The sequence below is a fragment of the Arvicola amphibius genome, chromosome 12, assembly GCF_903992535.2.
Source record: "Arvicola amphibius chromosome 12, mArvAmp1.2, whole genome shotgun sequence".
Lineage (NCBI taxonomy): Eukaryota > Metazoa > Chordata > Mammalia > Rodentia > Cricetidae > Arvicola > Arvicola amphibius.
This window is the reverse complement of record NC_052058.2, coordinates 14,492,719-14,635,793: the sequence shown is the minus strand read 5'-3', so window position 1 is coordinate 14,635,793 and position 143,075 is coordinate 14,492,719. Positions and strand designations below refer to the sequence as shown.

The following is a 143,075-nucleotide window of genomic DNA, read 5'->3' as shown; positions in this document are numbered from 1 at the left end:
CAACACGGCCATGGACATCAACACAGAGCCCGCTACAGTGGAGCCATGGACCTTGAGTTTCTTCCTAACCCTGTCTTCACCCCGAGTGCTGGGATCACAGGCTGGGCAGGCACTCTATCAATCTATCAATAATCTAGGATGGCAGCGGTCTCCATGCCGCACCTCCTTGTTTTAAAAGAAACAAAACGTGATTGGTAGCATCGCGTCCCTTCAGCTTGGCTCTAACTCTCTCCTCAGGAACAAATCCCTCCAGATGTCTGGAGTTTATCCTCCAAGTTCATGTGTGGTGCCGTTGCCCGCCAGTCGGGGTATGCAGAGACATTTCTGGCCCCCTTCTGTGCCTTCGCTTTCCAGAGCTGAAACCCGCGGCTTCTCTTCAGCCAATTTCATTACAGCTTCCGGGGAGGCACCTCTGCTCTCCCCACACCCAGGACCCTCCTACCTTCCTCACCAAACTCACTCCTGTCTCCTTTCTTTCAGAATAGATCTTATACTCCTCCCCTCCCCTCATCTTTTTCCCCCTTCCTTCAAGAAATCACCTTCTTCTGAACTCCCATGTTCTGGCACATTGGACCTGGCCTTTGCGATGGCTGTTAGTCAGCTTCATCATGCTGTAACAGAATACCCGAGGTTGTCATATTAAAAAGAAGAAAGGTTTATGGAGGTCATAGTTCACGTCAGTCCTGCTGGTTTGGGGCTTGTGGTAAGATGCATTTCACAGTGGCAGAGAAGACTGTTTGCCTCCTGGTGGCCAGGAACCTCCTTCTCCCAACATACACCCAGGGTGTTGGTGAGACAAAGAGAAACCTTTTATATTAAGAAATACATTGTGAGTTTTTAAAAATAAACATTTGTATCCTAGGAGAAACATTCAGTGTTAACAGGGCAGGTGCCCTAATAGCTCCATTGAGGTCCTTCTCCAGCAGCCCAACTTCCTCCTGCTGGACCAGACCTCCGAAAGGTCCTGCCACCTTCCAGCAATGCCCTGATGAAAGTCTAGCCTTCAACACATGTTCTTTGAGGAGCGTCATAGGCCATGGCAACTGCTCACCATCATGAGCTGAATAATCTCTGTCTAAGTGGTGAGTGTGCTGGAGTCTGCTTCATCAGACAAATGAGAGATGTTCGAGAGGCAGGGGAGGAGGGAGCAAACCTTCCTGTGTGTCATAGCCTACAGCACAGAGGTAGGTAGGCTCGAACAGACACTCAGCGATTGCTTGGTGAGTGAATATTACCATCCTGACGTGGTTTTTCTCGTGTGTGTGTGTGTGTGTGTGTTCCCGTTTATGTATGTATGGATGTGCACGCAGAGGTCAAAGATCAACAGTGGGTGTCTTCTTCGGCCTCTCTCCACCTTATATTCTAAGGCAGGGCCTCTTGCTTTACTGACTGAGCCATCTCTCCAATCCCTGAGAGGTTTTCTATGTCAACCGTCCTTCTGCTTTTAAACAATCCAAGGAACTCTTAACTTGGGTATACAAACCTCAAAGCCTTTGTCAGTACAACCAGACCCATATTTCAATATAATCTGATTACCTTGCAATCTCATGCACTTTATTTTATGCATTTCAGAGCTTTACTCTGAGAAAAGGAAGCTGGGGACTTTGGGGCCAGAATGGAGATCAGAGTTCCCAGGCCTTCTGACACACATAGGTGTACATAAATGACTGTTTCATCGAAGAGGCCTTCCGAACAGGCGGTCTCTCTCTGTTTGTCCTTTCTGCTTCCTGGACCACAGACACGATGATGTCTGAGTGTCAGTAGCTCTTTGGGGCCTCAGAAATGGAAACCACAGTGTAATAAGATAGTAGTTGTGGCTTCTGGCCAGCGGGGTGATGCACCAGCCCTGAGCCGATCACTTCCAAGCTTCCTATGCAGAGGAGGAAATGCCCTCGCAGCTTGCCCAAGCCGCGGCTTCTCTGCGCTTCTTCCTTACTTGCTGCGAGGCCTAACTCCGCAAGACTTTCTGAAGACCAGTTGGAAATGGTGTTAATGAGCCAGGCATGGTGGTGAACGCCTTTTATCCCAGAACTGGAAGTAGAGGCAGGCAGATCTCTGTGAGTTTGAGGCCAGCCTGGTCTACAGAGTGAGTTCCTGGGCAGGCTCCAAAGCTACAGAGAAACCCTGTCTCAAAAAACCAAAACCAGGGCTGGAGAGATGGCTCAGAGGTTAAGGACACTGACTGTTCATCCAGAGGTCCTGAGTTCAATTCCCAGCAACCACATGGGGGCTCACAACCATCTGTAATGAGATCTGGTGCCCTCTTTTGGGATGCAGGCATACATGGAGGCAGAACACTGTATTGTATATGTAATAAATAAAATCTTTAAAAAAAAAAAAAAAAAAAAAAACCAAAACCAAATGAAAGGAAAGAAGGAAGGAAGGATGAAAGAAAAAAAAAAAACGGTGCCGTTCAAAGAGTCTTCTGAACACACCCTTGAATTCTCTAGAAAGAAAAAAACATCTCCAATCCAGAAAAATGGATTTTTCAGGACCCAGTCTTGTACCTACTATCCAAACAGAAGTGAATCATGTGGAACATATCTTATTCTATTTCCACTTTGATACAGTACATGAACTTGATGTCTCTGCAAGTTTCAGTGTGTGTGTGTGTGTGTGTGTGTGTGTGTGTGTGTGTGTGTGTGTGTTAGAGAGAGAGAGAGAGAGTGTATGTGTGTGAGTGTGCATGTGTGCACCTTTGGTCCTCCTCCTGCTGGCTGTGCAGTTACCAGCCCCAGTTTACAGCAGTGACTCTGTTAAGGATGCATCTTAAACATTTTAAAATTAAGTAGTAAGGACTATCCTGACATAGCCATTATAGTCCCAGTGGATTCAATATATGAAGCCATAACCATCAATAACATGCCTTCTGTTTTGAAGCAGTCTTGTTACATAGCCCAGGCTGGCCTCAAACTTGAGTCTTCTACTTCAGTGATCCAGTACTGGGATTACAGATGTATGCCAACACTCCTGCCTGACATCATCTTTTAATTTTATTTGCTTATTTTTAATTTTAAAACCATACTTTACATGCAGCAATGCCATTTGCATATTTAAAGCACAATAGAATGATTTTATATTGTTTTAAACAGAAGAAAAAGGGGGATTGTGAAAGTTGGGCTCTATTTAATTCTACCATAAATTCTACATTTATGATTATCCATGCACTGAAGATATTTGTCACATTAACTCACACAAAGTGGATTTTGTTTTTGTTATTAGGGAGGGGTTTTGCCTTACTTACTTTTCTATTGCTGTGATAAAACACATGACCAAGGCAACTTATAAAAGAAAATGTGTACTGTGATTTATGGTTTCAGAGGGTTAGAGCCCATGATGGTGGATTAAATGACCAGCTGAGAGCTCACATCTTCATCCACAACCCCAGGCACAGAGAGCACTGGGAATCACAGGAATCTTTTGAAACCACAAGGCCCAGTGACACACCTCCTTGAAAAAGGCCATGCCTCCCAATCCTTCCCAAACAGTTCCACCAACTAGTTAGCAACCATTTAAATATATGAGCCTGTGGTGGGGTGGGGGGAGGTTCTCATTCAAACCACCACAGGTTTGTAACTTAAAATGATGTCACCTTTTAAAAGATGTAATGCTAGCTGTGCTCAGTGGTGCACACCTCCAATCCCAGCAATCAAGAAGCAGAGCAGGAAGATCTTTGTGAATTTGAGGCCAGCCTGGTCTACAGAGTGAGTTCCAAGACTGTCAGGACCACATAGTGAGACCCTGCCTCAATAAATAACAAAATAAAAGTCAAAGATGCCATGGTTACTGCAGGCACAGCAGCTACTGTCCTGAGCAAAGATTCTGCTCTTCACTGAGGTGGTCTGTGCATGGGGAGCTGAGCAGCACCCAACACAGATCACAGAAACAATGTCATCAGCAGGACATAAGATTCACAAGAAGGAACCATCAGGAAGGACAGAGCAACAGGGAGACTGGCTGCAGCACACATGGGCTTGGCTGGTGTCTTCAGTAAAATTCTTCCTGATTCTTCCAGGTGGCATCAAGACACACCCCCATGCTTCCACACAGCTTTGTGACAGCTCCTAATGCTATATGTGTCCCAGGAGAGGTCATTACCTCTCATGAGGGCAGGGTCATCCTCTCTTCCATGAACTGCTCAAGTTACTTTGGACGGGAATTAGTCCTCATCAGTGTCTGTCATCTCTGAGCAAGCTACCATTACCTGGCATCTCTTTAGAATTACATAAAGAGGACCAGAGCAGAGCTCAGTGGGTAGAGTGCTTGCCTAGAGCTCAGGGATTCCCGGGTTTGGTCCCCAGCATCACATAACACTGAGCATGGTGTTGTAGATCTGTAACCCTAGCACTGAGGAAGTAGAGATAGGAGGATCACAAAACCAAGGGCATCCCTGGCTATATAGTCAGTGTGTGGTTTTCTTGGGCTGTAATGCATACATTATTCTGGTCCATGTTCAGCATGAGGTACACTTACAGTTCATCAGAGAGTCACAGGTAAGCCACAGGCACTAGGCCCTGTCTTTCACAGGAACAGCTAGCGCCTGCTTGTCCCGGCTCATCGTAGAGTTGAAAAGTTACAGGCAATCTCTATGAGACTGAGCCCAGAACCAGAGAAGAGGGGATCTCAAGCCCCAGGCCAGCCATTAGATAAGACTTTTCATCTTGAACCAATATCTTAGGGAATCTGGAGAGAGGGAAATGCTGGGAAGATTGTATCTTCCTGAAAACCCAGCCAATGAGGACCAGGAGACAGAGAAATGCAATAAGGAATATAAAAATATGTGCTTTAAATCGAGTTGACACTTTAGGGGTTTTTGACTTTTCTCTAGTATTATTTCCAACTTAGTAAGGCTTTAAAATAAACTGCCTTGATTTCAATACTCAGTCTCCAGTTCTCTTACTATAAAGTTGGGATAGTTGTATTACTTCTCATACCCCTGTTTCATAGAGATAAACAGACAGACAGACAGACAAATAGATAGACAGGCAGACAGACAGACATATAGATAGGGAGATGATAGATAGATTACATAGATAGATAGACAGATGATAGATGGATAGATAGATAGATAGATAGATAGATAGATAGATAGATAGATAGATAGATAAATGGATAGATAGGTAGATAGAATTATATATACAAAACCAGCTGTAGGGTCTCACATTTTTTTTAGCCCCAGCCTTTAGGAGGAGGAAGGTCTGTCAAAAAGTTCAGGGCCTGTCTGGTTTACATAGTGAGTTCCTGGCCACCAGAGCTACATAATGAGATTTTGTCTCAAAACCACAAAGTAAATAAATAGGTTTACCTGCAGGGCTTGGTGAGAGACTATGTGCTGTGTAGGCAGAGGCCTTGGGTTCCATCACCAAAATTAAAATCATATGGAAATCACATTTACCATGGAGTGGTTTTAAAATACCAAGCAAACATTTGCAAAGGAAGCTAATTTGTCATTACTAATACCATCACCCAAAAGTCCCGAACATTTCAGTGTGTGTGCTCGTAATGACAGTGACGCAAACACGTGCTCTTTTTGAGTCCTGAAAACCTGTATTTAAAACTGGGCCTGGTGGTGCACACCTTTGATCCAGTGGTTCTCAACCTTTGGTCTGTGACCCTGCTGGGGGTCAATGACTCTTTCACAGGGATCACTTAAGACTATCCAAAAAAAATACAGATATTTACATTATGATTCATAACAGTAGCAAAATTACAGTTATGAGGTAGCAGTGAAAATAATTTTATGGTTGGGGGTCACCATAAACATGAGGAGGGACTGTATTAAAGGAAGGTGGAGAACCACTGTTTTAATCCCAGCACTTGGGAGGCAGAGGCAGGCGGATCTCTGTGAGTTCAAAGCCAGCCTGGTCTACAGAGTGAGTTTCAGGACAGCCAGGGCTACACAGAGAAGGGAAACCCTGTATCAGATAACCAAAAGAAGAAGAAAGAGGAGGAGGAGGAGGAGAAGGAGGAGGAGGAGGAGAAGGAGGAGGAGGAGGAGGAGAAGGAGGAGGAGGAGGAGAAGGAGGAGGAGACAAAGAAGAAGAAGAAGAAGAAGAAGAAGAAGAAGAAGAAGAAGAAGAAGAAGAAGAAGAAGAAGAAGAAGGAAGAAGAAGAAGAAGAAGAAGAAAATACACTGTCTCTTGAGTGGCTAGCTTCTCATCAGTAGGAGGCAGTGTGAGTGTGGGGTGTGTGTGTGTGTGTGTGTGTGTGTGTGTGTGAGTGCATGTGATACATGCATATATATGCATATATACATATTTGTATTTCATGGTTTGGACCTGGAAACTGAGGCAGACGTCTGTGGGTGGCCCTGGTGAAGTCCTGTATGGACAGAAGTGGTGATGGTCACAAGAGCAGTTAGCGCTTTACGGGTACAGGAGAGGCCTGGGTAGAAGAGCAAGAACCCTTCGGAGACCAAAAGCTCACGGTGGAGCTTCCTGGGAGCCACCCTGATAAAACACTATTGTTCAGGTGACTCCCTTTATCTAGTTACATTTTATTCCTTGTGTGTGTGTGTGTGTGTGTGTGTGTGTGTGTGTGTAGAAGGAGAGAGAGAGAGAGAGAGAGAGAGAGAGAGAGAGAGAGAGAGAGAGAGAGAGAGAGAGAGAATGGGTATATGGGTATGAAAATCAGATGGCAACCCTCATGATTCTTGTTTTTTTTTTCCCCAAAGAGACTCTTGCCCTTCTCAACTTCTTTTTTATTCTAAAGAAAAAAGCTAAGGTCAAATTCATATAGCTTAAAGTTATTTATTTTATTTTATTTTCCTTTTGTTTCATTCTGTAGAGGTGAGGACCAAATCCTTGCACACAGGCAAGCAAGCCCCCCACCCCCCGTCTTGATCTACATGCAATGCACAGCCCAAAATGACCATTTTGGAGTCAGCGACTCAATGGTGTCTAGTACTTCATGATGCTGTGTGAACATCAGCTATACCTAGTTCCTGAATTTATTGACCACTTCACAGCAACACTCAGTACCTATTTAAACTGTGTCTTAATTCCCTGTGTCTGCAGCCACTGGCACCCATCCATATAAGTTATGTCTGTATGAATTTATCTCCAAATATATCACATATATGCACTCAAACAAGAAAAAGCCTTTGTGTCTGGCTTCATGTTTGTAGCATGCAGCAGATCTTCCATTTTATACAGTCCATCACGTGACACACACTCCTGAGTGTGTCTGTGAGGGTGTGTCCACGACATCAGATCTGTAGAGCTGATCAATGGTCTCAACTATTGACAGATTCAGAATCTGAATAGTCAGTTGGTACATGTTGGAACTGTGGAAGGAAGGGGTGGTGGGTCACGGGGTCTTTGAAGAATATTTACTTGCCTGGTCCCTTCCTCTTCGCACACCTGGAGGTGAGCGGCTCTAGGCTAGGATGCTCATCTCCCATGATCCTCTGCTTTACACAGGCCCAGGAGTAATGGTGGCAATCACTACGGACCGAGTCTTCTAAAACTGAGAGCCTGTGGTAGTTTGACTGAGAATGGCATCCATAGGCTTATATACTTAAATGTTTGGTCCCTCATTGGTGGAACTGTTTGTGAAGAATTAGGAGGTTTGTCCTTGTTGGAGGGGGTGTGTCACTGGGAGTAGACTTTGAGGTTTCAAAGACCCATGCCAGAAAGCTCTCAGCTAGTGCTCCAGCGCCATGCCTGTCTGCTTCTTGCAGTCATGATCATGAACTAACCCTCTAATACTATAAGCAAGCCCCTAATTAATGCTTTCTTTCCCAAGAGCTGCCTTGGTCATGGTATCTCTTCACAGGAATAGAACAGTGGCTAAGACAGAGTCCAGATAAATCTTCCTCTCTTTACATTGCTTCTCCCCGATATTTAAGTAAGGAAAAAGCTGGCTATTGTACCATGTATGTATAACACATTTTGTTCATCCACCATGCCTCCATGAGTTTTTGTGCTGGCCTCTCTCTGCCAGTAAGATCTCTGTAAAAGAAATAGGTAAATATCTGGATTTTATTGACAAAGTCTCATGGTTAGAGTTACACTCCTAGACTACGTCATCCTCAGGGAGTATCCCGCACCGATAAGTGCCCTACATTGTGAATATTGCAACCAGGAAAGGCTGGTTATAATTACACTCCACAGAGTCAAGCATAAGGATGCAACCTATAATCCCAGCATTTAGCAGGCAGAGGCAGGGAGATCACCACCCACAAGTTCAAGGCCGGCCTGGACTGCACAGTAAGTTCCAAGTCAGCTGGGGCTACACAGTGAGACCCGGATTAAACAAAACAATTATACGCCACCTTTGCTTACTAGGTAAGACAGAGTTGGGGCTGTGGCTCAGTGGAAGAGTACTTGCCTTGTGTGCGTCCCACCCCAGGTTCAATCCTCAGGCAGGAAAAACACAAAACTATATAGACAATTAGGACAGGAGACATGCCTGTGTTTCAGAATTGTCCTGAATGCCAGTGTGACCAGAGTCACATGCTCTGGCCAGGAGGAGGGGAGAGTCTGGAAGCACACCCCACACATGGCAAATCTAGCCCTGCCTCCTCTAGACAACTATCACTGACAAGACCTCAGGGAAGGATGGCCTGCAAGTCTGTCAGCGGGAACGAACCTGGGGGGCTTGGTCCGCGGGGAGCAGGGAGCTCTTTTTATCCCCAAACGCCAGGGTTATCAGTCCACTGCCCTACTCTACAAGGCTTGACTAACCATTCCAATTTCCTCTCTGTGGATCCCGTGTCCTGCGAAGTGGCTTTCCTGGCCACCGTGGGCATGGAATGAGCAGGAAACATTTGCGGGGGGGGGGGGGGAGGTAGAGGCAGGCAGCATAGCCTTCCGCTCCAGGGAGACGCTTTGGCAGGGAGTGAATGAGAACACAAAGCGAACACTGTTCTCTCCGCACCCAAAGCCCAGGGAAGCTCCCTGCTGTGCATTCTCCCGAAAGACTGTCTGGGGGCGGCCATCAAGAGCTGTGTGTCTGCCGCCCCTGCTCCAGGGGAGGAAGAGGAGACTTACTACCTGCCTTCCTCACAGCCAGAAGCGAGACTGCCACATCTCTCTCGGTCGTACTTATAGTTCCAGGGACTCTGAAGGCCAACCCTAGATATCAGAGCCCCTTCAGGACTTGGAAGTCTCACAAAGGCGGCTCCTGACTTCTCCACTTCACCCCCCCCCCCCCTCCAGCAGCTCAGCAGCCCAGACAGCGGGGATTTTGACTGTGTTCCCTGTAATTTCCTGTTCACTTCATCCCTAAGAAGGTGCTGGTTGCTTATCTCAACGTTCTCAGGATGGGATTTATGGTTTTTTTGTTTGTTTGTTTGTTTGTTTGTTTGTTTTGTGCAAGCCAAGACCGAACGCTCAGGGGTTGGGGGCGGAGCTGGAGCCAAGAAAAGGAGGGGGAAACGGGAAGTCCAAAGCGGCGCTTCTGCAGGCCTGAGCAGCAGCTTTCGCCCTTTTCCGGCCCTAAGAATAAAAACTCCCTGATAGGGCTGCATTCTTCTTCCCTATTATGGACATGTGGTTTGGACCTGGAGAACAATTGTTCCCTATAAACAGAGGTGGGCAGCCCAGCTTTCCTTTCCTCTTCCTTTGAGAGTCATACGGGCTGATGTGGCCCTAGACATCCTCCAACTGCAGACTACACTTTGTTTGAATTAATAAAACCTTGTTGGGTTTATTGCTGGTTTTAGGGCTCAGTCCCTTATTTGGCTTCCGTAAAGGATGTGTCTCTGCTGATTCATAGCTCCCCTATTGTGCTGTGCACATGGAGGAGATAAGGACACCCGAAGACTGGAAACAAGGGGACAAAAGAATCAAACAACCTAGTGAAGATGTGGGAGCCATTTGATGCTACTCTACCCCTGACCCTGGGTGACTAAGCACAAACACTTATTGACTGACACTTTCTTTGACAAACAGGGATTCCTGGGGACTGAGTTTATCCAGGCAGATGTTGCTAACATATAGAGAGGCCCAGAGTGTGTCTTTGTGGTTGCATAAAGATGGGTTCAACCACTGTCTCTTTGTTCCTACCCCAGGTCATGATTGGCCCCCAGTTTTCTACTTGCAAAGCCAGATGAAGAACACAAAGGGGATGGCCGGTGGAACACAGCAGTGCAGAGAGGGGACCCTTGAGGAAGGCTGGCTCGCTGGCCTTCAACGGGTCCCTCGGAGTCACAGTTAATCTGGCAGAGACACCATGGGTTAGATTCAGTCGTACAGGCTTCAAAGTCTGATTCACACTCTATCAGGAAACCTAGCCATTTGGAAGGCTCACAGACATGAGAGTGTCCTGTCCCTGATGCAAAATGAGACACTTGGGCCCCTTGAGGACCATTGCTTTGAGGACTCATGGTTGAAGGGTGAGCATGTGGGAAATTTGGCTGCGGAGCAATGGAAATAGATGGCACTAATGGAATGAGATGCTAGAGTGCCTGTTTACCCCACAGTTCTCTCAGCCGTCCAAGCAGCTTTGCTTCCCTGCTGCTTACACTTGTGGAGCCCCCACCACGCTCCTCCCTCCTAACCCAGCTTCTTAACAATGCTCAATTTTTAATCCAAGAATCTTGGGCACAATCACTCCTCTGTGAGTGTCTGTGAGACTAGTACCACTTGCAGGTTCTGTTCTACTCCAACCACACACACACACACACACACACACACACACACACACACAAATGATAATTTCCCCATACCCCAGGTAAGCTATTAGTTAGGGCAGCTATGTGACTTTATCTGACCCAGATGGATCTCAGAAATCTTGCTGGAAGTATACAGGCAGTGTGTTCTCCTTTTGCCAGCTCTGTGTATCTGAACCTGATATATAGTTAGCAATCAACTTGCCTCGCTGATGAGGTAGCTGATACTCAGGAAGGTAAAACAAACAAACAAAAAAAACCATGGGCAGTGGGCCTGGAGTCCTGATCAAGGTGTCTCTGAAGGCAACTTCCTCTACAGCAGGGACTCTCAACCTTCATAATGCTTTGACCGTTTTGTACAGTTCCTCATGCTGTGTTTACCCCAACCATAAAATTATTTCCACTGCTACTTCATAACTGTAATTGTGCTACTGTTATGAATCATAATGTAAATATCCGGCATGCAGGATATTGCCTCCAAAGGGTCGTGGCCCACAATTGAAAACCACTGATCTAGACAAATGGTTCCCAAAGGGGGAGGGAGGGAAGGATCTGCCATCATCGCTGGGTTCAAGCCTGTGGACTTAGACTAGGTGTAGACCTTAAACCCTGCTTCTTCAACTTGATCGAATTTACCCGCTTTGCCCTCCCAGTTTCTAGCCAGTTCACTTTAGGTCTTAGGGCTTCTTTGTCTTTGTGGCCATAGGAACTAACCCCTGAGAATAAGTCTGTATCTCCCTGAAGATCTGTCTGCCCGTCCACTGAGCTCATATGGACAGCTGTCCTCAGGAGAACTCTGACCCACACATGATGGACTGGGGAAGGAGAAAGGTTGCTAGCTGCTGGAGATAGGAGGCAGTGGTATTTCACTGAGGGCTTTCTATGTGCTGGTAAGTGAGCTCCATGGCTTTCCAGACTAAGGGAAGCCCAGGATTAGTAACCAAGGTGTCTGCGCTGTGCTTGGAAGGGCAGAGTGAAGTCGGAATCACTTTGCATTATTAAGAGCCAGATGCAAGCCGGGCAGTGGTGGCGCACGCCTTTAATCCCAGCACCCGGGAGGCAGAGGCAGGCGGATCTCTGAGTTTGAGGCCAGCCTGGTCTACAAGAGCTAGTTCCAGGACAGGCTCTAGAAACTACGGGGAAACCCTGTCTCGAAAAACCAAAAAAAAAAAAAAAAAAAAAAAAAAAAAAGCCAGATGCAGAGTCTAGCAGGCAGAAAATCATAGCCTGGAGGTATCGTGGCCTTATCCCCAGCCTGGAGGGTATCTGTGGCCTTATCCCCAGAGCCTGACTGCATTTGTCAGCTTTCTATTGCTGTGACATAATCCCTGAGGTCCATTTAGAGGGAGGAGATTTATTTAGACTCACACTTTCAAAAGTTTTAGTTCATGGTCTCGAGGCCTCATTGCTTTGGGTCTATGGTGAGGGAGAATATCATACCAACATTCAGCAATTGAAGAATCCTGTTCACCTCGTGATCACCAAGGAGAAAGAAGCGAAGAGCATCTTTTTATTCTGAAAACACACTTTAGGCTTAAAAAAGAAAAATACACATGGCAACCGTGAGAACTGCCTTTGGCTAAAGGGGACAGGCACCTCAGGGATGTGCCCTGCAGTGACCCAACTTCTTCCCATCCAGTAAAACTTTTCGCTACTTCCCCAGAGCGCCATAGGCTAAACACAAAACCCTCACCAAGAGAGCTTTGGGGAGATGGGTGAGATCCAAACTGTAGGCGGGAGGGTCTTTGCAGGCAAGCTTGGGGGTTTGAGACCCAGATGGTCCCAGAGTATTTACTTGGGTGTTATAAAAAGGGACCAGAGTCAGGGACAGAGAATAAGGTGGGGTAATGGACATGGGGGAGCCCAGAAGAGGCCGCAGGCTAAGGGTCTCCTGAGGCTCCTGGAAGTTGACTGAGGTCAGGAAGTAAGTGTCTCCTCCCAGGCTCTGCAAGGAGTCTTCCATGGAAGCACTGAGCACAGAAACAGACCACGCAGTAACATGTTTGCACTGTTTCAGGCTGCTCAGGGTGTGGATTCCATGGGCCGTCAGGGACCAACACACAAAGGCATGCCCGCTGGGACACATGGCCTTCGTTAATTGAGGCCGGGCCCCCAACTCCATCCCACATACACACCCACGGTGTTTTCCACAGCCATGTTTTCCGGGAAAGTCTGAGCTTCCTTGGAAGTCCTTCCCACCTCAGAAACTCACCCAGACTGCGGCAGGACGGCACTGATCCGGGAGTCACAATCAACATGCCTGTGCTCGTTACCGGACGGCACCATCTCACCCCTTACGACGTCTAGAGCTGCTAAGCTCAGGGGTTATGTAGTGATCAGTCAGCTGTCACAAAGCACTTACGATAAGCAGCCTACGAGAGGGAAGGATTGTTATGACCCCTGATATTTGGAGGTCTGAGTACAAGGTTGGCCCTGTTACCTCGGGTTTATAACAGTGTGGGGATGTCTTGGCAGGAGTACCTGTTGGGAGACTAGACTGCTCACTTCATGGCAGCCAGGAAGTGAAAGAAAGAGGGAATGGCGGGTGTCCCAGCCCCTTCAAGAGCACACACCCATTGCCCTTACTGCTGCTAGGTTCTGCCACCTCCCCTAACGTACAGGCTGACCACATGTGGGATACTGAAGGTCAAAACCACAACACACTAAAATACATATTTTTTCATTTTTACTGCCTCTATCTGACCTCTACTGACCGAGTTAGTCCTTCACAATGCTCTTCTAGGAGGTGAGCTCTATGTGCGTATGGGTGTTATGCACTAGGTTGCAGGAAACATAAACTATTTGTTAGAGAAAGGAACCTCTGATCCACAGCTCTGAACCAGTATCCTTATGAGTACGTATTACTTATCTATGGGGCCACATCTTCCCTGGAGATGATGAGCAGGTGCAGCCTATCCACCCAGTCCCACCCCTCTCCTACTATAGACATTGTGAGTTCCATGTGGCTCAACTGCATTCTGTACCATGACTTAGTTTAAAAAGTCCTCTGTGGGGGACTCTCAGTGTGATAACCGTGGGCTGGAATGAGTGTGTCAAGCCAGAGGGGCAGATCTTCACGTGAACTATCATTGCTCTTGCCGGGTCGGGAGTCGCTCCCTCAGACGTCTCCTCGTGCGTCACAGGGTGGCAGATCTCACACCCCCTTTCTGCAGTCACTGTCCCAGCCTCTGTCTAGTTTTATCTGTTTTTTTTTTTTTTTTTGTTGAGACAGGGTCTCTCTTTATGGAGTCCTGGCTGTCCTGGATCACAATATATAGACCAGGTTGGCCATGAGCTCAAAGATCTGCTTGCTTCTGCCTCCTGAGTGCTGGGACTAAAGGTGTGTGCCACCACCCCGGCATCTGTTTAATTTTTCAAATGCCTGTTTGCTTCTCCCCCTATGGTGCTTCTCCATGATCTCAGCAACTCCGGTGAAGCCCTGAGCTCCATAGGGAGTCTGGAAGGTGGTGGGAGCACAGTTAATCTTTCAGACAAGCCAACAGACAGAGGGACACCACAGATACTTGCCTTCCTTTGCCATGTAGGTGTGTTAATGAGGGTGCCCCTCTGCAGAAGGTACAAGCCTGGCAGTGAACATATATTCCTTTGGCATCCATGTTGCTGGAGGAGTCCTGGGACAGATGGAAGGAGGGAGAGCTACACTTGACCTCTCAGAACCTAGAAAAAGCTCTTACCCAGGATTTTGGATCTAAGGGAAAAGACCCACAAATATCCTAAAAAGGTTAGGATGTGTCAGAGGACAGTGTGGCAGTCATGAATGTGCAGAGTGACCTCATAGATGTCCCCAGAGAAGGAGTCTTGACTAAGCCAGGTCTTCTCTTGGCTTAGTCTGAGCCTGGTTCTTCCATTCCCACCATGGCCCTTTCCGAGGAATCTCATCCCACCAGCTGCCTCACCTCCTGCCCCTTCCTGGAGTCTCACAGCCTCCCTCTTTGTTCTTTCTAACCCACTCCTCCCTGTGCAGCGCTTCTCACTCCCCAGCACTCTACAGACATCTTCCATCCAGTCCCTGGCCCCCCACAAACTCTAGACTTGAGAGCCCCAGCCGTGACCCTAAACTTCCGCTCCACCAACAACTCCGTTCCAACCCCAGAGAACTTCTCTTCCTTACGTTTCAAAAGAAAAAAGTGGCTGCATCTGCTACCCATGACATTTGCCCATGGTATCAATGCCGGCATTGGGAACTACATGGTTTTTGGAGTGTTGTAAGATTGATCAGCGGAAGAACTAAAAATTAAAACAAGAAAACCCAAGCTGAGCCTGGCGGCACCGGGCTGTCATCTCAGCTGCTCTGGACACTGAGGTAGGAAGACGGAAGATTCCAGGGCTGTCACAGAGTGGGTTCAAGGCTAGCCTGCACAGTTTCGTGAGATTGTGTCTCAAAATCAAAAAGTAAAAGGAGACTTGCGGGGTATAGCTCGGTGTTGGAGCGCTTGCCTAGCCTGCAGGAGGCCCTGAGCTCCAGACCCATTATGGTTTGAGAACAAGTGCATTAACTTGCTAAGTCCCACTGAGCACGATGTCGCAGATACTGGCAGACCGAACCGCTGTTCCCACTTCTCTCTGGACTCCCTACGACATCCCAAAGGCCCTCGCCAGCACAGCCATGGTACCAGTCTTGGAATATCTTGCAATATTGCACATCACTCTTAAGTTTGTATACACAGCAGGCTCTCATTCTCACAGTAGTCAGGTTCTATCTATAAGGAGCCATTAGCGGCCTTGCATGAGTGACTACGGAACCACTGTTCCGGGGAGGGGAGTACGGGCCTTCCTGTGAGCCTCAGGTCACATTTCATGAGCTGTGTGGATCTGCTTAGTCACTTTTTAAAACACGTGATATTGGTTCAGCCCTATAGCCTGGGTCTGAATGAAGCCCCAAAAGCTTATCACTTTTCTAGGAAACACCTCTCGACATGCTTCAGACCATTTTAATAGGAAATAGGAGGAGAGCAAGGAAAACCATGTCCCTAAACATGCTGCTAAGTAGAGGAAAGGCCACTGTGTGGGGCATGAGTTGGGACAGGAAAGCCAGCTTCCTTCCAGCTGGGAATGGGAGGGGACGACCGGGCCACATTTTCCACTGCATCAGCTACAGCTGAGGTTCCACAGAAAGTGCAGAGAGCAGGCAGATGCTCCGAGGTGGACGCTGATAATGAGGTTCCATAGTGTGTGGATCTGGATGCAGCCTGTGTGAGGCGTAATACTCATTTTTTATATTGTAATAAACTATTTGGGAGTAAAATGCTGAAATTGTCATAAACTTGATATTATGGAAGACGCAATAAGATTTAACTGTCTCTTCAATAAAGTAGACTGTTTTGATCTAAATGTTCACATTCTTTAATTATATGTAACTTATAATTGAGCTTTTTAGTGTGAACAATCAGAGCTAGGGGCTGGGGGCAGAGCTGAGTGGCAGTGTGCGCCTTTAGCCTTTGCTGGATTCCAGGTTCAATCCCTTAGTGCCACAGTAACTAAATAATGAATTTGTTAGAAGAAATGATTTTTTTAAAAAAAATATGGTCTTAAATTTTAGCATTTCCTTTACAAATTCTATAAAAGCATATTATCAAGTTCTTTGCATATTGCTGCTTTGGGTATTTAATTACTTAGATTATTACTGCAAGTGGAAAACAAATTATGTAACCATCTTTACTATAATCATATAATAAGTAAAGTTGCTAAAGTAAAGTCAGGAAAATTAGTTTTATAGATGTGACAATGTATGAATAATTAATGCCTTTTAACATTTGTATCTATTCGAATTAATATTTAACTGGCAAATAAAATGTAAAAAAAATACATACCAGTGGGTACTACACAAATATTTCAAAACATATATAAAAATCTAAATCTGAGTATGGAAGCACACGTCTATCAGCCCAATATTTGGGAGGTAGAGGCAGGAGAATCTCCATGAGTTCAAGACCAGCCTGGGCTACATAGTGAGCTCAAGGTCATCCAGGATCACGTAACAAGATTCTGCCTCAAAAGCAATGTAAAACAAACAAGCCCAGCACATACAGGTTGCATAGTGTTTGAAGTGGTTTAAACTTATTTGCTTCCTCGTTTTCAGAGATCTTTTCATGAGCCAGTGAGATGGCTCAGCAGGTTAAGGCCCTTGGCACCAAGCTGATGATTTGAATTCAAGCCCCGGAACCCTCCATGTGGTAGGGGAAGAGAACAGACTGTTGTAAACTGTTCTGACCTCCTCTGGCACTCGCAATAAGTAAGCAAGTAAGTAAACCGGTGATGCTGAACATGTCAAAAAAAATCCAACCACCTTTTCTTCTCATTGCTCCCACGTACGTCTGTTTGGTTACTGACTTAGACACCACTGCCCGTCAACAGAAGACCAGCTGTGCCCCTAAGAATAAAATTCATGTCTTTGATTGTCTATTGACTCAGAGTCCTATAAAAGTCGCTCTCTTACACACATTGAAGCTTTGCATATTGAGAAACGTCACAGAGACGTGTCTCAAGAAAAGGATAAACCATATGCTATTTAACAAAGGCTTGGCTCATTATTTTTAGGGGGGTGGGATTGAGGCAGTCTCTCTGGAGACTGAACTCACTGTGGGCGGTTCCAGCTGGCCTCAATCTTATGATGCTGCAGCCTCAGCCTCCCACATGCAGGTATTATAGACGTGACCCGTCACATCTGGCCTGCCTTAACACATCTTAATGCATAGTGCTTCGTTCGTGTCCTCTGTTGGTGCCATACACATTATACAGGCACTAAGAGCCTGTCTCCCAGCTCAGCTGCAGCCCACCTCCACAGATATTCCGATAGTCTCACCAAGTCTAGCCCCATCTGGTCAGTTAGACTCCAGTACGGGGTTAACTGTTGTCCCAGGGCTGGTGGGCTGACTGAAGGCAGAGTGGTGTCACCAGGCTGGTGATGTCAAGTCCTTTGTTTGCTGGACAGACCCTGACCACTCTGGGGGAAGTGTAAGGAGCCTCTCTGACGGGAACGCACCCAGACCAGGGTGCCATACTCTACCGTCACCATTTTGAGCACAGAATAGTCTAGAAAAGAAAGCGCGTGTCCATTCTGAAGCTCTTACCTTTGATTGGCCCCCACACTTCTGATCACAAGCTAAAGACAACCACTGGGGCCAGCCTGCTGGAGTCAGGCTCTCCCCCACTTTGGAAGCTGGGGTGGGAAGTTAGGCTGAGCAGATGCTAAGCCTCAGAGCTGTGAGCAGGGATCCAGGTCCGCATCGCCTATTAACTCCCTTGTGACCTTGTACCATTTCTTTCACCTCTAAGGCCTCTGCTTCCTCCTGTTGGAAACAAAAGCCGTCTCAGGTGATTCTTTCGGGTCCCTCTCGCTCTGCAACTCTGTGACGATTCATCGACCAGAGGGATTCCTTCTGTGTGTCTTGGAAAACATCCAGTTCGGGATTACCTACTCTGAAAGGCAGCCATTCCTTTGTTTGCTGGCCTGGAGGAACCCAGACATTTTATGATGCTCTCAGAGGGGGTGGCAGGGAGTGCCTGGCAGGGGTGTCCTCTGCCACCGGCTGCGTCATTGGCACTAGTTCAGCCTCTTCAGTGGAGGTCATCCCACCCTTGTTATGTGGTCAGATCTGCTACCTTCGTGGAAGTGCACACAAGACAATGGCTCCCTTTGACAGGGAAATGGCCTTGCAGCCATGGTAGGCAGCCCTCAAGCTCTATAATGGAGTTCTACTAGTGGTTGCTTTAAACCGTGGCTTGTTTTCATTAGCTCAGTCCATATATGTTTAAATGGAGGGTTGTGTTAGCCTTTGGTTGCTGTGACAAACACCTGAAGTCGTCAGGTTATGATGAAAGGAGGTTTATAGTTTCAGAGATGCCAGTCTGTGATAAAGCACACCCATGTCTCTTAGATTTTTGTGGGAGAGTCAGGTAACAATGGCAGAGCAAAACTGCACACTTCATGGTCAGAAGTGAGAGAAAGAGGAAAGGAGTCCCACAGTCTCCTTCTAGGGCAAGCTCCAGCGACCCAAAGGCCTCCCACTTAGCCCCACCAAGCACTGGGACTGAGCTTTGTCTTCTTTATGACACATTCCAGATCCAAACTGTGGCAAGGGCACCACCAACCTCACTGTGTCCCTGTGAAGACTAAATTAGTTCACCTAGTCACGACGATGTGTGCCTGTAAGTCTAGCACCAGTGAAGGGGTAGAGGCAGGAAGATTTGGAGTTCAAGACTAGCCTAGGCTGCATGTGAGTTTGAGGCTAGCCTGAGCTACAGGAGACCCTACTTTAAAAATACAAAGAAGGAAAGTAGTTTGTATAGAACTTTGAAAGATGTCTGGCACATAATCATTTCTGGTAAATGCCTGCTCTCCAGTACTGTATTGGTTGCTTTTTTTTCATTGCTATAAAAATGCCGGACAGAAGAACTAAAGGCAGGGTCTATTTCAGCTCACGGTTTGAGGGTACGGTTCTTCATGGCGGGGAGATCATGGCAGCAGAAGCTTGAGGTGGCTGACCACTTGTACCCACAACCAGGAAGCCAATTGCTAGACGTTGGAACTCCAACTCATCTTCTCCTTTACATGTAGTTGTGGACCCCAGGTGGTAGGGTGGTGTTGCCTATATCCATCCAGGGTGAGTCTTCCCTGATCTTTCCGTCCTTTCTGGAAGCACCTAGAGGTGACCCATGGCAATTTTAAACCCCCGCATTGGCAGTGTAGAGTCACTATCCCAAGAAGAGGGAAGCGAGCACCAACGGTTCCTTCTATCCGGTGACTCTCCCTTCCTTCTAGAGGCAGGCCCCATCTTTCCTTGATCTGAAGGGTCACAGTCTTGTGATACATATAGTCATTTCTTAGAAAATGAGTCTTAAACTATTTCATTCATTTTGAAATTACATTTAGTTATCAGTTGCTCAGACAGGCTGGTGTGGTGAAATCCCACCACCTGGTTTTCATCAAACAATTATTGTTACATTGAGGCAAATTCATATCACATATGTTGTGATGATAACGCTATTTTTTCCTCTTAAGATAATTGTTTATAGCCGGGCGGTGGTGGCGCACGCCTTTAATCCCAGCACTCAGGAGGCAGAGGCAGGCGGATCTCTGTGAGTTCGAGGCCAGCCTGGTCTACAAGTGCTAGGTCCAGGACAGGCTCTAAAAAAGCTGCAGAGAAACCCTGTCTTGAAAAACCAAAAAAAAAAGAAAAAGAAAAAAAAGATAATTGTTTATAAAAATATAATATTCTCTGAAAATTTTATAATGTGCTCTATCTTTGAGTTGTTCCTTGATTGCTTCCTTTGGTTTGCTCTCCTATAAGGTAAGATTTTGGAATGAGCAGGATACTGTTGATTTCTGTGTTTTCTGAGAAGGACGGATGGGTGTTTGAGCAGTTTCTAATTTGAGTGCTGATGGGGTATTTGCTCAGCAGCAGAGCGCTTGCCTAGCGTGAACAAGACCGTAGGTGCCAGAGAGAGAGCCTTGTCTGGCTATTATTTTCAAAGTCATGTTTGTCGTTATTATAGCCCATACACTGTTGTCTCCTTAATTATTTTCCTAGTGACAAAGATATTTTTAGAAACATTTAGAACTGTTTTCTTTATTTCTTATGAAGCATCAGTACCTATGAAAGAACGTATAGACTTACATGTTACAAGATGTCGTAATAAGATGGCTGGGTGCAGGGACACACACCTGTAATGCCAGCACTTAGAGGCAGGAGGATCAGGAGTTTAAGGCCAGCCTGGAATACATGAACAAACCAAATGCTAAGTGGACTGCAAGTCACCATCACTCTTGAGAACCAGCCCTGGGTGCTATGTGCCCTTCTCTGGGTTCCTGCCCCAGCCCAGCTCCCAGCTGAAGTTTTCCTAGGAACCAACGCCCTAACTTCGCTTCATTGGTTCTGCATGCCCTTCCTCTTGAGTGATATATTTAGATTTTAGGGAGCAGGGCATGACCACTTTCCTTTTCTGAGACAAGCTCTCACTGCATAGGCCAGGCTGGACACAAACACGGGCTCCTCCTGCTTCAAATTCCCATCGACTGGGATCGGGGTGCACCACCATACCTTGGTTATGTTTGTCTAACACAATAAACGTGATGTTTCCCCTTGGTTTCATCCCACTGGGGACCAGAGTGATCATAGCCACTGCTACCAAGGACTCAATTGGTTGAATCCTAACCATGTTTCCTTGTGTGTCTATCACTCCGTCCTTCAAGTAATTTTTTTTCTTTTAAACAGAAGTGATGTATCTCTCAAGCACATTCTTGTGTTGTCTGCTGGTTGTGTTGCAAGACTGGAATTGGTGGAGTTGTAGGGTGTGTACATAATTAGCTTGACAAGCTGATGCCAACTATTTTTTTTTTGAGTGGTCAGATGTCTGTAGCTGGGTTCCTGGGCTCTGCTTGTATGTGGCTGTGAAGAAAACTGGACCCTGTCTGTTCTGGCTTCCCGGTACAGTGTACCTTTCCTGTAAGATGTTTGAAGAATTTCTTTTCAAAAATGTGTTCTCATTCATTTTAATTCTGTGTAGGCGTCTATATCTGCATGTGGGTATGGGCAGATGAGTGCTGGTACCTGTGGGAGCCAGAGGCCTCAGATCCCCTGGAGCTGGGATTGTAGATGGGTGTGAGCCACCTGCCATGCATGCAGGGAGGCGAATCCAGGTCCTCTGGAAGAACAGGAAGTGCTCTTAACCACAGAGCCATGGCTCCGGACCCTTGACCAATCTCTTCATCATCAAAGCTTGCACTAATTTTTACTATGAACTATAATGTACTTCATTCAGCACTTAGCATTTTACCTCACATTTTCTCTGCTTATTTCTATAATTCAGTTCTGCATCTTAGGGAAATACACTTAATAGCACTTTACATTAAAAAAATTGTATGTATTTGTGTGTACACACACAGTGGCATGCTTGAGGAAGTCAGAGGACAAACATCAGAGTCAATTCTGTCTTTCCACTGTGTGTGCCCTGGGGAGCAAACTCAGGTTGCCAGGCTTGGTGGCAGGTGTCTTAGACTGCTGAGCCATCTTTGTAGCCCTGATTATGCTCTTGGGTGCATCTTTTTTCCCTGTGCTGGGCTCCCTTGCTGTAGGGCATCTGGTCATCCTTATGTTAATCACCTTCTTCTCCTTTCCTATAGTCACTGACTATCTTCAGCTTTCCTTCACATTTCCATGGTAGTCTTTCTTCTTGGTTCTCATTTATATTTTACTCTATAATGATGGGACGCTGAGTTTTCTTAAATCCAAAATCACTGTTTCCTTTTGGTTCCTATTGTTTGCCACCTGTATGAGTTACTTTAAAGAAAAATAGCCATCAGAAAACACCCGACAGAAGCAGCTTAAGGAAGGAAGGGCTTATTCGGGTTTATGGTTGGGAGGATACAGTCCATCATGGCCAGAGACAGCTAGAGCACCTGCCTGCATGGCAGAGGGAACTTGGAATGTGGATCACAAGTAGGGAGCCAAGGCAGGAAAGTAAGGGCACATTGTAACCACAAAACCCGTCTCCTAGGGACTCACTCCTCCAACTAGGTCCTACCTCTTAAGGGTTCCATAGCCCCCCCCCCCCCCCAAACAGTACCACTATCTGGGAACCAAGCATCCAAACACAGGAGCCTATCAGGAACATCTTGCTTTCAAACTATAACACCGTTTGTCTTTGGGTTCTCATTCTATTTGATGGGCTCCTGTTCTAGTAAGCTGTACAACACTGAGAACAAATGGGGAGAGGTGGCCTTCTGCTGCCTGTGTTCTGCTTCCCTCTCACACGGCCCCTGGTCATTTCTTGGCATGCTGCACTCAATGTCCCCTTCTCCGCACACTGTGGTTGCATGCTTGCTCTGCTCTGCTTTATCTTTCCATTCTGCTCGTGCTAGGGCAACTTCACCCGCTTGCAGTTGCTCGGATCTCTCTTCCTCTTATACTCATTTCCCTCCCTTGGTCTCCTGAGGAGAAAGGTGAGGCAGGGAAGGCCGGAGGACAGAGCACCAGGGCTCTGTGTGCTGTAACTCTGGGGCTGTGTCGGGAGCCAGTCCCCCAGCTTGGATAGCACACACAGTTCTTGCAGGGAGGCAGAACCTTCACATTGTTGACCAAATTTAGCTTGTTGCCCTGGAGCCTTCACTTTGGCCAAAATCACCCAGTTATTCGCTTTCCCCATTTCACCCCCTTTCTCCACAATAGCTGTTCCTATGACTTTCCAGTCACAGTGGGAACATGCAAAACAAACAAAAAACTCCAACAGCAACAACAACAAACAACCTCAGACACAAAGAGTCTGAGTCCATTAAACTGAGTTCCAGAAAACATCTCTAGGAATACAGAAAGAAAAGCAGCGCAGATGCGTATCACATCCGGCACCAACTTGACTTTCCCCGTGTCCCAGCATCAACCCTGCCATCGAGTGCTTCCAGGGTGCAAAAGGGAAAATGAAGATCTACGTACAGCTGCCTTCTAAAAGGCAACAGCAACTGCCTTTAGCTGCGGGAATGGAGTGGTTCTTTTTGTATCCACTCAAGGGCACAGCATGAGTCATTTGAGGTTCAAAAACCCAGCAGGACCCAGGTACTGTTCATGCCCCAACTAGTGGGGCAAAGCGGGGTAGGGCGTAGACGCGCACCGGTGCGGAGCGTCAGACAGGTCTGGGGGAAAGCCTGCGAAGGTTTTACCTTGGACCATGACTCAGAGCCTGGAAACAGTGACTTCAGCACAAACCGTGACCTAAAAATCAATCTAGTCAGCTGTCTGGGTTGGAACAGAGATCCCGATCTGGGGAAGCAGCCCAGTAGTTCCCATCCTGCCCCTCCTCCAACACACTTGGACTTGTTTGAGGGCGTGGTGGAGGGGGAATGATTTCATTCTGAATCTGAGTTCAGTCTCCGGGCTGCTGCGGTGGCCACAATCTCTGGGTTGAATAATGGGGAAATCAAGCTGACGCGGAGTTGACTTGGACCTCAAAGGACTTCAGTGACTAAATTGACACGCAGGTCTGAGCTACAAAAGATTGTCTCCATGGGGCAGATAGGAGTCGGTGTTTTGTAAGGTTCCTTCCTTCACTTAACCTAGCGGAGGTTTCTAAGTAAGGTCCATTGCCGATTGCCACAAACATGCAATTGTAATTGTTAACGACACAAGTGGCTCTCTGTTGCTCATAAACACTAAGTTTACTATAGCTAACAATGTTTTTTTAATGATTTGCTTTACAATGTGCTGGGCACAGCCCTGTCTCATTCACCCCACCCCCACCCCCACTATCTAATCCACTCTTCCTAATGGCCCCTGAGGTGCATATCACCAATATCACCATTTTCATTCATCACTGAGCAAATATGTCTGTCCATGGTGCGGTGTGTCATGTGAACGTGTGGAGTCTCCTCATGTCCTCCCTCCTCAGATCCCTTCCTGTGGTAGGTGGCCTCATCTCCCAGGGGCTGTGATCTTGTACCTTACCCCTCTTCAGAGAAGTGCGCCCAGCTGAATAGGAATGACCTTGCCCTGGAGGTCATTCTCTCTCCTCCCTGAAACCTGAGCTTGGGTTAGAAATACTCAGATGGAGAAGACTAACTCCATGAGGCTGGGGAGAAGGTTGGTTGCCCAAAAGCCAGGACCCATGTTTGAATCCCCAGAACCCATGAGAAGCTGGGTGTGGTAGTGCACAGATCTGTAGTCCCTGTGCTCCAATAGGAAGAAAAGAGGCGGAGACTGTGGAATCCCTTGAAGTTGGTTGGTCGGCTAGCTCGGCATCTACAACAGAGAACAAGAGACCCGTGTAAGACGGTGGATCCCTCCTGCCTCCAGGTCAGACAAACAGGTAGTGAAATTCAAGCTCCAGATAGCCTCATCTCCAGCTTGTCTCCAGCTAAGACCACATCCTCACACCCTTCTGCTGTTTTGCCTGCTCCTCTCGTCTTGTTTCTCAGAAGTCCTTGTTTTGAAGTGATGCGCTGCAAGCTATCCTTCCTGTGAACTCGACCCACACTGGTCGAGGAGTGGAGTGAACACAGGCTCTGATTCCTGGCGGACTGAGTTCAAACAAGTCTCCATAGCTGTGCGTCAGTCCGAGAGTCTAACCGTTCTCATCTCTTCTAGAACAATGAAATAATATTATCCAATAATTTTGAACCCTTCTTTTCAATAAACTTTAACATTTGCCTCTATTGGGTCTGGTAGACTATGAAGACCTATGAAGTGCTTGCTTCCAGGGTATTGCAATTCCCAGGCTGAGGCTAGAAGGTGGTAAAACAACTTCAGAGGACTGGAACATCAGGGAGGAGGGTTGAATTAAAATGAAGTAGCAGTGCACTTTGGAGTGCATCACACTCACACTTAGGTACCTTCGTGTCATGATGACGTCTGACAGAAACAACGTAAGAGAGAAGCCTCATTTAGGCCTGTGGTTTCACTGTGGTGGAGAAAGACGTGGGAAGCCGCTCGGCTTATGAGAGCAGGCAGGTCTGCTGGGATCCATTCATGTCAAGGCAAACCACGATCTCAGCTCCAGAGGAATCTGGAACAAGTGATCTCTTCAGTGACCCACTTCCACCAGGTAGACCCTACCTCCGCAAAACTTCCAGAACCTCTCAGAATAGTGCCATCAGCTGAGGACCAATCATTCAAACATGAACCTGCAATGGGCATTTCAGATTCCCTCCCTCCCTCCCTCCCTCCCTCCCTCCCTCCCTCCCTTCACCTCCCTCTCTTCTGTGTTAGAATTTTGAGTCCAGGCCTCATACAAGCTAGATGGAGTTCTACCTCTGAGCTATACCTCATCCCCAAACCTTTATTTCTGTACAGAGAACCTGCTTCATGTCTGTCTCCACAGAGCGTAGATAGGAGACCCGTGGAAACACTGAGTAATGGAGCAAAAATGTCTTTCTAACTAGCTGCCAATTAAAAAGGGTTTAAGGGCTATTTATTTGTCTGTGGAAGTGGGAGGTGGGTGGGCAGGGTTTTTCTTTAATAATTTATTTTGGTTTTGGACTTGCAGAAGACTTCTCATGATACAGAACTTATTTACAGTTCTGTTTGTATTCCTTTAAGTGACTTTATAATAAAAATGAGTTTGTTAGTACTAGGATGCCCTAGGGAATACTTTTCCTTTAAAGGTGGGATAAGCAGTTGGTGAACCGTGTGTTCTAGTTATGAAACTACTCAGAGATTCAGAAATAAAGCTCAGAGAAGTTAAAATTGAATTTTAAAATTTTAAAATTGAATTTATCTCAGGAATTGAAACCTGGGATACCTGACTCCCAAAGTCAAGATCAAGAACGCTGCTGTCTTGTAACATCATAACTGCCATGAATAATTCAGTCACAGTAGGAAAGTGAGTCCTTGTATGAACGAGTAGGTGGAAAGATGGCTGGGTGGGTGGGTGCTGGGCAAGTGGGCAGATAGGTGGGTGGGCGTGTAGATGGGTGGGTGCTGGGTAGGTGGACAGAGGTGGGTGGGCGTGTAGATGGGTGGGTGTTGGGTAGGTGGACAGAGGTGGGTGGATGGTGTGTAGATGGGTGGGTGCTGGGTAGGTGGACAGAGGTGGGTGGGTGTTGGGTAGGTGGACAGAGGTAAATGGGTGTGTAGATGGGTGGGTGCTTGGTAGGTGGACAGAGGTGGGTGGGTGTGTAGATGGGTGGGTGCTGGGTTGACAGATTAGGTGGTCCAGTGTTGGGAAGGTGGACAGATGTGTGTATGACTGTGTAGATGGGTGGGTGGGATGATTTGGGCACCACCAGCATCGCTTCATTGAACTACAACATTCTGCTAACGTTTTTATCCCTGTTAGGGGAACTTGGCTCTGTATATGTGAAAGGAGGCTCTCCTTTTCTCAATAAAAGAATCAAACTTCTCTTTGCTGGCAATGAAGGACTCACAGACGTTTATGGCTGGCGGGTTCAGCAGTCATCTCTTCTAATGCCCTTTTACGGTGAGTGTTTAGATGACTATTTAATGATTATTCCATCTTGTTTTTTTTTTTACAATAGGCCAAACTTCATTTCACTTCTCATTTATTAATTTATTTATGAGTGTATGTTTTGCTCTGCTGAAGATGGAGCGCACAGCCTTAGGCAAACTTTCTACCACTCACATGCACCCCAGCCCTATAAACCATCCCCGTCTAGCTTTACTTAACCTTTTCATCTTTACAGCTTCGTGGCCTATAAAGCGGAGATTGATAACATCGCTTGCCTCTTGGATTAGCATTATAATTAAATACTTAATACATGTCCATGACACAAAGTATTGAGACAAGCATCTGGCACCTTGTACACATTTAAACAGCTATCAGTGTGATTGTCACTACTTAATGAAAGACTTGGAATTAATTAATTAACTTGCAAATAAATTCCTTAAAAATGGAACAAAATCTCTTTTCTGCTTTATCTTCATTTTACTATGGAGTATTGGTTCAAATAGTTCTCTGCCTAGAATTGGTTCTTTATCTTCCTTCCCGCATTCTTCCTTTCTGAGACAAGCTGTCATGTAGCCCAGGTTACCTTTGTGTTTGCAATGTAGCCAAGGTCAATCCTAACCCTTTATCTTCCTGCCTCGACTTCCCCAGTGAGAGCCAGTTTTCTTGATTCTGCCTAAATGAGGGCTCTACTCTGTGATCTACCCCAGCATCCACAGGATGGAGTCACATAGTGGCTGCTGACACAGGAGGGGTCCCTGGAGAAACAGCCTCCTAGCCTTTCTCCCCTCTTACCATCTGTCATGAATGGTCCATTCATCCTGGGCTGCTTATTGCTCTCTTTGGAAACGTTTCTTTCTGAAGTCAGCGTGTGAGCATCCAGGTATCCTTCCGATGGGTTTCCATTCCCCACGTGGTGTGAGCAGCTTGGGTTGTTGTTGTTGTTGTTGGTGGTGGTGGTGGTGGTGGAGGTGGTGGTGGAGGTGGTGGTGGTGGTGTGTGTGTATGGTCATTGTCCATCTGTGTCGTGTCCCCCCTCCTCCCTCCCTTCATGATGAGAGGTTTTGGATGGGAAGAAAGTTTTAAGTGTTCCTGGAGGGCTTGCTGTCCTAAAGTTGCATCTTTAGGACTTTAGGATGCTTTCCTAAGGCCTTGTAAAAAAAAAAAAAAGGCTAAGGTTGGGCCCTGGACCAGGCCAAGGAAAAACACCAGCATCAGCCTCCATCTTAGCAGGAGCTTGTGCCCTCTCAGCAGGAGGGAGGAGGCCAGCCATGGAGGAGTGCCTTTCCTCTGCCCCCTCCTCTTTGGCTCTTTTTATACATGTTTTAGCTTAGCACACCATAGTGCACGGAATAACAAAATACAGTTAAAGTTTATTTATTTTGCTTTGTTTTCTTTTTCTGTTTGAGATAGGGTCTGATAGCCCAAACTAGTCTCCCACTCCCAGTTCTCCTGCCACCTCCTCCTCCTCAGTTCAGGGATTCTAGGCCTGTACCACTAAGCCAGACACAGAACAGATACCTTTAGCAGCAACCCAAGACCTTCTTCTTGCCTACTGGCTGAGGACTGCAAACCATGATACGGGGAAAGAGGTCTGGGTAGGTAATAAGAAGTGAACCAGCTCATCTCAGTACTGGAAAGGCAGAGGCAGGCGGATTTCTGTGAGTTCTGGGCCAGACAGGGCTACACAGTAAGCATGATCCTGTAGAAAAAGGAAGAGCAGGAGGAGGAGGAGGAAGAAGGAGAGAAGAGAATGAGAAGGGAGAAGAGAAGGGGAGGAAGAGGAGGAAGAGGAGGAAGAAGAGGATGAGAAGGGGGAGGAGGGAATCTATGTGGAAGTCAGGACCAGTTGGCTATGGTTGTGGTGTTTATCACAGCAATAAGAGCAGACTAGAACATATAGCGATCAATGAACTTCCCCCACATGCTGGAGAATGTCATTCTATGTTCCCTTCCCTACCGTCTGCACCCCTTGTCCTACACTCCAGCCTCACCAGGTCCCTGCTTCTCAGATCTGCTCTTCCCTGTGTAAACACCCTTGCACGAAATGCACCCTTGCTTAGAAGACTTCCTTCCTTGCCTGCCAAGCGTGTCTATTCATACTTTACGGCCCAGTGAAACGCTGCCCTCCCCTGATATATTTTCATCCCTTCTCTTAGCCCAAAGTCAGCCCATATCTGTGATTTCCTGGCACTTGGACAGCTATGAGCAGATAGCACACAGAATGGTCATTCTTTTTAAGGTCAGCTCCCTTTTGAGTCTGTGAGTTCTCTGAAGACAAATGCCATCCCTGTTCATTGCCTCCCCTTTCCTTAACTCAGTAATGGCTTGATGGATCAATGAACGAAGGGCATTAATAATAATGCCCAGAACTAAAAACAAGACATTCATAAATTGGGAAGCAGCTACTTAGACTGTTCTGGTGGAAGCCTTGTGGGTACCTACCCCATCGCTAGAGGACATTGCAAGCCAGAGAGATATAATCTCTGCCTCCCTTTAACGTAAGGGAGAGGAAAAATGGCAGCATGAGAAACTTCCTCTTTTTGCCAGAGATAGCTTCTGTATTGGGTTAGAATGTTGCAAGGTGACATATTTCAAACTTCTGTCCTTAAAGACTCAAGATGGAAACAACCCTTCCTTTCCATTCCTGAAGTCTTAAAGGAGCTGGGCATGACGGCACCCATCCCTAAGGCCAACCCTTGGGAGGTAGCAGTGGGAGGATCTGGAGTTGAAGATTCTTTGCCACCCTGAAGCACGTAAAAGCCTGACTGAAACAACAACAATCCCCAAAGCCTGCGAGGATAGACCCTGCTTTCCTTTCCCCTTGTTGGACTCCCTGTTGAAGCCCCTTCAAAAATCAGGCCCATAGTATCAAAACCTCAAGGGGAAATGCTGGGCAGAAACTTCATGGAAATCACTCGATCTTCTCACCGTTTTGTCCTCCCAGGTTTCTGGATGTCATGCAAGGACAGCTGCGCAGAGAAAGGTGACGAGGTTATTTCTCACACCACCGTCATTGAAGATTTATGTCAGTGACAGAGTGTCTATGGCTGTAATGAAACACCATGACCAGCGCAATTTGGGGAGGAAAAGGTTTACTTGACTTACACTTCCATATGACCGTTCACCACTGAAGGAAGTCAGGACAGGAGCTCTAGGAAGACAGGAACCTGAGGGCAGGAGCTGGTGCCAAGGCCATGGAGGCGTGGGTGTTTATTGGCTTTCTCCTCATGGCTTCTTCAACCCGTTTTCTTATAGAACACAGGACCAGAGCATCCACAATAGCCTGGGCCCTCCCTCACCGATCTCTCATTAAGAAAATGCCCTACACGCTTGCCTACAGCCAGATCTCTTTTTTTTTTTTTTCATTGTTTCAAATTTATTTTACATACCAACCACAGTTTCCCCTCCCTGGTCTTCTCCCGTTCCCTCCCCCTACTATTTATTTACATTTATTTCGTGTGCCTTGGTGTTTGGCCTGCAGGTAAGTCTATATGAGAGCGTCAGATCTTGGAGTTATAGACACTGGTGAGCTGCCATGTGGGCACGAGGATTTGAACCCGGGTCTTCTGGAAGAGCAGTCAGTGCCCTTAATCACTGAACCATCTCTCCAGTCCCCAGCCAGAACTTACAGAGGCATTAAAACAAACAAACAAACAAACAACCAGGATCCCTTCTCTCTAATGACTCTAGCCTGTGTCAGGCTGACATAAAGTTAGCCAGCACACAGGGGCTGGGGCTAGCCGTGGAAGAACACCTATCTCACATGCCTAAAGTCCTGGGTTCGACCCCTAGCTGCCCCCCATACCCCAAACAGACAAAACAAAATCCAGTCTTTTCATAGACCCAATTACATTTTTAACCTAAGACGTCCTCCCCGGGCTCATGTCGTGAATCTGTGTTCCCTAGTTAGTGGTGCTGTGGAGGGAGGCTGGGGATCCTTGAAGAAGTTGGCACTTGCTGGGGGAAGTGGGTTGCTGTGGGGAGGTGGGTGGGAGTTACCAGGACCTTACTGTCTGTCCAGGTCTGACACAATGTGTGCAACCTCAGCCACAGTCTCCTGCTGCCCAACCAGTGCTGTCCCACCACGCCTCACTACTGCGGACAGAATGCTCTACAACCAGATCCCAGGCAGAGTTTTCTTCTCCCTCGCAGCTTTTGTTAGGTCCCGTCCCAGTGACGTAAAAGCAATATGTGAAGAAAGGCACAATGTAAAATGGAGGAGTCAGGATCTTCAAATAACAGCAGATGGTGCGGTTTTGACTAAAATATACTTTCTCTCTCTGTCTCTATGAATGTGTGTGCGTGTTCCGCTGTGGAAGTCAGAGGACAATCGTGGATTTCTCAGGTGCTTTCCACAGTTTTTGTTGTGGTTGTTTGTTTAGAAAGGGAGAAAATCTCTCGCTGGCCTGGAGCTCACAAAGTAAGCTATGCTGGCTTGCCAAAAAGCCCCAGAGATCTGCCTGTCCCGGACTTCCCAGGGCTGGGATCCCAAGTGAGAACTCTTGTGTCTGTCAGTTTTGTTGGTTTGCTTGTCTTGTTTTACGTGAGTTCTAGGATCAAACTCCCGTCCTCACACTTGTGAGGTGAGCGCTTACTGGACTGAGCTATCTCCCTAGGCCTGCAGTACAGTCTGAACATGACCTCTCTGCAGGGTGTTTACGGGTACAAGTTCGCGCTTACATCTACAGAGTGGGCTCTCATTGTCTCAGTCCATCCAGCTCTTCATAGCTGTTACTTGACAGTGAAGAAGTAAGGTATTTATTACCACTAGCTCAAAGAGTAGTTGTCCCCAGGTTTTAGATCTCTGTGTTTGACTTGCCACAAGCCAACCAACCTACGTAATCTGTTGTTTAGGTGTTCGAGAAAGTCAGTTGGAAACGAGAGAACTGTGTTGATGTCTACATGGAAATGGAGCGTTCTTATAGTCATCGTGGGCCTCACTGCAGAAACATTGCCAATCGGCTTGAGTTTCTCTTTCCAGCACCACAGACTCACACCCCTCCCCAACTGCCACCCAAGACTAGTTTCCCAGGTCGTTCTACATAGTGTCAAGCCCACAGTCAAAATTAACTATCACACTTGGGTGCCAGCTGCTGTTACCAGGACTCTGTCGAAACTTTAGGAGGAGGGGCCAAGTCTGAGGAAGTTAGGTCGCTGGGACCCTAGCCCATTCCTTAAACCTTTGCTCCCTTGCTACCATGGGTGAGCAGCCTCTCTCATCCTCCTTATCTGTCACAGAGAACTTCACCATGTTGGGCTCAGAGCCACAGGGCCAAGAGACCATGGACTGAAACTTTGAACCAAACAAACCTTCCTTTTTCTATGTTGATTAATTTCGATATTTTGTTCCAGGGAAGGAAAGCTGACAATACAACCTTTGAAAGAGGAGTGCATAGGAAACCCATCTGCTATTGCCCTTTAGTGGGCAAGGCAGACATTGATCCTCCAGCAGGTAGTTAGTATCTTCTCTATCAAAGGCATTGCAGATGCAAATGGAATAGGCATCAGAAAGGAGGAGAAAAGGGCTGCAGAATGCCAGGGGCGTGTTTAGTAAATACTTAATGAGTGGATAAATAAAGAATGACCTATAATGTAGGGTGTGCTCAGAAAGGCATCTGACTGGGAATGGGGGCAGGCCAGGGAAAGTGAACGGTCTCTTCCTCAGGTCAACCTTGAATCATGACATTTGCTGTTTGTATTTGCTCTCCTGCATTCTGTCGTCCAATGAGAATAGCAAAGGGAGCAAGACTGTGTGTGCAGAAGCATGTGTGTTTAAATAAGTGTTTTTCTGTTTGTGTGTGCATCATGCACATTTGTGCATATACACATGAAGGCCAAAGTGGACCCTTCTTGTCGGAATTCTCCTTGGATTGGAAGGAGCAGAGCTGTTTTCAGCCCGCTCAAGCAGGTACAGGTTTTGGGGTGAGACTCCCTGAACTCACGTACCTAAGGATGGACACAGACCTATGCTAGGCCTCACAGGTCCAGGATCTGGAACACCACCAGTTTGTGGGGTGACTTTCTGTTTTTCCCCTCTGTGGTTTGCACCAGGCAGGTTTTTCACACCCAACACATCCGTTCTCCATTCTCCTCTCTCTGTCATGGAATATTATTTTTAACTGGGCAAAGATGTGTTACTTACATTCGTTTATGCTGCAGAATATGACCTTAACTGTGTAAAGTTGTATTGCTTTTGTTTGTGCTGCATCTGTTTAACGATGTAAGGATGTATGTCTAATTATGTAAAGATGTGCTGCATCTGTCTTACCTTGCCTGCCTAAGGCACCTGATTGGTCTAATAAAGAATTGAACAGCCAATAGCTAGGCGTAGGAAGGATAGGCGGGGCTGGCAGGCAGAAAGACTAAATAGAAGTCTAGGTAAGAGAAAGGAGAGAAGAACAAGAGAAGAGTATGAGGAGAAAGAGGAGAAAGAAGGGGACACGCTTGGGACAAGAAGTCAGGCAGCTGCCAGCCAGCCACATATGAGAAGCTGTGAAGTAAGATATACAGAAGGAAAAAAAAGTAAAAAACCCTGAGGCAAAAGGTAGATCAAAGAGAAACAGGTTAATTTAAGTTAAAAGAGCTAACTCAGAAATGAGCCTAAGCTAAGCCAAGCATTCATAGCTAATAAGAAACCTCTGTGTCATAATCTGGTGGCCGAAGAGAAAAAGCCTGGCACATCTCTCTCCATGCATCCCTTATTCGTTCTTAGCCTCTCCCTTAGAGCTCTCACTCGGGCCTCATGGGCCCAAGTTTCCCTCACTCGGTCTCTATGACAAGGATTCTGAAGTGCCACAAGAAGAATCCAATTATAATTCTTGTGTGTTTATGCCAGGGCGCCAGCCAGCCTGTAGGTGAGACTCTCGTTCATCACGGTCTGTTCAACAATGGGCTCAGAATGGTGCCTTGGTACTGAGCATCTCCGTGCAGAGAGCCTGGCCCACAGATTTTCTTGGCAGGGTTTATGGGCTGCTGCCGAACATCTGTGATGTAGCTGTGTGTGCCTGCAGATGTCCACCTGGAGCTAAGGCAGTGTCGACCTACGTATGAGAATCCTTATGAGCCCCAGAAGCTCTTTCTAGAGCCCACCTCAAGCTGAGTGCTTGCCATGCCCGAGGCAGGCTCTGGACAAGCAGGACCTCTTGAATCTTTTTTGGAGCTAGGAGACAGAGGGTTGAGGGTCTACTTTGTAAGAAAGCATACCTTTTGGAGTGTTTAACACACCCTACTTAATAGCTCTTCATAAGAATGCTCCGAAGCAGGAGTATAATGTGTGCCATTTGACAGGCCTAAAGCTGCGTTCCAGTTCCTTGCTCAGAGATACACAGCTAGAACAAGGAGAAGAGCCCATGATGCTCTCTGTGTAAGCTATGTCCCCTCTACCTGCTCAGCACTGGCTGAAAGGTGGGCCGGGGAGGTTCTGGATGTTTTGGTGCCCCCTTTAGACCTGAGGGCAGAGACTGTCCCACATCACGGCTTATCCCTGTATCCATCCTGGGCCTGACACATAGGTCACACTCAACAGTGCCTCACTCAAATGAATGCTTGCAGTCCCCAGTCAAAAAGGAAGGTGAGTCAAAGCAAGGAAGGGACCAGGGGACAGGACTGAGACAAAGAACAAAGCCAAGCTTCTTGCTCTTCTGTTTCTGGTCTGGGCCTGGGAGTCCAGGAGGTGACCTCTCTTAGGGACAGAGCTTGGCTGGGGCCCATGGGTTTCAGAAAGCAGGGAGTGTGCACTGAGGGAAAGACTGAGACCTTTGCCCCAGCCAAGCTCGATAGTGGAACATTCTTCCTGTTCTCTGGGGAGCCGGCTCCTTTCCTGGTGCGCTGGTTCTTTTGCATAGCAACTGATGGCCTGATTCGGTTCTGAAGTTTCTCAGTTTAACCAGCGTGTGTGGAGCTAAGAGTCTAAGGGTGGAAAGGTAATTAAACGAGGGTCCTGGCCTTTGAAAAGCCTGTGTTAAGGACAAAGATAGGGACATTACCTATTACTGTATAGTACCACACATAATTTAACAGATTTCCATACAAAGTGGAATGGTGATATTGTGTTAGTCCATGAAATACACTGTGAATATATCAATAAATGGCTCAACATTTGTGATGGCTAGTCTTGATTGTCAACTTGGAAGCCTGGGAAGAGAAACTTTGCCCCTGTCAGATTGGCCCGTGGGCATGTGGGTACCGTCCCTAGGCAGGTGGGTCTGCACTGTATAAGAAAGGTAGTTGACTGGGAGGGAGCCTCAGGACAAACCATCTGAGTTCCTCATGGTTTCTAATGCCTTGAGTTCCTGCCTTGGCTACCCTGGATGATGAACTGTAATTTGTGAGCCAAATAAACCCTCTCCTCCCTCAAGTGCTTTTGGTCAGTGTGATATCCCAGCAACAGAAAGCAAACTAAGATGACAACTTACCAAGAAGGTAAATAGGAATGCCAGGTGTGATGCTATTAGCAACCTCTTCAAAGGCTGTATCTGTCCATAACTCTATGAGGGTTCTGTTGATTGGTTGGTTGGTTTCTGGAGACAGGATTTCTCTGTATAGCTAGCCCTGTGATGTGGGATTCCCCTCTGAATCCTGTGAATATGTCTTGTTACCATTGGTTAATAAAGAATCATCTTTGGGCCTATTGCAGCACAGAATAAAGCAAGGTGGGAATTCCAAGCAGATAGAGGAGGAAAGAAGGCAGAGTCAGGGATGAGGCTGCCAAAGGAGACAGATGCCAGAACTTTATCCAGTAAGCCACAGTCTCATGACAATACATAGATTAATATGGATTAATTTAAGATGTAAGAGTTAGTTAATAAGAAGCCTAAGCTAATAGCCCAAGGAGTGTTGTAATTAATACAGTTTTTGTGTGATTATTTTGGGTCTGGGAGGCCAGGAACGAACAAGTAGCCTCCGCCTACAGCCCTGGCTATACTGCAACTTGCTCTGTAGACCAGGCTGGTCTTGAACCCACAGGGATCCACCTGTCTCTGCCTCCCAAGTGCTGGTATCATATATATATTATATCATATATATTACATATACCACTGCCCAGCTTGTTCTATGAGTTTTTTAGATGCTTGTTTTGGCTGTAGCGGGCAGCGGGCCATGAGGGACAGCAGGTCCCAGGCAGGGAGAGTCACATGGCGGGTAAGAGACCTCAGAGGGTCAGCCAGTCCCATGAGGAGCCATGGCGGGTGAAAGACAGAGACGGATAGGCACACCATGTGGAGTGAAGTCGGATATTTATTTAGTGGGTTACAAAAGGGAAGGGGAGAAGGGGAGAGGGAGGAAGGATGGGAGAGAAAGAGAGGGAGAGAGAGAGAGAAAGAGAGAGAGAGAGATGGGGGGAGAGGAGAAGTTACCTCTTCGGGAGAGAGATGAAAAAGGGAGTTCAGGCTGGAAGCGAAAGGAAGATCCGCTTGCCTCTGGGTACTGGGCAGACTCTGCATGGCGTGCTTATTCATCTCTGTCTCTCACCCACCGCGGCTCCTCGTGGGACTGACTGACCCACAGAGGTCTCTCACCCACTATGCTGCTCTGTGCCTGGGACTTGTGGCCCCTTGTGGCCCGCTGCCTGCCACCCCTCGGGGACCCACAGTGTTTTATTTTTATCATTACACACACAGGCACATACACATAAACAAAAATAGAAGTAAATATTTTTGTAACAATAGTGGAGTGTGGACCCGGCGGTGGTGGTGCACACCATTAATCCCAGACCTTGAGAGGCAGAGGCAGGTGGATCTCTGTGAGTCTGAGGCCATCCTGGTCTACAAGAGCAAGTTCTAGGACAGTCAGGGCTACACAGAGAAACCCCATCTCAAAAACCAGAAACAAAAAGATAGCGACATGCCCACCAGTTTAGAAATGTCCCTGTGTCTCTTTTTCTTTCCCATTTCTCTCCCCTCCCCCAAAGACATCTTTCCTGACAATTACTCATCTGCTTTCTGTCACTATAGTTTGTGGGGTTTTTTAAAAAGGATTTTCTATCAGCAGAATCATATAGGAAATACTCTTTTTAATCTGACTTCTTTCGCTCGGCTTAGTTATGTAGCGCTTCCCCTATGCTGGGATGGTCAAGAGTCCGTTCCTCTTCCCCGTGAGCAGTGTTCCAGTATGTGAACAGCATCACCCGGCACTTAGCCGTTCACTTCTTTATGGATAGTACAGGGCTTTTTTTTCTCAATTCAAATAAACCTGCTATGCATATTTTTGCATATACTTTTTGCCAGTCCTGGAGAGTGAGCCCAGAACCTTCCACATGCTAAACAAGCACTCTTACAATGAGCTATACTCCCCAGACACTTTTCATTCTTTTCAGTAATATTAAAAATTATTGGGTTTTTTTTTTTTGTGTGTGTGTGTGTGTGTTTGTGTGTTTCATTTTGTTTAAGACAGTGGCTTTCTATGTAGCCCAGACTGGCTTGAACTCGAGATCCTCTCGTCTTTGCCTTCGGACTGCTGAGGTTATAACGATGCACCACCACGCCCACGTCTGTGTATTTTGAATTTTATATTCCGGTGTAGGGCAATTAATTTGTCTGTAGCTAAGAAGCATTTGTTCAGACTGGGGAGAGGGCTTAATTGGTGACGTGCTTGCTAACTAGCTAACAAGCTAAGGACCTGAGTTCAGATCCCCAAAACAAATCACAAAAATAAGGCATGGTGGCATGACCCTCTAATCCCAGTACTAGAGGTGGGGGCTATAGAAATGGGTAGATCCTTGGAACTCACTGGTCATCCCAGTTTAGTGAGTCTGAAAAAATAAAGAAAGCAAACCTATACTGACCTTTGACCTCTACATGCACATATGCACAAGGACATGTATATAACACACACACACACACAAACACACACACACACACACACACAGAGAGAGAGAGAGAGAGAGAGAGAGAGAGAGAGAGAGAGAGAGAGAGGAATTGTTTACCTCAAAGTCTCAGAGATTTTCTGGTTTTTCTTTTTTGAGATAAGGTCTCTTATATAAGAGGCTGGCCTTGAACTTGCTATGTAGCAGAGTGTGATCTTGAACTTATGATCCTGTTGCCTCCACCTCCAGTGCACTGGGATTGCAGCCACATGCCACCACACCTAGCTGATGGGGCGCTAGGGCTTGAACCCAGGCCTTCGTGCATGCTAGGCAAGCACTTTACCAGCCCTCCTATATGCTCTTATAAAAGTTTTATGTTTTGGGGGCTGGAGAGATGGCTCAGAGGTTAAGAGCACTGGCTATTATTCCAGAGGTCCTCAGTTCAATTCCCAGCAACCACATGGTGGCTCACAACCATCTATAATGAGATCTGGTGCCTTTTGGTGTGCAAGCATACATATAGGCAGAACACTGTATACATAACAAATAAACCTTAAAGAAAGTTTTATGTTTTTATATGTAAAAATCTTTTTTTCATTTTATTCTATAAGTATAGGTGCTCGTGTGTATGTGCGCGTGTGCACGCGCACATATACATTTAGTGCCTGTGGAGGCCAGAAAAGGGTTCAGCTTCCCTGGGACTGGAGTTACAGATGGTTGTAAGCCACTGTGTAGGCACCAGCAATCGAACCCAGGTCCTCTAAAAGAGCAGCCAGTGTCCTTAGCCCCAAGTCACTTCTTCAGCCCTGAGTTTTACAGTCACTCTTGACAGTAGGTGACGTTAGTTTTTCTATTTTCTTTTTTGTCAGAACTGTTCTGTCTCTTCTAAAGCCCCTTTGCTTCCCTCTGATGCTTATGAATAAAAACAAAACAAAACTCTACTGGGAGATTCTGCTCGAATTACATTTATAGATAAATTTGAGAAGAATTAGCATCAAAAATACTGAGTCCTCTAATCTACGAACATGGTATATCTCTCCATTTATTTAGGTCTCATTTTTTTTCTCAGCAGTGCTTTGTGGGTTTTTTTCCCCTTTACAGGCCTTATATGTGTTTTGTCATGCTTATCCCTAGGTATTTCAGTCTTATTTTAAGCATTTTTAAATTTCTGAGAGGCATACAATTGGCAAAGTATGTTGATCTTATGTCTTTCAACCTTGCTGTCATGGGATAATTAATTACATGGTCAAGTCCTAATCCTGGTGCCTCAGAATGAGATTACAATTGGAAATTTGATTTTTTTCAAAGGTTAAACTAGGTATGGTGAACTCTAATCCAATATGACAAGGGTCCTAGAAGAAGAAGAAGTCACAACACTGGCGTGCTCAGAGGAAGACCATGTGAAGATCCAGAGAGAGAATCATCTTTAAGCCAAGGAGAGTGGCCTCCATAGAAACCAACCCTACTAATACCTTAATCTCATACTTCTGGCCTCAAGAACTATGAGAAAATAAACCTTTGTTTAACCATGCTGGGGGCTGGAGAGATGGCTCAGTGGTTAAGAGCATTGCCTGCTCTTCCAAAGGTCCTGAGTTCAATTCCCAGCAACCACTTAGTGGCTCAAAACCATCTGTAATGAGGTCTGGTGCCCTCTTCTGACCTGCAGGCATACACACAGACAGAATATGGTATACTAAATAAATTTTAAAAAAATAAATAAACTGTATCTGTAATTACATAAAAAAACTAACCAGGCTGTGCCACCTTCTTAGTTATAATAGAAATATGACACATTTTCTGAAATTACTTATATTTCTACTAGCTTTTTATAGATTTCTGATGTGGAATTCCCCTCTGTATGCTGTGAATACCCCTGGTTAATAAAGAAACTGCTTTGAGCCTATAGCAGAGCAGGGCAGAACAGAGCTAGGTGGGAAAAACTAAACTGAATGCTGGGAGAAAGAAGGCACAGTCATAGAGAAGCCATGTAGCCCACCAGAGACAGACGCCAGATGGAACTTTACCTGGTAAGCCACAGACTCATGGTGATGCACAGATTAATAGAAATGGGTTAAATTAAGATGTAAGAGTTAGCCAATAAGAAGCTAGAGCTAATGGGCTAAGCAGTGATTTATTTAATACAGTTTCTGTGTGGTTATTTCGGGAGTCTGGGCAGCCAGGAAACAAACAAGCGGCCTCCTACTACAGAAGCCACTAGACAGTTCTTTTTTCTGCAGACATGCATATGTCTTCAAGAAATGGTAGCCTTACTTTTCTGGCTTAAATACCTGTTGTTTCTTTTTCTTGTGTGATTACACTGACTAGGATATCAAGGTCAAAGTTTTTGTTTTCTGAGACAGGTTCTCACATAGCTCAAACTGGCTTTGAATTTGCAGTGTATTTGCAATGAAGCTGGAGTGTTGGGATTGTGGGCACGTGGTACCTCACTCAGCTTTTCAAGTACAATGTTGAAAAGTTGTAAGAGCAGACACCCTAATGTTCTCATTATTCTAGGGCATGCCTTCCCAGTCCTTCATTGGTAAGGACTTTATACAGCTGCTCTTTATATATGTTAAGTTTATAGTGTTGATCTTTAAAATTCCATCCCGAAAGCAAGCAAATGGGACCTCTGCAAAGTTAGGGTAGCTAGTTGTAAATAACTGGAACAAGAAGTAGCAACAACAGGCGTGATTTCTGTGACCAGTCTGCCCTGGCATTGATCAAGCCTTGCCAGCTGAGGTATTGGGGGTGCTCAAATGTGTTGCCTCTAATTTCTTGTGTAAATGAGGCTTGTCACAACGCCTACCTGACAGGGTTGTGAAAAGGTTGGAAACACGTAAATTGTGCTTTTCTTTCTTTTGTGTGTATGTGTTAGGGGCAGGAAGGGTGTTGCCGAGACAGCATCTCAGGCAGTCCAAGCTGGCTTCAAACTCTCTAGTTGACAGTGACTCGGAACTTCGTATCTTCCTGCGTCTGCCTTTAGAGTGCTGGGATTACAGGTGTATGTCACTATGCCAACATGCCTGTTTTATTGGGGCTGAGAATCAAACACAGGCATGGCGCACACTAGGAAGGCATCCCATTGCCTATATCATATTCCCAGTCCTGTACAGATGTTCGTAATGTGCCTAAAACAGTGTCTGGGGAATAGCAACTACTACAGGCTGCGTTTGTATGAAATTGTGGAAAACCAGCTAGGTTCTATGGTAGGATGAAAAGCCTACCCCATTACTTCCAGATTTGGGACGTTCACCGGACCAAACCCACTCAGTGTCACAATTTGAATTACCTAGTCTTCCTTAGATGCAAGCCAGAAGGCCCTTCTGCATGGCGTATCTGACAGCTGCTGATTGGCCAAGGATTACTCAGACTAAGCGCACATTCGGGAAGCCTTCATTCCTCCGCTAGGGAAGGCTGACTGAACCGCCTACGTGAGATGATAGTGACTGGGAATGGCTCCTCCCGAGTTGGAAAGGTTACTTTCTGTGCTTTGTGTGTGCTTTGCAACCCTTTGGCTGCTTCTGCTGTGAACACTTGTCCCGGTTCTTGGCATCTCCTAGGGCAAGCAGCTCTCAGGTTAGATTTAGGGCATGAGTCTTCTGGGTTGGACATCTCCTCTCCTTGCCACCAGGGACAAGCAAGGAGCACAGAGGGGGATCTTTGTCTTGGGAACCACCTAGAGCCTGAGTTAACACTCAAACACTGGGCTCTTTTTATTCAGTCCCATGGAGGGTGGGAGCTTCAATCTTTTCATGGCACGGTTTTGTTTGGTTTTTTGTTTTTCCTTTTTTCCCCCCCTTTCTTTCTTTTAAATCAGAAAGGACGTGTCTGATTCCAGGAATTCTTGGCTGCAAGAGCTCTTGGTTTCAGATTTGCTTGAGTCTTTTCCTGACCAAGCAGCAGGTTGCTTTGCTCGCTTCAACCGTATTGTTACCTAAACAAGTAAGCCGTCTGTTTGCTACAGGCAAAGTCAGAGTTTCCATCTGAATTTTGGCTAATCAGGATGTAAGGGCGGATTCAAGCTTTGGATTCTTAAATCTCCTAAGCCTTACAGCTGTGTTTCCCTGTTTCCACTAAAGGCTAGGGTTTAAGATTTAGGGAATTATGCAAAACACATTGGCAGTGCCCAGGCTTAAGTATGTGCATGGCCAGGGGTGAGGAGGGAGCTTCCCTTGCTTTGTAATGTTGATTGAGGACCCCCCATTTTTTTTTTTGAGGAGTAGGCTCACCGGAGACTGAGCTAATAGTTTCAGACCTTGATCAGGCCTGAGCTCCAGGACTCTGCTTTTTCTTAAAATAGCTTTAAGAATTGAGTGCAAAAATCTGCGAATGGCACCACAGTTGCTGTGTGCATTTATAGATAATGCACAGCACCAAGCTCCTTCACACGTCTAGCGATCACACTGCATACACTTCAGCAGCTCACAGCCCAGCCAGTCTTCCAAAATACCACCCTGATGCACTTAAAGTCTGCAGCTCTGCATGGAAATGCCCTACAGTATACCTTTTAAATGTGTCTAGTGTGTACAAGCACACAAGCCGTTTCTGCAGAATTTTAGCCCGTTTTTAAATGCTAAAAGATCCCCCACTAGCGGCTTTGTTTAGCACAAACACTCAAAACTTTATTAAAAACAGTTTTCAAAAGTAGCTTCATAAGACTAGACTGCCAGCAAACCTTGGTCGAGGGGTGGAAAATAAATCGTATATCTTTAACCCGCAGAAGTTAAAAGCCTCTCTTTTTTTCTTTTTTGTTAGCTAACAATGGAAACTTTTTTTAAAAAAGTGTTTCCCTTCCTCGGTCTTGCCAAGCAATAGAAAAAAAAAAAAAAAAAGAAAAGAAAAACTTGTTCCGCTGAGTTCAACCCCAGACAGGCTCACAACTTCCTTCCTGCCTTCCTCCCCCAAGCCCCCGCCTTTTTGCCTCCTCCCCCAACCCCCAACTTTTTTTTTTAATCTTACATTGAACAAACACTGAAGTAGCCGGGAGCAGACGCTGACAGCAGTAGTGTCTCCTACCAAGCAAAGAGCTTCTCAGAGTCAGCCTGGCGTTGCCCCCTCCGGGATCGCCTGGCCCCTGTGCGGATATATTCTCCCTCTTTGCACCTCACTTTTTTCGTCTTCCATAAGTTTTTGCGGAAATCCTTTGGGTGCGTTTTCTACTTTAAGCCACCTGGTCTGCCTAAGTCCTGAGTCCCCGGGGCATGTCGCTTGCACAGGACCTGGGAGTTTGAGCAATTGCAGGTAAGCGTGGCGGCTCCTTCCTGGCCCTCGCTTCTGAACCCTCTTTCCGCTCCATCTGTACTGGGGCTCCTCCGGGTGTTCCGGGGTCCAATCATAGGGCAGAGGGGGAAGGCTGAGGAGACTAAGAAGGGAGTCTTATTTGTGGGGATGGCGTGGAGTGGATAGAGGAGACAATTCGGCTTTTCCAAAACCGCCTTCCGGGCCGCTGCGCCGCGCCGCCTCCCCGGTGCACTGCGGGCGTCTGGGGCTCGGGCTGCCGGGCGGCTCGGTGGGCGCCAGGCGAGGCTGCCCGGGATGCGCGAGGCCCTGCCCTCCGCCGCGCAGCTCCGCGCTTAGCATGCCATACTCCGGAGAGCTGCAAATTCTCAGGCCTGCACACTTGGAAGGCTTCCGGGCTGCAGCCGTGCAAGCAAGCCTAGAGTTCCTCCGAGGGGTGCAGGTCCCGGAGCCTACAGAGGCAGCTGGGTCTTCGGTAACAGGATGAGCACAGAATTGAATAGCTGCGGGCACACACCCCTCCCACCCCCCAACACACACACACACACACACACACACACACACACACGCCGCACGGCGTGAGGGGGACAGTAGAGGGCCTCCACTATTGATTCCAGTACTGGATACTGCAGAGTTTTGGTCCCAGGCGCGCACGCATGCTCACATTCACAAAACACACTGGTCTGGAGACAGGCATCAAAGTTAGCGCTGAAAAGTGCTTCGTCTGCGCCCCTCCGCACTCTCTCAGGCCTTTCACAGGCTGAGAGAGGCAGCCCCAAGTCCAGGACCAGGAAAGAAAGCGGCCCAGGTCTCGGCTCAGGCAACAATTTGGGGAAGGCAAGTCCGGGTCAGGCTCCCTGTGACTTGGTCTCTGATGTCCTGAGAGGGTGGAGCAGGGGTGCCTGTCATCCTCGACAGCCAGTGTTTGCTCTGGCCAAGGGAACCTGGCCAGCCTAGCCTGGGGACCCAGCAGTTGTACCTCCTCCCTCAGCCATCCGCGTGGCTACCGAGACTAATCTTAGAATTTGGGATTTTAAGTGTTCTAAGAGCGTATCACAACCTGGGGGAGGTGGACCACGGCCGGAAAACACGAGCAGAGGCCATTGAGGCCCGGCATGCCTTCTCACCGAGCATCACACACCCTTTAGGCCAAGCATCTAGGACCATCCTGTCCCCAGCATATTGGGGTCCCAGGACTCCCTTTGACTTCTGCGGGTGGCCTCTCACCACCCTCCCCTCGATGCCTTCTGGAATTCTGACTTTTCTCTTTGTGTCTGGACAGCTGCGAGATCGTTTATGGAGCTTGGGGCGGGGGCCGAGCCGGCGATTGTGCCCCGTGCCCGCCTCCTAGGCCATGCTGCTCCATCGGTGTGCGGAGCGGTGGCCGCCGGGCCTCCAGGACTAAGCTGGGAGCCGCGGGAGGAGGAGTCGCCGGCGGTGGAGCCGGACGCAGAGCCTCAGCGGCGGGCGGCGCGGCAGACCCAGTACTATGGCTGTGTACTGCTATGCCCTCAATAGCCTGGTGATCATGAACAGCACCAACGAGCTCAAGAGTGGCGGTCCCCGGCCCAGCGGCAGCGACACACCTCAGCACTCCGGGAGGGCCGCACTGAGCCCTGGCAGCGTCTTCAGCCCTGGGAGAGGTGCCTCCTTCCTCTTCCCCCCAGCGGAGTCACTGCCGCTGGAGGAGCCCCCGAGTCCTGGGGGTTGGCGCAGCGGCCGGCGTAGGCTGAATAGTAGCAGCGGCAGCGGCAGTGGCAGCAGCAGCGGTAGCAGTAGCAGCAGTGGCGTGGGCAGTCCGAGTTGGGCTGGCCGCCTGCGAGGGGACGCGCAGCAGGTGGTAGCGGCCCGTACCCTCTCCCCACCCGGGCCAGAGGAGGCCCAAAGGAAGCTGCGGATTCTGCAGCGCGAATTGCAAAATGTGCAGGTGAACCAGAAAGTGGGCATGTTCGAGGCGCAAATCCAGGCACAGAACTCTGCCATCCAAGCGCCCCGAAGCCCGCGTTTGGGAAGGGCTCGTTCGCCCTCCCCGTGTCCCTTCCGAAGCAGCAGCCAGCCCCCTGGAAGGGTCTTGGCCCAGTGCGCCCCAATTGAGGAACGGAGGACAAAGTCCTGGGGAGAGCAATGTACAGAGACCCCAGACGCCAACTCCGGGAGAAGAAGCAGGCTCAGCCTACACCCCTCGAAGGACAAGGAGGGAGTGGCCCCTCTTTTAGTCCCCGCCAGCCCGACCAGGTTAGGGACTCAGAGTCCATCAGCTTCATTGAGGATGGAAAGAGGCACCTCGGCCAGTCCCCTGGCCAGTCCCCGCTGTGGCTCACCCACAGCTATGGAAATTGACAAGAGGGTCGCTCCCTCACCCGAGCACGTTGGAACTAGCTTAGTATTGGCCACTAAAGTGGCAACTTCAGCCGCATCTGCTGGACCACACCCTGGACATGATTCTGCCCTCACAGAGGCAGCCTGTGAGCTGGGGGGTGTGTGCCCCAAGGAGGCCCAGATGGAAAGACGGGGGCAGTTTCTGGGCAGGGAGACAGACTCAGTCCCAGAGCCTGGCCGGACCCACATTAGAGAACCCCCTGGGAGGGTAGGGAGAGAAACTCATCCTGCTGGTAGTCAAGGTTCCTGGACACCTGAAGTCTTCAAAAGGCAGGAAGAGAGGACTGTGAATGCCCAAAGGTCAGGGGCGTTGAACGACCCGAGATCGTCTAGACTGCCAGGAGACCTGGGTTCCGTAGGTCCTGAGGAGGTAGGAAATAGGAACCCAGGGATCCGAGGACCCGAGCAGACCCTGGATCTTGTAAGAGAAGGTTTGCTTGGGGGCAGCCAGGCAACACATCGACCAGGGACCAGGGACGTGGAGGCAGGAACTCTTTGTGACGGAATGCTGGAACCTTTACCACCCGGAGAAGTGGCAACAGATTTGAAAGAACCCCAGTGCCTCCCTGGGAACAGGATGGGTATGCAGCCTGAGAGTTTCAGGGTTTGGCAGAGTGCCATGGAGGAAGCTCCCCTGATCTGGACGTGTGACACAGGGGTACAGTTGGTGGAAACTTGGGGAAGTCAGATGCATGACACAGATGCTCACCCTAGCTGCCAAGAGATGCCCCCAGATCAGGACAAGGCCTCCTGTAAAGAGGCCTGCAGCCCCAGCAGCGTGCAAACCATTCCCGCAGTCATCATCACAGACATGGGGGCTCAGGAGGATGGGGGCTTAGACGAGATCCAAGGAAGCCCACGGGGTCCCCTGCCTCTGAGGAAGCTGTCTTCTTCCTCGGCATCCTCCACCGGCTTCTCCTCTTCCTATGAGGACTCAGAGGAGGACATCTCCAGTGACCCTGAGCGGACGCTGGACCCCAACTCAGCCTTTTTGCATACCCTCGACCAGCAGAAGCCCAGAGTGGTGAGTGTTGCAAAATGTTTTTTTTTAAGAATTCATATGCCACAACTAATATTTCTCTACAGGCGTGTTCCTTGTGAGGCGGGCACAGAGGTACCAGCCAAGCCCTTGTAGGCCAGACAGTTGAATTTGAGTCATTCCTACCATACACATCTTTAAAAAAGGGTTTGAAGGAACATAATATTCACGAATGTCAACAATAACAAGCCTTCCTGGTTTCCGAAGATAGTGAACAGAGCTGCTGAATGTGGCTTTCGCTTGCCGAAGTGAAACAGTTTGGTGATTCATTCGGGCCGACAAGGAGATCAATGGCTCCCCCTCAGCCTCTCCTGCCAGGCAGAAATGCCAGTGATGTGATTCCGTGACGGGACCCTGACCTCTGCAGATGTGGTTGTGCTGAGTCTCACTCAGTTAGGCAGGACTTGGCAGTAACAGTGTGGTTGCCATAACTAAGATGCACAACTAGTATGACGTGTGAGTTAAAATGAAAACTATCTTTTGGGCCAGTAGATGTTTTCTTTTTGTAGCAGAATGCTATTTGGGTAGAGTAGTCTGAGTCAGGCACACGGTGTCTCCTAAGGGGTGTGAGTTGGGACCGGTCCACTCCAGGTTCATGTTCACATGTGTGCTTGGGTTCATTACACTGACTCCTGGTCTGTCGGTGACAGTGACAGACATTCATTTCTACTGCGCGGTTGATCTCATCTTGTCTTTTAGAAGATGTAAGCGTGGAAGCTCCCTCTTCTAAGATGAGATGGCCTTTCTCTTGCCTCTCCAGGGAGGATGGGGGGAATTTCCTAACCTGGCGTGCAGGATGTTGTAGGCTACCGTGTGGGGAAAGCTGCATGGTATTTTAGTGGGTAGCCTTCTGGTTCCTTCTTGAACATGTACCCCAGTCACTTTCTCCATCCTTAGTGGATGCCTTACAACTTGGCTCAACACGCTTTGCTAAGAGACGTGGATTCTAAAACACGATTCTTTTCTGCCTCCACTTGAGAAATCACAGTCTAGTTTTGAAGATCAGCAATTGCTTTCCCGAAACCCTTCTGCTGGAGATGTAGAGGCAAATTCGTATGCAAAGTCGAGCCCTAATCAGCCTGGCTTTTTGTGGCCAGGGACAGGGCTCCCAGGTACCTTGCACCTGCTCTCAGGCATCAGCATACAACCTTTAGAGAAGGGGTGGGCAGTCTGCCTGGAGCAGATAGTGACCACAGGGCAGATAGAAAATGCTTCTCTTGGCAGGTGAGGCCCATTTTTTCCCCTCTGCTTAGCAGTTAGAGGCCTATTAAGTAAGGGAGGGTCTTCTGCCCACCCCTCCCATTTGTTTTGAAACCCTGAAGCTTGGCTGGCACACCTAAGTACCTTTGGGCTGCTATCAACTTTGTTTTTGCTCTGTCTTGTGATGGCTGAGCAGCTCTCACCTACCGCTTATCAAAGCAGCCCATACATCCGTGTTTGGAAAGGAAGCCTTGTCTGGGAATGAATTAAAAGGGATATAAATAATAACATGTCAACAGCAACAACTTTCTTCTCCTCCTCCTTCTTTTGTTCTTGTTATTCATTCATCAGAGTAAAACCAAATGTGTCGCCAGGGAGGTAGCCTGTGTTTTCAAGTTAGGTAAGAGGCCCGGAGGTGGAAGTGAGCTGCTGTCCCACCACCCATGGAGTGGAGTCAGGGAAAAAGAAATCTCCTTCCAGCCCAGCTTTACTGTCTGAAGAGAGAGAGAGAGAGAGAGAGAGAGAGAGAGAGAGAGAGAGAGAGAGAGAGAGAGAGAGAATAGAGAATATGAATGCATGTGTTGCGTTTAGAGGAGTGTGGGTAACTAACCAAGTGGAAATTATGGGATCCTAGGGACTTTTGCGCTTTGGTTGAGAGCTTGCACTATGAGCAGAATCTCCTCTTAGACTAATTGCGATGCTGGGAGCTTATCAGGAACACCAAACCATCTGCTCACTGGGTCAAAAATCCTCATTACCCGAGACTGCTATTTTGTCTGCAGGAGGCCAGACATCTTGATTGACCTGGGAGGCCCGTGGGCTGCCCTTTTGATATTCAGTAATTGACGCTCACATATGCTACTACACCACATGTGGGCACACTCACCCTTGCCCACTCTCCCTCACACATCCTTACATGCGCTCACCCTCACCTTCACATTGCCCACGCACACTAACCCATGCCTACACATGCTCACACTCGATTCCTGCCCACACTCACACCCATTCACCCATACACATAGCTTTGAAATGGCATGTTCACACAACCCATCTCGGCCCCAGACCCGTACTGGAACCTAAGGGTTTTTCCCACGGCCACTCTCTCCCACGTGCCCTCTGTTGCATGTTAACGTATGTGTGAAGGGTGTGCAGGTGGGGTGTAACAGCATATAGACGTCTTAAGGCTCAGACACTTAGCCTTGCCTTGGAAGTAACTATCATGACTTTGTCTGCAGCAGCTTAAATTTAGGTCTGTTCACACTTCCTGTTCCCTGAGGTCTGAACAGAGCCAAATGGTACTGAGCAAGGACGGCACTCTCTTCTTTCTCATAGTGGAGACCATTTATTGTTTTACCCTCCTATATTATTCTATCCAAGACTGTCTGAGAGTCCAGGCAGAGGGTATGACATTATAATACAGAAGCATCTTACCTTACAGAATATATTGGACTGATTTGTTCCAAAATTCTCCTGTCAATAATGTGTAAGTACAAAAATGAAACAAGGGACCAGCAAGAAGGCTCAGCAGGTAAAGGTGTTTGCAAACAGGATGATGACCTGAGTTTGATACCCAGAATCTACATGGTAGAAGGAGAGAATTTACTTTTGTAAGTTGTCCATGGCATGCACACACACCCGCATGTATGCATGCAAAAATCCATAAGTAAAAAAGTATAAAATGTCCAGGCTGGAGAGATAGCTCCGCCATTAAAAGGCTAGGCTCACAAACAAAAAAAGTATAAAGAAATTCAAAACTACAGCCTAGTACCTGTGTATTAAATAAAGAACTAAATAAAATACCTCAGAGCTTTGCCTTCTTGATGTTTGCTACATTTAAGGGACACTGGAATTTTGTTTCTTTGGTCTTTTGGGGGGATGGGTAGGTATTGTACTTTTGCTTCTTTTTAGTAAAAATGAACTTGGAGAAATAGCAAATTTTCACCTGCTTGAGATGTGTGTGTGGCTTTAAGAAGCGTGTAGCAATTTTATGTTTGATTATCTCATGGTGAGCACTTTAAGTGGGAACTTTAAAAAAGAAGTTTATTTTCTTTTTTATGTGTGCATGTGTGTATGTGCATGTGTAAACACAGAGGAGAGTGTAGGGTTCCCTGGAGCTGGGACTGCAGGCAGTTGTCCGTTGCCTGAGTGGGTGTTGAGATTGGGATGCCAGTCCTGTGTGAGCAGGAAGCGCTCTAACTACTGAGGCTCTCTCCAGCCCCTGGAAACTTCAGATGGCAGGTTCTGTTTTCTGAAGATGGGCTGCCCTTCTCTTTCCCTCTCAGGAAGATCCTAGATCCTAGATCTAGGATCCCTGGAGTCATTTATCCGAGATTTCCGCGGTTACTCTAATTAAACATAAAACAAACAAACGAAAACAAGATTTAAAGACAACAGGACCTGGGGCACACACTGAGGGGCCCTGGCTCTCTGGTAGCATTTTCTCTGTCTACGTTGTGCATAGAGTCAAGTGAGACTCAAGAGGGTCAATCTCATTCTAACTTTCTGCAAATACTTAGTTCTAGACATTCAGCTCCAAATTTGATGGGCGTGAGGCATGTGTCAGGATGTCTGGAAGTGTGACAAAGATTTTCCGGCGTGGACCTTGGTACTGAAGTCCAAATCAGGCACCTTTAAGTGTGTGCTTTTATTGAAGCCAGTTGACTGATCAGACTTTTCCACCCCTCCCTTTACCAAAAGATGGGCTCTTTGTAATGTCACGTCGAAAACAACAACAACAACAAAACAAAATCCTACCGTGATTGTAAAGCGCCGGCGCCATAACTGAGGATTTCCTTTCCTTCATTTCTTTATTTTCTTTATTGGTTTGGCTTTTGGAGAACAGAGTTTCTTTGTGTAGCCCTGGCGGTCCTGAAACTCTCTCTGTGGACCAGACTGGCCTTGAACTCAGAGATTCACCTGCCTCTGCCTCCTGAGTGCTGGGATTAAAGACGTGGGTCACCACCCCCCGCCCAGAGGTTTTCATTAGTAATCCCACAGATCTGAGAAACTGTGCTGTTAGGATGCCCATAGGATACGTTCAGGCTACAGATAAAAAGAAACCGCTGAGATGTGAAGTTTCAAAGCTGAGGCTTTGCTGACATTGAGCCAAGAAGTCCCTGAAAAGAGCTGTCATATCAGAGACCAAAGCATTCCGCCAGCTTTAATAGATCAGGAGGGAGATGGGTTGAGAGCATTTAAACTCTGCAGAAATTCATTTCCAGACATACCTTGCCTTTAAGTTTTAGTAAGGACTGAGTAAGCCTGTCAGCCTTTGAGTGCAGAGAACTGGATCTCGAGTCTGACAGAGTTCATTGAGGGCTCATCTGCTACCCAGTCACTTTCTGGCTTTGTCGGCATGTGCTTGCTAAATGTTGTTACAGATTAGATTCGTTTTATATGGTTTATTTAAATTCCTAGGAGTATTGATAACATTGTTTAGGCTTGTTTTGTTTTGTCTGTTTCTAATTTAGTCACCTGAAGGTAGGTTTTTTTTTTTTTTAAATTTAATGGAAAGAATGTTATCTTGTGGGAAAACTGTAGATTTCAGATAATCAACAGGCGAATCAAGATTATCTCAGGAATTCTTTTGCAGTACCTTGTGAAGCCAGGTGTTGTTGTGTGTACTCTCAATGCACCGCTGCTACACCAGCACCCCAGGCTGCTACAGAAGGATTTCCAGTATGAAACCAGCCTGGACTGGATAACGAGCCCCTGTCTCAAAAACAAGCAAATGCACTAATTACTGTGGTCACATTATCAGTGTGGAGGAATCTAGTGTTTGGATAGGCGAGGACAACTTGGTATTGAAGATATGGACATTGTGCGCTCCAGCTCCATGGCAAATATGGTTTATTTGTGTGTGTGTGTGTGTGTGTGTGCGTGCGTGTGTGTGTTCATGTCATTTTTTTCCTCATGAATCAGGAGAAGGCATTGCTTCCTACCAACCGTAAACTCTGGTTTTATGAAAAGCTCTCTAGAGTGTCACCTGCCCTTTGGGGGTTTTACAAGACCACGAGAGTGTCATATGGTCATGTACTGTCTACGCACTGAACCAGCTGATGCTGGGTCTACAGGTGGGGACTCCCACATCACCTTCCGACTGTGGACAGCCACCTTGGGGGTCTGGGAGAATCGGCTACCTTGGTCTCATGGTCCCAAGCGTCATCCTTAACTGGTATATTTCTGTCACAGGCCTCAAGCTGAGATCCTCCCATTACCTTGTCATCTTCTCACTGAACATCCTCCCTCCATCCCATGAGCCCCCTCTTCCATCTCATCTTTCTGCTGGGCACAGTAGCGCTAATCCGTTTTCCAGGCGAACCGTTAGCTAGAACCATTAATATAACAACTTAAGTCTCCTTAGCTGGAAGACAAGACACATAAGCTTATGTGATCTCATTTTATGTTTTTATATTAAAAGTAGCAAAATGTTTTCTCCTGGCTCTATGATGAACATTGTCTACATTTCCGGAACACTGTACAGTTGGAGAACTTAGAGAGTTCATTTCCTCCAATGATCATATATTACAGATGGAGAAGCGTGGCTGGTACATGTTCAGTATTGCCATAGGACCCATGTTTACATTCTTCTCACATAGCCTCTTACATGGGTAGGTTCCTTACTCACCTTCCGAGATCCAGCTGAGCTTGTAAGATAATTGTTAAGGGCCATTGAGACGGCTCAGTGGGTAAAGGCACTTGCTGTGCTAGCCTCATGACCTGGGTTCAATCCCTGGGAAGAAGGAGAGAACTGACTGTACACAGTTGTCAGCTGACCTCCACATACATGCTGTGCTACACATGCGCACTCATACACATCGTGCACATGCATACAATAACAATAATGCAATAGCATGAAAAATAAAATACTTGTTAAATGATGGAGGTAGGGAGAAAAAAGGTGTCCAATATTATCCATAGAAGAAGTGTTGAACTGTCTTAAAAAAAAAACTCATGAAGGGAAAATAAGCAGAGTGAAGGCAAGCCTGTTGATGATTCCCTTGGTCTTGATGCTTCAGGGATGAGCAAACTAGACTTGGGTTTAGGAGGCCTGGATTGAAATCTCAGCCCATGCATGGTCTGCAAACCACTGGAGAACTAGCGAGAGTCAGTGCGGCCTCACGAAGCAGTGAAAGTCCCGCGCTGCAGTGTTGATTGATGCCTTGTGTGGTGTCACAGAATGGGGGCTCAGTGCATAAGTGACCGCTTCGCTGGAAGATTGTGAGCACGGGAGAGGCAGGGGCAAGCACTGGGTTCTGTGGGAGAAAGCCTGCAACAGCTCCAAGTCCACTCTCAACCCACCACAGTCCTGCGGAATGATTTGCCTCCCGCTGAAAGGCTGTAGTTGAATTTGTTTTCCCAAGACCAGAATTCCCCAGCTGCTGTGCAATTGGTTGTTGCTTCAATAACTGCTTAGAGTAGGACTGGTCTCAGCTTCCACCACCGTCTCTAGTGCTCACGAGCAGGCTTTGGGAATTTCTCTTAAGTTTGGGCTCAAAGAGCTGCAGAGCTTGGTCCACAATGCCTGCTCTACATACGTGTCAAGGACCGAGGTCAGTCAGCTTGACACATGTGTGTGGAGGACTATTGAGGGAGAGATTCCTCTGCTGCTTCCTACATAAAGGCAGGAACTCCCAAGGTTTGTCCAGTGAGTGCTGGTACAGGATATTCTTTTCTTCAGTCAGCAACACTCTGAGATGTTTCGCAATAATTCTGAGAAGAATTCGCCAGCAGAGACCCCATCTTTTCCCCTTATTGAGATTTGTTGGGACAAGTCATTCATTTGATATCATGTGATAGAAACCCACTCTACAAGTGGTAAGCTCTCCAGAACACTTGCCAACACAACCTAATTTTTTTTCTTGAAATTTTTATTTCTCTCATTTTAGACTAGGTGTTGAGTTTTCTAAGTAACTGGCAGGGGGTGTAGCTCACTGACAGTGCTTGCCTCGCCTGCTAAAAGTCCTGGGCTCCAGCCGGGCGGTGGGCACGCCATTAATCCCAGCACTAGGGAGGCAGAGGCAGGTGGGTCTCTGTGAGTTCGAGGCCAGCCTGGTTAGACAGTTCCAGGACAGGCTCCAAAGCTTCACAGAGAAACCATGTCTCAAAATAAAACAATAAATAAATAATCCTGGCTTCTGAAAGGAAGGAAAGAAAGAAAAAAAGGAGTTGGTGATAAGGCCCAGCCACTAAAGACGCTTGCCTCCCAACAATGCAATGCCTACCTGAGTTTAATCCCTGAACTGTGAAAAGGTCTAAGAGAGAGAGAACTGACTTTACAAAGCTGTCCTCTAACCTCCACATGTGTGCCACAACATGTGCATGCATATACATACATACATATATGTATATATATATATATACATTAAAATGAAAATTGGAAAAGGGAGTTTTAGAAATAACCAAAAGTAGGAGTTATGTAGGAGATGAGCAGAAGAACTAAGCTCTGTGATGTCCCCATGCTGTGATGCCAAGAAGGGAATTTAGGACTTCAAGCATGCTAGGCAAGCACTCAACCACTGGGCTAGGCCTGCAGACCTTCAAATTGTTTTTAAAAATGTTTTCGAGGCAAAGTCTCACTAAGTTGCCCAGGCTGGCTTTGGACTCCGTTTATAGTCCAGGTAGATGTTGAATCTGAGATCCCCTTATCTCAGTTTCCTGAGTAGCTGGGATTATAGGCCTGTACTATAATGCATTATACATGGCCAGCACTAGGGAGGCCTGGCTACTATTCACTCTTGTGTATGATGTCATCTGGGGTGAGAGGAGGCTGTGTTGTTCTTTCCCCATCTCTGGATGAGTAGGAACTGGTTCAGGCATGCTGGGTAGAGGCTAACTGTCATCATCCCCCCCGGAGGCTCGTGAAGATCGCTGGTGTTAGCCTGTTAATCTTTCGTTCTACTCTTGCGGTAAGATGTGGATAGAAAGGGAAAATGCGGTGATACAGAATGACAAGCAGAGACGTGGAGATTATTTCCGCTGACCTCTGACCAAGATTAGGGCTGGCCTAACCCAGAGAAGCTACGTGTTGATGCAATGCAAGGAGCTGGCCCTCTGAAGGGACTGTCACCTTGCTGACTTTGTAAAATTGGTCCCGAGGCATCATGGGAGGGCGTACATGAGGTGCTTTTGCCCTCCGTGTTGGACTTTTGAGTGTAGTTCCCTCTCATTCACTGTCTTAAAGATTCTCTGCCTCCTGCTCCTGCTTAACCCATTTAATCAGATAGAATAAATGATCGTACTGCTTCCCAACAAGACATACTGTGCACCAGTGCGGAAGGTTCAGCCTGCTTCAGTGAGGGTGGGGGATAAATGTGAGTGAGTGTGTGGATGTGGGTGTAGGGGGCGTGAGTGCCTGGCTGTCTATCTAACTCAATCTGCAATCTCTCTTGGTATACTGTGAGCTAGTTCGTGGGACCTGGGCAATCACAAGGGAGGTCACTGCACATACTCCCCACTCCCACCCCCAAGCAGTTCTCAGCAAGTGTTTTTCCGATTTCTGCTGACATTCTTTCCAGGCTCAGTTCAATTTGTTTTCTTCCTTGCTATGGCGATTGATGACGGGGGTTGTGAAAAGTATAATTGGGCAGGATCGCCTCTAAGTGTTTCTTCCTCAGTTCTGTGGGAGCTGGTGTTTGTCTAGTCCCCTGCTGATGTGCACATGGGTACTCTCCTCTCATGAGGTGGCCATCCAAGTGACAGATTTAGTAACACTGGGCTCCCCAACTGTGGGGACAGGGTGCTGGCCCTGGTGGAGAGGAACAAGAGAGTATCACTTTTGTAATTCTTATCTCACCTGAATCTGGTAGCAGGAAGCTGGAGAAAGGCCCATGTGTGACTGTGACTTACACAGTTTAATCTCTTAACAATGCCAAATGGAAAATCCGACTGCCTGCCAGTGGTTTAAGAAATGGCCGGGAGATTTTTGTCAGGGTCAAATAATCCTGAGACGCAGATCACTGAGCCAAGGGTAGGGAAAGCACACTGGGGCTGTGTAAAAGCTGGAAAGACAGGAGGGCACTGTTACGGCTTGGGAAACTGAGGCACAATGTGACTGTGAGTGAATCATCTATAGGAGGTGATGGAAACATCTCTCCTTTTCTTGTTTGGTTGGTTTTTGAGATGGTGTCATAGCACCGGCTGGTCTCCCTTCCTCCACCTCCTAAGTGCTGGGATTACAGGTGTGAACTCAATGGCATCCCTGCTGCTGCTCCCCCTCCTTCTCTTCTCCTTTCTCTTGTCATCTTAGCCAGCACAGCAGGATCCTAGTGCACCCTGTCTTGCTGACTCCAAGCAATTTGGAGGAGCCCTGCCAGAGGTCTTCTGAGACCCTTTCTGAGCATGTCCTAGGACTGGTTGGGAAAACTGGAAACTTTAGTGACTTCTGACTTCAAGGAGAGTATATTCTTTCCTCCCTAAATTCATTTTAATTTTGAGTACTGTGATGTGACTGTTAAAGTGATCCCAAAGGAGGATGGACCAAAAAAAAAAAAAAAAAAAAAAAAAGCTGAGTGTGGTGGCGCACGCCTTTAATCCCAGCACTTGGGAGTCAGAGGCAGGCGGATCTCTGTGAGTTCAAGATCAGCCTGGTCTACAGGGCAAGTTCCAGGACATCCAGGACTGTTACACAGAGAAACCCTGTGTTGAAAAACACAACAAAGCAAATATGAGGGCTGGGTCTGGGCAAGCAGTAAGCCAGTGTGAGGCGTTCTCGCCTCTGTGTCCCTAGCGAGAATTTGCAAGGCTGTGACAGAGGCCCTCCTGTCCACAGCAGGGCTGATTCTGACATGAACATAGGAGGGAGTAAGGGCTATGGAATGTGTGGATGTCCTGCAGGACACGCTGCCACCTCTTCAGCTGGATTACCATCTCCTTCTGCCTGAGTGGCCATCCTGGCCAGAATCACTAGGCTGCACTCCCTCCTCAGCCTGTGGTTTGCTCATCAATGGGCCAGGAACATCGCAAGCACAGCAGAAGGTTGTAACAAGTGAGTCGTCACAAAGTCGGGGGTCTACCAGGACAGGACTGAGTCCGTGATGGGGGCTGTGTTCTGCTTAGGGTTGGAGGGTGCTTAGGGAGCTGCTATGTTTCAGCCTTGTCCTGGTTGACTTGGCGATGGCGTGAAAATTGAAAGAGAGAAATTCAGGCTTGAGTTTAAATTTGGGTTTGTCGAGACAGGGTTTCTCTGTATAACAGTCCTGGCTGTCCCAGAACTCGTTCTGTAGACCAGGCTGGCCTCGAACTCAGAGACACTTGCTTGCCTCCCAAGTGCTGGGATTTAAACCGTGGCTTGAGTTTTCACAGTGGCTATTTGGTGCTGTGCTGGGTGCCTCGTCTGTATGGCCCAGTCTTGGGTCGTATCTGGCAACTTCTGCCTCTCTTCTCATGGAGCTGGGCTTCCTGTCTGGTGGCTACCCAAACAGTTGGCATTTACGTGGCATTTCCGCCTACTGGTACCCATGCTGAAGTGAATGATTTGATTGATGCCGCCTCTGTCCTTGGGGATCTGGCCTCTGATACACGCTGATGCCAACATACATGCCTGTGATTTGCAAAACTGCAGAACAAGTTGTATTGCCATTGGCCAAGCACATTCATTAAGTATGAGTTAATAAATAATGAATTGGCGTGGGCGTGTGAAACTCAGGAAGTTTGGTATGTGGTGTGGAACAGGAGTCAAGGAGTTGGATTTGGGCAGCCACCGTTGGGTACAAAGCGTAGGGTAAAGGGCTGATGATTTCGCTGCCTCTGTTGAAGTCTCAAGCAGAGATTGCCCTGGGATTCAAAGGCCCCGTGAGGCCTGCTTTGCACCGCTCTGGCCTCTGCCTTTCCCAGGGTGTCCTAAATTGCAGAGTTGCTCTTTGGCATCTGCCACAGGCTGGGATGGTGGAGTGGGATCGAAACCCAGCTGGGTGGACTGGAGAGAAACGGACTAAGCTGGAGGCTACCAGCTCACTTCTAAGTCACAGGCAGGTCTGCGGGGACACTTGAAGACTCTGTAGGAGCCTGGGTCCCGTGGTGGCAAGTTCTATCCCAGTAGCACAGGCTAAGGACCCCACAGTGGGCACCTCTGTTACACTCCTGCCATGCCTGGGATGCATGGTGGGTGTGGTAGTTCCTTTTCCTCTTGACTGTGACACGGGGCAGACACTTGTGATGTTAACCCTTAGGAGGTCAATAGAACCTTGTAAAGGCTCACGAAAGCCCTGTCTACTCCGGAGGCTCTGGACTCACTGGGTACAGCGTGTCTCAGACCTACCTTGCATTCACATCTCTGCCGTCTCCAGGCTCCTTCAGTCACGAACAGGATGGAAGGGTTGATGTCCTGGAGGAAGGAGACCATGAAAGAGCTGGTTACCATTACAGGGAGGTAATTAGTTTTCATTTCAAGTACAAGCCTTACGGAGCAGCATCTGGGATCCTGTTTACCTTGCGGTATTACCCAGTACATTAGCAGTCATCTCTGACAGTTCTCTGCCTCCTGCAGTGTACTGGTTTCTCTGAGAAGCTACACGAAGTCCCGTAGAGCTTGGCCTGGAATGGGGCTCAATGGCGAAGTACTTGCTTCTTACTGATGATCTAGCCTGATCTACATTTCCTGGTCTGTAACTGTTGACCTCAAATACCTAGGTACTTTGAGATGCCAGGAGGGTCTTAGTTTAGGTGATGATGAACCTTAAGGACCCACAGGTTAACTTGAAGGGGCAGGGCCCTGAATGGTCCTGGTGGCAGGTTGCTGAAACAACACTCTGACTGTAGTTGGGCACATGTGACCCTGATTTTGGAAAGATTTTAAGGAACCTTAGAAAAGAATTCATTGTGACCTTGGAATGTGAGCTGTGAATATAGGTTTAAAAAGCCAATGGTGGGCTGGGGAGATGACTCCGATGCTGAGATGCCTTCCTTATGAGCATAAGTACAAGAATTTGATCCCCAGTGCTCAGTCAAGAAGCCAGGCATGATGATGCATACCTGAAATCCCAGGGCTGGGGAGGCAGAGTCAGGTAGATCTCCAGGGATTGTCGGCCAGCCAGTCTAGCCAAATTGGTGAGCACCAAGCCAAGTGACAGATTGTCTCAAACAACAAGGTGTATGGCACCTGGGGAGGATACCCAATGCTGTCCTCTGGCCTCCACATGTGTACATACACACACACACACACACACACACACACACATGCACACACGCAGACACACACACTGACGCATAGAGAGGGGATGCAGGCATCTTGGATTTGTAGTATTTCTTATGAAACTCATTGGGAGTCATGGTTTTCCTGCACACTTTATGTGTAATAACCACCACCGAGGAGGCTGAGCAGCCTTAGGATGCACGCCGCCGATGAAGACGATAGCAACTGTTTGTTAGAAGTAGGTTTTGTTTGTCAGTACATTGCATGAATTTGCTTGTTTTTTTTTTTTTTTTTTTTTTTTTTGCAAATGTGTTTTATCCTTCCTCCTTTTGGGCCAGGAGAGTGAGGATCAGACAACTGTCAGTCTCCAGCTTACAGCTGAGGTTTGAACTCACTTGTAGCTCCTGCACATTGGCTGTTTTTTCTGTTGTCTATAGACAGTCAGCTGAAGATGGTGCAGGAGAGCCCTGTGTCACTTCTAGGCAGTGGGCTTTGGGAGGACCCAGTCTCAGGTGTCCTGGGCGCAGGGAGATGGGCGGAGTGCTGGGAGATGTTCGCGAGAACTGGAGCTGATTGTTGCTTAGGAAATACTATATCTGAGGAGAGAAAAACAGTGTTTCATGGCTGTTCCCAGCAGCATTTGAGTCTGGTTCAGGATCAGTTTTCTGTTCCTGGAGGTGGAACTGAGGAGGACTTTTCCTTCCGAATGAATGTGTCTTTGTTTGATAGGAACTCAGTGGATGCAGCTGTATCAAAGGTGAGCTGGGGAAGCTCCCCTGCAGCCTCCAGGTGATGGGAAGGAGAAGATGGCAGGAGCAGGCCATTGTTGCTCCTGACTGCTCAGACAAAGCTAGGCTTGGAGTGGTTGACAGCAGCATCCCCCGGTACTAGTGGACAGAGGATGGCAGATCTGTCCTCAAGCCGTGTGTGTGTGTGTATGTGTGTGCGCGCGCGCGTGCGTGCATGCGCACGCACACACACATAGGATTTCCACAGGTATAGAGCACAGACCTGTAAAGGCATGATGCATCATGGGCCTCTTTATTGCATGAAACTTCCTGGACACTGTTAAATGCAGCACCCAGGCATTCTGAAGCAAGGGGATCCTTGACACTGATCCTCTTGAGTGAGCTGGGTAAACCCTGCCTGGAGACTGGTAGCACATTAGCAATTCAGTTGGAATTGAAGGCATTCAAAATAGGTTACTTGCCCACAGACCTCACCTAAATTAGGATATTGTTCTCACTTGGGTAAGAAAAGGGAGAACGCTTTGTTTCTGAGGGGCCAGTGGATAGGGGCCCAGGCTGATGGCTTTGGGGTTCGAAGTGAACTCCGGGAACACCCTGACTCCTCTTTAAAGACCAAGGAGAATAGGGGTTGCCTCCATATGAGCACTGGCCATTTGGGACTGTAGGTCCTGGGGTACAGTCAGTCTGGGTGGAGTGGGGACAGCCTCGCGGGGATTCCTGCTTGAAGTTGGCTTACTCAAGCTCTGTCGTTATTCCTCTTCCCGGTGCTGGACTGTTTCCCCAAAAAGCTGCCGTGAATATTTGTATGCATCTTTTGTGTAAGCATGGTCCTATTTCTCCACAGTAAGTGCCCTGAAGAGCACTGGCGTCTGTGTGTGGTGTTTACTTAGGTTTGGTTTTTAAAAATTGTTTCATATTTTTTTTGCTTACTTATTTGATTTGAAGAAACTGCCAGCCTGCCTTCCAGAAGGGCCATCCCATTTTATACTCTCTCAACACTGTGGGTGTTGGCGGTTCTCCACATCCTCGCCAGCATTTGGCATTGTTACTCTTTTAAATATTAGCCACTCTGACAGGCACCCTTTTGCTTGTAAATATTTATTTATTTGGGGGTGGTAGGAATTGAACTTAGGATCCATGCATGCTGGGTAGTTGCTCTACCATTGAGCTACCGTTCCTTGTGCTTTTAATTTGTTTACCCAAATGGCTCGTGTAATAAAATACCCTTTTATGCATGGTTTAATGCATCCTTATAGTAAATGATCCAGCTTTTGAAAAAATTAAAAGATGAGGTCAGTGGTCAAGTGCTTCCCTCTTACGTGTGAGGCCCTGGGCTTCATCTATGCACGGGAGTTCTGTGGAAACAGCAATGTGTCCAAGGTCCTGGGCCCCAGTGTGAGTTCTGCCTCTCAGGGATGCCACTGAGGGTGCCTTGCTGCTCTTACCATCTTCTAACTCCAAAACGGAAGACTGCTGATTGGTAGGCACGCTTGGCGGTAGCTGTAATGTGCAGGCAGCCAGGGTGGCAGTCCAGCCCCTGAATCCATTCTGTCCCACCCTGTCGCCACAGGACCCCTCCCAGGCTGACTCAGGTGTTGTATTTAAGGAAAGTTGTCTGTGGATTGTTGGGCCTGAAACAAGAAACAAACGAAGAAGATGTAGAATTGTCTCCTCAAGGCCACCATTGTCTTGGGCTCCCTCTGGGTCTCTGGAAAAACAAAGCTTCTCCCCATACAACCCCCTCCCTCCATGCATTCCCCCTGAAAGAAAAAAGCAAAGGAAAGGGAGACACAGGATCTAGAACAGAATCTGGGTGTGTGTTCCCCAACCCATCCTGCTTCCATGTGTCTTCATGTGGTGTATACGGACCCTTCTTTTCTGCAGTTTCCTTTGCTCTGACAGGGTACGTCCCTTCTAAGTCCAGCTCCGTGTGGAGGAGCAGGCCCCATTCTGGGAAAAGCCCATTTCTGCCAATGGTTCTTCCCTTTGGGTCTCTACAGCCTAGACCTGCTCTTTGTGATTTTATTGTGCTCATGGGTCTAGAGATGCTTCTCCTTTATTTTAATGTTAAGAAGAAATAAATGGACGTATAATTTAGGAGTATTAATAACATCTTCTGGCGACTAAAGTAATTCTTTTTGACAGCAGCAGTGAGTTTCAAGGCTGTCACCTTATTCTTAGGGTTCTGTCAGCCTGAGCACCATCTAGAGGGCTTACCTCCGTCGGGAAGCAGGGGAGATGCCGTGTGTGTGTGTGTGTGTGTGTGTGTGTGATGTGTGTACACACTTAAGAATGTGCTTGTCTTTGTTTGTGTGGCAAGTGATGTAGTGGCCTTTGAGTGTGTTAAATAAAGCAAGCACCCTTAGACCAGATTCCAATGAGTCCTGAGAGATGAGAAGGCATGCTGTCCGTTCCTAAGTATAGGATGTGAAACCCTCCCTCGGTGACTTTATGTTCAGTTGTTTGTCCCAAAGAAAGGATCGTGTTCTTCGTGAGCTTAAGGGTCTTTGGAAAATGAGCAGAGGGTTCTCATAGGTATTCTTAGAGCCTCAGCAGGAGACTTTCAGGAGGACAGATGCCCGCTGACCATCCATGCACCCCCAAAGGTCCACGAGAATGGTCCAGCACGCTTTGGTGGTCAGGGGGTTGGGTCCAAGTCCAGATGTGTAAGTGAAGCAGATGATGTCTGGTTCTGAGTGATTTTCTGATTTGATACATTTGGAGAAGCTGGGGCTGGTTTGAAGTTGTCCATAAGATTTTTTCTTTAATTAAAAATCTCTCTTGGTTTATTTGTCATTCAGATTAAAAGTCGATGTTTGTGCTCTTTTAATCTTAAAACCACAACAGTTATCACAAGCACTCTGATTCAAATCCCTTCTTCTTGATGGCCTTGGTATTTGCAGAACTTGAATTCTTCTAGATGGGTGAGTGTGTTTATCTTCTGCTGTCCCCAGGGATCCAACCCAGGGTCCCATGCACGTCGGGCAAGCTCTCTACCAACTGAGCTACAGAACCCGCCCTGTCTTCTGGGTCTTAAAATGTTCTGGTTTGGGGGTTTCAGTGCTCTGGTTTGTACTAGTAAGAAATGTATCAAAGCAGCAGAGATCCTGTTAACTGGAATGCCTGCTCTCTCTCTCTCTCTCTTTCTCTCTCTCTCTCTTTCTCTCTCTCTCTCTCTCTCTCTCTCTCTGTCCTGACATGGTTTTATCTACTCGTTACAATAAGCTAGCACTCAGAAGGTGGTGAAGTAGTTGAAATAACACTTGATCTGCACAAGCCCAGACCTAACGCATACCAGGAGTTAGGGCTAGTTCCACAGGAACGTGCATGTCGGTGGCAGAGGACACATTACAGTTATGTATCTATCACGTGGCAGGTGGTACATGAGAAGTTAAGTGGCATGCCTAAAATTACAGCGATCTAAGAGTCAGGACATGACCTCAAACACTCCTATTCTAGAATCGAGTTTCTCAACCTCGGCACCATTGGCGTTTGGTGCCAGCTAATTTGCTGTTGTTGTGGGAGACGCTGTAGGGTATTTGGCAGCATTCTTGGCAGAGAATGTTTTGTCAACCCAAAAGGTCCCTAAAGCTAGGTGCCATGGCACTCGCCTGCCTTTCAAGCAACTCAAGAGGCTGAAGCAGGAGGACTGTTTGTGTCCACAAGTTCAATATGCGTGGCGCAGTGAGACCTTGTCTCTACAGTCAAAGGCGCAGGTATTTCTAGGTATCTCTGAAGAGATAGTGGCCCTCGTCGAGAGACTTGATTGCAGAGCTTCCTCATGTAACCATTACTTTGTCCAGTTTCCCAGAGAAGGGAGCATCCATCCCATAAGTGTGTTTGTAGAGATGTGGCCAGATTTTACTTGGAAACGGGGGATAGACCCCAACCCTATCTAAGGCCATGAGAAGGAGAAATACTCTCCGGGATAGTGCTGATTAATTTGAATTTTGAAAGCATTAACCTGGTTGTAGACAAGGGGGTGGGGTGTGCAGAAAAGGACTCACACGCAGGGAAATACCGCAAACATGAGAAAACAAGGCGGGCTTTTGGGAGGTGATGGGGAGTTTTCTCTGGACTCTACCCCTCTGTTGTTGCTTCCTTGTTTTCTTCTCTCGGCAACGTGATTCCTATTTAAGATCAAGGTGAGCTAATTACGTTGCAGTAACAACGACTCCCCATTCAGCTGCTGGAAGCAGCAAAGTTTCCTTCCTTGCTGGTGATACAGACACAACCCGTGAATGGGCTCTGCTACCTCTTGTCCTTGCATAGGCTTGGGTTCACAATGTGGATCACTGTGGCAAAGGGAATGGGCATGGTATGTCACCCACTGAGTTGTGAAGCTGCAGCCCAGGGAAGTTACACGCCACTTCCGCTCACATTCAGTTAGTCAAGCGTGTTGCATGTCGTCATCCAGCGGAGGAGCCAGGGAGTAGAGCCCTACTCTGTGCCCAGAAGAACTGGAAATATTTGAGAATTAAGGTGAATGCCTAGAACTTTGGAGGTGAATGCTTGTTTGTTTGTTTTTGTAAGTATAGCCTATAGGTGGTCGATTAGTTGGTGAGGTAGAAGTTAACTAAACACCAGAGTATATATACCCTTTGACTATTCATGTGGTAGGAAGAGCAGCTTGAAAGCTAGAGCCCCGTGTCAAGGGAATGACACCCCCTTAAAGTGTGGCTTTACGGTGCTGTGTCTCAGAAGACACACCCAGCAGTCACAGAGATGAGTCCAGAAAACCTAGACACCATCCTCTCTCCTCACTAAAAGCTCCTTCAGGCCACAACTTTGCCCCAAGCCCTGGGGTGAGGAGATAGGAAACTGGCTGCTGCGGATCTAAAATGGGATGGGACCGGAAACCTATGACCAGGGCAAAGTCCTTGTCACGCCTGACAGAGGGGCATGGAGGTCTTAGAAAAACAGATAAAAATAACAGTTGATTACCACTTCCCTGCCCCGAAGCGTTTTCTCCAAACCTGACTCCACTGTTTCTGAGATGTGGAGTGGGCACAAAGTGTGGGGTTGGGGTGGGCACTGGTGCCCACTAGCCAGACAAAAGTAGTCAGTCTGGAGATTGGGGCAGGGACAGGACCGAGGTGGGGAGATGGCTCCAAAGAGCTAGCTGGGTCCAGGGCTGCTCATCTCTATGTCTTATGGGAGCCTCTGTGTATGAGCTGTTATATATGTGCACGTATGTGCACATGCAGCTTATAAATATACACGACACATATGAATATTCTATATATACATATGTGGTATATGTTCATGTGTGTATGTATGGGTGTGCATATATGAATATGGGTATGTTTGTATGTATACATGTATGTCTATATTTATAGTATGTGCCATTTGTATGTGTCTATGTGAGGGTATATATGTGTGTGCATATATATATATATACGTGGATATGTAATTATATATGGTGTGTATTTTGTATGTTTGTTACAGATAACTTTTTCTTTGGGTATGGCATGATGAACATGCAGTTTATAAATATATGCAGCACATATGAATATATGTAGATATGAGCAGGGATGTGGTGAACCTGCAGAGAGCTTGGTCTGTGACCTGTGAACAAATGGTACTGATAATGGGACCTGTTAACACTCCCATGAGCTGCTAGACTCACGGGGGACTTTAGTTCTCCCTCCCTCCCGCCTCGCTACCTCACGTGGTCTTGGGAGGTTCTACGGCACAGAGGAGGCGTGGGATGAACTGGAGATGCAGGCAGCCTTGGTGAAGTTGTCACCTCCCTGTGCTGAAACCAGACTTCTCTGAGAGGCGGGCACTGTAGTCACCCACTCTCCTGTAAGTAACCCCTCACCCATGCCCCTGAAAAGGAGCCTTATAGACTCATTAGTTCACAGCAGTTTGGGCGGCACCATCGCTCTGGTCCATTGCTGGTTCCCTGTCTGGGGTAAATGCACCGTTGCTCACCTTCAGCCTGGGAAGATGCCCCACAGCGGCATGGCAGTGTATGCATATGTTATGGCAGCTGTATATATCATACGTGTGTGTGCCTGTGTGTGTGTGTGTGTGTGTGCCTCTGTGTGTGTGGACAGTTAGCTGTGTGTTGGTGTGTGGTGTGTGGTGTGTTCACTTAGGCACCCAAGGGAGGGTGTGATGGGTGCTGGGCCAGATGAGCATCACTGTCCTGAGTGGCAGCTGCCTGACTTGGGTCACCTGCAACGTCCTCTTCCTCGGGCAGATGCTCCTGGGCACTCAGTGATGGCTCTGGCACACTAACATTTTCAGACTCCCACCCGGATTGCTCTTTTTTTCACCAGAGGGTGGTGAGGCTTCCATGAACAGGCTCTCCTGAGCAGGTACCCATGGCCTGGTTACTCCAGGACTGGCAGGAGCCCAAGAGTTCAGAGCCCAGAACAGACAGGTGGGCTTGAGTAAGGCCCAGTCTGAGGAGTGTCGGGCCAGGCCCTGCAGAGCTCCTCTCCTCCCAGCGGGTGCTCCCTGCCCCATGACCACCATGCCTTCCGCACTTTGGTTTTCTCGGTGTGAGATGTGCATACTGCATGCAGCTCTGCAGACGGTGTTTGCAAATGTTTGGGCTCTGGAGATTACAGCATAGGAAGCCTGGCAGGAAGACACATGCAGCCTGCCCTTTCTTTGCCTTTTTCAGTTGCCTGCCTTGAGGGAGTGGTTGCTCACACCTGCTCCCCCTTCACTTTGCTTCGGATTAAGGCAGAGTATGACAAGGAAGGCAAGAGCAAGAAGGCTGTGGGCCTGGTGGGGCCTGGAAGCCCTAGAAAAGGCTCTAGGCTGCTGGGGGCTGGGGCAGCAGGCTTTGAGAAAGGGTTGTCTTTTGAACAGGCCCTACTGTGATGGGAGGGAGCTGGTTCAGCCTGCTGCCCATGCCCTGAGGTTTCCGGAAGACACAGGTGCTATATATAAAACCACAGAGTTACCTCTGCCTTGCGAAGTTTCCATTTCCACCCTCTGGCTTACTGCACAACGCTGGGGAGGAGGCTTCCTGAGTCTCCCCTGGAGCTTAGGGCCCAGACCAGGGATGCATTCTGTGAGGAGAAAACCCTTCCCCAAGGAGACCCCTGAGGAGCAGACTGGAGAAGAGGGAGAACACAGGGGTGCAAGAAAATTACACCTCTCTCCCATCACACAGCTCACGCCTGGAGCCGTGGACCTCTGAGGAGGGCGTGGGCAGCACTCCTAAGGAATTCTGCCCAGCCTTCGGTATCTCCGTGACAAAATGATGGGAGGGCCAGATGGGTAGGTTAATAGTTAAGCTTCTTTTACCTGAAGTTTTCTTGGGTGGTTTTGCCAAAGGAAGCTTGACTGACATTTTGGGTAGGATAGGTCTTACACTTTCAAATCATTTGCTGCTTCTCTCTCTCTCTCTCTCTCTCTCTCTCTCTCTCTCTCTCTCTCTCTCTCTCTCTCCCTCTCCCTCCTCTCGTACGCCCCCCCCCCCCATACACACATACATACATGCATGTGCTAGGTCTGGGCACTGGTTAATATCCATTGCCAGGAATTAGCTCTCTTTGGTAAAAACTCAAGCAGACAGAAGCCAGAGTGGAAGGACCTGGGGAAGGAAATGGACACAAGGCAGACATCAAAATGTCTTGTGCAGGCATTGGGCAGGACATTGGCCTAATGTCTTGAGGTGATGCTGTTCTTTAATCCTCAATGAATTGGAGACTCTTCATGTTTGTTTGTTTGTTTTTCTGTTTTTTCCTCATCTTAACAAGCATTTTTCCCTCTGGCATGGCCCTCCTGGCCATGTGATGACGAGTTGTTCAGGCCCCATGCTCTCAGGAGCTTTGTCACCCTTGGGGCTGAGTACACTGTGTTTGGGGACTTCTTACTAATTGCGCTTTAAGTTTGTGCTTCATCAATGAAACATGAGCCCCCTCGGGTGGGAAACCTGTCTTCCCTCTTGCTTCCGCTGGTAATTGGTGGCACCCTGAACTCAAAAGGGGCCCAGACAAGGGGTCAAGGAGGGACGGGGCTAGTGCCCTTGATATACCAAGGCAGGGTTTAGTGGCCACCTACACCCTAAGCTGGCAGAGACACAAAGAAGACCACTCAGTGGAGTCAAGTAGAGCCCTACTCTGTGCCCAGAAGAACTGGAAATATTTGAGAATTAATATTCAACTCGCTCAGGATTCAGATACCAGGCACATCTGGGTGTGAAGTAGGATGACTTTGGGTACCGCTTCTCCACTTCTCCACTGGCAAGCTAATGGGCAGCGAAGACCTGTGCCTGGCTGGTGCTTGGTGGGAAAGGAATTGTATGGAGACTCTGAGTCAAGGGGCTTTCTCTGCTTGCGGTGTGGTGAGGATCTGCACTGTTGGAGACCATCCGAGGATGAGGATGGTGATGAATAACAAGAGGACCGTACATTACAGGGTGGGGGAGGGACTGTGAGAGAGGAAACCTTCAACATTTTGGAGCATCTTGTAGCCCTTTCTTCTGCTTCTTAGTCAGGAGGTACTTTCTCTTTGCGCTGAAAATTATATAGACACCCCAGCTTGACTCCTTCTGGCCCGTAATTTCTCCCCTCCTGCTTCTAGAAAAACAAAACAAAACAAGAATCCATCTAAAAAATATTGCTGAGATCAAGGACACTCCATTTCTTGTCTCTTTTCTATCCTTCTGAAGGTCCCTGTGACCAGTTCCACCCCAAGCTTTAGAAGTTATCCAGTCTGAGGAGAGGAGACAGATTCATCTGTCACTGGGCTGTGAGTCAATTTTGTGGCTTGTCGGTCATGAATCTCCCTGCCAGAGAACTATTTCTTTGCAAACACTTACTATGTCCCCAGTTCTGGGCTAACATTTGGCTCTGGGCAGGACCAATTAGAGATACAAGACAGGAACCATAAAGCAGAGTTTCAGGAAATGAGGTTCCAAACTCCCAGCCAGCTTTATTTAAGGGCTTGTTTGCAAGCAGAGAGACAGGGCTGCACCAGACAAGTTAAACATTGTCCCTGGCCCCAAGGGGATCATGCTGTAGGACCTGAGGACAACATGACCACAGATAAGGTGAGTCTGTAGACAGTTGTCACCATCATGACACTCTGTCCACTGCTGCTTTCCATCAGAATCATGGGTGTTTCACAGTAGACACTCGGGCTGGGGGGTTACAGTGCATCTTGTTCATTGCAAGTTCTCATGGAAGGAGCATAGCTATCAGGAGCCACTGTGCCCTTCCCCCAACCCACCCACCTCATAGTTTCCAGTCCTCTCAGGACCATGGTAATGCCTGCCCTACCCATACATTTTAAGCCCTGCCACTTTTTTGTCTGTTACTATAAAATTCGAATCAGACATTCCCAGACCGATGAGATATCCCAAGAGGCCAGACAGACACTGGCTGTCCTCCTACGGTCAGGCTAGGCACACCCAGAACAACCCAGACAGTTACTGGACCAGGGAGACCATCTCTGTGTCTGATGTGTGACATAGGTCTTTGGTGGAGGAAGTGTCCTGTATGGGACATACCTACTTTTCGTCAGTTGTCTGGAATTCAAGCGTAGCCGGACAACCTGTGCTGTCTCGGCAGCTGTTTTGAAATGGGTGAATCCAGAAAGGACAGAGCTGGTGGCTCAGAGGATTCTGATGGACCCTGGGGAAGGGTCAGATGTGGGGACTCAGTTACTGTGATTGCTAACTGCTAGCTGTAGTCTGGTGGTATACCCAGACCTGGGCATAGCTCCTGGGATGAATGTGCCAAGGCCTTTTCTTCCTCTCCTACCCTTGGCTTGCCCCAAGATGGGACAAAATGAGGGTCCTGTCATAACCTTGACCTAGGGCTGAATAGGCCCACCAAGACTCCATCAGAAAGCTGTTTTTGTTTCCCGATTGACTAGTGGCAAATTGCAACTCTCTTGGCTCAAACAATAAGAAAATGTCTCATCTCATCTTAGTTAGTCCCAACACAGGTAGCTCCAGTATCAGGTAATTTATTAGCAAAGTTCATTGTTCAGACCTGTATCCTTTCCAGCTCTTTCTTGTACCCATGGCGTGTTGTCTTCGGTCCGTCGGTGGTCATAGGATGATTGCTGCCGGTCTTGACGTCTGACTGGGGATTCGACAGCCTCCCACTGAGGAAGAAGAAAGGGTGGCTCACCCTGATGGCTAAGCCCAGGATGTCGTTATTAGGAACTCCCAGCAGAGAGCTCCTATGTGTGCCTTTGAGCTGAACGTGTCACATGCTTGTGTGCAAGTCAGCTTATGTCACAGTAATGACCTATAACAGTCAATGTTTATTGCTAGAGCATTTCTCGGATGCTGAGTGCTTAGGGGGAGATGCACACACCTGAATGACACCAGGTCCTCCCACCACTCCCTGCCTCATTCTGCAAAGACTTCAAGGTTGTTGTTTTCAAAAAAACTAAACATCACAGCGAACCATGTCTAAAACAACAATTTATCTCATTTTAATCATACTTGGGTATATAATAAATTGCCTAATTTTGTTTCGTACAATTGCAATCTGATTTTAGCATTGTTTAATTTCTTTCTCTTTCCCTTATTTTGGGCTTTTGAAATGGGGGTCTCATGATAGAGCCCTGTCTGGCCTGGAACTCACTACATAGAGCAGGCTGGATTCAAACATGTGGTGATCTTCCTGATTGTACCTTCTGAATGTTGGGATTACAGGCCTCACCACATGGGAAATTTACCTCTTATTCCATCATTTTAATACCATTTCACACTTTCCTCTTCACATCTTGGCATAGGCCATCTGCCATTTTAAATGAATGTATAATAGCAGTCATGTCTAACTCTGGTCAAGTTCTTAGGTGACAGGGGCGGTTTTAAATGTCCCATTTCCACTAGAGGAACCGCACATCCCTCATGTTTGGCAAACTGCAATGCACATATGGTGATGAACCACAAACTGATGTCTGGGTGTGTATGCATTGTGCATGTGTGCTCACGTATGTAGGCATGCACCTGCCATGATGCCCATGAGAGGTCACAGGACAACTTTCGGGAGCTGGTTCTCATCTTCTGCATTGTTTGAGGTGGAGTCTCTGGTTGTTTCTGTTGCTAAGCTGTCTATCAGGCTAGCTGACGCATGGGCTTCTGGGTGATTATCTTGTCCACGACTCCCGTCATGCTGTAGAAGTGCAATTGCAGATGTAGGAGTGGGATTACAGATGCAAGCTACTGCAGTCAGGCTTTTTCTGTGCGTTCTGGGCATCTCAGGATGCCAAGCCCATGTAGACAGTGCTTTTACCCAGTGAGCCATCTTCCTAACAACATCTTTTCTTTCCCCCTAGGGATAGTTGCCATTCATAGTGACAGTGGTCACCATAGATTGTAGTGAGGAGCTGCGGGCAGCTTCCCGCCGCCCTGCTCTCGGCCACCGGCTAGCTTATGCCCTGAAATAACAACACACAAATTGTATTCTTTTAAACACTGCCTGGCCCATTATTTTCAGCCTCTTTCTCACATCTTGACTAACCCATATCTAATAATCTTTGTAACACCATGAGTGGTGTCTTACCGGGGAAGATTCAGCATGTCTGACCTGGTGGCTTGCTCCATCGCATCTCGCATCTCTCTGAGGAGAGGCATGGCAGTCTGACTAACTTAGGAGAGGCGTAGCATCTGACTGAGCCATCTACCTCACTTCCTTCTTCCTGTTCTGTCTACTCCGCCCACCTAGGGGCTGGCCAATCAAATGGGCCAGGCAGTTTCTTTATTAGCCAATGGGAATCCTCCATCAATAGATGTAGGGGCATTTTCGTAAAATGTGTCCTTTTCCCTCTCGACTTCATTGGGCAATGTTTTCCTGGGGATAGCATGGGGTCAAAGGTCAAGAGAATGTATAGCTTTCCCCAAGCTACTCTCTGGAAAAGCTGCAAACAAACCAACCTTGCTTTACCTGCAAGGTCTAAACATTGCCTTTTCCCATCGCAAGTTTTTGCTGTTGTTTTTTGAGACAGTCTCCTTGTGCCTCAGCCTCCTTGGATGCTGGAATTACAGACACTTTCCTTTGCATTTGATTCTGCCAGGGTTTTTTTTTTTTTTAGCTGTTTTATTTTTAATTATGTGTATTAGGGAGAGGGATGTGCACATGGGTACAGGTGGCCTCTGAGGTCAGAGGGCAATGGATTCCCTGGACCGGAAATTACAACTTATAAGCTGCCTGCCATGGATGCTGCAAACCAAATTCTCATCTTCTACAAGAGCAATCCACACTCCTAACCGCTGATCCGTCTCCCCGGCCCCTCTGCCACTACGTTTTACTTGAAGTTTGAATTATCTTCTTGTCTCATATATTTTTAAATCTCAACCCTTTCATTTTCAAGAGGGGTCCTGTGTTTTCTTGTCCTGGTGACCTTTAGTTACCCACATGCATGTGTTGTTTATGACTGGGAGCAGCCACTGACCACAGTTTTGTGGATTTAGGCCCAGTTTTGTGTATTTGTGCCCTACACTTTCATTGTGTCAGTGATAAATGTTTTCTATCCCATGGCAGTCTCTGAAAACTGCACTTCATTTTGCAACAGAGCTTTTATTCTGAATTGGACTGATAGACTCTTTAACACATTCATACACACACACACACACACACACACACACACACACACACACACTCTCTCTCTCTCTCTTTGGAAATTGTTCTTAATTAGCCTGAAAATGGAGACCATCTTAGGCGATGTTTTTTTACTGATTTTTTTTTCATATGTAAGCTGCTTTTGCGATAGGTCTGTGGAGCCTGGAAATGCACTGGGAAGACCAGGCTTTGGGTATCCTTTTTGAGCCCTCCATGACAGTTTAGCTGAGGGCCGGTGCCTGGGAGTGCTAGTTGGATGCTGGTGACCGTATCCAGACACCCTAGTCCTCTGGCCATGTGTCCACCTCAGCAGCAGGGTGGCAACTAACACGCCCAGGCCCAGAAAGCCAGACAGGGGCAGCTGGAGAACAGAATCCTTGTCATTGGAAATGGAAAAGGTCTGTTGGCTTGTGTGGCATCTTCCTCCCATGGGGCCCCAACAAGCTTTAAAAAGTGACATATAATTTGCCCTGTCACCCAAAGCACTCAATTTACTTTTCTGGGCCTTCCCCATGAATTCAAGAGCTGGTCCAGCTCGGAGAGTTCGACGTGTGTCTAGCACCATTTTGGGATGTCGTTGAAGGTCAGACACTTTCTTTTGGAGAAAGGCGCTCTTCACAGGCCTTCTGCCTTCCATGGTGCCTACAGCTAAAGACTGTCTCCATGCTAGCCTGTGGGCTTGGAACCCAAAGAGTTCTTGGTCTGGGAACCCAAAGAATTCTTGGTCTGTGACGACCCTTGAGACTTTCTAGAAGGTTCCTGTCAGAGAACCCAGGGATGCACATGGGTAAAAGGGCATCTCCTGTACTGAACTAGGAGGGACCCACTGGCCAGTCCAGCGCATTTCACTGTGTTTTAATCTATTGATTTCTTGATTATTTTTATTACTATTTTATCATGTGTGTCGTGTTCAATTTTGTGATACTGTGCTCTTTTGCTTCAAGTTACTCCTTTAAAATTTTGTTCTGCTTTTTGACGGAAGCCCTGAAGTCCGCTAGTTTTGTGGGAAGGGGATGGAGCTGGTGAGCTCTCTTGCCTTCGCTGCACGGGAGGGAAAAGACATCTCTCACATGCTTCTGGAAGAGCCAGAGACAAGCTCTACCAGATTAACTCTTAGCCTTCTCTTCAGAGCCCCTTAGCAGTTTGGACTAGAGGGAATAGGCTGGTTGAGCCGGCATTTGGGTGAGCATATACGTGCTTCAAGTTGGAGGGCAGCCGAAGAATTGCTCCATCATTGCCCTCCCAACACTCTGGGCTTGCTGTGTAAGACACTCGGGTGCTCCGGTACTTGGAGATGTCATCCCTCAAGCGACCTGTCTGGCAGGTGACAGAAGGATGTCCACATGGGTGATTACAGTGACAGAGATCTGCTCTCAGGGATGGGGAGGAAACCCCCAGCATTCCCACCTGGAACAGTAAATCGGCGTCACAAACAGGCATCTTTCTCACGGGGAGCTGATGGGATGTGTGCCTGGAAATTGAGCCAGGAAGTTGGTAGGGTGTGGGGCAAAGAGAATCAGAACCTTCGGCTCAAGTTTTGTATCTCTGGACTCTCTTCCCTCCCTCTGGCCACCAGAAGGTTTCTGGAAAATGTGAGTTCTGCGATAAGGGAATTCACTCCTAAATGTTTACAGAATTCTAGGCTGTGTTGGCCACATCAGAGTGTAGCTTCAAGCATGAAGTCATTCAGCTACTAACCTTGGATTTTTCTTGGATTCTCTGGTTGATCATGGTTACCAAATGTTGCCCTTATTTGCTACCTTTCTGGAACTTCATCTCCAAAACATTTAACATCTTGGCCACGCAAGAGCAGCAGCGTGACTGTGTTTTAATTACTGAAGTACCCGTGTAGTAACCCTCAAGATCTGAGTTTAGGGAAAAGTTTGTTCCATAGTGGGGAGGGGAGGGGAGGAAGCCTTTAAGAAAGGTCATTCTAGTTCAGGATTTTAGATAAACCTGAAGCTGGGTGATTTTTACAGGCTTTCTCTTATAAATGGCTTAGTCCACTGGGTATGGTGGTGTGGAGTACCCATCACTTAGTGTGTGAGTAGTTGGTGATCTTGGAAGAGGCCTGGCTGTCAGCCTGCCAAAATGATGTGCTGCTTAGTCTCCAGCCTCATAAACCTCGTTCCCCTGTCATTTTTATCTCCAGGGCTTTTGTCACATCAGTTTGCTCATTGCCCTGGTGGGAAAACGTGATGCTCTCCAGAGAGGCAGCATCCATTGCTGCCTGTCCAGCTTTTCATTGTGACCCAGGAAAAGGCGGGCAAGTTCTTGCCCAGTCTTGTTCATCTTCACCGGCAGTGTTCGCATATTACAGCATAGACAAGAAGCAGTCGGTGACCAGTTAGATTGGCAGTGGCTAGCCCGGATTATATAATGTTTTAAAAGATAAGTCACGTTAGTACTTTTGTAGTCATGTAACATGACATTGGCGACCTAATTGAATAAGTTAATAATTTGTAATAGGATTTTATGGCATGCTAAACATTCTGAAGTACTTGTACTGTTAACATTTATTACTAATTAGTATAGGGGCTCTAATTTTATGCTGAGAAGAAACAGTGATTTTAGTTTAAGACTGAGTTGTTGAATTTTCAAGATACGACCAAACAATACTTAGACACAGGCCCTCTGAAACCCGGGGAAGTAAAAGTTCCAGGGCTAAGGTAAGGCATTGGAAGCAGAACCCATGACTTTTGCAGGCTGCCAATGGTGTTGGGCATTGTAGCACCCCAAGAAAAGAAAATTTTAAAAATCAGCAGCCCTGGCTCCAAAGGTTGTTGCATCTGGGCATTTGAAAAGCATACAGAAGATTAAGTCTTAGAGAATCAAAGTGTCCCTTGCAATTCTCCTAAAAAGCCCTGTGGTGACACACATCTGTAACCCATTCCAGCCCCTGGGGAAAAGCAAGAGGCTTGCTAATTTGAGACTAGCCTAGGCTACACAGTGGAACTACGCTGTTTCATAAAATTCAAGGAATGGGTGTAACTCAGCGATAGAGCACTTGCCTAATATACATAAGGCCCCTTGCTTCAGTCCCCTGCCCCTCAAAACCAATACAAAGTATTGTGCCTACTCTATACATAGGGTCCTCCAAACATAAGCCCAGCCATTCTCCAACAGCAGCGGAAGTGGCAGCGATGGGACAGTTGGCTATGTTCTGTTCCTCCTATAGAGAGAGCAAGCACCCAGAGTGCTTTGGAGCAGGTCAGGCCCCTGTCGCCTAGGTAACGGGCCGTCTCCGTGTCACGTGACGGCTTCCTACTGCTGCGCATGCGAAGCTGTGGCACCCCTCCCCTCCACTCGACTCGGGCTGGGCTGCTTGCAGCTTCAGCGCTGACTGATGGCATCTGCAGCGCCAACCCTGGGCGAGGGTATCTCAGGCTTGATTCCTTTGGCCCGAGAGCTCTGCAGCTCAAACCTGCCTGGACTAAGGTGGAAGGACCACGGATCTATCGGTTAATGTACCGATGACTGTAAATATGGAGAGAGAAATGTAGGCTGGTCTTGAAGGCCAAGTGCAGAGTGCCTTTGTTTTTGCAAAGCTCAGCACTTCACCGCAGGATGCTGGCACTCCGCCCTTCTCGTGCGTGGGCGCCAGGACTAGGAGTACAGTCGGATTTTCTAGCAACATCTCTACTGTTTTTTTTCGTTCACCCACTCAGACGTTCCCCGTTTTCCGCGTAATCACTTTCTCTCACTTAAACATACACACTTAGCCTTTGGCAAGTGAAGTGGAATCTCCAGTCCCCTAGACCTCAGTGTTTAAGCTACTGAAACACAGGGCGCATTTTACTGTTACAGAATAAATCAACCCCTGCAGCTACACCAGCTCCGAGTTTCCCCTCCCATAGGATCTGTATAAATTATCTACTGCAGAGAAGAATGTATAATTAGGAAGGAATAAAAATCAAATTTCTAGTTCCTTGAGGTTGGTGGCAAGAAACAGAGGAAAGTACCAGAAATGGTGGGGGCATGGCAGAGAAACTACCCATGAGACAGTAGCCTCAGTTGGGGGGCATGCTTTAAACTGCTTTTGTCTTGGCACACACCCATCAGGTTTTCTAGTTCTAACTAGTCTAGTGGGGGCGGGCACACGTGAATGGGCCCTTGTTCCCACCTGCCAAATGCTTTCAGTGGTTCCTGGAGCTGAATGATTGGCTTGTGTGATTACACGAGCAAGTGACTGAATAAAGTCTAAGCTTTTACTACACCAGTTTGGTCAACCCCAGTCCTCTCTGAAGACACAGTGCCAGCACTTTGTGACAGCCATGATGAGGTTCCACGAGAAATGTGGACAGCCCCGTGGAAAGGAGCTTTCTTTATCTCACAGCCATGCAGCAGGAGCAGCCAGCAGCTGATGCTTTCTCTTGAGAAGAGCGGTTACCCTGCTCCACATGGAGCAAACGATGCCTCTCTGTCTCTGTCCCTTTGCAGCCCACTCTCCATGTGTGCATGGGGCTTGGAAGCAGAAGGGAGGACTGGCCCTTCTGATCAGGGAGCCATTGGTGAGCAGGAAATGGCTGTTGCTTCTGACTTCTGCAGAATTAGGATTCCCCGATGTGGTGTGAAGGCAGGAGGTTTCCGTTGCTCTGCGCACAGTCAGGGGGGTGAGTGAAGGTCCCTAAGGTGTGCTTTTCTTTTTCCAAGCCTGCTCAGTGGTGGGCCTTAGGAACATGTTTCTCACCCCTCCTTGCCTTGCTGAGAGCTGAGTGCTGTGGATCTTTGTTAGAGTTGGTGAGGTCCTTGGAGAAGGTGAGGAAAGTCAAGATTTTCAGTATGTTTGTTAGCAAGAAGCTTAAACACAGAGAGCCTGGCTGGTGCTCTTCTGTTGTAACTGTGATACACCTTCCAGGAAGATCTGACCTTCCGTGGCAGGAAGTCTCCCTGTAGGTGCACAGCCCAGCTAGCTTTTGATCATGGCATCCAAAGCATTTGACATTTCTCGGCATGGAGTAGCATGAGCATTCAGTGTTAGACAGCTGGAACACAGGGAGAAGTTTCATCTGCGCCCAGATCCACATGAACCGTGAGCTGTGTTGGACTGCTTGCTGTCTGGGTTCTCATTGCAGGGGCACCTGTAGAAGGAAAGCTGCAAGTTCCAGAAGCCCACAGAGCGTGGCAAGGTGCCCCATGTCTCTTACATTATCCGCCTCTCTCATTTCGATTCTAGACTGCTGCTCCGTCTTGCAGGAGCCCAAGCTGGTGTTCCTCAGGCAGCAGCAAATGCATGGGAAGAAGGAGGCTGAGGTCACAGGCCAAGTTTCCATCCCAGCCTAGCCAGTTGGGCAATAGCATTTTAGGCAAGAGAATTATCTTCTGTGAAAGTTCCTCCCAGAGGGACTGGGTAATACATGTGGCCTTGCATAGCCAGTACAAGTCTCCAGAGACTTTCCCAGGAAGGCGGGAAAGATAATGACGACTAACAAACATGGCGGTGTCCTACATGCTGTGGATAGTTTCGCTTATTTAAGTCTCAAAATGGCCCCATGACGTAAGTGCTTATTAACATATCTCTCTTGCTTGCAGACGAGGAGAGAGACACAGAGGGGCTACATAACTTACGTATCAGAGAAGACCCTGGTTTGAACACAGGCTGCCTGGAAGCAAGCCGATCTCTTAGCTGTTCCACATGCCTCTGGTCTAGGTGATTGGAGGAAGGTGTCAGTGTTCTCAGCAGCCTGGGGCTGGGAGAAGGGGCTGCCACAAACACCCTCAGAAACGATCCCTGAGCCACGGCCTGAATCTGCACGCGTCCTTTCTCTGCCACAGTGCTGTGGCAGGGGGCTGCTGCTTCTGCCATCCTGCCAACTAAGCAAATGGCCACTGGGTACTTTCCTCTTGGCTGCTACTGTCTCCTCCTCCTTGGCCTAACAGGCCCTTATTATCAGCATGTTAAAAAGCCAGGGCTGTTTCCTTATGGGAGGTGGTGGGGGTAGGAGGAGGCCAGAGGGCCACGGAGAGTTCAAGGCACCGGGAGAAAAGCTTATAGCATTGTGCTTCCCTGGCAGCTCATTCCTGGGCCTTCCCAGCAGTCCTCAGTGTCCAAGGAGACTGGTTTGATTCTCTGTCCTGAGATGCCAAGCTCAGCGCTCCTCATTTGCAGCGTATAGAAACAGTGGGTTGGAGAAGGTCCGGCCTGGGAGATGAGCAGAGTGACGACATTAGCCCTGCCTAGGGCCCTTCCCGGAGCCCCAGCGCGCCTGTGAGTATGCCAGGCGGGAGCAGGTCAGGTGGGATGAGCAGCCGGCGGGGGAGGGGCATCTCGGATGCCAGGACCTCTGCAGGCCAGGCGTGTCTTCTTCATACTTTGAGTCCAGGTAGCAGCCCTTCCTTCGCACCCCCACGCCCCGCACCCTAAACGCATCTTCCACTTTCCTCCAGCCTCCTGGGACTTAGTAACAACTCACTCGTATGCGAGAGAGCCTGTCATCTGCTTCCGACTTCCCCCAGAGAAGGGTCAATGGACCCGAGATACGAAATGAAACGTAGGGTTGTGCTTCCCAGCCGTAGTGCCCCAGCCCCTCCTCTTTGTGGGGCAGCACAGGTCCCAAAGGCATGCGTCTCAGACCTTTGTCTCAGCACCCTGCCCTGCCCCCTGACTCCTGGGGTCAGCCTGGTTTCATCTTTGAATGAGCTGTGGTCTTAGGGATCTTAAGGAGTCAGTGAACATTCCTCTTCTCCCACATCAACAGAAATTTCCCGAACAGCTGATCCGTGCCAGGCAACGTGCTGAGCCCTGTAGAAACACAGATTAAACCAGGCAGATCTTGTGGCCCTAAGGAACCATGCAGTTTGGATGATTCCTCTTGGACTCTTGACAGTTAAACCCATGACATTTAGGGAACAAAAAACAAGATTGAATGGGTTGAGTCAATCCGGGTAGAGCTGTCCTGCAGCCCACAGTGCTGCTCCAGTCTGGAGCCCGTGTTTCTCTAGCTATCTGGACAGCACAGCTGGGAGACCTTACTTCTGTCTGGTGACTGTGGCCTGGGGGAAGCCTGTTGTGACTGTGACCAAGGCTGCGCTGGGATGGCTTGCCTTCTCTTAGGGACCCTTGTGCATTCAGAGAACTGTGGTGTTTTGGGGCGGTTCTTACAAGCACCCTTTTGAGTTCTGTGCCCGAAATACTGGAAGGTCTCTCCTGTGTTAATGCTGTGTGGGCAGGTATTGCCTTGGCACCTCTCATCTACCTTCTCTGGCCCCTGCAGTTGAAGTGTGGGAAAGTGGCCTTGAAGTTCATATGTGGGGTGGGAAAAAAATAAAGCTGAGTTCATTTGTGAAGAGGCCTCAGACTCCATCGGTTCCTGAATGGAAGTAGTCAGCCATCACTGGCAGTTAGAGAATTAGGGCCAGAGACACCTCGCCGGAGTCCCAGCACTCCTCCCATCATTCATGAATGATATTAAGAGATTTAGGTCTTTGATTGAGGATGTAGAGCCATGCCCACTTCAAAGTGACCTTTCCTCCTAGAAGGGGAATTTTGGACCATAGAACACTGTGGTTGCTCAGCTCCAAAATGCCAGAACTAGCCAGGTGATGGTGGCACACACCTTTAATGCCAGCATTTGGGAGGCAGAGGCAGGTGGATTTCAGAGACTAGGCCAGCCTGGTCTGCATAGTGAGTTCCAGGATATCCAGTGGTATATAAAGAGACCCTGTCACCAGAAAAAAAAAAGAAGATTTTTTTGGGGGAGGGGGGAATAATAAGACATGTAGAAAACATTCAGAGCACTAGCTGGGTAAAAAGGTAGTATACTCTTTCCCCCATTACTAATGTCAAGTGCGAGTTCTTTTGGGTTGGGGGAATGTCAGCATCCTTAGTAGTCATTTTGTCCCTAAGTGGACCCTGGGAAAAACGCCAGCTGATAGCTTCTCCAGGATGGTGATACTCCGGTCCTCAGGCCTGTTGCTTCCTCTCTGAACCTTCGCCTTTGTTTGGTTTTGTTTGTTTTGAGACAGAGTTTCTCCATGTTTTCCTGCTGTCCTGAACTCACTCTGTAGACCAGGCTGGCCTTGAACTAAGAGATCCACCTGTCTGCCTCCTGAGTGCTGGGATTAAAGGTGTGCGCCACCACTGCCCCCTCTCACTTTGGCTTTATATGAGGTAGAAACCTGTATTCTATGTAGTAAATTGTGGGTTTTGCCTGCCTACCAAGGCTCTATGTTATAACCAATACTAGATAGCAGTGAGCACTTTCCGTGTGCCGAGTCTTGTGGGTTTCATTTTTGGGTGTATGTAAATGCCCAATAGTTTTATATATGTATTTACGGTTTAGCTTTTATTTAATAGAAGGCCCAAAACAGGAGATCGGTATCGTTATCCCAGTCTTATAGGTGTGGAAACTAGAAAGATTTAAAAACTGATCCAAATTAACACCCCTAGGAATTGGTAGGGTCAACAGTTTTACCCAGAGTATCGAATTCCCTAGACTGGCAGGTGAGAGCACTGGTAACTGGGTAATGAGCAATCTAGGCAGAGAGCAAGAAGGACACGATGGAAAAGAGAAATGAGAAAGAATCCTGGGAAGCTGAGTGTATTAACCTCTCCCTCTGCTCTGCCTTTATCTCTGTGTCCCTCCCCTGCTCCTATGTCCCCATCTTCTCTTTCCCCCTTCCTGCCCTCCCCCATCCTGCGGTTCTGAAGAGGACCTCATAGTGGTAGGTGGTCCTGCTGCCATCCTTTCAGTTCCTGTCTCTTCCCCATGCCCTCTACCTCTTCCTCTTTCTTCTCTCTCTGAGCCATGCATAGCTGCTACCACCACCACTGCCCGCAGAAGGGCCAGAGTTCACATGTGAGGGAGGTGGGAGGCTCCTGGTGAAATGGGGCCCGCCCAGGGGCAAGATGCCCGGATGCCTCCTGCATCAGGGCAGCTCAGAGTCATACAAGACGATTCTTCACGGGGTGGGCTCCTCCCCACCCCCAGGAATTGATACACTAACTGCTGTCAAGACAATGCCAGCCTTACTTTGCACGGTCCATTTCCAAAATATGGACCTTTATATTCTTTTGTTATTGGCATTGGCCTAGCATTTTATCTGACACAATGCTGACTCTTGGTCTCTGTGATTTATTGCATCTATTGTCCCACCTGTTGGAAAGGGTAAGAAACATAAAGGAACCTATAGCGAAATATGGCCCTGGCAACCTCTTAACCCTGACCTTGAATAAATCAGATCAAAGGCTTGATTAACTCAGTGGCTGCACTTGATTAAAGCAATGATTAGCCGAGTGGTTTTCAGCATGCTCATGGACACGTGTGTGTGTGTGTGTGTGTGTGTGTGTGTGTGTGTGTGTGTGTCTAGAGACGTTTCTATTCTCACACTGTCAAGGCAGTAATTGGTCGGCAGGTAGAAGCCAAGAGGAATATTGCTACCCACCACACAGGGCAGCAGATGACCAGTTCCTAAGGGTAAAGATTGCTCACATTTGTATGCTGGTGGCGGAGCCTGAGTGTCCTCGATTGTAGCATAAGCACAGTGACCCTTGCCTTCTTGACTCTGGAGGTTTAAGTGACCTAGAATGTGAGAAGCTGTCAAATGCCATGCAATCACCCACTGTTAAGAGCATCGTGCCACACCCCCGCAATCGCTCCTCACAGACTAGAGGAGCTGTACATAGGGCAATAGAATTGGTCTCACAGGGGTCCCGGTGAGGCACCAAGAGGAGCAGCCTTCAGGGGTCTCAGGGCCCATTTCAGCAGCTTCCCTTATATAATTATATACCCAGCCCCACTTCAGGGCGGGGCTATTCCCCTCATTTCCTGCATCTAAACATCTTTCCCACAATGTCTTTCCTGGTCTGGGGCTGCAATAGAAGAGGATTTTAGTCCACTCAGACCTAATCTTTGTGAGACCATGTCTATGCTTCCCCGCAAACATCACAACTCACTTGTGTAATCTTGCCCCGTACTTTCACAAAACACTGGGCAAGCATTTCCCACCTTTAGTCCATAGTCTCAATGGTATCCACACTTAAAAGATTCTTAGCCGTGACTGTATGAGCACACAGTGCATTCTTTAGGGCTCTCCTCGGTGGGCCCTACTGTGCCTAGGGCCATTGGATAATTTGAATTTTCCTAAGAGCACTGGCACAGGGACATTTGGGATGTACTCGAGTTATCCAAGAGAAAAATGGAAATCAGTGTTCTGTGTGGGCTTTAACTCAAAAAAGGTGGGTCTGCCTCCTGTGAACCACGGGATCCACTGTCATGATCTTCAGATGGGAGCTGGCTTGGGTGGTCATCTTAGTCCGTTTTCTGTAACAAGATGCCTGAGGCCAAGTGGCTAAGGAAAAAGAGGATGTCATTTGCCCCATGCTTCTGGAGAGCACAGAACATTTTGTTGAGGATTTCTTGCCTCATCAGGCAGTGGGTTCCGTAGACCCATTCGGAATGTGGTGCTAAAGTTTTGAGAGCATCCCATGGTGAGGAGATCACATACACCAGCTACGGTGTCCTCCGGGCGCCATCACTGGGACTGGACCTTCACGACCCCTACAATCCTAGCTCACCCCAACTGTCTTACCTTCATAAACGTGAGCATCTAAATTGGGAGCTTCTCTTTCCAGCTTGTTAACTGCTGAGGGACACATTCAACCCTTAGCACGGCTGACATGTTTTCATGAGATAAGATGAACCAGCTCAGGGCAGAGAACAACAGAATCCATCACACAAAGCAGTCGTTGGTGCATTCTGATTTCAGCTTTCCGTCCCTGGAGGTGAGGAGTGCGTGGAAGGTTCTGTAATTAGACTGTTTACGATGGATCACAATTTAACACTCTCAGAAAGGGGCAGGTCAGTGGTCCCCATAGAACGCATACAGGAAGTGGTTCTAAAGTCTAGAAGTTAGATGTCAGAACATTGCTGCTTTCTTTAAAGTCCATGTAGAAAGGGGATAATCAACATGGCTCAACAGTAGGGCAAATGAGGGAGGTGGCGGAGATGAGGGGTCTCACTACTTCCAGAAGGCTGAGGTGATGGTAGACCAGTCACATATTGTGTCCTGGACTCCTTGCTCACAGGAATCACAGGTCTGCCTTTGAGAAAATAGTGTTCTGCACTGACTGTTAATAAGAGATGACTAGAAATGACTCTTGTGTTGTAACGACTGAGTTTATGTCAGCTTGATGCAAGCAATAGTCATCTGAGAGGAGAGAACCCCTATTGAGGAAATGCCTCCCTAAGATCTGGCTGTAGGCAAGACTACAGAGCATTTTTCTTGATTAGCGATTGTTTGGGGAGGTCCCAGTCCATTGTGGCTGGTGCCATCCTTGGGCTGGTGATCCTGGGTTCTATAAGAAAGCAGACTGAGCAAGCTGTGAGGACCAAACCAGTAAGCAGCACCCCTCCGTGGCCTCTGCATCAGCTCCTGCCTCCAGGTTCCTATGCTGTTTGAGTTCCTACCCTGACTTCCTCCCGTGATGGACTATGATGTGGAAGTGTGAGCCAAATAAAGCGTTCCCTTCCCAACTTGCTTTTGGTTGTGGTGTTCTAACACAGCGATAGAATCCCTGACTAGGACAGTGCTGCCTCCAGAACCTCTGGAGCCCCAGGGGAAAGCAGTTTGTTAACCAGGGCTTGCATGCCTGCTAATTCCTTGGCCAGCACAGCCATCAGCATGAGGCTTATTACACTGCATCTGGGATTCAGCTGAAGCCAGAACCCTAACCCAGGAGGCTGACAGCCACCGGCTTAGGTGCCAAGCGGAATGCAGTCGCTGCTCTTGGGGCTTGTTATGTATTTGCAAAGATGCTTGCACAGAGCAGCATCATGGGACAGCTCTCCTCTCTACCTCCCCCTTACCCCACAATCCTGAGGATATTTTGGACATTAAGGATTCTACATTTGAAGACTGAATCCATCCTGGGAGGAGGCAGGTGGGGTGGCTTGTGTGACTCTCCCTTACATAAATAGCCAGCACATTTAGTACCTAGACCATGAGGCTCTGGGGAGTGGGACATGGCCACTGGAGCCCAAGTTCAGCTTCTCAAAGGCAATGGTGTGGGGTTAGGACAGGAAGTGGCTTATGGGAAGGTGCCCAGGGCCACAGCTTGGGAGGGCTTTCTTTAGCAGCTCCTCCATTACAGATGATTTCCACTTGGCTATTTAAGGAGGCTTTGGGACTCATGTTTACGGGTCTCTTCCCGCCACTTGGTGTGACTTGGTCACGGCAGCTGGGATGGAGCTCTTTTTACTCAAATGGAAAATTGGGCTGGGCTGGGCCCGTGGAAAACTTGGGGAAGCTGAGAAACCAGGCAAACAGGATTGAAAAAAAATCATTCTAGTGTAATGGAAAGAGTGCGAACTTTGAATCTTAGCCCTGTTCCTTGAGCATATTGCTGAGTTCTTCCATTTTCTCATTTAAAATAACATCTAAACATTACCGGATTTTGAAGGCCCACTGTAAAATAGAGGCATAGCAGGGCCAGCACACAGTAGCCCCTCACTCAATACTGTTTTTTGTTTGTTTGTTTGTTCGTTCGTTTTTTTAAAAAAACTTGTTTCTCCAGGGCTATTAGTTTTTGTTTCTAGTCCTTTGGATTCCCTAACTAAGGCTCAGCACATCTCTGGAAGCCCAGAGCCAAATAGAGTACTTTGTAGACAGCTGGGGAGTATGTGGGAGTAGCTGGGGACCCCTGAAACCAGTCTTCACATTCATGTTGCTTCCTGATTTATTGTTGGTCTGGGGCAGTTTAAAACCCGGTGCATCAGCTGGTGAGATGGCACAGTGGGGAGAGGTGTTTGCTGCCAAGCCTGACAACCTGAGCTCCATTTCTTGGCTCTTACCTTATAGAAGGAGAGAAATGACTCCTATAAGTTGTCCCTGTGACCTCCATACGCATGCTGTGACACAGACATATACACCTAAATAAATAAAGTATTAGAAAATGGGGTGTGGTGTGGTAGACGGTAACACCATCAGCCCTGCAAGGAGAGTGCAGTCACTGAGATGGTGTTAACCAGCTACGTGGCATTATGACATTACTTCTTATTAGGAAAAGTTGAAATTTGACAGAGAACACAGTTTTCCTGAAGACTTCAGCCTTAGGACTCACAGTCTTTTTTCAGTATTCCCCGTAAAAGTTTTATCGCCCCTCTGCGCTATATTGAGCCAACTGAACTAGCCAAAGTGGTATTTTGCAAATTTCAGGGTATATGGGGTGCCTGCTAATTCTAGAGCCTCTCCTTCCTGCTTCTGATTCAGACTCAGGCTAAGGTGTTCACAGGTAGTGGAGGGACTTTCTGAGGCTGATTTTAGAAAAGCTGCTTACTCACCGCGCACAGGCACTGGCAGAACCCGCCCTGGCTCGCCTCCACCCAACATAGCTCTGAACTTTCCCATCTGAAGCCTTCTGACCTGAAGTTGGGATGAGAATAGAAGTTGACCACACAGACTTGCCCAGAGTTCCCTTGAGGGAGATACTGTGTAGCCTTACCTCCAAAGAGAAGAAACCGGGGTTCCTTAACTGTGAAAACTAAACATAGGGGAAAAATTACCATTTTCAACTGTATATAGTTCAGTAACATCAAACTGTCCACTTCCAGAACTAAATCTTGCAGGACAGACTCTGGGGGGGTTGAGGTGTAGCTCGGTGGCAAGAATGCTTGCTTAGTATGTACAAGGCCTGGGTTCTATCCCTGCAGCATCAAACTAACAAAATTGTATCCTTAGATAAAGACATCCTATTCTTTTTCCTCAGCCCCAGCCAGCTACATTCTACTTGCTGTCTGTAAATTTTACTGCTCCAGACAAGAGTTTTCCCTTTTGCCTCCAGCTTTTATTTTACTTAATATTACACCTTCAAGGTACAATTGAAGCATGTGTCATAATTCCTTCCTCCCTTCCTCCCTCCCTCCCTCCCTCCCTCCCTCCCTCCCTCCCTCCCTCCCTCCCTTCCTTTCTTCCTTCCTTCCTTTTCAGTCCTAGTCATTGAACCTAGAATCTTGTATATGCTAAGAAAACACTCTACCCCTGAGCTAGCCATTCCCTCGGGTCTCTTTTATTTACTATTTGAGAGAGAGAGAGAGTCATGATAATTTTTCCAGGCTGGCCTTGAACTCACTTTATAGCCTTGAGTTTGTAATCTTCCTAAACTTCTGAAGTAGTTGGATTACAGGCTTGAGCCACCAGGTCTGGCTCCAAATCCTTCCTTTTCAGGAGGGCTGACTCATGTTTTCTTGAATGTACGTGCCGCATTTCCTTTACCCAATCGTCTGTTGGCGGACTCTCGGTTTGTCTGGTGTTTCAACTATTGTCAGAAGCAAGTCTGGGCGTGTTGAAATGGAGACCCGACACCCCTGCCTCCCGTGAGGTGGAGAAGTTGACCAGACAGATGGTCCTCTGTGCGAGTGAGCACGGTGTGCGAACATGCCTGCTGAGCATCCGTCTTCCTCAGCTGACGTAAATACTTGGAGTGTGAAAGCCCTGTTTTATATCTGAAGAAACACTCCTTACCCACTGTGCTGTCAGAGCCCTGATGCAAAGGTAAACAGGAGGCGCGTGCTTGACGTAGGATGGGCCATGGCCAGCTCCGGGTCAGGTTTCCCACTGGGGCCGCCTCTGAGTCAGTCTCCCTCCTGGTGCGTCAGCTCGCTTCAGGATGCTGCCCTGGTGTGGTTATCACCAGCACAGACACTTCATAGCCCCGGCCCAGGAGGATCCCACAATCCCCTGCTTGTGGGACTTTGACCAAGTCATTTTAACTCTTTCAGGTCTCAGTCTTTGCATTTTAAGAAGGTCTGAAGTATGTATATTAAATATAACATACCAAAATGTATTGTGTAGTACCTGGCTTATGGTATGTGGTCTCTTCCCTCCCTCACCTTGCCAGGAAAGACTTGTTCAGAGATTAGGGAGCCCTCCACCCGGCCTACCACAGTCCTGGCACACAGAGGCAGCTGCCAGCCGAATGCTTATTAACTTTATCCCGCACAGCACCAAGCGGGGCAAAGACTGTTCTGCAGCAGCACTTTCCAAAGAGGTTTTAAGCAAACACAAGGTTGCTCGAATAAATGCAGAGCTGGGGGTGGGAGCTACTTAGGAGAGCGGCTTGTTTGGATGGATAAATTCTGACTTTTTTTGAAGAACAAAACCCTAATGTTGGCCTCATTACTTTTTTGGTCATTCATTGCCCCTGTCTGTGTGTAGAGTACCTTTTAAGAGGTTATTGGCTGGGACTTTAAAAATAGGTCAGTTGTCAGATATCTTGGCAAGAGAATGTGTCTCAGTGGTGTTCAGATTTTTTGCGAGGTTAAACTTCTCTCCTTGGAGAAGTTGTTTTTATCACTGGCTGCTAAAAATTCTGAGGAGGGCCGGGCGATGGTGGCGCACGCCTTTAATCCCAGCACTCGGAAGGCAGAGGCAGGCGGATCTCTGTGAGTTCGAGGCCAGCCTGGTCTACCAGAGCTAGTTCAAGGACAGGCTCCAAAGCCACAGAGAAACCCTGTCTCGAAAAACAAAAACAAAACAAAACAAAAATTCTGAGGAGGTCACAGAACAAACTCAGTTCCAAGCAAGGAACGTGGAATCTATTAGATTTAAGTAAAGCATTTGTGGTGGTTGGCAGTGGAGGGGAGGGGAGCTTATACATTGTTAGAGGGCAGCTGGATGGTTGTGGACGGGAGTAAAGGGATGATGTTGGAGCCGTACTTTTGGGGCTCTTCCCATCATCTCTTCCCCGTCCTCCTGTGATTGGGTTGAGCAAAGAAAGTCATACAGGCCTCTGTAGGTAGACCTCCGAGGGTCTCAGCAGCCCTGTGACCACAGCTGCCGGGGAGCAGTCTGCTACCTGTGATGAACCTCATTAGCATCAAGCAGGACTGGTCCGTTTGTGCATGGCTGTCATGGTGATGCCAGGGGAAGACACCTGACATTGACCTCTAGCCTCCATGTGCACACACATACACCCGCATGTACAAAAATGGGAAAACTTCTGGGTAATGATAGTGTACTGTACATTTAAAAAGGGAGAATGGTTTGAAAAAAAATTACTATAAGAAAATAATTAACATTTGGGAAATACAGTTAACCCGGTTTAAATATTATATTATATATACATGTGTCACAATATCTCATAGTCTCCAATTAAAATCGTTTTATGTACCAGTTAAGATAAATGAGAAGTCTCATGACACGTCAGTCAGTAAAGGTGATTGCCACTAAGCCTGAACCCATGTGGCAGAAGGAGAGAAACGGCACCAACATGTTGACCTCTGGCTTCCCCACATGCCAACCCCCATGCACATACATACACATACAAAATAAACATTAAGAAATTATTAAGGACTCAGAGAAATCTATTCTCTGTGAATGCCTCTGGAATGTACTTATGCCTCAGAACATGTGAATGAATAATACATACAAAAATGAGTTCAGGGGGAGAAAGTTCTTGGAAAGCTTTCTTGTCTGGATCCAGCCGAGAACCCAAGGTTGGGTTTGTTATTCCTCAGAGGTCTGCAGAGGTCATGAACACCTTAGATAGAGCTCAGGGGTGTTTTTAAAATCCCCCTTGCCTTGAGCGGCAGGTCAGATAGATGTGGGTTCTTGGCAAATGAGGAACGGGTGTAGTGTGGGTCGGCAAGGAAGCTGCCCATGCTTGGCGTCTGTATGGCATGTGAGTCTCAGGAAGGGCTGGAGGGCTTGAGTCTCCTCCACGTGAGCACCGACACACTCAAGTTGCTGGGCCTGAGCACTCACAGACCTCCTCAACTTTCCTGATTCAGGCTGTCAAAAGCAGGGCCAGAGGGTGGCACCATGGCCTCCACAGATGGAGGGCTGAGTCCAGCTCTGCTGGCATAAAAGTTGGGGATTTGGTACAATTTGAGTGTGCCGTGGATCCTTGACAGAGGATAAGCCGAGCCCCAGGCCTATGTGCCACCCTCTAGGAGTTCGGTGTGGATGGTGGGAAGAGTCTTCACATGAGATGTGCGCCAGGGAGCTTTGCTCGCTTTTATGGCTCTCATCTCGCTGTGTGGCCACACTCGGCTCTCAATATTGCTGACTTCTTCTGGACCAAAGTTTATTTTGGTTCACGCTGAACTTATTTCAGCCAGAGTGTTGGTGACACTAGAAAGTTTCCTTTTTTAGGAATTCCTTTTTGCACACCATCTACAAATACACCAGAAACCCAGGAAAACAAATGACTTGCCTCCTCGGGAGTCGGGGAATTGGTCCAAGGGGACTTCACTGCCTCGAGGTTTCAGACTGTGGTTTCCCTACCCCACCAGGCTTTGTTTCGAATCTTCTAGAATTGCCCCCCACCCCGTGATCCTATTGATTGCCCTCCCCCATTTCCATCTAAGCCAGCTAAGAAGAGCCCTCGGGGCAGTGGCAGGCGGACATTACCACCGTGCTACTCTTCCTCACTGTTGGGGTATAATGTCTACCTTAGGGAGGAAAGACTTACCTCGCTCAGGATTGGAGATGGTACAGCCCATGGCAGAGAAGGTTTGTAGGAGTTCTCAGTATTAGGGCTATAAGACTGGGACTCCTCCTATCTCAGTAGAAATGGAAGCAGAGACTCGGGTAGGAACCAGGTCAGGCTATACAACCCATAAACCCAGCCCTACAGCCTTATAGCCCTGTGTCTGCCAGAAGGGCCCTCTGTTCAAATGGTTCTACAGCCAGCCAAAAGTGGCACCACCAACTGAGGACCAAATATTCCACCACACAAGCCTGTAGGGGTGTTGTCTTCCATCTGACCCTTGACACCAACACAAGACAACTCCTAGGAGAAATGGACACATGTTCAGACCGTGAAATGTCTTTTTTCTGATATTACGTACAGCTACCCATTATATTTCACAAAAGATTCCTAGTTGGGGAGGAGGTTCATGGGTAGGTGTACTTTGGGCACTGAATAGTGTGGGGCCCACAGTCTGGCTGGCTGTGCCGACGCCTAGGTCGCACTATGTTTAGACTGCATAGAGGATGTATTACTTGTAGCTGGAGGAGGGCTGGGCCCCGGAGGATGGGAGGATCAATGCAGCAAACACGTGAGTGGTCTGGTCCTCTTGGATTTCCCTCATTTCCTTGACGGCCAAGATGGAGCCTAGCTCTTCTACCGCTGCAACCCTCCCAGAGTACCTGAGAGCTCTCACAGTATCTCTGCGAACGCCACAGCATTTCCCCACTTCTGATACTCACTGAGACCCCCTTTCCAATCAACGCCAGGCTTGTCTAGAGATGGCAGTAAGTCTGAAAAGTAGTGAAGCTGCCGAAGCCATTCTCTGGCCAGCCAGATGCAAGGACGGGTGTTCTGGTGAGCTGCCCGCTGCCCACCCACCCCTAGCACTTCATCACAGGGCACAGACCCAGTTTGGAAACGTGCAGGCTCACATGGCTCTTCCTGGGGTTGTCTTCCGGTGCCCTGGTAAGCCGTGTGGTGTGTGTGTGTGTGTGTGTGTGTGTGTGTGTGTGTGTGTGTGTGTTGCGGGGTCTGTAAGTTTATTTTCCCGCGCAGAGTAGGCCAGTCTCTCTCTCTCTCTCTCTCTCTCTCTCTCTCTCTCTCTCTCTCTCTCTCTCTCTCTCTCTGTAGTTGGTTTCTGCAATCTCCTGTTGGTAGCTCTGTCCTCGCCCTGCTCTCTTCCGCCTGGGTCCACTCTCTGCAGCTCCCTGTGTGCTCCTCACTACTCTGCCCGAAGAACAGCCTTCCACACCGGTGAGCCACAGCCTCTAAGCCTTGCACTTTCTGCTTCCAGCTCTAGAGTTTCGTGACCAAGAAAGTGGAATTCTCTCTCTCTTGCACAGGTCGAGGGTCCCAACTTGCCAAACATTCATAATCCAAAACTGGGTACTGACGATACCAATGCCACAGTAGAAAATTCCACACCTGACCCCATGTGACGGATGGTAGTCCAAACATAGTCTCACAAAAATGCTGTATAAAATTACCTTCAGGCCGTGTGTATAAGGCATACATTAAACAAAAATTAATTTCATGTTAAGACTTGAGTTCCATTTCTAAGATATATCATTATGCATATGCAAATATTCAAAAGTCAGAAAACGAAAAGAGAAAGAAATCCAACATACTTCTGGGCTGACATATTTTACATAAGGGATACTCAGTCTTGCGTAGTGTCTTCAGGCTTGTAATCAGTTAACCTGTGGGTTCATTTTATAAACACTGAGCTAAACACCTGTTACATGCTAAACATTCCTGCTGGGCGAGATCCATGCCTGTTGGAGGTGGAGTGGAGGTGTCGTTGGTCAGATCGCAGAGAGCAGACTGCACAGAGGCCCAGGAGGCAGGGCCATGGTGTCGTGGGCAGACAGGGAGGGGTATGCCTACCCCACGACTGCTCTGCCAAGGCTCATCTGTGACGACTCCGGGGAAGAGGGGAGCCCTGGGCCAGATCTTCACCGTTGAATTGGACTTCAGTAGCTGGCCGCTGAAGGAACAAAAATTCAAAATTGAAATCTGTGTTACCAATGGCCAAGAGACCTGAGAGGACTCGGCAGGACTGGGAAATGGTGAGTGGACCCGTATTGCCAGCACCTGGGGCTAGGGGCGGGGCCTAGCCGGTTGACAGTGTACTATAGAGCAGGCATTGAACATTCAGGCCAGCACAGGCCAAATTTTGCAGTGAGACATTCCAAGGCTATTAAAACAGCCCATGGATGACAAGAGGACATAACCCCTGTGACAAGGACCCATTGTGGCTCTCCTGCTGAAGGGCCATTTCCCTCCTGGTACCTGGAAGGTGACCTCTTTCCTTTCCTGTCACCTTGCTTTCAACATCTAGGCAGGCTTTGTTTGTTTGTGACATGGTCTCACTATGTAGCTTTGGCTGGCCTGGGAAACGTAGAGATCCACCTGCCTCTGCCTCCCGAGTGCTGAGATTAAAAGCCTGCCACCATGCTGGGCTCAGCATTGGCTTTACAAGGGAAAGGAAGCTTCTCACAGAGGTGCCAGTGTTGTTCTGGTAACTCAGAAGGCTGATGTGAGAGATTAACTTGAGGCCAGAAGTTCCCCGCCATAGTGAGATCTGGTCTCTTACAATAAATAAATAAATAAATAAATAAAATCTAAAAAGAAAAAAAACAGGAAAAAAAAAACCAGAATGAAGTGGAGGAAGAAACTTCACCAGTTTCTACCCTTCCCCATGGAGGACCTGAAAACTTTGAGTTCAGGATTCGGTACCCTGGGAGATGCTGGCCTGAGGGTGTGGACAGTGGGGCTTGGGAGGTGGGATGTGCTAGGATCAGTGGAAGGGCACATGGCCCCAGCAGATCTAGACTTGGTTCCTAGCTCTGGGTCTCCAGGAAGTCTTGGGGAATCCGTCAGTGGCTTTCTGATCTGTTTGTCCTGATAACTGACTCTATCTCCAGAAAAACAAATGAAGCCATTGGCCGGGATTTCTTTCTAAAGCGTCAGACCTAAGACCCTTCCTGTGATGTGGCTGTTTTTCCCAAGGGCTTGTTCTTGTGCCCTCCACTGTGGAAGGGGCTCTCTGCCTGAGAAAGGGTTTTTAGATTCCCAGGTCATGCCTGTAATATACTGAGGCTGTAGGTGCCCCTCCCTGGAGGCCTGGCTTCTGATCCCCCTCCCCCATGCTGAGCGAAGAGTGCTTTTTAAACAGGAATGCAGGCAAGTCAGTGGAGCCTGCTAGCCTGCTGCTGCTTATGGGCTAGTATTAATTTCCCTGCTGGAAGCCTCGTGCCAGGCAAGCTGGCTGGTAAGGGTTTGGCAAAAGATGAGTCACAGTGGTTAGGCGCCTTTGCTTCTCCTGTGGAGGACCCACATTCAATTCCCAGCACCCACGTGGTGACTCACAACCATTTATAACGCCAGTCCCGGGGGTCTGATGCCCTCTTCTGACTGCAGGGAGATGAAGGCGATGTTGGGCACACAGATATTGTAAAGATGCTCAGTGATTGACTTTTATGGCTCTTGGTCCTCCATCCTGTCTTTGGGAAGGTGGCCTTGACATTTTCACTGAGGAAGAAAGGAATGCTGGTGCGATGTGTTGCCCGGACTCAGTTTTAGAATTGGGACTCTAAACCAGTAGAGCTTGGATTAGTTCCTAACCCACATACATCCCAACTGCCCCCTCCCCGTTTCAGATGACAGGCTCCACGCCTGGCATAGGGCCTCTGAAGTCACAGGCAAAGCTTATAGTGTAGCAAATGGGTTCTTGTTACACAGACGTGGGTTCAAATCTTAGTTCCGCCTCTGATGAGTCTGTCTCCTCCTTGAGCATTTGTGTTTTTATTAGTGAACTGCACTGGTCTTAATCCTTTGCCATCCTCATTTTATAGGGCTAAGGCATGCAAAAGCACTTTCTCGGCGCCATAGACCTTAAAAGGGAATGGAGAGATGAGGAGAGGCAGTGGTGGAGTTATGGGTGGGTTGTTTTAGTCTGGGGTACTCAGGAATCATGCTGCAGGGTGGGGATCCCTTCCTCCTCCTCTCTGCCTCACATACCTGTCAGAGTCTCAGGGTTTGTCTCTTCCACCCAGCTCTGCACAGTTTGTAAAGAACACATGACAGGTTGCAGGGCTAGCTGCTCCACTGGGGCCTGGCTTCCCTCAGAGTCTCACAGAAGAGTGGGGGAAGAAGGTAGGCGTGAGGGCTGGGGCAGACAGACCTGTCTTCTGCAGAACTGTTTGCGATAGCAGATTGCACGGTGTGTAAGCCACCTACTGTGGGAGGTGGAAGTGAGGTCAGGCACAGGCAAGCTGCCCTTGTAAATACACACCCTCTCCCGAGGCGGAATTTACAAGTGACCCGAGGTGGGAAACAAAAGTGAGAGGCGTCCTGGATGCTGAGGTGCTGCCCTGCCTGCTTCCCACACCACTTTTAGTTTCTTTTCATTTGTCACAACTGCTCCCAAAGAATCTATATCGGGGTCCCCCTGAAGAGGGTGGTCAGCCACGGCCTCCAGCTTTGTATAGTAAACATCCTGAATTCCATGGCCAAATTTATTTGCTAACAAAGCAACGACTACAACAGCTAATTCTTGCACCCTGCAAGGCAAGTATTATTACTGCCATGCCCATTGCACACATGACAGAACGAAGGCTCACAGTAATCAAGTGGCTTGACCCAAGTCACACGGAGGGCAGGCAGTGCCGGGGCTTAGATGAGGATTTCTGTCTGCATGGTTCCCTCCCTTGGCCTTGCCATCATACATCTCGCTGTCAGTGCACACAAGTGTCTTTGAGCTGTCCGTTTCCAAGAACCAGACCTGCTCCCTGACGGATATGTTTTCCTAGCCCTCTTGGGCCACTTTGATTAAACACCAGCTGGGTGGATCTGATCTAAGCTGCACTTTGGAAAAACTTTGGAAGCTTTAATGACTCTCTGTGCCAGATTTCTCTCTAAGCTGCTTAGGTCAGACACTCTAGGGAGAGGGACACGGGCAACGAGTCCCAGGTGATGCTGATATGTGGCCGAGGTTAGGATCCACCTCATTGTCTGTCTCATCTGTGCTTGCTCTTGGGTATGGGCGCTACCTGGGCTCCTTAAGGACGCCGAGCTAGTTTTCAGCCCACTGTTTCCAGAGAATCCTGCAGCTGGCTTTGCATGTTCTAACATCATTCATTCTCTGTGCAGTACAGAGTCCTAGCATGGATGTCTATGATGGACTCTTGAAAACAGACATTTATTTGTTTATTTCTGAGACAATCTCCTGAAGCCCCGGGGACAGGCTCCGCTGTGTCCACAGGGTTTCAAGGCAATGGGGCAGCCTGGCCTCAAACTTCGTATGTAGCTAGGAATAGTCTTGAGAAGCTGGTTCTGAATGCTAAGATTACGGGTGTGTGCTATGCTCTGCTATCATGCATCTATTTAGAAGGAGGAGATGGGACAATTGCCCAAGAGTTGCAAATGACAACGTTCTTCAGGTTGCTAAGGTGACCAGCAAATGGACCTAGATTGATCATCTTTTCAGTTCTCGGCCTGAGGCACGTAAATATGGTAGATAAGAGGAGAAAGTCCAGCTCCCCAAACTGTACCATGCAAAAATATGTAAATTTTTTCTTTGCTTATATTTAATATTGGAATCAAACCTTTTTGATGTAGGTGTTTTCCTATATGCTGTGAGCAGCTGCAGAAAGCAGCCTGACATCTGGCTAGCCTGGCCTGGATTTGGGGTGTGGTCCTATTAGATTCTCTAGACTTCTCAACTCTGTCCCAGTGCGGGGAGTGGATGGAAGCTCTCTTGTGTAATGACAGGTAGGAAGTATATCACTAATTCCTTTCTCTTCCTTCTTCGAACCTTTCGAAGGATGGTAATGTCTGTAGGAGACCACTACCTGGCTAAGGTACAAGTAATAGAATGTACCACCCCTTAGGGCAGAAAGGCTGAGTCAGGTGGGAGTGCCATGCCCAGGCTAAGAAAAAGGGGGCCATGGGGTCTTTCCAGGGGCCTGCAGCAGTGCCTGCGGGCTGAGTGCTCCCCTAGGGTTTTCTGATAAATCACTGGGTTTGACCATGAGAGGCGGCAAGCTGAGCAAAGTGCTCAACTAAATGTCCACATGGGTGACATTTTTTTTTCAAAGTGGAGATTTCAGTAGTTCTCAAGGATCTGGCGGGCACAGGGACTTGACCTCAGACTCTGACCATCTGGCTAACTGGGGACCTTTTTTTGGCTATATGAAAGAATACAGCTAGCTACACCCATTATTCACAAGGCCTGAGCACCCTATGGGGGGCGGGTGGAGATGTCTTGCTTCCACATTGAATTTTTCCCTTGCTTGACCCCAGGGACAGGCTCTGCTGTGTCCAGAGGCTTCAAGGCAAGGGGCAAGATAGATTTTCCCAGTAGATAAAGTCGCTTTAAATTGTGTCTGGGACAGCAGAAGTACCTGGGCTTAGTTCCACAGTCTGGACTTTGCTTTGGCTTCAGCCAAACGGAGTCGTGACTCTTGACAAATTCCTGTGACAGCCGTCCTTCTCTGTGTACCCGCCCTTGAAGGGAAACGTGGGTACTCTTTCTCTGTGTCCTGTGGAGCCCTTGCTTTCCTTCTCCCTAAAGTCCCCCCATTGTTTAGCACTCTCTCCTGGTCATAAAAGGGGTGGATTTCTGTGCCTTCTACTCGTGGCCACAGACATTCCTACCTCCCACCTCTCCCTCCAGAGTTAGACTCGGTGCTGTCTTTCAGGAAGGCGAACTGGTTTCGGGAAGCCCAGTGCTTTTTCAGGGTCTTAGAACACAGGCTTCCCCTAACTCTGCTCCGCCCTCCCTCCTCCGCGATGCCCTCCCTCCTTCCTGCCCACCCCTTAGCCGGCTCCGCCCTTCTTTCCTAGTGCTGCGCCCCGCCTTCCGCCCCGCCTCTCACGCACTTGGCCCTTCCAGCGGAGCGTGGCGTCATGGAAAGGCAGGGTGGAGCCACGTCCTGGACACCCTAGGTCCGCAGGCTCCACCCTCTGTGCGGGTGGGATGTGCCACCCTGGAGCGGTCCCTGGCGGCCTGAGGGCTCTGCTGACTCTGGGCTGATGATGGCCTCTGTGAACAGGTCCGATTTTTTCCCCTTCTTCCCTGCGTGACGTTCTCTGGATCCTTCTGGTATTTTCTCTCTTTCCGGTAAAAGGGGCTTTCAGAAGTCCGACACTTTCTTGGCTCTTCCTTGTGAAACGCAATTTAAAACAGCAACCTTTAATTTCTTTTTTTTTTTAAATTCACGTTTGTTGTGGATTAATTCAGAAAACGAAATAAAAATTCTTTGTTAGGTCTTGTCCTAACCATTGCTTGCTTTTATTACCATTCCAATGCAGTTTTGAGTCTAGCCTTGAGTGACCCTGATAAATAGATCCGTCTGTTATCTCACCCCCTCAAAACAACCGCCAAAATTGAAAGGGGAAGTAGAACATTATTAACGTGCTTCCTCACAGACCATCCCAACCACAGAATCTCAGACACCCCTTGTGTCTTTGCCATTTGCGTAGTTAATCTTTCTTTAATCTTTCCAGGTTCAGTGTGGAGACTGAGAACTGGCATATTTTGGTTTGGGGTTGTCAGATTCAGGACGCTGTGAGACCAGATTAGCTCCCCTCCTAACTCCAGAGGCATAAACCACCAGACTTAAAGGGGATCAAGGGTAGCAAGGTGTGAGACACAGGCGACAGCTGGCACGCTGTAAAAGAGATTTATTGTCTTCTTTGGAGTTGGTGTTCATTTTCACAAATGCCGAGGTCGCCATCGGAGTGAACAACTCCAAGATAAGATGTTGAGAGGAGTACACACCTCTCTGGAAAGAGACCAAAGCCCCACACCCTGGAGAAAGTGGCTAGGGACTCCCACAGCCTTACCCTCGGTCATGCTTGCCTAGGGCTTGGCCCCTGTGATGCCCCTCTGCCTGCATCCCTGCTGCTTGCCCTGTTTCTCTAGCTGAGAGTGTATTGATTGACACCTTTAGGTGCTTCTGGGGAGGCCTCACTCTACATACACAGGAAACCAACTTCCTGGTAACAGAATGGCTTAGAATGAGGCTCTTGTGAACAAACCCTACCAAAGACCTAGCTCAGCCCCGGGTTTTTACAAATAGGCAACGAATGGGGCCAGGCTGGTGGCTCATGTCAATAAACCCAACACTTGGGAGGCTGGAGCAGGAGGATTACCATGAAACTGTGCTACATAGTCAGTTTGGGGCCAGTCTGTGCTACAGAGTGAGAATGGACCTGGATGGTGGATCTCAGTGGTAGAGCGCTTACCTAGCGTACATCAGTCCTTGGCTTGGATCCCCAGCACCACCACCTGCCAGTTACCAAATCTACTTCTCCCAAACCAAGATTGGTGATGATCATAATAATGAACATTTTGGTACTATTGACTGCTAGACACCTTTCCTATTAATTGTCAGTGTCCCGAGCTCATGTTACAGACATAGAGACCAGTGGGGATACACACAGGTCTTCTTGAAGCTGCACAAACCGGGAAAGGCATGGCCAGAATGAACTCGCAGCTGTGGTGTAGAGATGGGTTTCTAACCTGTCTTCCACTGGAGGCTACTCGGCTTCCTGCTAGGATTCAGCCCTCGCCCTGGGCTGAGCAGCGCACTGTGCTAGGTTTTCAGCCCTCTGCAGTGGATTTGATTCTCTTCCCTATGGAGTCAGAGGCCAGTATCTCCAAACACTGACTAGAATAGTATCCTGATTCTGTCTTACCTGTTCCTGGTAGCTGACTTTTGTGGAGTTTTATTTGACTTTCCGTAGGCCACTCTGTCCTGGTTAGTAAATAAATGTCACCTACGTGTTGGTTCCTTTGCAGAACCTTTTCATACCGTCGTTGACATTTAGATGTGTGACCAGCAGGCATATTCTGGAGTTGAACAAATCTAACAAAATCTAGACTCTACTACAGACAGCAATATGTTTTTTAAAAAAGAATTTCTTCTTTTCTTTTTAAATAAAAGATGTTATATAAAAAACATAAGTATTCATAAAATAAACAAATTTTAAGAACTGGAGAGAAGGTTCAGTGGTTAAGAGCGCTAACTGCTCTTCCAGAGGCCCCGGGTTCAATTCCCAGTCATGGCAGCTCACAACTGTCTATAACTCCAGTTTCAGGGGATTAACACCAGTGCACATAAAATAAAGTTTAAAAGCATAGGTATTTCATAGGCTTCTCATAGATTGCATAGGTGTTACAGCAAGTGGTGTGTGGGGGGTGTGTGTGTGTGTATGTGTGTGTGTGTGTGTGTGTGTGTGTGTGTGTGTGGTGTAGGATGTAACAGTCCTCTGCCCACTGAGTCAGCGTAGACCACGCTTTTCCTCCCTTGGACAAATTACCTGGGCTCCCCAAGATTGCTTCTCATCTGTAACACAAAAATGGTCCCCCACTTTTCACAGGAATGAAAGTAGATGCATGGACCAGGACTACGCTGATGGTAGCCACTCTATGGAGGGAGTCTAAGTGCACTGGGGCTGCAGGATAGGGCAACAGTGAATTGCATCTTTGTTTCGGCAGGCCCCTCCAGCTTCACTGCTGCAGCTCCACGCCCAGGGGCCTCGAGTGGCTGAGCTGGGCCTAGGCGTGCAGGGGTACCACCTTGAGCTGCATCCAGGGTGAGCTTTGAAGTTTAGGTGTGTCTGAGGTTAGCAAGCTCAGGGGGAAGGCTGTTGGAAACCTCCCCTGCTCGTTTCTCTGGAGGAAGCCTCAGGCAGTTCCACCTGCTCCTTTCTCCTGCACACGCTCCTCCTCCTGCCTCCTTCCCCCTTGACACAAAGGGGTGTCCCCAACTCGATGGCATCTTGCCTGGGTTGCTAATAATAGAGAAGGGCGCATCTGCCAGGAGGTGAAGCAGAAGCTGTCCCGGCTCTGCTCTTTCACGCCAGTCCTGGCACAGTCTAGGAGGCTGGGTTGGTAAATACCCTTGTGAGCAGAATAAGTCTTTGTGTGTCTTGGAAACGCATTCTGTCCCCTTCCTGGGGGTCAACGGCATCGGAGGGAAGGTTGATGGGGGTGTCTTTGTCCTTGAGGTCCTGGCCGAACAGCATTTCACAGAGCTCTAGGCTTCCACCCCAGCCCCCCCCCCCGAGCTGGGGCGGGCGTATTGCTGACTGCAGAGCCAGTTGCCAGGGTGGGAAGAGGATTCTAGGAGACGACCTATAATTCTCATCTAAAAGGCAACATGGTAAGGCTGTCCACATTCTTTTCAGGACTCGAAACCCAAAATAAACAAAAGGAGACAAGGGGAAGAGTTAGGTCTTCATGTTATGCGTAAGGCTGCCTGCACCAGCGGGCTCTTGTGTAACTCTCCTGGAGATGCTGCTTCAGACACCGAGGACACTTCTGGGTGCCTGCCTTGGCTTCTCCACTCCACCCTCTTTGGCTTTTTTTTTTTTGAAATGGTGTCTGACGGTAGACCAAGCTGGTCTCTATTCACTGTCTTCCTGTATCAGCCTTCTGAATGCTAGCTAAGATTACAGCTGTGTGCCACACTTCGTAGGCCCAGCACCCCAAATCCCTTTTAAGTCAAGGTATGATATAAACCCCTTAACAAATCAGAATCAAAATACTCCCAGGTTTCTGGACTCTTCCCAGGGCAGCGTTCTAGACCTCGGTGACTTGAACTTGGAGCGTGTCTTGTGGTTTGTAAAGCACTTTCACATCTGTTTTCTCACTCCGTTGCCATAATAACTTGGGATGGGGCAGGGCTTGTCTTGTTATCCCTATTTTGTAGAGAGCTGAGCTCTTTGTCAAGGTCACCGCAGCAGGGGTGGGGGGCAGGTGTAGTGTTCCACTTCCAACTGAAGCAGGAGGGTGGTGCCCCAGCCCCATGGTCCCTTTGAGCCATTGTAGTAAAAGAACTTGAAGCACCCAGCGAGTATCCAGGACCTGTGGGGAAGCGGCTTATACAAACTGATACTCTTTGTTTCCTTAGAATTTACCAGTAATACTGAAACCAAGATGACTGATGTCCTGTGCCAGGCCTAGCCTGTGCAGGCTAGAGGGAAATGAGGTAGGATGGGGTGTCCGTGGTTACATTTTCTGGATTGCTCCAAGCATCGGAATCACCCTGCAGGGAATTCTGAGTTAGAAGGCTCTGCATAAGGGCCTCACTGTGACCAGATGTTCATTTTACTACATGGAAAACTGGGGCCACGCTGACCCTTTGAGCAGGCAAATTAGTTGTAGTAGATGAAGATTGCCTTTGGATGCAGAGACTGTGGGAGAGCTGCCCTGGGGCTCAGGTTAGTTAGGCTCCTCCCACTTCTGTTGCTTGGACTTGCTGTTCTGTGTTGACACCATAGGTTGCTCTAGCAAAACTCTGCAAAAGTGTGGGTACAGCTGCAGATGGGGCTCAGGGGGTGACTGAGGCTGGAGTGGAGAGGAGCTGAGGAGTAGAGCTTGGGAACCGGGTCAGGACTTGGACCAATTTTAAGGTGTGACTGTTGGTACCCAGTAGGTACAGGCCCCAAGAGCTTTATCTGTTTGCCACTCTGTATAATTCTTACAGCAACATGGGTGTATAAGCCCACTGGGGATGGTTCTCCTTGGCACAGAGGAAGCGGGTACCAAGAAGAGCAACTGGTCTTCCTGGAGTTCCATAGTTGGGGCCAGGCGGGTCCTGGAGCTCTGGTTGATCAGCTGACCTCACTCCTGTTCAGTGTCCCCTCTAGGACACCACCCAGCCGCCTCCCTTCCTTCTCCCCACAGCGACCCAGAGACTCCTGGCCATTCCTTGCCAGTGGTGGTAAGGGAATTCACAATGAGAGCTCTCCCAGAGCTCAAGTGTTTATGAGAGAGAGAGAGAGAGAGAGAGAGAGAGAGAGAGAGAGAGAGAGAGAGAGAGAGAGAGAGAGAAGTGAACTTGTATATGTCTGTAATCCATGCCTGGGGTTGGGGTGACTGTGGTGGGGAGGAGGGGGGCCTCTGGTGCAAGTCTTTCCAGGTGTGGCTGCTGCTCTCAGGCTACTGATGGAAAGTGCTAGGCTCTCCATTTTCCTGTGTCAAGCAAGTATTTCCCCTTGGGGTTACAGCAGCCACTTCCTCCTCAGCACCCAGGGGGCGGGTGAGCATGAGCTGCTGCAGAGAGCTCCCCGGCTTCCTTTTTTTGGGGCTTGTGTCATCAAGCATACACACACACACATCAGGTTCTCTAAGGGACAAAGCTCCTTTCTGGAAACAGCAAACCCGAAATGCAGTTCTCCTGAGCTGCTTTGTCCTCTTTGTAGAGAGGGAAGAAGCAAGTGTCACCGCAATGGTGACGCGAAGTCCTTGGCTATTGAGGGACGCTGCAGCCAAGCGCATGTGGGTAAATAGGAAGGTCACAGAGCACAGAGTTGGCGCACCGTCAAGAATGAGCCGGAACAGACACGACAATAGCTGTTCTGAATGCGGAGTGGGAGCAGAACAGCCCTCGGTGGGGCAGGTACTGAGCGAAAGGAGACAACCAAGAAGGAAAAAGAAGTGGGAAGCGGGTGAGGGTGCAAGGAGAGGGTGGCTGGGAGACCGAGGGAGTCAAGTTAGTTTTAGATATTTTAAGAAAACGCTCCCCTACTTTCAGAGTCCCTTGCTGGTCTGAGACCCACCGCAGTTCTTAGCGCCTTCAAGCCTAAGGAATTCTGTCATCTGAAAACAACCGTGGGGAAAGCTAATCACCCCTGGACAACTGAAGTCAGGTGGAAAATGGAGGAACGGCAGACATATATGGCTACAAAACATACCCAGACCTGGCCCCTACATGTGCTGTCACTGAGCCAAAAAAGAGGAAACACGTCAAGACACCTTTTGTGTTTCTGCTTAACCTTTGCTCACCATTCAGTAGAACAATGAGCATAAGGGGCAAGAAGCCGCATTGGCTGAGATCTCTCTGAGGAATGGGTGGGAGTTTCCGACAGCTCTCTGACAGCTTTGCAAGGCATCCAGATACAGACATCTATGCTCATCACGCTTCCTATAATAAAGCGGAAAGGCCAAGAAATGTACATAGCGTGGTGTGTGTGTGTGTGTTTTGATGTGTATCAGTACAATATTGTATGCACCTATACTATGGATACATGTCCACAAATATACATTATCTATTTCTACTGCATGCCTCTCTAATGATATTGGATGCTAGTCGTGTCCTCCCTTCCCTCTCACTGATGTGGCAGACAGAATACCTGACTAATGCAGCTTAAGGAAGAGGAGGTTTACTTTGGCTCACAGTTAAGGGTGGGGAGGTCATGGCGGCTGGAGAGGGAGACAGCTGGTCACATGGCACCCCCAGTGGGCACAAAGCAGGAGATGAAAGCTAGTGCTCATCTTTCTTTCAGCGTGGAACTCCAGCCCACAGAATGGTGTGGGGTGGGTCTTCTCACTTCACTAACCCAATATGTGAGCTTCCACATAGACATGCCCGCAGGTTTCTCCAGCACAGAAAGACACTGTGTCTGACCCTGTATCACTCTTGCGTGTAAATCTGCATTTTATGTTGGTTCTCCCCTGCCTTCAGGATGCACTGAGACTGTATCTGCTTTGTACACTCTATTCTGTATCCAGAGATCTCCATGCATCTACAGACTTCCCCAGGATCTCATTATAGGTGAGAACACAAAGAGTTGTGTACAAGTTCGTTTTTCCCTCAGCATCGCATAATTTCCCACTATCACTTTGACCACAGGTTAGCACTCGGCTAGACTAGTTTTTGGTGCCACCACCTGGTTGCTGCGGTTGTCTTTAGCCTAACAGGTCCCTGTGCTAGCTTTCTTTAAATCATCTCCACTCCTAAGCAGGATGGAACTTTTGAACCATGAGCCAGTTCATCTGTTTTGAACTGGACTCTGGAGAAGAATGTCCTTGTGTGCTTGGGACGATGTAAAACATGCTAACAAGATGATGACTTTGAAGGGCCACATTTCTGGGTGTGGCAGGGTTTTTTTGTTTGTTTGTTTGTTTGTTTTTAATGACCTAGAATTGGGGTATAGGAGCCAAGTGCAGGTCCCTTCCATCCAGGTCCTCCAGATCTGCCCAAGTTCACCCTGTCCTGGGAGCTGCTGTCAGGAAACACATGAGCCTGGGGTCCATCACTGAGGTTCTTCCCTTCTCCTAAGGCAAGACCCAGACTCATCTCTGTACACCTGGTGTGGTATTCCCACTACTGCCGACTCATTTCTAGCACAAAGTAGCATGTCCCCTCTCATATTGATGGTAGGAACCTTGTCTCAAAGAGATCATGCCTTTTGGTTGGAGTGGAACTTCAAAAGAGCTGTAGCCCCCCACACACTGAAAGACATTCTTAGCTTAAAGTGGAGAAATGGAGGTCTGTTCCCCTCTCGCTTGAACAATTCCAACCCCCTCACATTTGATCTTTATTGCTTTTCTCATCTGCTTTTCCCAGTCCACTCTACACAAAGCGGTGCAGCTTAGAACACCCCTTAGCGTTTATTGAGGCTCCCCACCCTGTATAAGGCCCCACAGCTCAAGAACAGCCTGAGAATCTCTGTAGGGTCTGACCTCGTTTTGTTCCCCTCTCCACACACCGTCCCAGCACGCCTGGCTTCAGGACCTCTGCTCGCTGCCTTTACCTGCAGTGTCTTTCCTTCCGCCCACGCATTGCCCAGCCCCCAAATCCCTGCAGAAAAGGTGCCAAGAAGACCATACACTCCTCTCCCCTGCCCTCTGGCCAACCTTGACCCCACACTTGCCTTTGACAATCTGCAGAAAGCTTGCCACCACCCGGCGCAATATTTGTTGTTATGGTCTCTTCCCACCTAGAAGGGAAGCTGCTTTGATAGGGACTTTGCTGTCCCCCACACCTAGAGCATTAGTGTACTCTAAGTGTCTTTCTCAACAATAGATGAGTGGCTCTGTTAGCAGCGAAATGTATTTGGGGCTGTTATGAGGCATCGTATTATTATTATTATTATTATTATTATTATTATTATTATTATTATTATTTGAGGCAGGATCTCACTATGGTACCCTGGCTTGCGACTCATGGTCTAGATCAGGCTAGCCTCAAACTTACAGTATCACCATACCTGGCTTCTGTTACTTATTAATCTGTCGGTTTATATTCCATCTTACTCAGAAAAGGGTATGAGGAAAACTGACAGTTTATTTGCGTGCAATAATAGAAGATAAGAAATAGAAATCAGAGCAAGGGGTCAGTTTATTGAGGTCACTGTAAGGTCACAGTGCAGAAATGTGTGCTTGCCATACCCCCCTTTCCAATGGCTGTATTTCCTCGCAGCCTTTTAAAGTAGGTGCATTTGGGGGCAGTGCATAGAGCTCATTGGTAGAGCATGTCTCTAACATACGACCCTGGATGCGAATGCCAGCACTATAAAAAGAAACAAATTACGCACAATTTTATGGCTTAGCCTCCCACCAGCTTAATATTATAGGAACAACTTTCATGTCGCTTTTTAGTATTTATATTTGTAGACCAAATGATCAAGTAGGTCAATGATCAATTAAATCCTGTGTGGATGTACCCCACAGTTATTTAATCATTCCTCCACTGTTGGGTGCTGGGTTATTTTCAATACTATTGTTACTAGAAACAATGGCTTCATTAACATTTTTGTGCTAGTAACTTTTTCCATATTTTAGAGCGTTTCCTTAAGTAGATTTCCAGAGGTAAAAATAAGTGAATGAAAGGTTGAGACATTTTTAGAGCTCTAGAAATATATTCCTGGTCTGTTTTTCCAGAAGATCGTATGCATTTGGGGAGCACGTCTTAACAGTGTGTCAGCCTGCGTTCCTCATAGTCTTTGCAGAGTTCATCTTCATTATTTTTTAAATTTTTCACAATTTGATAGATAAATGGTATATTATTTTCTGTGTGTGGTGTGTGGTGTGTGTGTGTGTGTGTGTGTGTGTGTGTGTGTGTGTGTGTGTGTGTGTGTGTGTGTTGGATTGTACATACGTTGCTAGGTTTTCTGTTGGGACCCTGCATTTCTGTTTGAGTCCTTTAGATACAAAATCTGTTGTCTACAACCATAATGTGTTTTATAAAACTTTTCCTCCGACTTATTTGACTTTTCCTTTTGACACTTGGGCAGTTTTACATTTTGGATAGTCAGAACTCTTGGCCATTTTCTGTGTCATTTACTTACAGACAGTAGTCCAAGTTCCTTGGCATGGTGGCAGGGCCTTAGCTGAGTTTTGCTTAGCTGATCCAGATGGCTTGCCTGTTTTCCTAACTTTCTCATCGAGACAAGTGACCAGCAGTGTTTCTAGCATGTTTGGCTCCAGAAGCAGATTTAAAAAGAACGACACAGCTGGGTGGTGGTGACAAACACCTTTAATTCCAGCACTCAGGAGGCAGAGGCAGGTAGATTTCTGTAAGATCGAGGGCACCCTAGTCTACAGAGCGAGTTCCAGGACAACCAGGGCTACACAGAGAAACCCTGTCTCAAAAAACAAAACAACAAAAAAAATTTCTTAACTCTGTAAAATTATCTTCAATTTTATGACAAAAAATTTCTTCAGCAATTAAAGAATGAATAAATCATGAAGAGAGAATTGCAGAAAGTAAAGTTTCTGTTAATGAGATTTATGTATATGATCACGTGCATTTTTAAAAGGCAGAGTTGTTGATGGATTAAACACTTGCTAATTGCATTATCCTTATTTTGGAAAATGGGGGAAATTCTACTTATATATTTGCTTATAGCAGTGACAAAAGGAACATTTGAGTTTCTGTTTTTGAGACTCCTGTCAATTTATCAGATTTCATGAAATGGATCTTCTTTGCATCTTGTTGATCTTGCTTTTCTCCAGGTTAGTTGGTGGCACTTTTTATTCATGATTACCTCAGGAGGTTTTTGGTTTTGTTTTTTCACTTGAAGCAACAGATACCTGACTAGATGAGAAAAGTCTGACATAAAGTCACAAAATTCTCATCACAGCGAATTCCAAGAATTGTGGTACCTTCCTTGTCTTTAATTCCTCAGGATTATCAAATGTCTATGCTATTGACATGGTTTTTTGTTGGTGCTGCGTGCATGTGGATGTGTTGGGGGGAGGTGTCAGCGTGTGCATGTGTGGAAGCCAGAAGTGGGTGACTCCCCCATTTGCTTTTCCGCCTTAGTCTTCGAGACAGGATCTCAGTGAATCTGGCCATGCTGCTGTGGCTGGTCTGACTGACCACTGAACTCTGGGTGTCCACCGCTGTCCCTCAGCACCTGCTTCTACCCAGAGATCCAAACGCAGATTCCCACGCTTGCCTTGCTGCAAATGCTTTAGCCCCTCAGACATGGACATGTCCCTAACCCCCATTACCCATGCTTTCAACACAAGTTAAAACCCCAAGTGGTTCCCCTCAAAATGCAAGATGGAGGCAACGTGGCGCTCTTTCCATGCCTTTCCAACAACTGTGCTTCCAGACTTCACTTCTAGACTGGGCACTAAGCTCAGGAACATGCATGTAGTGTTTGCTGTTCTATGTGTGTCCTTCTGTTTCTCTGCTTTTGCTCATCCTTGCTCCAAGCCCTAAACTCACCTCCCTCCTCCTTTCCTCTCACCCATGTTTCATGGCTCTCTTAAAGACGCAGCCTGAAAGCCGTCTTTCCCCGACATGTCCTGCGTTTACCCCTCCTTTTTCCCAAAGTACTGCCTCCTTTCTCTGTAGCCTGTGAGCGAGCCTTCCTCTGCAAAGCTGCTTGGAATCCTCTGCTATTTTGGTTACCAGGCCTATGCTCATCCCCTCTGGGTTTCATACTCACTGGGCTTAAATCTGAAGCCAGAACACAGCAGTAGGGCGTCCAGAGTGGATGTGGTATGGGTTGTGCTGGGTGAAACAAGAGCAAATGGGGGTGGGGGGGTGACAAACCGGGGCCACTTGACTTCTTGGACAGAAGGGAGGTAGCAAGGCTGTCACTGCCAGAAATGGGCGAACTGGACACGGGGAAAGCCCAGTAGGGTCAGCCTAGTCTCACTCAGATGGGATCTTTCTAAAACCTCATAAAGGAAGGCAGTGTGGCCTGGGGGGCGAGTGTCTACACAGGTTCTGCTGTGGGGCTGTGACTCTAAGCCCCTTCCCAGCCTGGGATGCCTTTCGGTCTAACTCTGCCTGCCCTAATGTTCACCTTAGAGCCAGCAGAGCTCTATGGATATGCCTTTCTCATTTGCCTACCCCTGGCCTTGAAGTCTGCAGCTGGGGACAGTGCTGAGGTCAGAAAATGCAGATGGCCTGGTGGGGCTCTGGACTTCCAGATTAACCCTAGAGTGACCTTGGCTTTTGTCCACCACTGTGCCTAGGGGCTAGGCTAGTGTCTTAATCTCTATGCCCATGTGGCCATCTCCTGACACATGAGTGGAGGCGGAGTGGGGTTGGGAATGGAAGCTCCTGCTCCGGTCCTTGGCTCCCAGGAGTACAGGAGGCATCTTTCTCGTCTAGAAACCTCAATCTGCCTCCAGCCAGACACTGTTCATCAGGGCTGTAGATACTGAGCAAGATTCCCTTTCTGCCTTCTCAGCCAGCAGCTAGGTCTCTGGAGCTGCATGGCTACTTAGTTCCACAGGCATCATTAGCTCCCGGCTCTGGGAAGGAAGTGTGTTACTAAGGCCCAGGTCCTGCCCTCCAGAATGGTTGTTGTAGGGAGTGATGCATTATATAACCAGACCATCTGAATGCGCTCTAAGCAGGCGAGAAAAGAATGTGACTGTGTGAGGTGTGGGGGAAATTAATCCTGCAAAGGAGAAGCCATTCAGGGGTGCAGTGGGCAATGTACCGGGCCTGGGAAGGTACAAAGAGGAGAAATTGAGAAGCACCATTTAAATGACAAGTCATTGTCCTTTAGGTGAGGCAGGTAATTGCCAGCAGACAGACTATCCCTAGGCCCAGCAGCGTGGCACAGCTCGGCAAACACCAATAGGTCAGTTTTGCAGGGAGAGAGAGGGTATGGAGGGTAGGAACGCAGCAGAGTCCCCAGATGGAGCTTGGTATCTGTCTTACGAGCATACGGCGAGACTGGACTTCATGTAAGACATAGACACACAGTGAATAAGTGAGATCCTGTGTCATGGCCCCAGGCCTAGGAAAGCAGTGAGTCTGGGTACCTAATCCGGGCACCAGGTGTACTTGGCAAGTTCCAAAACCTCAGCTTCACTTTCTGCCCTCCTCGGTGACCTCTGAGGCTTCTGGTGTGTTTGTTCCCCTGTCCCCTCCCTGACTCTGTATGTGTCTTAATCTCTGTGCCCATGTGGCCACATGTCACCCAGCTCATAGCGCGTTCTCAGTTCCTCAAACCCTTCTCTTGCTCTCCCTCCCCCACCCTCCCTGTAGAACAAGAGCCACACGTGGCCCATCAGTTTCATCTGCTTACAGATGGAGAAAGAGCCCATGGCCACGTTTGAGGTCTGGGGCTTTGTGCTTTCTTTGGGGGCATTCATGCTTGGTTTTTTTTCTTAACACAGATGCTGCCAGGGGCCAGGCTGGTGATTGACAGGTTAAAAATAAGACCCCATCCCAAGCAGCCACTATTCAGTTCCAGGCTGCCCGGACTGCAGATCAGTGTGTGAAGGAGGCATTGGACTTTCATGTGAAATCTGATTTTTAAATTTTGGCAACTAATTTTGGGGAGCAAAGGAAAACTATAACTGAACAAAGTTAAGTCTGATGACCACTGGTGGGGAAGCGCGCTCCTTATCACCTGGCCAGTTGTCACTGATAGGATCTCCTCCTGAATCTTTGAACATCAGGGAGAGTGCTGGCTGGCTGGCCGGCCTTTGTGTTCTGGAAAAGGAAAGAGCTACACTTGGGGAAAAGGAAGCGGAAGCTGCCCCCTGTTCCCAGAACGCATACTTTCCATTTTCCTCTTTGGTCATCCTGAATTCTGGAATCCTCTGGCAGTTAGTTTATCCACTTGCTTCCTTTCCCGAAGATTGAAGTGACCTACTACTCGAAAATATTTTCCTCTACTTGGGTTTTTCCTTGGTGACTTCACTCAGAAGCAGATCTACCTAATAATAGCATCAAAAGTCAAGAGGAATAAATCAAGCAGCTGGTCTGTTCCCTAGAAGAGATGCTACAGCTCCTAAATAAAGGCTGTCCCCAGAGACCACGAGGGGGCCAGCTCATGACAGGGCTCTGGTCACTGAGAGAGGATGGAGGTCCTGGGACACTCTGTTCACCCTGTGCCATTCTCAGGCTCCATCCAGACTGAAGTTCCTGAGCTGTGGCACACACCACCCCATCCCCGGGACAAGCACACAGCCCAGAAAGGCAGCAGGCATGCACTAGCAAAGGCAACCCTCTCTTCCTAGATCCTCAAAGGCAGTGTGCACCTCAGTTCTGACTCGGGCTGCATGAAGCCTACACCCTGTCTGCAAAGAACAGTGAGGTCTTTGGTTTGAGATCCTTGACCAGGAAGATTCTCAGGTTCACCATCATTCCTTGTTCTCTGCCACTCATTCCAGATGTTTCTCGGTATTTCAATTCCCAGTGGGAAAACAGCTGCAGTAGTCTAAGAGAACTAGAAACCTTCTCTAAGCTATGCAGTCAAGAAGGAGACTCTTGTGTGGACCAAGTGCAAAGGCCCTTTGGGTAGATGTAGTAACATACACAGATATTACTATTGTGTTTATGGGGTTTGTGCTCTGTCAATGTCACGGTCCTGAGCTGCCTCATGGTATATCTCAACAAACAGATGTTAAGTCTGTGGCCTAAAGGAAAAAGTGAGGGAAAGACATCTCGCTTCCTACTTCAGCAGGCGAGCAGACTGCCCGGGAAATGGTTTGAGCATGCTCCCCGGTTATGTCCCTTTGGACACTAACAGAGGCAGAATGTATCCTGTTTGCTCCTCTGAAAGAGGGAGCTCAGTACCTCTAGCCCTGAGCTAGCCCTGTGAGATCCTCCTACCGCAGAGGAGGAAGGCAGAGGCCACGGAAGCACCCACCGCCACTAGCAGGGCCCCAAGTTGACAGATACAGGAGGAACGGCAATGAGTCAGACTGTTTATGAAAGTCACACATCCCCATCGACGTCAGGATGACCCGGGCCTCATGTTCTGAGGGTGACGCATCTTGTTCAGACTTGGGGGTTCACTGGTTTGCCTCTGGCAACCAGTTTCCTGTGCCTCCAGCGGTCTACACGTGAACATCAGCATGGTTGCTGGACTGAGACCGGGAAGGGCCAGTCAAGAGAGGGAAGCTGGCTGATTCACGGCCCAGGTGGGAGCTGCTTCTGCCAGGACAGGCTGCTGAAGTAGCTTCAGACTGCAGCTGGGGATTTCTGGTTCTCAGCAAGTCTGCACTGTGTTAGAGAGTGCCGTTACCCACAGGCAGCGCGGCACTATCTCTCAGAAATATGAATTGCTCCAGTGTGTTTTGCTTGGAAATAATTTTCTAAATATAGCTGTGTGATCCGCCTGTAAGCCCTTCCTCAAAAGTTTCCTTGTTAGAAATTCTTTAGGCAGGAGTTTCCAACGCTCAACCTTGGAGTTAGAATTCTTGTCCCTTCTGTGAATCCACCTGTGTCTTTGGGATTTTGCCCTTGTAACCTGAGGGTTTCTTCATCTCAGAGGCTCTGAATGGTGCAGGACTGCTAAGAAGACCTTGGTTCAGAATCAGATTTCCTTCTTCAAGCTGCTTGTGAAAGGGGAGCGAAGGTAACATTTGAGCTCCTTCCGCCTCCTGTGGCGAACTTCCTTTCAGAAGCCTGACTTTCTAAAATGTCATCTTCCAGTCAGGATAAAGTAGTCTGCGCGCATGCACATGGCCACCTAAAGAACCCGTGCCCTAACAGAGACAATCACGGCAGCTGCGGGCGCCCTGGCTTGGCATGGAATTGGACTGTCCGCTTGCGGCCTCTCTGCCAGGCTTCTGGATCTGAATACCCACATATGCTCAGAAGTGGCTTGGGTGTCCTCTGGCAGGGAGGCCTTCCTTTCCCGCACTCTTCCTGGAAAGGTGGGACTAGGAGCAGGTGGAGGAGGAGGATGGCAGGCCTTGCCAAGCTGCCTTTCCTGGGTTTCATCTCCTGCAGGCCTGCACGGTTGGGCACTCAGCAAACAGAACTTTTGAGAGGCTGAGTGCCCCTGCCTGCAGCAGGCCCCACACAGGCAAAGTTCTCCTTTAACTTTGAGAACAACTTATTGTTGGGTGATGGTATAGGCCAGGTGGTATTTCCATTTTACACGGATGGAGAAAAGTGGAACTCAGACAGGTCTTGTCCCGGACCCTCAGCCAGGACTAATAGGACCTGAACCCAAGTTCATCTGGCTACAAAAAGACATGTTACAAGTGACAAAGGAGGCAGCCGAATGATGCAGGGACTCTCAACAGACTTGTCACTTACCGTCTCAAAACCTTGGTCAAATTGACTAACCTGTTTACCTCAGTGTTTACATCCGTAAAATGGGATCTTGAGAGCACCTCCGTGACAAGTTGATATAACCTTAGCGTATATTCATTGTACGTGTCAATAATTACTGTTACATCTGCCTTAATGCACATGAGCTGATTATTACTGGTCCCACATGCTGTGGCTCTGGCCCCTAAGCCTGTGAAATTCTGCTTAGGGTGTGTGTTGGAAGTGCACCCCACTCATCCTTCTTGTCTAAGAGATTGATCCCTAAGACTGAATGCTCAGCCCAGCGAGGGCCCTCAGTAAATTTCCACCCTTCGTAGCTTAGCCTTGTTTTTTGCATTTACCAAAGTAAAAACAAAATCTCTGGGAAGACAGAGAAGCCGGGCGGGGTGTCGGGGAGGGTTGTGGGGACAGCCATGGTGCCTGCCTCCCTTTCCCAGACAAAGCTAAACGTCCTTTGCCTTTTTCCATGAAGAAGTGTCCAGGAGAGGAATGAGCCCCCCTTTGCTCTTCCTGGTGGCCACTCCCAGTTTCCGGCTATTGTTACTTCCCTCTCAGCCCTGCTGTATTATTGAGGAGTTGAGGCCAGGCAGCTCCAATGCAGAGCATGGGCTCTGTGTGCTCAGGCATTCCTCCATCCGCTGTCTCCTGCTCTTCACTGCCATTAATTTTAGTTCTGGGAGGAGGAGGGAAAAAGTCAAGTGGTGACCTTCACACCAGAGACAGCACGCCCAGGAACGTGAAGGATACCTCAGTTCTTGGGTGACAACAGCGAAGATTGGTTTGCAGGGATCGAGGGCCCCTTTGATGGCAGATCAGGAAAAGTCAGGCTGAGGAAGACTGACCTGAAGCCAGGTCTCTGATGGGAGAGCTCTTTTTGCTGCTGTCCCTAATGTCATGTGATGGCTGTCAGTGAAGACATCCCAGAGTCCCGCTGATGGGAAGGGGAAAAAATAGCCTGAAATCCAAACCTTTCCAACCTCAAGCGTTTTAGATAAGGGGGCTGCACAACCTGGAGATAGACAGGTTGGAGACAGGAAGGTGGCATGTTCTATGGGGTCTCAGCATGCAAGAGAATGGGTGTAAGGAATGAGTGTAGGGGGGATCTCCACAGTGGCCCTGTGTTTATGGTGAGTGGTTGGGAGCCATGATGGCACTCCTCAGGGGCAGGCCTATCCTTGCCAGCTGTGTCCAAGGCCTTTTCTCTGGGTTCTGAATCATAGGGAGGGAGGAATAGTGGCTGGTGGGGCATCCTGGGCAAGTCTGGTTACTGCCTTTGGTCTAGAACCCGGGCCTTCAGTTGCAACAGAAAAAGGTAGCTAAGCAGGCGGGGCCTACTGGAGAGCTACACAGAGGCTCCCTGTCTCTGCCCAGACTGTGCTGCTAGGAGTACGCTGGCCAAGTGGCCACCCCTCAGCAAAGTGATGCCTTCCAGGCCTGCAGCAGCCAGGGATTGGTGCAAACCGAGACTAACCATCCTCCTTCCCTGTCCCGGGCCAGCAACAGAGTCTGAAGGAGATACGGGATAAGTATCCCTAATCCAAAATGTTTCAAATCCTGAAACATTCTGAACATCGACAGGGACACAACACACAGGAAATTGTATGCCTACGTCACTGTCAAAATGCAGGTGGCACTAAAAATGTACCAGGTCACCTTTGGGCTCTGGGAATGAGGTGTGTATGAAACAAAAGGAGTTTTGTCTTTAGACTTGGGTCCCACCTTCAAGATATAGCATGATGTATGTGCACACACTCTAAGACCTGAGAAAAGTTGGGGGCATGTCTGGTTCCAGATATATTATGTAAGCTGTGCTCAGCCTTCCTGGGCTCACCTCAGCTCTCTGGGTAATTCCCACCCTGCGCTTGTAGTAAAGACAGAATAGTTCTAAAAATGGCGCCAAGCTGCCCCCTTGTGGGGACAATGCAAGAACTGGGCTGGGTGGGCAGGCAGTGCAGGGCCACCAAGGCTTCTTCAGTTGGTTTGAAAGTGTTGTTTGTTAAAGGGGATGGTGATTCGTCTCAAGCACAGACTTACTTTTAGCCAGAGCTAACTGCCTTACCAATGCCCATGGCTTTCTTTCTCCAACCTTCCTTCCTCTTGGGGCACAGCTCATTGGCCTTTGTGGCACAGTTTCTAAGTAGGCTCCAGGAAGGGGCATTGAGTGCCCTACCTGCCTGGGCCTGCCCCCCCCCACCCTCTTGCAGCCCTCTGCCAGGAGATCACAATGAACAAAGTTGGCCGCAAAGCCTGGGAGAAGCACCAGGCTTTCCCCCAGAGAGGGCGGGCACCCATCACTAGGGAAACCCTAGCTGCTTTTACGGAAAGACCAAAAGAAAGAGAAGGAGGGAAAAGGCGTTTTTCCCAAACATGGAGAACTCAATGACTTTGTCATTGACCTCTGTAAGAGTGGAGCAGACGGTCTAACACAGAACGAGCCCTTCCCCGTCCACTTTTTTGTCAAATGTGCCTTCCCCGCATGTGCGTCAGCCAGGACTTTCTGGGAAAAGCCTCGGCCTCGGAGGGAGGGGAGGGCAGGTCTCTTCAGGCCTCCCCCATCTGAAAGGTCAGTCTTGTGACCAAAGTGACAAAGTGCTCGCTGTCTGTGTGAGGCTGTTTTATAACCAGGAGAGAGAGACAAGGGGGGCCCGGGCATCCTGTTGGCTGAAACAAAATCTCCAGAATTAAATGGCAAAGAACTGGAAGCTCTAATGGCCCGGGGCAAAATGGAAATAACGTTGTCAGCGCTGTGAGGCTTCCCCTGATGTCAGCGCCGTACCTAGCAACACCACAGACACTGAACACGTGATTTCCCTGCATGCACACACGTGTCCTCACGCATGCACAGTTGAGCAGGATTGTAGGAGAGTCAGGTACAGTGAAATTTTAGGTCTTTCCCCCTCATCTCTTTTACCCTCAAAAGGAGGAGCAGAGGAGATGTCTGAAAACAAGCCGAGTTGTCGAGCTATTGAAATAAGTAGAGACCCTGCTGGAGGGAAAGTAGTGACTAGAGGAACGGGCCAGTGGGAAGGGGCTTTCCCACAGAGTCTAATCTCCCTATGGAATGGACTTTGTGGACCCACAAAATATGGCCCCCTTTAGGTGATGTCAGCCATTTGGGGATCTAGCTTCATAGAGCCTCTAGACATAGATTTATGTAATCTGTAGATTACAGCCCCTTTGGGAGTCAAGTAACCCTTTCACAGGTGTTACTAAGAGCATCCTGCATATCAAATATTTACATTACGATTCATTTACAGTTATAAAGTAGCAATGAGAGTAATTTTATGGTTGGGGTCACCACAGCAGGAGGAACTGTGTTAAAGGGGTCCCAGCGTTAGGAAGGCTAAGGACCACCACTCTAGAGGGAAGCAGGATGGAGACACTGAGCTCTGACTGTGTTATCTGGGTCTAGCACTATGAGCCTGGGCTTGGGGATCCATAAATGATCAGTCACACATTGGCTCACCTCATGGCCACTCCACTTGCCCTCTGGCAGTTTGGAAGTGCACGGTGGATTATTGCCAGTACACTGTGTCTTGGAGGAAAAAAACCAAACAAACAAAAAGAATCCAAAGTCAAGACAAAGTGAATCCTTATGGCTTGCCTGGACTGGGCCACGTGCAGAGCAGAGCACGTGGGGGGGGGGGGGAAGGAAGATATCCGTCCGTATCACCAGGAACTCCATGGGACCATAGGGGTACCCAGTTACAGATGGGGACACTGAGGTCTCTGCTTGTCCATCCAAGGGCAGTGGGACCTGGAAGAAAAGAGGTTGATTCTATTCATCAAGCTTCAATGCTTGATGGTTCTCAGCTCCTTCACCCCGCCTCTGTAAACCGAGTCCGGCATTGTAGGATCTAGGCAGTGTTTGGACAATGTCTGATGGTGGGCGAGAGCTTGTCACTTTAGCTCTTCCCTTGTGGAGTGGTGAATCCCGATCCTGGCAGAGGACTCATCAAGCAGGCACTGGGAGGAGGGCAGATGGCAATCAAGGATCTACCAGGACAGCAGTGGCTGTTTCCAGAAGATCCACTCCTCTGAAATAGCCTAGACATGGCTCCGCTGAGGCTGAGCCCCTTGACAGCCCTGGTGAGCCTTGCAGCAGAGCTCACACCTGCCTGACCTTGGAAAGGTCACATTCCCCTGCCCTCCCTGCCTGGACATTCCTACCACATTTTGGACAAGGGGCCCTTCATTTCCATTTTGTGCCAAGCCCTTGCTAATGGCTATTTGAAAGACGTAGGTGAGAGGCCCCACATCCCCAATCCAGTGCTGGGAGCACCATGCCTTTTCTCACCCCTGATCATACTATTTCTTTTCTGACTGCTTTGCAAAAATTAGGCTGGCCACACTTAGGGGTGATTCCTTGTTTAAGGCATTACCCCTCTGTAGCATATCTACAGATGTCTGAAGGCCAGAGGGTGGCATGCCCCGGGAGCTGTCTACTTCCCCTGAAGCTGACACTAACATACAGAATCAGACCCTGCCCAGGCTTTCTCTGTTGGCCCAGCCAGGACTGAGGTAGGCCCTCAGTACAGAGGGGCCAGAGTAGGGAGTGACAAGACCCAAGGTGACTTGGTGTTCTGGAAGTAGAAGCCCAAGCTGCTTCTGAGGCTGAAGCTCATAGGAAAGAGGAAGAAGAAAAATGTGGGTCGGGCTTTGGCTGTCTTGAACTCTCTTAAGCTGCCCCTCTCCTGCTGGCAGATCCAGTGGCTCAGGGTGTAGGTGGCTTTGCTGGTAGAACTTGCTGCTGGTGGTGTCCTACTTGTTATTCTCTCTCTCTCTCTCTCTCTCTCTCTCTCTCCTCTCTCTCTCTCTCTCTCTCTCTCTCTCTCTCTCTCTCTCTCTGTCTCTCTCTCTGTCTCTCTCCACACACACACACACACACACACACACACCTCAAGTGTGAAGAGGGCTGAGATTTGTGGGCCTCCTGAGTTTTTCTTGTTATGTTTGTTTCATTTCGGGGGTGTTTGTTTGTTTGTTTGTCATCCCACTACAAATCCCTCTTCACGATCTCTGGATTTTTTTTTTTTCAGCTTCAAGTTAGGTACAAGCTGCAACGTCCAGAGTAACTTTAGTGGCTTCAGCAGTTTCGCGTCTTAGAGGCTTTCAGCAAGTCTCATGCATCTTGGGGTTTTTAAAAACCGCATTCCCCAACCTGGCTGTTTTCTGATCCTTTTGAACCAAATTTAACTGGACAAGTCAGGACCCTCCTGTTCTTTGTACAACCCCAAATTCTGGCCGAGTAAGAAATGATCCTGCCAGCATGTGGATACAGGGCAAGGCCCAGCCAGGGCCGGTTTGATCAAGAGGACAACAATCCAGAGATTGGTTCAGCTCAAGTTGCTTAAGAAATTACCTGAAGGCTTCATGCCTGTGATTTAGTTGGCTTAAGTACCTGTCATGAAATTAGAGTGGAATCCCTGGTCCCCAGCAGTCCCCGCATCCTTTCCCTTCTCGGTGGACACACCAGCATCATCCATGGCACTCCCCTAAGGTCCGCAGTGAGCTCCCATACACATTGTACACACACAAAACCTTCCCGAGCCCGCAAGCACACAACAGCTATGATCCCACCCAGCAGAGTATAAACTTTATGTCACTTGGTGACTGTGTTGGACGGTATACCAGCCCGAGAATGGGACATCACCAAGGTTTGGTGGCAGCTAGAGGCATGTTACAAAGGCTCTCGGCTCGTCCACTAAGGGAGCAGCCAGAGTCCCCTCCTTTGTGTTTTTCCCCAGTACTAGCTGTCACAAGCCTACACAAGGGCACAAATAGAAGGACCCCTCACTGTGGACAGGCACAGAGGGTGGACTGAAGGTGCTCAGTGTGACCTGATTCTAGCTAGCAAGGGAGAGCATAGACTAAGACAGTGGTTCTCAACCTTCCTAATCCAGTTCCTCATGTGTGGTGCCCCCCGGCCATGAAATTATTTTCCTTGCTACTCCACAACTGTAATTTTGCTTCTATTATGAATAGTAATGTAATTATCTGATAGGCAGGATGGTCTTAGGCAACCTCTGTGGAAGGGTCATTTGACACCCCGCCCCCACGAAAGGGTTGTGATCTACAGGCTGAGAACTGCCAGACCAGGGGAAATGACTCACTGAGCTGGGGTGCTTCATCTGTAAGACAGATAAAAATGTTCCTATAGCCACCAGGCTTTGTGAAGGTGAGCACAGGGCCACAGAACCCCAGCCTGCCACAAGCACCCATACAGCAAGCTCCGTACTGGCTGGGGCTGGTGCCTGTGTTTGCATGTCTACTGCTATGAGTCCTGCCATCTGCCACTGGGTAGGTGGGGAGTGAGTGTATGTGACAGAAGCCATGCCAGCTGGCAGTGGGTCCCCTGCGCTGTCATCCTCAGCAACCCCAGTAACACCATTAAATTAAGCTCATCATCCAGGAGGCTGACTCAGGCCAGCAAGTGAGGCATAAGTAACAAGTCACTGTAGAGCTGATCACTGTCCGCCAGCCGGCTTCCTCAGAGTCACATGGGAGGATCTGATGCCCAGAGAGGTCAGAAAGACTCGTCATGTGTTGGAGCTTTTAGGGACACTCAGGGAGGGTCCACAGAGGCTGTGTGGATGCTGTGGTGATTAGGAGGTGACAAAGGAACAGACGGGACATGCTCTCCCACTCGGAGAAGCGTCTGGAGTCGCGTGGAAAGATCAAAGCCTGGGATGGTGGTCTGAGCTCAAATAGAATCTCTGCTGGGAGAGAACCAGGGCTAAGCAATTCTGTCTCTGGGTGGAATTGGTCTGGTCGTGGGTACCTTCCTGTCCTAGCTGGGAGAAAGGGCCTTAACCATTCTCTGGCACAACAGTGCGGCTTCCTGCACAACGTGTTTGGAGGGGAAGCTGCCCCAGGTCTGGAAAGCTGCTTTTCCTCCTGGACGTGGATCAGGATCTCCTGGGAGTGGCTCAGGCTGCTGGCTGCTGATGGGGTGCTGTGCTTCCCAGATGGTCAAGAGGTCCTGAGTCTCTGTCTCCTGCCCCGTCATCTGTCCCTACTCCTGCAAGCCAGGAAGGGTGGTGCCGACTCCCTACAGCCTCTTCCCGTGCCTGGCCCTATCATGGAGACTGCCTTTTCTGGTGCTGCCCGGCACAGCTGCCGCTTAAAAACTCCAGGGAAACCTTGTGTCCTCTGCCAGCAGAGTGTCAGGCTTTCTGGGACAAATGTACAACATCTCTTCCAGTGGAGTGTTCCACCAGCCCGCATCTGGCCTCTATGTAGGACCACCTGGCCTGGCCGTGGGGCCCTTACTCATGGTGCTTCCTAAGGGAGGCCATGTGGGAAAGGCAAAGCCAATGGGCATCTGTTGGCTTCCTCAGCTCAGATGTGGAAAGACTCTGGAGCCCCCAGACCTTGAGGGTTCACTTTTCGGCTCCCTGCTCATGGGCGCCTTCTGCACACACTGACCCCCCCACCATCTTCAGGCTCCATGTCAGCCAGAGAACTGGCTCCAGTTGTGACAAGTCTGGCTGTCATTGTCTTCTCCAGAGCCTGTCCTCAGCTAGACAACCTCCAGACCCTTGCTTTCCTAGAAGGTGTGTCTGTGTGTGTATGTGTGTGTGCACGTGCATGTATGCATGCACACACGCTCGTGTGTGTGTCTGTGTGTGTGTGTGTATGTGTGTGTGTGCGCACAAGCACGTGTGTTGAGTTGGGGGAGTCTCACTATATCATCTAGTCTAGACTCCAGGTTTTGTGCTTGTGTGACCCTCCTGTCTCATCCTCCTGAGTAGATGGGACTACAGGTATGGACCACCCCACCTGTTACTCAACAGTCACCTATGAATGGCCCCTCTGCTGAGTTCTTCATTGAAGCTCATTTTACTGTAACACCTATAGATAAAATGTGCAGCAACACCTTGCTGCTGGGTGACAGGGACCCTCTAGCCTGAGATCACTGCATTTGGTACAAGGAGGTCGTTTTCCAGAGTCCTAGTATCCGTGAGTCCCAAGAGCTGTCTGCCCCTCACTAGACAGACGAAGAAGCCAAGACACTGTGGAGGAGGGCATACAAAAAGGAGCGGGGTGTGTGTGTGTGTGTGTGTGTGTGTGTGTGTGTGTGTGTGTGTTTAATTGTTCCCTGCTTAGGAAGGGTCTGGGTTAAAGAGCCCTGAATTGGGAGCACTTGGCTTGTCTTCTTCACCTACCTCAGAACAGCCGCTAAGAAATCCCTTGAGCTCCTTGTTCAACCTGTTTGAAAACTGTGGCAAAGCTGCTTGTGACTGTGCCTGCCACACAGCCAGCAAGGTGTTTGGAACCCAGCTATGTGCACCTGAGGTGTGTATGTGGCCCCTCAGGCTCGGTGGCCATAGGCATCCAGTTACCTTGCTCTAAATTCATTTTACACAGTGGTTGTATCTATCACTCAAAGCGCTCTGTTTGCTGCTTTCCAGAGCAAGTCATGGAGGAAGATAAAGAATATGGTGCAGTGGTCCCCCTTCGTCATGTCCTTCAAGAAGAAGTACCCCTGGATCCAGCTGGCAGGACATGCAGGTAGTGGGCTCGACTCCCCTAGGGAGGTACCTGGCAGATGGGAGGGGAGGCTGGTGCCGGATGCTCCAGGAGATGACAGCCCTAGAACAGACCCTGGCAGAAGGTGTGGCCTTTACGTTGCCTTGTGAACAATTGCTCTTTCCAAAGTTCTTGCCATTCCATCCCCAAGAATATACCCATCTCCCCATCCTGTCCCTAATGCTCCCAGCCTTCCTTTGTTTCTCAAGCCTGTTTCCAGTGTCACTCACTAACACAGCTTCAGATTGATCCTTTGTGGCTTGTTTACCCTTGGTGATACTGGACAAAGCTAAACCCCTTGAGTGAGCAGCCCCTGTGTATGCCTGCATCACCACACTTTAGGGGCTACAGTATCAGTGGAGATACAGTCTCTATAGGAAGGAACTTGAGTTGGTAGGAGTTGCAGCTACGTCACCCCATCATCACCAAGGTGCTGGTGGGGTCAGCTAGACCCCATATGGAGCCCTTTATCATATATTGTCCTCTGGACACCCCTACATAGCCACTCCATAGCCCTCATGACTTCATGGCCCTGTGGGTTCTTTTCAGACCAACACAGGCTGAGACCAAGACATAGATGGACACCCTTTGTGAATATTCCCTGAAGGTGTGGTCCTGAAGGAGTACTGCCCAGATGGCCTGGGCCCACTCTGTCCCCTGTCCAGGCATTAAGTTTTTTCTCCTGAGATATGGGGATACCTTCTTGGTAAAGAAGTAGGGCTGAGGTGGAGGTGGGGTGCTTGTAGCAATACTGAGGAGTAGAACTATGCACAGCCCTGTTGATATCTTCAGTTGTGAGGAGCCTGGAGTCAGAGGAGACATAGAGCAGCCGGGTTACAGTCAGTGAGCGGGTGACCAGGACTCAAAGCCATTTGCCTTAAGGCACTGTCTACAAATGGCCACATCTTCAACCCTGGGCTTAGCTAGTGTTGTAGCTTGCAATGGGTGGGGGACAGTTCTGATGCAGCTCCCAAGGGGTTGTTGCAAGAGGTGGGAATGGGGGGGGTCCCCAGATATCCATGACTTCCACTGCGGCTAGAGGCCCTCCTCCTACTTGCTCTGCAGGGAGCTTCAAGGCAGCTGCCAATGGCCGCATCCTAAAGAAGCATTGTGAGTCTGAGCAGCGATGCCTGGACCGGCTGATGGCTGACGTGCTGAGACCCTTCGTGCCGGCCTACCATGGGGACGTGGTGAAGGATGGGGAGCGCTACAACCAGATGGATGACCTGCTGGCTGACTTCGATTCGCCCTGCGTGATGGACTGCAAGATGGGCATCAGGTGAGCCGGGCTCCCTGGTGCATATGCCCCTCCCCATCGTGCCTGGCTGTGTGGGGCTCTGCCCTGCCAAGAGCTTCTCTTCTCTAGTGAGCAGAAGATAAACTGGGGCCCTGGCTGGGTACTGAGCCTCTCGGGGAGTAGGCAGGGGCTGCACACTAGTCAGCTGGGGTGGGTAGCCAGCAGGGAGGAAGCAAGACAACGACCTCTTGGTAAGTGAACTGCAGCAGAGACAGGAATGGAGAGCGACCACGGAGCTGGCTTGCAGTACATGCTAACTTCAAAAAAGAAAAAAGAAAAGAAAGAACTGCCACTGGGGTGCAGTTATAGATGGAGTCTGGGAGCTGCAGAGGCCCCTATGATAGGTAACAGGTGGGCCTGAAGTGACTCCACACCTAGCAGAGAGCTCCAGAGCCTGAAGGGTCATAAAGCCTCAGGCAGAAGTGGACACTACCTCTACCTGCAGGCCGTCACCATCAGCCTCTGAGGCGTCCAGTACTGCATGTTCACCCCAGAGAGCCTGATTTCCACTGCAGACTGATTTCCACTGGACAGTGGCCTGAGCTCTGAGCTGAAGCCTGTATCTGATTTGATCTATTTCTTTAGCGTGTGTGTGTGTGTGTGTGTGTGTGTGTGTGTGTGTGTGTGTGTACTCTGTGCATATGGAGGCTAGAGGTCAATCTCGGGTCTTGTTCCTCAGGAACGGTCTTCTTTTAAAGACATCTCTCTTGGCCTTGGCTTCTCTGATTGGGTGGGCTGGGTGGCCTTCTAGTCCCAGGCAGCCACCTGTCTCCACCTGCCCAGCACTAGGATGGCAAGTGCTCGCCACTATGCTTTACCCAGGTGGCCAGCTCTTTACCACCTGAACTCTCTCCCCACCCATCAAATGTTGTTTCTTAAATGAAGAGATTGAGGAGGAAGGCTTGGCGTGCTTGGGTTCAGCCAACAACAGCTTTCTTCTCGTTCCTCCTGGAAGTTCTGTCCTAAAATCAGTCCCTGCCAGCTGACCGAGACATGTCCCTTTCCCTCGTCCCCAGAGAAAGGCTGGGATCATGGAGAAACACAGGCCCTGCTGTGAGTTCTTCTCCATTACTGACTATCTCCTTCTACATTCCGAAGCTCTGCATGTCTTGCCCCCCAGAGAGCTAGGGTGGGTGAGGGAGAAAGCAGAATATCCCTGCAGCCGCCACATGGGCTCAGATCTCTGGCTGTCTTATTTCTGTCTCCAGAAAATTCTTTCCATGGTGCACTAGAATATGCCCACTCAAGCAGAATCCCTGTCCTCCCTTCCAACATGGGAAGCCCAGGCTCAGTTTGCCTGCACGAGAGGGAGGTGGGCGCATGCACGGTCCCCTTGGGTGCTCTTGCTGGTGCCCAGACAGGTGGAGCTGTACCTGAAAGCACTACCTGGGCCTCCTGCCTTGTGTGGCTGACTGTTCCCTGGGGAACTGCCAGGGGCAGGGTACCCATCCCCTCGGGCTTCCTTTGCCTCCTAGCCTGTTAGCCTCTCTCTCTTTGTACCACAGAACTCTTCTGTCTAAAGGGGCTTAGTTAATGTTATGGGGCTAAGGAAGTGGAGGTCTCCCCGGAAGCAGCATCTACCCTACCCTAGCCCTTTCCCACACACAGACCCTAAGGTCTGTGCACTCTGTACTCTGAGCACAGTACTAGGTGCCTCAGCCACACTGTGCCAGCACGCCCCACACCAGCCACACCACACCATGCCAGCACGCCCCACACCAGCCACACCGTCCCAGCATGCCCCACACCAGCCACACTGGGAGGGTAGGCTATGTTCTCAGTTGAACAGGAGTCTCCATGGATACCGTCCCAGGTAGTAGCATAGTATAGGCGTTCCCAGGACCTCAGCTGTGGCCTGCCTTCCCTGGACATGCCAGGGGTCCAATCTCCACAGAGCTCCCTGGAGTGGCAGGCTAGTCCTCTTTGGATCATAACTTGCAGCTTTCTCCCAAATGCAGTGGCACAGAAACATAGTCCTCTGTGCCTATACTGAGATGAGGGGTCCGTGGTTGTCACCGGCGCATGGCCTGTCCTTGCTGCTGGAAGAGGCTGGGACATGGGTTCTTGTCAAACACCAAGTCTCAGGGAGGGCATGAGGTTTATAAAATCGGTGGGAAGGTCCACCAGCAGAGCCGGGCTTAGTCATGGTGGGTAAGAGGTGGCGGCACTGAGGGAAGTCATTGGACCCTGGAGACATCTTACACCGGGTGTTCCTGAGATCTGGCTCCAAGTGAACAGGCGCTCACACTGCTCATAGGCATCCTTGCATCGATAACTTCCCATTCGCTGTGGCTGTGTCTTCTGTCATCCTGACCTACGGCTGCTTTCCTGAGCTCTGCAAAAGCTGCCCGTGCCTTGGCCTGTTGCCTGTTGGTCTCCCATGGACTCTCCACCTCCATTTCTTTCTCTTGAGTCAGCCTCAGATTCCGGCCATCAGGGGACAGGCCTAGTGATCCCAGACCTAGTCTCTGGGCTCCAGAAGTTGGCGAGCAGGTCTCCACTCCCCTGCAAGGGATGGAGCTTGGGCCTTCCCTCTGCAGCGGGGCAGTGATTAGGCCCCAGTGGGTCCTCTAATAGACCTTTTACCCAGCTAGTATCCATTGGGAACATCCCTTCCAAGCTCCCTTCTGTGCCTGAGGAGCGACTGACTCTGCCTCACTGAAGCTGTGGGGGCCCGCTCTGGAGAAAGGTCCGTGTGGACCTGGCTGTCACTTTGGTGTCTTCTTCCTGTGTAAGGCGCTACTGAGAACCTGTTTGCAGAAGTGTGGCTACTGCCTACCCAGCAGGCCTGTGTTGCACCCTCAGGAGCGTAGGACCTGAGTTCCTCCCCCACGATGCAAAGGTCCACTGACAACTTGGTATCTGTGTGCACGGTGGTGTGCTGCGTGCATGAGTACATGGGATGTGTACACATGCAAGGACCCAACCAGAGCTAATGTGCACACCCTACCATCTTCCCAAATAGCCAGGACCCGTTTACATGCGTGTATCTCAGGGAGTTGGGGATTTTATTTCGGTGTAAATACCAGTGGGTGCAGTGCTTTCTGAAATCATCTTCTTTGTAAGATGAAGATTTTTGGTCTGTCTGTTCTGGGACCCAGACTGGCATTCTGGGAAAGATGTGGAGGGGGGTATTGGGACATGGGGGGTAGGGGAGAAGAGTGGGCAGGAGAGAAGGGAGGGTGCCTCTGAGGGCAGCTTACACCCACGCAGGGCGCAAGGGGCCCACTTCCCCATCCTGCAGCTAACTGCTGACTGCTGCCTCATGGGGCCCTTGGCAGCATGCACACGGCTGGGAGGGTTAACAGGGGAAAGGTCAGGGGTGAGTCACATTTCCAGTTGAAGGTAGTGGTGGAAGTTTGGGAGGGTAGTGCAGGGATCGGGATTGGTCCCCAGAGTTCTGGACCAAGGACTCTGCTCCAAGCTGCTGTGAGCCTGGCGTGTCTCTGTCTGTCACTTCTCCCAGGAGATTAGTGTCCTCACCCGTTAAGCCTGCAGACTCCACTTATGGCAAAGGGATTTGAATGAGGTAATTCATGATACCTGGTAGTCTCCTAGGTATCAGAGGCTCCTGTGGTGGCAGATTTATCTCTGAGATAAATCTGTGGATGGGCTACAGAGACCTGAGCAGCCCTCTCCAGCACAGGTCATTGCTGCTCCTGGAGAGAGCATATCCCTTTCCCAGTGCCTCGTCTTAGATGTTGCTATCTTAACCATTGTCCTGGTACCAGATGCAGCCAGCTCAGGGTCTTCATTCCCCAGACAGTCCATGGCTACAGGGAGCTGCCACCCAGCCCCAGAACTCATGCCCTTCTTCTCCCATGCAGGACATACCTGGAGGAAGAACTCACCAAGGCCCGGAAGAAGCCTAGCTTGCGGAAGGACATGTATCAGAAGATGGTTGAGGTGGACCCTGAGGCCCCCACTGAGGAGGAGAAAGCCCAGCGGGCTGTGACCAAGCCACGTTACATGCAGTGGCGAGAGACTATCAGTTCCACGGCTACCCTGGGCTTTAGGATCGAGGGCATTAAGGTGAGACCTGTGGGGTGTGGCTCGAGGGTGCTGAGGCCTCTCAGCTCTCCATGGCGATGAGAACCTGGGGATGCTGGCGTCTGTAAAGTGTGGACAGCCAGCCTTAGGAGTGCTGACCCATTCGGCACCCAAAGCTGCAGGTGGGCTGACTGTGAGAGGTCATCGGATCTCTCACACATCCGGTAGGGGTGGCTTATTTGTAGGATTGTACAGAAAACCCTGCATAGGAGCCAGCTTATATGCCTGCCACATGAAAGATGTTGGCTCCCTGCCAGTGAGGTACCAACAAGGAGAGGTGTGTGACTAGCTGGGGTCGCCTTAGAAACCTCATCCTCCATCCTTTCCTCTTGGGTGCCCTGAAAAGGAGTTCAGAAGACTGTCCTTGTCCCTATGTTCCAGTCCATGTCCCTAACTATTAGATTTGCAAGACCTAGCTAGGAACAGGCAGAGAGAATACAGACTCCTCATTGTCAGACCAGGTGGTCATCCCTCTAAGGACCCTGGTCCCCCCTTTCTCTGCCCAGACTTAGTCTGCCTGACCCCCCTCTCCAGCATGGAATCAGAGTTAAGTAACTGAAATGAGGGAGGTTCCTTCAGCCTTCTCTCACAGAGCGTGGAGATGTGAGTTTCTGTTATCACCAGTATCTCACTGGCTTCTAGAGCTGGGGACGGAGAAAGCCGTTTGCCCTTCCCTGTCTTCTGAAGCCAGCCTTCCTTCCTGGCATATCCAGCTCTCAGACTGGATGCAAATTGTATACACATGTCCTCTCCATCTGTGGTCTGTCTGAACAGCACACCCTGGCACCTCTCACCCTGGCACGGCCCTCTCCTGGCCGCAGCATGGCACAGCCAACAGCATCCACTGGCAGGGAGAAGCCGACTGCCTGCGCTGGCATCTGCCCTCCCTTGTCTTGGTTGGCAGGGAGGCCCCATGAGGAAGGTTCCCCTGAGGTTCCGTCCTCTCCACTATTCCCTCAGACCCAGCTGCCTGCTGTCTTCCTGCAGCAAGCCTCCCTGAAGTTACAGCTGTCAGCTGTGTCCAGCTGGAGGCGGAGGGGTGCAACTGTCAGGGCTCCTGCCGGTCCCACCTTTTCTCCCCCTTTGTCTCCAAAGAACAGAGCTCTGTGTACTTGACTTGCCCAGGCTAGTCTGAACAGAAGGAGAGCTGAGCTCAGAACGTGGAGATGGTGGATGAGGGCGCAGGGATGCAGCAATGCAGGCTTAGACCTTGGCTTTGGGAGAATCTGCACAGTGCCCCTTGGTCTGCAGTGCACTGCAAGACCCGAGCTAACTGTCTGGAATCTAGAGAACCAACATGAACAAGTGCACATATGTACACAAGTATGTGTATATACATGTACACACACACACACACACACACACACACACTTAGAGACACTTTACAGCTTCTGTTTGCCATATCATAAAAATTGCCAGCATTGGGGCTGAAGAGATGGCTCACAAGTTGAGAGCACTGGCTGGCTACTCTTCCAAAGATCCTGAGTTTAATTCCCAGCAACCACAGGGTGGCTCACAACCATCTGTAATGAGATCTGATGCCCTCTTCTGGCATACAGGCACAATGCAGGCAGAACACTGTATAATAAACAATTTTTTTAATGGTCATATCATGGCTCTCATGCTTGAGGTCACTGTTAAACGAGGGTCACTTAAACACAAGTCTATGACAGGGTGACACTTAGCCTGATCATCCAGATAGCTGATGGCATACTAATGGGACACACTGTGAGGCACTGGTCCAGGGAGCAAGCTTCTGAGCAGGAGCTGGAGCTGTGGTTTACCTTGGGCCGCTGCTGCCCTTGCTTAAACAGTGTGCTTCTCCATTGTGTCTCAGACAATGAGACACCACCAAGACTTCCTAAGCAGCATGTGGCCCAGGGTCTAGTGACACTCTATTAGCTCCTCTGCTGGGGCCCGGGACAGGCTCCCCTGTGCCAGATGACAATTGTCTGGCTGCACCTGCCTGGCTGTACCTTCCCTGAATGCCCACCACCTCCACAGAGCAGTGTGAGGGTCGTGCTCATGAACAGAGGTCACGGGACTCTGCTGACTTCCTCTGGGTGATTCCCTCCTCAGAAGGAAGATGGCTCCGTGAACCGTGACTTCAAGAAGACCAAAACAAGGGAGCAGGTCACCGAGGCCTTCAGAGAATTCACTAAAGGAAACCAGAACATCCTGGTGAGTCAGGGTTTGGGATCGGGGGAACCATCCCTTCTCCAGTCTAGCTAAGCTAGGAAAGGTGTTGAAACCCTAGCCCCAGACTTCTGTATGAAGCTGATGTAGCTGTTCCCAGAATTTGTGGGTGCTCTGAGAAGCTTGGAGACTACTGGCTCGTTCTTCTGAGTTGTCAATCACTCTGTCCCAGCACACTGCCCTTCCCCGTCAGGGAACAACCATGGAGGGAGTTCCTTAGCACCTGCTGCTGGCCGAGCGTTGTACTGGCTGTTCATCATATCCCCTCAGAAGCCCTCTGGTGAGGACAAGCAAGCAGGCATTCTCGTCTCCATTTGGCAGACAAGGAGACTTGGGAGGTCAAGGACATAGGTAGAGAATGACAGAGCTAGGGGTCACACCTGAGTTGGCCTGACACAGAAAGTCCCTGCACTTCCTGCTGCCTTCGGGCCCAGACCTATAAGGCCGAAATGCCCAAAGCCCGTCTGCAGTGACTGTCCTCTGGTTTCTGCAGTGACTGTCCTCTCTCGTTCCTGGGCATCTCTTTGGATCATTTCAGACCCTCAGAGTCATGCCACCAATTGCATTTGCAAGAAGGGTTGATTGCTGTTGCTAGGGACGCCAGGGCACTGCTGACTGGTCCCGCCTGACTGTGTCACTGCTGGAACCTTGTGATAATGGCTTCCCTAGTGACTCTGTAGTTCTGGGTGATGAGACTCACTCACAGAGTTAGCCCTCGGGAATGATTAGGCACCCCACTGCTCACGCCGGAAGATCTGTAAGACTCTGTGGAGGGGGCTCATGTAGACATACGGTGGCTTTCCCCTTGCCCTGTCTTTAGTCAGGGGCACGGCACTCTGTGGTCAGGAAGTTACCATGGCAACTGGTTCTGCTCTGACTCGGATGGCTGGCGTGCTGGGATGGGCTGCCTCCTCATGGAGGAGGTTGAGGGGCACATAGTCTCCTGGGAATGGTGTAATTCTGAGTTCAGCTAGGGTAGATGAGGCTGGAGAAAATGGTGAACACAAGGTCATTGCTGCCTGTCATCCAGTGACTCTAATGAACTAAATAGATCTGATGACACACACACACACACACACACAATATGTGAAACCGTGATTTCCCCTCTGTCCTCAGATTGCCTACCGGGACCGGCTGAAGGCCATTCGAGAAACCCTGGAAGTCTCTCCCTTCTTCAAGTGCCATGAGGTAGGATACTGACCCTCCCGTGTGACAGGCACGCCTCACCTGCTTGATTGACACTCCTCGCCATCATGCCCAGTTCCAGTAGGAAGCAAAATTGCTGATCCAAGCCTCCCTCAGGATCATATAGCCTCAGAGTTTTCTTAAGTCTCCCAGATAACTAAGTACTCCCTCTGTGTATCCTCGCCCCACTCCCCCTCCGAGCCCCACTACTCTCCCCTGGGCTCTGCTCACCTCCCTCCTCCTGGCCCTGCCACCTCCAGCCACCTCTTCTCCCTCCCATCCTGCCCCACCCTGGCTGGTCCTGGCCCTGCTTCCCTGCTCCCTTGCTCACCCTCCTTCTTCCCTCCAGGTCATTGGCAGCTCACTCCTCTTCATCCACGACAAGAAGGAGCAAGCCAAGGTGTGGATGATCGACTTTGGGAAAACCACACCTCTGCCGGAAGGCCAGACCCTGCGGCACGACGTCCCCTGGCAGGAGGGGAACCGGGAGGATGGCTACCTCTCAGGGCTGAACAACCTCATTGACATCCTGACAGAAATGTCCCAGGGTAGCCCCCTCACCTGAGGCCACCGCCACCTTGCCTGCCACCTCTGCCTCTCCCACCTCCCTTGCTTTCCCTAACTCTGTCTCCATTCCTCTCTGAGCGCCCACCTAAGAACAGAGCCTCCCATCTGCACTACAGGACACTTAGGGAAGAAAAGAGATTCTCTAGGTCTCTTTTTCCTTCCTACGCAAGGGCCCGGAGGTGGCGTTTCTAATTCTAAGTAGAACTACCTTCTGGAAGAGAATTACCCAAAGCTAGGCCCCCACATCCTGTACAGCCCATTGTACTCAGGGCCCGCATGGGTCTAAGAGGCTGCTGAGGGACTTGAGAGATTGAGCCTCCCTCTGGGAGACCACCAGAAAGTTCAGGCCCAGACTTGCTACCTGTAAAGCCCTGCTGCCCCCTGGTGGCTGGTGCCATCGGTCTATACAACCCCTTTGGTGCCTCCCACCATGGGCCCTGAAGCCAGGCCAAAGCCCTGACTTCTGGGAGCTGGGAACACAACCTCTAGGGAACCTGCATGTGGCTGATGAGCAAAGAATCCGCCAATGAGAGGCCCCAGCTTCCAAGAACACTGTGTGGCCTTTCTAGAGATGCTAAACCAGGACCCCACCTTGCTGGTGTTAAACCTTGGAATTCAGGCCAGGCAGGAACTGGGAGTATGGGGAGCTGCTTTCGACTGTTTCTAAAGACCTTTGCTCCTCCATCTGGAACCATTGCCTGTGAATTCAGAGGGGTCATTCTGCAAAGATGAGCTTCCAGGGACAATGTCACCTTCTAGAACCACTGCTTAATGTCCCTAGATCTGCCCTGTGTGGATAGGTCCAGAGCTGGGGTAGACTACTCAAGGCCCATACCCACCTCCAGGGATCTACAGCAGCCCTGAGAGCCTGCCATACCTGGGAGAGGAGACTGCCCTCTTGTCCCTCCAAATCCTCGGTAGCCGGGTACCTCTGCTTCTGTACCCGAGTCCCTCCATGGGGAAACGTCTAACAGTTCGGGCAGTACCAGGCCTTAGGGAGGCAGGATTTGGACTCCTGGAATGATTTCTAAATTTTCCTTGAAATCGCTTGTTCTTCCAGCTTGAAGGGCTTAGGCCAGTGTTTCTCCACTCATGTGTGTAGTTCCCAGGGCTCACAGGGGTGCCCACGGCTGTGCCAAGCCTTCTCCTTCCTGGAGTCCTGAGCTGCTTGAAGGGCCATGGGGTACCATTCTTAATCACCACTTCAACTGTGAAGCGGGGGACCTGGCTGGCTGAAAAGAGTGTATTGTGCGGACTGTGTGACTTCAAAGACCACACACCCAGATGTTGCCATTTGGAGCTACCCTCTGCTCCGCTGGGCTTGTCACCTCCTCTTCTACTGAGAAACCCTGGGTCACATGGACAGATGCTCTTCTGGGTACCAGGCCAGCAGACGCTGTTTGGGAAATGGGGTAGGCCAATGTGTACACACCTAGCAAGGTAGTTTGGGCAGAGGTGGCCACCTTGGCCGCCTACCCTAGTTCCCTGGGGTTTCTAGAAGAACTGTTGGCCCATGTGACACGTGTGTTTCCCCTTTCATGCTGGTGGGTGAGTGACAGTTGGTGGGGGCGGGAGGTGGGACCCGTAAGGAGGTATAAGTACAGATTTTTAAAAAGGAACTCATTTAAACTTCCTGGTTCCTATTCAGATGGTGGTGAGCTCCTGTGTGGGCTGACTTTCTAAAGGTCACCCCCCCACACACGCCCCCACGGGTGAGCCCAGACCTTGTGACAGCACGTGATTGGGAAGACAGGCAGCCTGGAGTGGGGGAGGAAAGTAGCAACAGGGGCAGCAAGCTCTAGGACTCTCCAGCTGTAGCTGCCTGAGGGCTTGAGGGGGCCCTGAGGTCTGTAATCAACCGTGTGCTGGGGAGGGTCGTCATTAATTCCAGGAGTTGATAGCTACGACCTGGCCACAACTCCCCTCCTAACCTCAGAAAGAAAAAAAATGTTTGCTAAAGCGAACTATGCTATGAACAAAAATCCCAGGGACCAGTTTAATGTATGTAAGAGAACATAACTGGCCAAGCACTTTAAGGAGTCACCTGTCACAATAATGTGCTCAGGTGCTGTGACTAGCTGCCGGTCAGCAAGAGCTTAAGACTGGGCTGGACAGTGCTTTGTGCTGGAGAATATCGTAAGGTGATGTAGAGAGGCATCTCTAGGGTTATTCTGTTACCAAGGGTGTTTTGCTTCATTGGGTTTTTATATTTACCATGCTAGCACCCACACTTTATCTCCCAAACCGTTTTCCCCTTCCTTCCTGCCCCACTGGGATGGATAGAGCTCAGAATTTCCCGGAACCTCTGGCAGTCTGATAACCCATGTTCATGTTCCTGGTGGAGACTCCCAAAGTCCTGGCTACGCAGGTGCTGGGACACTAGACAGACTACATGCACCAGTGTGCAGATGCGAGTCCACGGAGCCCTCCTGCTCTTGGGCCACCAGGTTTCTTGGTGGTCAGCCTTGCTTTGCACGCTCCAAAGGTTGCTTCGGCTGCTTTCCCCAGACTAGACTTTAGTACCCTTTAAGAAGTGTGTAAGTTATATTTATTTTGTTTTTGTTTTAATTGCACAAAACACTAAGAGGAAAGGCTGGGCTGCTCCTCTGAAGCTCCGCCAGCATTCTGGGGGGCCTTGCCTTCCTGTCCGGAGGAGCCCTGGGCAGCTGTGGCCTCAAGGATGCTGTTCACCTTTGACTGGCTGTATTTAGCTTCAAGACCGCCTGTGTTCTGCCAACCCTGTGTGTATAACTCCCCCCTCACCCCGCTCCAGGGTGCTCACCCATCAGTGCCTTTTTGGGAGGAGAGGACCCTTCCCACACCCTGACTGGCTCTCCTCCTGTATTCCTTTCCCCGTGGAACTGTTACATTCCTTGCCCAGTGCCCATCAGTCAACTGTAGACGCTCTTCCCCTTCCCAATAAAGGCCTTGGAGACCATTGCTAGTGTGAGGTGCTCCTTCTGTCCCCACCCACGCGCATACCCTCCAACTACCACAGAAGAGCTGTGACGACCCACAGTGCCTATGAGATGGGGTAACAGTCTATCCACAAACCATGTGAAACTCTCTAAGGAGTCTTTTCTACACCCTCAGCTACACCTTTAAACAGTGGCTCAAAGGCATCTACCAGTTATGAAGAAGGTTCCCCTGCTCATGGTGGGCTCTGTGCTGGGTGCATCCCATAACACACAGTGATGGAATAACCAGACTTTATTGATTGAGTCTCCATTGATCAGATGGGGAAACTGAGGCTTAGAAAGTAAACAACACTGGGCAATAGTGGCGCACGTCTTTGATCCCAGCATTTGGGGGACAAAGGCAGGTGAATCTCTGAGTCTGAGGCTAACCTGGTTTGAGACACAAAAGAAATAGACGTAGGATAGAGTCGAGAGGCCCATCAGTGAATACTGCAGCCTCGAGTTTATGGTTCACTGTCCTTTCATACCCCAAGCCAAAGGGGACGGCAAAAAGACTTTTTTTATCATGAAACAAGGAGAAAACAAAAGTCTAAAACACTGAGGAACAAAACATTCAGTAGCTGCACCTTAGATCAAAAACATCTTGTTGTTTGACCTTGAAGGAGCAATAATAGGCTCGAACTCTCTGACCTTATGTCAAGATGGAGCAGAGCTACCTCTATGGGCTCCCGCACCAGAGGAGTGTTGGAAGCAGAACACTGGGCTCTGGACCCCATAGTGACTCAGCAGGGAGCCATGGCTGCATCTCAGAGACTGGTCTCATATGAAGGGTCATGGTCCTTCACAGCTTCTGTCCAGCCCTGATGTAAGCCATAGCCCCCAAAGGACAGTGATGTTCAGACCCCAGAAGACTGCTTTTAGCCACTGTTGTGTGGAAAACCTGCATTACTTCCAAGCAAAGTCATCCCACAGCCCCAAGGCCCTTGCTAAAAGAAAAGCAAGCCCCTTGAAGAAGCCTGCAAGCCCTCTATCAGGATGTCAAATCAGTCCCCTCCTGGCTAGTCCCAGGAGACCTGTGGTCATGGCCAGAACCCTAGGCCCTAGAGATGATGTTCACTTAAGACCTCTCAGTAGCAGCTTAGGTTGGCTGAGTGGCCCTGAACCACCCACGTTCTATGTGCATGGTGTCCAGAGCCATCTACATGGGCCCCAGTACCTCACCCCTACCTGTCCTCCAGACCACCCACAGGGTACCATGGTCACCCAATCACAGAGCCCTCATCACCTTCACCTGGGGTCTTTTTTCTAGCAGACCTGGGGCAACAAAAGAATGGATGGCCCCGTCGCCTGTTGCCTCTCAGGACCCCTTTGGGCGCCAAGTGCCTAAGCCTGGGCTCACAAGACACTGGTCCCTGCTGGTATATGGGGCAACAATTAAGATCAACTTCATGTCTTGAGACATCTTCAGGGGGTGGATACTCTGGCTGACTGGGGACAGAACACCTTAGTGAGGCAGGGTAGGAATCCTCTGTATCCAGCTCACGTTCTGCTGCATCAGCCCCTCGAGAGGAATCTGTAACGGTCCTACCACGTCTGTCAGCACAGGACTGAGACTGCTTAGGCACTCAGCCCAGGAGGTGGGAGGACAGGCTGTATCACCCACCACGCGTTATCTAATCCCTGGGGGCAGTGTGCTCCATGGCCACACCCTCTGACTAGTCTTCCTGCCTCTTCCACTGGGCAGGGAACTGGGGTAGTGGGATGTCCACCAAGCCCTCCAAAGGCTGCACAGAAAGCAGCCTGGAGAGTTCTGTGTGGTCTGAGTGACAAGAAGGGGCCAGCGGGCAACTCTGAATCTGTGATTATGCAGAAGAAGCCTGGGAACTTGGACACATTTCAGTATCTGCTAGTGACACCAGTAGATCATCAGTATCTGCCACATCCCCTCCACACCTGAGTGGATTCCTTGGTTGCCCCATCTTCACTGATTCACAAGGGGACTCAGCACAGTGCTCATATGTTCATATACTGCAATGTTATATGCATGTGAGGAACACAAAATATCTGCTCCCACAAATCCCGAAGTGGTGTCCGAGCCTGCCGTAAGAGGCTGTACCAACCCTTCTGAACCCTACATGGGAACATCTGCCTCCTTCCTTCCCCACATCACATAGCCAACTCTGCGTTCTCTACCCCCTTTCCCACCTCTCAACTATGCGATCACCAGAGCAGACATCCTCTTAGAAATTAGACCTTATAAATAAAGTTTTATTAGCAACAACCAGGCTACTGCTTTATGTTACATAAAGCCTCTTCTACACCACAGCCACAGATGAGACTAGTACCCTGCCACCTACATGGGCTGCAGAACTAAAAAGGTTTATGATCTAGCTCCTTACAATGGCTGCCAAGTCCTGCAGCTGTGACTCGTGGTTATGAATTGCTAAGTGTCAGGTGATTGAAAACAAAGTAGTTTAATAGTCAGAAAAACTCCGTGAGATGAACACTGTCAGTCCCATGTTCTACATGAGAGAGTAGAAGCCAAGAGGACAAGGGTAGGTTACCAAGACCACACGGCTAGGAAACAACCGGCCCTGGCATCGGACCAGACTGGAGACCTGCCTGGGATTCTGCATGTCTGCATCCCTGACCAGTCAAGGCAAGTGTCCTGGTACCTGGCCGTGCCACAGGATTGATAGGACAGCCCATGAATGCTGGAGGCTGGGGCATGGGGGCAGAGCTACCGAAGCCCAGGCAGATCCAAGGCACCTGGTGGGCCCTGCAGGCCTGGAGATGGGGCTGGGGACCAGGGCTGTTCATTCTAGGCTTGGGGTGATCCTCCAGGCATCTCCGTGTTAGCGTTCATGACATCCAGTGCCCCTTACCTGCAGACCCAAGTCTGCTTGCCACTCACAGGCTGGCTCACACGCCCTTCCACAGAAGTGCAGAAAACACATCCAGTTCCCGAGAATGCCAAGAAACAGCGTGCGTGTCATTTTTTTCGATTTCAGTTTTCACTGTGACAGCTGTGGCCCAGCTCCTGGCATTTGGCACACCATGCACGGGCCAGAGATGACACATTCATCAGAGAAGTGAGACTGGGAAACAGAGAAGAGGCGTTTCCGTGCCTTGCAGAAGAAGTGGAGTGGCTCAAAGGGAGGTTTTATAAAACCAGGAGACATCTTAGGTGACAGTCACAACCCATGATAGACCCCAATAAAAAGGTCACAAGAAAAAAATATATCCACCAGGCATTAGGGCCCTGCCCTGTGGTCTTCATACTCTGCATACACGATCCTGAGGAACAGGACTATAGTGGACACTTAAAGGCCACAGAACTCAGGTCACAGTGGTGGACCCCTTGCAATTAGCATCATTATCTGTCCCGATCTTTCTTCCTGTGCCTTTCCAAACTTGTGAATGAGCATAGCAGGATTTAAAGTGGGTGCAGGGGAGACCGTCCCACGTGAGCGTCTGTGCTTTTCAGGGTGGTAGCGCGTGTCATTTTAAAAATAGTTTGTGCATATTATGGACAAACAGTATCTGTGACAGCCTCTGACAACGGCAGCCCTGCTCTATTTCAATGAGGAAAAAAAAAGTCTCAATTTTAGTCATGCTTCTTTCTGAGAGTTCTTGCTGGAGTGAATTCAAGACAGCTGTGAAAAGAGGCCCGACTAGGGAGCCTGCCCCCTTGTGGACATCAAGGTGCATTGCAAGACAGCCCTAGAACACGGGGGCTGGTCAAGGAATGTATTTACAAATGACAGCCTGCTCTAGGAAATAAGAGTGCCCAGGTTTAAGGCACAGTGTAGGCAGTGGACAGATAACAGGTATGCGTGGTGCAGTATAAAGAGCAGAGAAAGCAAGGGGCCCCAGGGGGGCAAAGAAGAAGCCTGACCTAAGTCAGGGACAATGAAGGAAACTTGAGACAGGCTTTGCAAAAGAAGCGTCACAAAAATAAGTTTAGAAGCTGAGGGTGAATTATCCAGCAGATTGGAGGATGGAGGAAACAGAACACGCAGCCGCAGAGACACATGGAAGGCCACTGTATGTGGAGTGAGTGGCTCCAAGTGGCCAGAGCAGAGGATCCGTGTGGAGCTAGCAATGTGGGCACAGCCAGATCTCAGGCCTGGAGAAGGATGGAGAAAGAGAATGAGGCATGTGGAGTTTCCTCCAGTGACAAACAGGTGTTTGTGGTGGCCCCTAAGCTGTGGCCTTTCCTCCTGCATGGAGGAAATGTTGCTAAGCCAGTCGAGAGATGCCAGACCCTGTTATAAGGTTAAGGCCACACGCTGGAAGGAAATTGACGAGGCAGTGTGGGTGCCATGGCCATGTTGAAGAGAGCCTCTGGGGCTCACAGCATTGAGAGAGAGCGCCAGGCTTGCCAGGTCAGCCACTCTCACTCCTGTCTAGCAAGGAAGCCCTGCCACCTTTCCTCAAGGCTTGGCTTTTCATCATCTTCCAAGAGTTTGTTCTCTTCCTGCCCAGCTCCTGTCAGGTTCAAATGAAATTCTTCGAGCCTCTACTCCTGCAGGCTTGTGGTTAATTGCACCGCTAAGTAGCCGACACTTCAAAGAGGCAGCAAGCCAGGGAAAACAAATTCTGCTTCTACATTAGATGCAGAGGAGTCTTTGCATAAAAGGTTTTCCATTTTGGGAAGAAGATGGGAGGGGCATCATATACAAGTGTGCTTCACGGCACTCAGCAGCCAGGCACTTTTAATTCCACCCACGAGTTAAGTTGACCTGGCTCAGAGATGTGGCTGGCAGGAGAAAGAAAGCGAGCATGATCAGAAGTCAGTGCTGTCTTAGTGGATTGGTAGTGTCTGAGACACCCATCCCTCTCTATAAAGTGATGTGCGCCCCAGGCTCTGCTTTGTGGAGAACACAGAGGGTGTGGCTAGCAGACTAGGGTCTTAGGGAACACCCAAGGCCCAGCTGCTGGCCTCTGCACTCGCTTCCTAAGGGCTCGACTCAGGTTCCAGTTCATCAGTCCTCACTCACTGGGCAGTGACTTCCGGTGTGCCTGAGATGCCTCTTCGGTGCTAAGAGCGTGCATTGTGTTCCTTTGAACACAGTGGTGATAAACTCAGGATTGGCAACAATGCATCAAAGTCACATTAAGGAAAAGAAATTAAAAGCACTCACTGTCCCTTAGGGTAATTTACCCAGGTGAGCCCAGATTCGAATTCTTTGCTTCCCCTTCCCTGTATCTTCCACTGTCCCCTGGCTGTTGTACAAGTCTGATGTGTGCCTGCTTGAAAGCTGTTTTAGGAATCTGTCCCTGTGTCTGTGTGTCCCTAACAACGGCATCACTTGGGGAAGGAAGAAGGGATACTTTACAGAAATCAACAGAATTGCACGAGAAGTGAAATCTTACTGACCCCAAACTCACCCCAACTGGCCCAGGTAACACACACACACACACACACACACACACTATAAAACATTATTTGTAGGTTGCTTTTACCATTTACGCAAATGCTTGTTTTTATAAGGTTGCTTTCAACCTATTTCCTGTCTCCAGCCTTTATTACCATAACATAAATACACACCTGCATTACCCTGAGTCAGGGGCATGGAAAAATACATAACCTAAGCTCACAGTCATGAATTGGCTTAGGTTGTAAAAGCTCATTAATTGGGGGGAAACCCAAGGCAAGTTAGGTTGGTTGTTACTTTGTTCCCTTAAGGGCAGGTTAAACCAGGCAGCTGAGTATTCAATAGGACAGCAGTCTGACATCTTAATCACCTCAAGGTGTGTCATTAGCTCTGGCTGTGAGGTCCAGCCTGAGTTCCAATCTCTTAAAATGTGAAAGATATTTTTGTGATATTGTACTGCCACAGCGTGATCCACAAACAGGGTAGCTCCTCAAAGGCCGTCAGGTTGATGGAAACAACACACTCGCTCACTGTTAAAACTCAGTGCTCTACTTTGGATCTTGAATGTCCCCTCCAAGGGCCATGTGTTGAAGGCTAGTATCTGGTCCCTTGTTCTACTAGAGGTTCGTGGATGGAAACGTTAAGGGGTGGAACCCAGTGTAAGGAAGTCAGTTCACTGGGGGTATGACTCTGAGGGGATACCAGGACCTGCCCGTTCTTTTTCCTCCCTTTCTTTTACTCCTGCCATGTAGTGAGCAGCTCCCTCTGCCACACACTCCCACCAGGACATGCTGCCTCACCGTGGCAGGCCCAAAAGCAATGTGGCTAATGGACCAGGGACTGAAACATCTGGAACAGTGAACCTAAATAAACATTTCTTCGTTATAAGTTGATTGATCTCGCACTTCCGGTGTGGCTATGGTGGCTAGCAGCGACCTGTCCCAGCTCTTGCCACTAGAGCGTGTGGACAAGTGGATAGGATCAAGAATTCACGTCGTGATGAAGACTGATAAAGAAATTGTTGGGATTTGATGACTTTGTCAATATGGTGTTGGAAGATGTCACAGAGTTTGAAATTACACCAGAAGGAAGGACTACAAAATTAGGTCAGATTTTACTAAATGGAAATTATATAACGATGCTGGTCCTGGAGGAGAAGGGCCTGAGGTTTGAGTGGATTTCCTTGACTTATTCTGGCTTTTTAAAAACCTTAATTGTTTAGATTCTATAAAATGAAGTTTCCGTTAAAAGGAAATACTTTGAAGATATACACCCATTTTTCTAAACTAATCATGGTTATTTTGGGAAAGGAAAAGTTTTGATTTTTTTTAAAGACTTAAAAAAATAAAGATGTTTTTGGTTAAAAAAAATAAGTTGATTGAGCTCAGCTATTTGTTACAGTATCCTACCACTTCTGTGTCAGGCACATTGTAGCTGCTCATACATTATAACCCTTGTTCTTAGGCAAGAAGGGGAATGGGGAGGACATTGAGCCAAAGGAGGATGATAACACACACACACACTCACACACACGTGCACACATGCACATATGCATGTACGCACACTATGGAGAGAAAGAACTTGAATAAACTTATGGGAAAGAGAAAAGAGTAAAGGGAAAGAGTCAGAACGAAGAAAAGGGTAAAAAGAAGGAAGCAGTGGAGAACAGGTAGATAGAACTAAGAAGGGGGAGAAGAAAGGGAGGGAGGGAGAGAGGGAGGGAGGGAGGGAGGGAGGGAGGAAGAGAAGGAGAGAGGGAGAGAGGGAGGAAGGGAGGGAGGGAGGGAGGGAGGGAGGAAGAGAAGGAGAGAGGGAGAGAGGGAGGGAGGGAGGGAGGGAGAGAGGGAAGGAGGGAGGGAGGGAGGGAGGGAGGGAGAAGGCCCAGGTTAGACAGAGCTAGCACTGGCCTCAGCATGAGGGATGGAACAACAACGCCCCTCTCCTTTCTGCCTGGCTTTGCATGTTGGCATCTTGCTCCAAGGAGTAGGAACTTGAGCCACAGTAACTTTAGGCTTTCATACTTCAGCCTAAGGACCAAGGTGAAACGCTTGTCCTGGTAGAGAGACTCGCGGAAGACCCTAGACTATCCCAGTAAGTGCAGTAGGAGGGGCTTGCACTGCAAACCCCTCTTGCCTGAAGAGGGTGACTTCTGGGACTGACAGTCTTCCCAGAATCATGTGGCTGTGATTAAAGCAGGAGCTTGCCCCCTGGCAGAGCAAAAGCCTGCTTGTGTCACACTGGTGAGTGTGACTCCCAGGCTAAGGATAGCCAAGAAGGACTTGATGTCAACAGTGAGGAGAGCCATGTCTGTGCAGGGAGCAGCAGGTATAGATGGTAGGCACTGTCGTGTTGGAGGAGACCCTTATATCTCTGCTTCTGCTTTTCCAAAGGACTATGATGTGTGCAGCTACCCTAGAAGCCAAGAGCAGAGGTGGCTTCTCCATCCTCTGGCTTCGATTCCCTGCAGGCCTAGAGACTCAAAAGCTAAGGATGGCTCCCAGATGAAACTTCTTCCTCCACAGTGCAACACTTTCTTTGCCATACAGAATTTTGCTTCCAGGCATTGCTAAATTTGATGAGAACACACACATCCAGCTTGCCTAGGAAGCAGCTCTGGGCCTCTGCTGAGCATGGGCCTCTTCTCCTTGTTCCCTCCAGATCAGGGACCCTTCAGTGAGGGCAAAGAAGGCACTAGCTCATGGTATCCAAGCTCCTAGAAGGAACACAGCCTCAAACTAACATTTACATCCCTAGGTTTAGCCCAGGGAGTACCCAAGGCCCAGCTGAACCCCATAGACATCGGAGAAGAGTGGATACCAGGACTACCCAAGGTTCCCTGGGCCCAGGGTTGTCCATGAAAGTGCTGCTCCATCCAAGAGACCTGTCTTTCTTGGGACATTTCCCTTCTACTCTGCTATGAGTCACATTACCGTCTCTGTCATTCCTGGTTTGTGCCATAACGTATTTGTGGTTCCACTGCCACCACAAGGAGTCACAGGCCTTGACGGAAACAACAACAAGCTCACAGTGCCAGAGGCTGGAGTCCAAGATCAAGGTTCCCTGTGTGGCTTCCCTTGTTGACTTGCAGATGGCTGCCTCCCTGCTGTGTCTCTACACGATGTTCCTTTTGTGTGTGTCTGTATCCTGGGCTCCTCATTTTCTGATTTATTTATTTTTATTTTATGTACATCAGTGGTTTTCCTGCATGTATGTCTGTGTGAGGGTGTATGATCCCCTGGAGCTGGAGTTACAGACAGTTGTGAGCTGCACGTGAGTGCCAGGAGTTGAGCCCGAGTGTTCTGGAAGAGCAGCCAGTGCTCTTACCCACTGAGTCATCTCTCCAGAGCACAAGTCATTACAGAATGGGGCCACCTTCATGACCGCATTACCTTTTCAGTATCTGTCCCCAGACACAGGTACATCATAGGTGCTGGGAGTTTCGCTCCAGGATGTGGTCTGTAGACAGGGATGTGTCTGGCCCGGGGTATCACTGTAAGAGGGGCTTTGTGGCCAGCTGTAGCCATCTTCCTCCCAGGCAGTTTCTTTCTTTCTTTTAGATTCATTTGCTTTATGTGTGTGAATGTTTTGCCTGCATGCGTGTACGCTCACCAAGTACATTCTTGTTGCCCTGGAACTGGGCTTATGGATAGTTATGAGCCATGGTGTGGGGGATGCGACTTGAACCCAGGTTCACTGCAAGAGCAAGTGCTCTTAACTGCTGAGCCACCTCCCAGCCACCCCCAGGAAGCTTCTTAGACCATAACATTGTGAGCCAGCATTGGCTGCAAGTTGGGGAAGAGACGCCCACCGTGGGCCAGAGAAAGGGGCTGCACGGGTGGCACATACCGCCACGGCCAGAGACAGCCCAGCTTTGTGCTTTCTGGGCCTGTAGTGCCTCTTGCTGGGGCTCACCGTTTCTTCTTCTCATCTGCACTGTGAGGAACACACAGTGTGGCCACACTGTCACTCTCAGTCCTTCCTCTACAGCAGTGAGTGTGTGAGGCAGGGGAGAAGACACGCCTGGCCCCAGACATGTATGCAGAGAACAGGTAGCGGGTCCTTCACCCTCCCTCCCGTCCTTGGTCTTGAGAAGTTTGACCTGACTGGACAAAGTGTGTCACTGTGAGTGTGTTCTTAGGGGTGCTATCTTGCCCTGGCCCCTTCTCGTTACTGCTGGTCTTCTTCCTGCTTGCCTTGATGTGAATTTCTCTACTTCACCGTGCCCTCACCACGGTGTTCCCCGACACAGATTAAAATCGCAGAAACAACGTGGGGAACAGATCTCCTTCTTTCTCTGAGTCGCTTATGTTAGACACAAACAGCTATGGGAATGCTAACACAGGTGGTAGGTTGCCCTGAGGAACAGGAAGAGGTTGGACATTTTCCCGTAGTATATGAGGAGCCGAGCCCTGGTCCCTGACCACCCCACCACTGACAGTAACACTGCAGGCATGTCTTGCTTGCTCCTCCAGGCTGCTGCTCCTGAAGCAGCCACAGCGGATGATGCACTTTGTCAACCAAGCTCGACATTCATGAACCCTGAGATGCCTTAGGGCATTACTTAGGGACAAGGAAGCACAGATGCTAATTATCCCCAAAGCACTGATCTTTTACTAACCCTCGTGGGTTCCATCTCATTAGATTTTTTTTCTGCCTGTCTAGAACTTTCTAGATTCTTCATGAATCTGTATATGTTCTAGAGTTTCTCTTGCTGCTGATTTGTAGTCTTATACCTATTGCAATCAGTTAGGGTAAAGAAATCATTTTAATTTTTCTTGTATTTGTTGAGACTGGCCTTGTACCATATATGGGTGGATTCTCCATGGGCTTCTGGGAAGAATGCAAACTCTGCAGCGTTTGAATGGCATGTTCTGTAGATCTCTGTTAAGTCCATTTGGTGTACAATCCCATTTAATTTTAATATATCTGGTTTGGGTGTGTGTGTGTGTGAGTGTGTGTGTGTGTGTGTGTGAATGACCTATTGGTGAGAGTGTGGTATTGAAGTAACCCAGTATTATCACGATAAGGTTAATCTGAGACTATCCACCTAATAGTATGTTTTATGAGATTGTGTGCACCTGTATTCAGGGCACATACATTTAGAATCATAATGTCCCCTTGATGGATTGCTTTAGCTTGAAGACTGTTTTGTCAGATCGTGGACCACCTTCTGCATTCTCCTATCTGTAATGTATTTAATTCTCTCCATCAGTGAATGTGCTGAGTTCCCTAGGTCTCTGTGCATTAGCCAATGAAGATGTTGGCCAGGCTGTAGACGAGACTTTGCCAAAGATCCCGCATGATAGCCAACAGCCAGCTAGTTCTCAGTTCTGACTGTCATACCCAGATGCTCATTACGGAAGGCACCATTTCAACATGCATCTCATATGCATTTCCCTTGTCAGCCAGTCCAGCTGCCAAGAAAGGAAATGGGCTCCCTCTGCGCACCATCCAGGGCCGGGTCCTGGTGTTTTGTTGGGAGTATGCATCCCTGGCTCCAAAGGTCGTGGTGAGCAGAGAGAACTTTGGATCAGTTCCCCTGAAGACGGGAAGGCAACCTGCAGAATGGAAAGATCAGCAGCTGAGGTTGGAGGGAGAGAGGGATGGAAGCATTTAGAGCTGGTTGGAGATCTGCCTG

General features: G+C 48.8%; 1 protein-coding gene and 1 pseudogene across 1 annotated transcript; both read left to right on the top strand.

The window, feature by feature from the left end:
* The first annotated feature begins 42,313 nt into the window (after positions 1-42,313).
* Itpkb (inositol-trisphosphate 3-kinase B) lies at positions 42,314-130,697 on the top strand. The gene is made up of 8 exons (XM_038350076.1): positions 42,314-42,569; positions 43,849-45,969; positions 119,726-119,825; positions 120,909-121,122; positions 124,968-125,172; positions 127,270-127,371; positions 128,503-128,574; positions 128,921-130,697. Exons 2-8 carry the CDS (start codon positions 44,056-44,058, stop codon positions 129,134-129,136), a joined length of 2,823 nt encoding a protein of 940 aa, XP_038206004.1. The 5' UTR covers positions 42,314-42,569; positions 43,849-44,055; the 3' UTR covers positions 129,137-130,697.
* A 7,658-nt stretch (positions 130,698-138,355) lies between these two features.
* Positions 138,356-138,610, top strand: LOC119828132 (annotated as a pseudogene).
* The last annotated feature ends 4,465 nt before the right edge of the window (positions 138,611-143,075 follow it).

What these genes read in the sequence shown, in the direction of transcription:
- Itpkb (XM_038350076.1), top strand. Translation starts at nt 44,056, where the DNA reads ATGGCTGTGTACTGCTATGCCCTCAATAGCCTGGTGATCATGAACAGC. An exon ending in ACCAGCAGAAGCCCAGAGTG is followed by an intron (nt 45,970 to 119,725) that starts GTGAGTGTTGCA and finishes GCTGCTTTCCAG; the next exon opens with AGCAAGTCATGGAGGAAGAT. An exon ending in AAGGAAACCAGAACATCCTG is followed by an intron (nt 127,372 to 128,502) that starts GTGAGTCAGGGT and finishes CTCTGTCCTCAG; the next exon opens with ATTGCCTACCGGGACCGGCT.